Raw genomic sequence first — 144,179 nt, forward strand, 5'->3', positions numbered from 1 at the left:
CTCTCAAGGGCCTGGGAGTGACATGGGGACATCAGCCCCGTCTGACCCAGGTCGCAGGCAAGCCCCACTTGCAGGATGCCCTGCAGACAGTGTGGGGTCAGAGGGGGCCGGAGGGATGAAGAGGTGGAGGGGTGACGTCTCCAGCCTCCAATCATCGAGCTGCTCATGGTTTTTCAAGCACTGGTTATGTTGATCAAGAGCAGTCCCAGAGTGACAGAATCATTCTTATCAATCTGCTTTCTACTTCCATTTGCCACACAGAAAGAGCTGTAGCTGCTCTCCTTGAGTTTGCTGATGTCTCGTCACCACTGTCAGCCTGTCTTTCTGGCTGAGTGAGGGCAGATTCCTGGCTCTGGGAGCGTTTTTGGAGGGTATCTGTTCCCTGGCTCTTCCTCCTTCAACTATACGTCCTCTGTCTCTGTGTGTGTGTGTGTATGGGTGAGAAGAGGATGAGAACTTCTCCCTGACTTATGTTTAGGTACACTATGGTTTTGATAGGTACATAATTCTGTAAGAATGTCATTAAAAAGTTCAAGAGTCCTCTCATTAATTTATTTAAATAATTTTATAATTATCAGAATACCATTCTGGTCCAGTCTACAACCTTCAGGAAACTAAACCTTTTTTGTAACTGCTACTCAGAATTAGTGTTGTAGAATAGGTCTAGTACCTCAAAATACTTCAAATATTATAAGAGTTGCTTTCCTCCGCTAATGATCCATATGGGTTATCTGTTGCTTTTATATTGCTTTGTACTGTTTCATATGTTGACTGTTAATCTTACTCATCTTGTATAAAAAGAAAAAAATATTTTAAAATCTCTTTTTATCAGCTACATTTAAAAAAATTTGAAGAAAATCCGCTTGGGGCTTCTACTGGTTTATATTGAAATCTTAGTCCTCTAGAATAGACACTGATTATTATCTGCTTATGGACCAAAATTCAAAGTGAAAGAAGAATTTGGTTTTTCTGCTGAGCTGAAAGAAGTGGCATTAATTTCTTTCAAACAGGACTTATCCGTCTTTAGTGAAGCAAAATAAATTTCAGAAATGGAACTAAAAATCTGAGTTAGGATGACTTAGAGGGAACTAAAATAAATGCTAAAATTAAGCTGGGAAGATTTTATTATTATATTTTCCAAATTTTTGCTGCATTTTACATTGAATTGTACTTCATTTGTAAGTATGGGAGATGAGGAATGCAGTATGGTCGTTTGTGCAGATATTTGCAAGAGACAATATACATATTGGAGTGAACCTCCCTTGCCACCTTCTGCATAAGCTAATGTTTATTTAGCAATCTTCATAATATAAGCCTCTCACAAGAAGACTGTCACGTCCCTCATCCACAGCATTCTTAAAAATTTTTCTTGCTGTCAGGCTGTTTTAGGTTTTTAATAGGTGCATAAAAACTTACAGACTTGTAAATCTCCTAAAACATTCACATGAATAATGCAGAAGTTAAAATTCACATGGGTGAGAAGTTTCACAGATAAGAGAACATCTACTAAGAAAGCATGTGGTTGCCCTGTGAGTGCAGTTGGAGTTGTAAACATTATCTGGTAAAAGTGAGGTTTCCTGGGGCTGCAGTAAGTAAAGCCTGTTACATCTTCTGGTATTAATCATAATAAGTGTTTTATCTTTGGCTGTCATGTTTAGTTTCTGCATGCAATTTACCTCTCAGGCAAGCTGTTCACGGTATCGGCCAAGCTTATCTCTGAACTTATGGTCTTCAAGTACCTAAATGTATTTCCACCAGGGTTCCCACAGTTAATGTGACAAAAGCCAACATAAGTGCTATTTTAAGACCACACTGCATCCCTTTACAGAAAATAGTGTTGCTTGTATTCTGATCACTCATATCAACCGAAGTAAAGCTTAACTGCCTTTGCTAGTCATACACCCTACTGTAATTTTATTATGACCTATTTTCAGACAGACTTTCTATACACGCATAATTTATCTTGACTCCAAATGTCCCTCACACATGTTATCTCCTATCCTCTAAAGTGCCTTTACTGTCTCAGGACTTCCACATACAAAGCACATCATTATCTGCCTGACTCCAAAGGTATGTTTAGCAAGATGCAAAAGCATGAAGGAAACACATGGTCCCTGTCCCAAAAAATCTACCAGCAAAATAATCAAACTGCTTCAGGAGATCCGGCAATACTGTCTGAGAGAAAGGCGGGGGGGGGGGAAAAAGCCTTGAACAGTTTTGTGAGTGGCTCTATTTCTATGATGATTCCAAAATGGTATGGAGAAAGAGGTCAAAGATTAATATTCTCTCTTAATATTCTACTCTGCATGACCCCGTCTCACTGCAATACTCTCATGATCTGCTAATAATCCTTTATAATTAAGCTTTCAGCCTAATATTAAAACGTAATCCACATGAACACCAATCAGAGCATACAGCAAGAAGTGAAGTGGTTACCACTTTGAGTTGTGCGTGGCAAGCACTATGCAGTTTTAATTCAAAATCTTTAAAACATTTGGCCCTTGATGTAAAGACAAATGAAGTTTCAATTCTGATATACACAAATACAGTACAACACATCTTGTCCAGACCTGCTGCTGTGACACTTTGCCCCCGCAATGCTTGCCAAAAGAATATGGAAACATTGCTACTCTGAAAATGGGGACTGTGCTTGGTAGCTACCTTGACATTTACACAGAGCATGAACGCCAAACCGAATTTGTAGCGGCCCATTAAATAAATGGCCCAGGTTGGTAAACTTTGAATTTGGCCTTCTGGATTGGGTTTTGTGTGCAATATATATGCATGTGTCAGAGTAATCACCACTGCAGGAGAGTCGACTGTTTCTCCATGTAAGTAAGAACTCAGCTGAAGTTACAGTCTTACAGCAAATGTGACACGATGCAATATTTTACTCTGTGTTTCTGTTCCATTTGTTATTGCTGATTGTCTCTGCGGATTCTTATACCCTTAAAACAGTTGCAGGTTAGTTGTCACTAGTGTGATTGGGCTATTCTGCATCTTAAAATGGATGGTTCGCTTTCCTCCTCTTTTTCTCTTGCTCATCAGAATTATCCCTGTAAAAATAATTGTATTCTGAACAATCTACTTTTCGCTCTCAAAAATGCAAAAACTTAACAGTCCAATATACTAGACCAATGTAAGAGAAGCAACTTTTTTTTTTTCTGAGTGAGGTAAATATTTGAACGTGCCAGTGCCTATAGTCCAAAGGATTCTTAAGCTAACTACTCCCATGAGATTCCAGAACACAAAATGGAAACTGAACTGCAGCAGTAAGCACCTAGAAGAGTCTAAAGGCAAGTGCAGTGGGAGTATTAGTTCACAGTAATCTTTTGTTTGGCTTTTTCAGGTAGAAAAGGGCAGTTTTAGCTTTTATGAGTTAAGCTAGAGTAAGGCTGTTGTGAACCATGGAACACAGAGTTTTTCTGTTTGAGTAAAACAGGAAAAGACCGCAGCTTAAAATGCTGATAGTATTTCTCATTTCTTTAATGACGCTTTGCAAACTAGCTAAGAATATTTTCCACTGATGGCATATAGTGGAATTCTAAACTTCTAATTAGTGCCTAAAGAGCTGACTAACTAGGAACTGCCAGCGATATTAATATCTAATATATATTGCTTTAATTAGCCAAATCCATAGGTCAACATTAACACCGATTTTCCAGTCCTGGAAAACTTCATTGCAGAATTTGACACTTGGGCTCCTACAGCTGCCAGGCAACTGCCACGAATGGCCAGGGCAAACTGAGGCAAGAGGGTGAAGGGCACGAGAATGAATATTGCTTTGAGCAGAAAGATGGGTTGCCAAACATTGTCCACGTGTCATTGTAGAGTGGCATTGCTTTCCAATTTGGGAAGGAACAAGTTGTGACAAGAGAAGCTTTATGTCATCAGTGGTGAGATTGCCAGAAAGGGTGCAAAGGACATTTCAGAATAGAAAGACACAACAAGGAGTACTTGCAGCAGCTATTGTGGCTGGTTTTACTGCTTTTAAGCCAGTGTTACTTTTCTCACACTCTGGTCTCCTTTGCCTTCCAGAGCATCTTACAGAAATTATGATAATCATTACTGTCTTTCAGCACTATTTTTTTTAATGTTTATTATCTTCTTTACAAGGAAAAGACAAAGCAAAACCCATGGAAGGAGAGAGAAAGTAGACGAAAGAACACACACTTACTTCCTTAGGCATGCTACTGACTTGAAGTTCACATTAAGATTTTGTTTCATGCTCCTTCTTTCATTGTAAAATCTAGATGAAATTGTAGGAAATAACAAGAAACAAAGCTAAAACCATATTTTCAGGAGGGGACTTGAACTAAGTGTGGGAAGTAGCCTGGCCATGATTTTTCAGGGCATTATATAATGATAGCATGGTAGATAGACTATGCATCCTTTATGGGTAGAAATACACTAAAGATTTTCTGTGTTTTAAATATTGATGCTATATTTGCAAAGCAATACAATAAAATATATGTGGTGTATTGCAATACCAGGAAAACGTTTGTTATTGGTTTGTGGGTAACTAGATTTCATTTGCTTGTAAAATGTGAAGAGGCATATTTCCAGGAACATATATAGATCTGTGGTATAATTTCATAGTAGCACAATAAAACAAAAATAAATGGGTTTGGTTATACATAAAATTTAAATTATTATATAATGTAATTTAAATAAAATAAATCCTTATTTCCTTTTAAATGCCATCTCTGTTGTTCTCATGATGTATCACTTGATGTAATTTACTTTCACTGCTGTCAGTGAAAACTTGATCAGAATAAGTTTAAAGACCATGGCTAGTAAAGATCATGGCTAGTATATGTGCTGGGGAGTTAATAAAAGTACTGATGTTTTCTTGACTTGTGAGTAACCTCTGGCTAGGATGCTAACTTGCTCTGCATGTATTATTTATGTAAATCACGTTAATGGAAAAAGTTGCAGCCAGGTATTATTAGTTAGATTAGAGGAAAAAAAACAAACAAAAAGACAAATTTACAGCATCGAGCATTTATTGATCTGCCATTAAGCCTGATCCTAAAATATGTATGATTATACCTTGTACCACAGTCAAAAAGGAGGAAACAATGAAAAAGTTTGTTGTGGAGAAGGCAGGAGGCAGACTCAGGGTGAGTAACATTGAGGTTAGCTATTGATGGTCTGGAAGATAACTTGGATTTGAAGTAGTTTCCCACATTTCTGTGCTCATGTACTGGATTGCACTGCAGTGTGCCAGAGGGAGCAGGTTCTGCTGATTCTTAAAACCCACGCAGGTATGAAGTAATAAAAGAAAAGGGAACAAGGAGAATGTATCCCTGTCTTTCCCACAGTGACTAGTAAATCTACCTTGGCATAGTAACTGAGAAACCTGTATCTATTCCTGCGGTATCTCTGATGAAAAAGAGGTGAAAGCATCAGGCGTTTGCCAGAATGAAGACTGGATTATTAGTATACAGAGACCTTCATATCAAACTTAATTCTGACAAGCCAGTGTGACCGCTATTACAGACCTTAATTCTAGACTGTCTTCTAGGTATACGCCAAGATTGTCCTGGCTTTGTATGTAATTTAGGCTGACATAGCTGCCAGGGAAGAAAAATGGTTAAAAAGTCTAAATTTTTGTTATAAAAGCTAGAGAAGGAAATATTTCAGCTAAACCCTGAAAACTATGGCTTCTTGTATTACCCTAGCAGCTAGTAGCAGATGGGAAGGGAGGAGAGCTAGACATAAAACAGAAGTGCTTCAAAGACTGTGTGTGAATGGGTGCAGACAGACCCACACTCTTCTGCTTCAAGCTGGTCATGAGGCAGCCGTGGTAAGGAGACATAAGGCTGCATTAGTAGGGCCCTGTGCTTCCATAGGGCACAGGGTTGTTGCGGTAGGGCTGTGTAACATCCAAACCAGTCCAGCGCAGTGATTCCCCAGTGGGAGTCAGCATCCATGCTGGAGCACTACCACATGCAGAGCCTTTGGGAAGCCCTGTTTCTTTATGTGGTTGCCTGAGTTTATTTTGAGAGCGTTAACGGCTGAAGTAGATGGTCTACTCCACATAAAGAGGGTGTAGGGGCATGAGGCAGCTGAACTACAACTCCTGTGCATCCTGGGACAGCACTGACAGGTAGAAATACTTCAGGCTTCAGATTAAAAACATGTTAATTTTATTTCTTATTAAAACTATGACTTTTCTACCATACTGATTCTCCACACACACAAAATGTTTAATATAGCTTACTGTTTTTCTCGTCTTGCAAAAACTCTAGGAGTTCCAGGGGAAAAAAAAAAAAAAAAAAGACAAGTCTGAGCTCTGGTTCATACTGGGATGAAGAGCCCAAGTTACTAGGGACAGGGTGTGGCTAAGTAGGAGATGAGGAAAGAGAAAAAGATTGTAGGGCATCAGATCATTATGAGCTGCTTCCTAGGTAAAGAGCTTGCATTCAAAAGTGTTAATGTTATGCTTGGCTCTGCAACCTTAACTTCCTTTTCTTATCTGTTTATTTGCTGGTCTATATGTATTTACAAGTAGAGCCCTACCAGATTCAGACATTCGTGCAAATATTTCATCAAGCAAGTACGCTTTAAATTAAATTTCAGTCTGACTCTGCATTTAATTTTTACATAGAGCTTTTGAAATATTCTAAACTGTTACTTAGTTCATAGTTTCTCAAAATCTGTACTGAGGTTTGTTGCAGAATTTTTGTTCTGACTTTCAGACTGCAAGACACATTCTGTCTCTTGTTTTCTACAGTTCAAGATTTTCCTGCCAACTCCTTGTAGAGCTCCACTTCCAATCTGTCCTCAGGGAAACCACTATAAGATAGGGGGGTTGTTTATTTTTAAGCTTTCGAAACTTACCTTTTGCTCAGTACTTGAACCGGTGAAAATTAAATCAGCAGAAGGCCTGCCTTTTGCTTCTATGGATTTCAGACCAGGTTATAAGTGCTATTTCATTCCTGTAAAGTTTGTGCCCTTTTCCCTTTCAGGTGTCTTGATCAAAATGAAAATCCAAATAACAATGAAATTACTTAGAGTGCTTCTCCTCTCCCTGCTGTACTCCCCCTTTTGTCCAATATCAAAAGGTTAATGAACCAAGTCCACACTGTTTAGATTTTGTACCAAGTACAAAGAAATACGTTGTGAATAGCTGATAAGTGACATGATCAATAATAGGGAAACATCTTCCAGCTGGTGCTATAGAAAGGAAAAATTATCAACAAAGACCCTGGCATTGTCAACGTTGGTTTGTAATATATTGATAAGTTACAGATTAGTCACTGCATTTTAAACAATTGTAATGTTGACCACTGAACCGTATATATTTGGATCATCAAACATGCTAAAACTCCGTTTCTGAGGGTAATGGCAGACCTTTAAGTTGTGCCTAACGAACTTCTCCATAGCATAAACTTAGTAGCTCTCTCAAAGACCTTTTTCAAACATTGCTTGCCATTATGAACCTAGCTCAAAACAGTAAGTACAAAAGCAAGATGATGTTTCAGCTTAAAAGCAGGCATTTCCTAGGTAACTGAGGTATGGTTATTTTTAAATAAAATTTTTTAGTATACCTGAAGACTGAATGCTGTTTGGCAATCATGAATAAAATTCTTGAGCGGCAGCTCTGTAAGTTCTAGTGTAACTCCTGTGGCACTCTGTTTTGATTAACAAAATAGCTGTCTGATATTCTCTAAAAATTCTGGTGCTGTGGGCATTTAATGGAGCCTAAGAACATTTGCAAAATGTAAATTTATTGAAAGTATTTTGAGGAAGAAGCAATATCATAGAGGAGATCCTATGGGCATAGCAATTAAATTTGTTAAGGAACTGTGGGGCATTTCTTTTGCATCAGTATTTTACCTGTAATTCATGTAAGTAAATGAAAAGCTAAGCACAAGAACATGCTTTCATATGCACAACTTTGTTGCGTATCAATTAATTGCCCAGGAGGATTCATGCCTTCTAGACACCGAGTAAAATCTTGGCCCTATGAAAGTCAATGGGAGTTGCGTCACGAACTTGCAGAGAGTCGGGATGTAGGCTGATTTTCCAAAACCCGTTTGCAATTTCACCTTTCCAACTTTGTTTTAACTAATAGTAAATAAATTACTTGAAAAAATGCCTTTATAGGGAAGAAAATTAAAAGGTCTGATTTTGAGCAAAATTATCTGACAGAGATAAGATATATCTCTTAAATTACTGTCTTCTTCCTAACAAAAGTTGTCAACTCCCCAAAGACAAATGACTGTCTGAGACCTTAATGAACTTTTCTGTAAACAAAATAACTGTTGTTTTGAGATGAGCTGGGGAAAAACTAGTATAGATAATGAAAAAGCATTTGCTTTAGTTATTTTTCAGATCAGTTTATTTTAGAAATAACTAATATTTTTTCCAAATATTTGTTTCTGCATTGCTTAGGTAAGGGCTTGTGGGGATCTAAAAATAGCAACTAGGGCAAATTTAAAAGCTCATTCAGGATTAACGCTTCTTCCATATATAAAAAAAATAGGAAAAGCGTTAGAATGAGTAACGCATGTAGAAAGAGTGGGATTTTAAAACTATCCCTGCATTTAAAAGCAGCGAGAGTATTTTAAACATCTCTGGAATCTGTAGCATTTATAAGATCTATTTATTAGCTGCCACAAGCACAACACTTCTAAGAATGAATAAAACCATTTAAACGTTTCCCAGGACTCCTGAGACCGAGGTGTGTGCTTTGCATGTATATGTAAAGCATAAATATGAATGTGTGTAAGTGCGTGGGAGGGAAGAACCATTTTCCCTTCTTCCTCTCAAGAGAATGCCTGAAATTTAATTGAGGTAAAATAAATGTTCTTATCAGAAGGCACAATGGACCTTCCCAGTTTTGTTTGTGGCAGAGTTCAGGAGCCCTCCCCATGGCTCACTCTACCTTCCCCCACTTCAGATATTAACCTGGACATCATGCCTTCCAAACATTAAATGAGCTGTGCGATGTTTTATTACATTTCTCATGTGGCTAAGCTTAGTGTGGCTTTTAAGTGTTCCTCGGTATGCCGTGCTTACGCAAGTTATTTTCTGCTGTGGATTGTTGATGCTGCAGCAGCAGATAGAGTGATGTGCCTTGAATTCCAATGAGGAGAAGGCGTTGGTTTATTTTGGTTTTTTTGAGTACAGAGTAAGTATTTTGCAAAGATTTGTAACTCAGATTTTTCTCTATTTCAGGCTTAAAGCATTAGAAATGAATTGTTTTAAGTGCTGCTGGGAAATATTTATATGTCTTTAGAAAGTAAAGTAATTTAAAATGTCATTATTTGTAAAGTATAATGTTTATGAAAATCTGTTTTAGCTAGTGACTTAGATTCAGTGTGGGTCTCCACAAAATGCAAATGAACAAACAGAAAGCCTAGAGCACCGAAAAGCTAATTTTTATGGAAGTGGACAAAACCACTAGAAAGTAGAAAGTTTGCCATCGAGAACCTGAATTGTAACTAAGTTAGTCTTTCTTTCATTGTACTAAATTATTTCTGCTCTTGTCCTGACAATTAGGGAAAATTTATAAGCAATGAGGTGGGCAATTGAAGTGATGTGTATATTTTCTCAAACTCCTTTAGGGGATTAAAACCTTTCAGTGTGTTCTATCCATCTGCTTATTTAGTGCTTGTATTATTGGAAGCAATCCTTTCCTCTTCCAGCAGTGATGCTTAGATCCCTAGTTCTTAAGGGTTGTGTATGAAACAGATTTTAAGGGATCCAGCCCTGATTAGAACAGTTAGCCTGTTAACGTCCTATGTATTTACAGTGGATTATTTGAAGGGAAGCAGGGGTTAAGTCAGCAGGTCTCTCGGCTTCCCCAGGGGTTAACCTGGCAGCCTGTTTGGCACACACAGGAGGGCTGACAGGTAGCAGGATTTGTCTAAGCAGTGTGCATGAGAGCCAACAAGGAAAACTGAATGCTCTGGATTAGTTTTGGATTATGTTGTCAGAGTGAAGCCTGACGGACAAACTGCAGAGGAATAAAATGCAATCTGTTTGGGGAAAGAGACGGCGTGCATAGCTTTCATTTTTCAAGAAATGACAAGAAAAATCATTAATAATTTGTAAATCCAGGTCCATTAACTTTTCTCTTTGTTATCCCAAGACAGTCTTTTTAACATGATTTTGCCACTGTTCTATATCTGTTCTTTCTTGTGACAGATGGCAAGATAAATATAAAATTGCAATAGTACAGTACAAACCAAAGGGAAAAATATCTAGAAATCATAACACCTGGAATTGCTTAATGTGGAATATTGGGGGTGGGGAGGGGTGGTGTTTTTTCTCTGTCTTTTTGTGGTGAAAGATAAAGTTGAATATAATTTACATGCTTTTTCTGTTCTACAGCTTCCTTTGTGTGATCATTATTTACTTCAAAATATTGGAAGCAACATTCCATTATATTTTCCATTAAAGCAATTGCATTACCAGTATTACTAACATAGTTGATTCCCTGTTTTTCTTCATCTGGTTATTTCATTATTTTGCTGCCTAAGTACTTAATGTTTTACAAGAGGGGAAAAACATAAAAAGAAGAAACCCAAACAAAAACCCACCTTTTTTATTTTCCACCAGAAAGAATTGCATCATTTTTCATTGAAGTAGTGTTTGTCCTTGCAAATGTCTCTTAGTTTGTTAACAATGACTTCTTTGGCTATAGAAGAATAGTTCCTGCTCATGAACTTCAGTCAGATTTGATTTTCAGAGGGTTACCGGGGGCAGGGGTCAGGCAAGCAAGGGGAAGGGGGGTTTTCTACAATTTCTCTTTTATAATAAAAAAAGGAACGCACTAAATGTAAACTGGCAAATAAACTCTACTTAGGGACCAAATAAAATCAGGGGAAGACTGTAAAAAGTATTGTGGACTTGATCTTGATTAGTCAGGTTTATACCAGATTTGTTCAGTTTTTGCACAGTTTCTTTATTTTTACTAAAATGCCAAAACCATTTTATGGCATCCTTAATACAAGAAAAAATGATTCGTCAGTTACAGCTGTTTGGATTGTGTTGTTGCTGAGGTGTAAAACAATTGATAAATGTACTAGGACTAGAATTGTAATAGTACAGCCAAATAATTTGCAGGGAAAGATTTATGTGATAGATTTTATTTTCTTCCTTTCTGCTTATGAATTATCCGAAAGTAGAGTCGATGCATTTTGGCTTTTACATTGTCTATGAATTAATCTTTGTCTATTTACATCTGTATGCAGATTTTGTGGCTACTCAGTATATCAAATTTGTGGTGAGTTGGGTTCATTTTCAGTGGGCATATGAAATGTACATTAATTTTCTGTCTCCTAATCAGTGATATAAGAAAGATTTTGGTGCTAATGTTCCCAGTTTTATTATATTTCCCTAAAATGTGTTCTATCTGAAAGCAGTCTTGCTAGCTATTTTGTTTACTCAATTATTCTTGAAAAGTAACTAGAAAAGTATGAGGAATTGCTGTAGCCAACTTTTACTTATCAGTGTAGAATTTGATTTTGGTTATTAACTCTGCTTTGGCTAAAAGAAATGTATTTTCCCTTGCTGGAGTGAGCCCATCTGAACGTTAAGACACCCAGGCATCTCTCTTAGTTATAAAGTGCCATTTTCATATGCAGTTGTTACTGTTCTGATTACAATGCATAAAATTGTTGTTTTGTGCATTTTAAACGCTAATTTCCAAGTGGCCAGTAGCAGCCTTGTTTAATAAGGGAAAAATAAAGGAATATTTTTGGGTTCATAATAAGGTCTTTGTAGAAAATTTCTGGAGAGTACCTCTTGGCTGAGGGAAGGGGAAAGAAGGAACTTCTGTACAGCTGCGCCCTTCCGGCAGTCTTATCCCCTCAGTTTAAAGTAGCAGAGTGGATGGTTTAACACAGTATCACTGCTTAATATTAGATGCTACATAACTGTGTGCTTATGTACATCAGCTTATTCATAAAATAATCTCAGGACATTTATCTTCCATATAGTATTAGTTGGCTAGCTGGGGATGTGAGTAAGCAAGTGGTAAAAATATCTCCTAAGAGTAAAATGTTTATGCCCAAACTCATCCTGACTGAGTCCCTGCACCTTGCCTATGCTGTCGGCTAACTCTCTAGATCTTTAGAACTGCTTCCTAAATAGGAAACAACAGCACAGAGTAGAATTCAGGCTGGATTGATTTGGGCCACGTTGCATGTCAAACTTAAAACCACTAAATATTCTTTTAGTATTAAGCAGGTGCTTCACTGCTTGTCTGACTCAGGGTGGCTAGATTTGGTCCCGGAAGCACTGTTGTTGGTGCATCTTATTCTCATTTTACACTGAATGGATAGAACTCTTGTAAAAGCTGTGTAGCCTCTCTGGGCTTCTCTTTCACCTTGAAAATAGTTATAGAATTTCATAGAAGTTATAGAGACTGGAAATTATGCTTTGGGATTCCTTTCTGGATAAAAGTTCAGTGATTTAATTGTACATAGTTGTCAGCACTTATAACTAATCAAGCTTTTCATAAGTAGTCATATTTTACTTCCATCACTAAAATTTCAATCCAGATGAAAATTTTAGTGGCATTATAAATCTCTGTTCTAGTTACAGCTTTTCATCAAGAAGTCTCCTACAAGTGTTTTTTCAACTATTTCGAAATGACCAGACGATTAGATTTGGACAGCAATGCAATTTTGTTTGTGTCACCTTAAAGGTAAAAGTACCTGGAGGAGAGTGCTAGAATAGCAAAGGATATGTTTAAAAGACAAACAAAATTTAAATGATTTGCTACAGATAGTTTTTGAATTTGTTACCAATTGTAACCAATGAGGAACATTTATTTTCTTGAATTTTTTGCACCCTTTTCCACAAAGATAAGTGTTACAGGTTCAGATTTTTAAATAATGTATATCGTCAACATTGTTTATATACAAAGGAGCAAAGATAATTAACTTGTTTGTTAATCTGTTTCTGTGGACATTCATAATATCCATATTCAAAAGTTTGAGTATTTGAACTAGTGGACAGGGGGACATTTTTCATCCTGCATGTTTCAAAAATATCTTATAAACATCTCCATAATCCGTAGTTGTCAAGTGGCTTTATTTCATTTATTGCTGAACTAAAGTGAAAACTCTATGTATGTACACAATAATTGGGGCCAAAGGTCAAAGAAAACTGCAGAAATATACAGGCGTAGTTGCTGTTTAACTTATGTGAGGAATTTAATTAACAGCTGCTCCCAGTAATAGAGAGCAATATCTGATGGTGAATGATAGTCAAGACTTCAATACCAGTCTACAGAGAAAAGCCATCAGTTCTATTAGCACAGCATTTTGCAGTATCTTTTAAATTAATTGGTGTCTTAAGCTCTTCCAGGAAAGAATGCTACCTAAGCAATGGCCAGCAGGAGCTGCATGTTGCTATAGTTCGTCCTTCCTGAAGACAGGTCTATTCCAGGCTTGCATAACTTTTCAGAACTGATGGGAATCACATCACAGTTTGCTATAGCTGCAAATCATTATTGCATGGGAATAAAAACAAGAGAATTGCTGTTAATTCTGTTACTCAGCTTTTAAGCCTGTCCACTTTGGGCCAAGTTGTCTGACGAAACTTGGATTAGTCATTGATTTCTTTGTCATGAATTTATGGGAAGTGACAGAGTACAATAAAAAACTTCAGAATGCTTCTCTTTGTGACATTACTAATAGCAAATTTAGTAGGAAAACTTTAATATCCTGTTCCCTTTTTCATATAGGAAAAGTTAGACAATAACACATAGAAATACTGAAGTAGTAAATTATCAAGGGACGTACAGTTTTAATGGAAATAAATCCATAAAACTATTGCATATATCCTCCTGTTCTAGGGGAATAAAATTCTGCATGACTTATTTATATGAAAGCATTTGTTGGGTATGCACACTAAAAAAACCTTCCAAGCTACTGAAAGAATATGGCTTCAGTATTGTTAACCGTACTTTAACAAGTTGTGCTGCAAAGAGTAAGCAAAAACCCTAAGTTTTCCCTTAGTTGATTACTTGTATGTCATATTTTATTCTGCAGTGTATCATCCTTGATTCCGTGAGGTTTAAATTACATTTGTTGGTTCCAAACCTCACCTCAAAAGAAAGACCTCTCCCAGCATTCGGTTCACACTGTCTTTAACTCAGTCTCCTGATGACTTCTGGGATGTTCCTTTCGGCAATTCTTAGGCTTAAGAATGTATTTCAGAACTAGAACTATAGTTCTACTCTGCTCTGTTGCAGGTTGCACGCAAAGGCTCTTTTTATCTGTCCGGGCATATAACAAATGGTGCGATCAAATATTCTGGTTTGCCTAGCAATGCCGGCTTTGTCCTGGTATTTCAAGGACTGATTTCTGGATGCTGTTTTGTCCTGGGTTTTTATTAGGGATATTGACTTTTACCAGCTGGTTACACTTGCACTACTGGAGCAAGAGCTGATGCATTCCCAGGGCTTTGGTAGAAGCACATGAGAGAGGAGCCTACGTGAGCAGGAAAGAGCTGTGCACTGTCACGTGAAGCAGTGCAGAGGAATGTGTCCCCTCTCATGCAATCTCTGTTTAGGTTCCATGGCCTAACATGAGAAATGAGTTTCCAGTACGTAACACCACAACCTTGTGCTCCATTTTTTTTTTTACTTTATTCTTAATCTGACCACCCTAAACAAAAGCCAGAGACACTCACTTTCTCAATAGCCACCTCAGAATTTTGTAGTTTTAAAATTAGTGCTGAGAGCCGTAGTGGAAGTGGAAGAGTATTTTGTGTGTACCTGATGGTAGCACAGGTTCTGAGTCCCATTTGTGGGAAGAACCGCAGCCTTAACGGTGCTGTGAGCTGAAAAGAGTCTAGCTCATCTTTGAGACCCCAGTGCTTTGCAAGGTGGTAAGTGAGAGATAGCACAGTTTTATCTATGAAAAGAGCCGATATGAAATTGTTAAGAGACAAAAATAGCATAAGCTAGAAGAACAACTTCTTACAGAAGCGTGTTTCTGTCTCTCTTCTTCCTCTCTGTTCTTTCCCTGCATTTTTTCAAAAGAAAAGTGTGATCACCAAAATACTTTTCACAAGTTCACAAATTTTTCTGACTCAACTCAGGAAAAAGCCTTTTGGAATACAGGCTTGAAATATTACATCCAAACATGTTACGGGAAAGAGCTGTCCACTGTTCACACACAGATCGATGCCGCCAGGCTCCTCTGGGCTACAGCTGGCAGTGCTTTTCTGGTTTTGAATTTTCCTCACTCATCTAACTCCTGCGTCTCCCGGATTTCTCAAAGATATTTTCATTATCCTCTCAATGATACTGTATTCATAATGAGCTTCCTTCCAACCTGCCAATTTCTACATCTAAATATAAATACACAGTAATTATAATCTAATTAATTATAAAAACACAGTATATATTTAGTTTGTAGAATTTTACAAGTTATAAGAGTGTGTGGATGATGCATTTCTGCTTCCTCCCTTAGCTTTGTGATATTTCTCAGTATACGTAGGCCTGAGAGACTGTGCATGAGAGATCAGTGTTTCAATATTAGCTTTTTTTATATATACCAGCTTTTCTGCATTTACAGGTCATCCAAGCTCTACTTGAGCAGTGACATCCAGTGCACAGGTTTGAGAGGGCTTGCAGGGTTAATTCTGTCATTACTGTGTTGACATGAGGCATGTTACAGCTTTCAGCTGAAAATGTTACTTGTAATCTTTTAATCCCAAATTAGGTCAACATTTTATCAAGTTAATCTAACATGAAGATTAATTAGGCTAGTTAACACGCGCACAGAGGTTATTTGTTTTGAGTCTACGTTTAATCAAGGAGTTAGTCCTTAACACAATAGACAGGCTCCTCCCTGCCCCCTAACCCTAGCTACAGCTCATTCCATCATTTTGATATCATGCACGGTTTAGGACATAAAATTAGGAAAAGTCCGAATTGAATTTCTCATTCAATCCACCCACAGGCCCCACTGAAACAAAACCAATCCCTTGTAGTGTGACAGAGATGGATTTTCAAAAATAGTATAGATTTGGAAAATTAAATCTATCATAGATCTTTTTTTTTTTTTAAGAAAAAAACCGTCATTAATATAAAACTGCTCTGAAGTTTATTTTTAAATAATTCCATGGTGTTCCAAGATAATTCTTCATGTAAGAATTATCAGCATTTGAAATGTGGAAGATGCATGATGCTTTCTAAAGCAAGATTGATGCTACCATTAAATCCTTAAGGCCTCAAAAATGCACAACGGCGGAAAAAAACTGTTGAGAGAAGTGTGCCAGGCAAAATGGAAATTTTATCAAGAGAGTTTCTCAGGTCTGCATTGGAGTTTCTCTCAAAATCAGACTGTCTCATCAGCCAAAAATATGCCTGCTAGAGCACTCACCTGAGACATAAGAACCCTGGTTTGGACTACAGCCACTGGGCCTGTTTTGCAGCATGTTTTTGACTCAGTCTCTGGATCTCAGGTAAATTTTCTTAACCAGCAGACGACTAGGAACTGTAAGGGAAAGGCACTTTCTACACTTTTTAGAGTATTTACCATTCTGAAAACTGTTTCCCAGCACAGACGTTCAGTTTTGTGGGTATATTTCTACAGCCAAAGAAACCTGCTCTTGATAGTAGTGGAAGAAAGTTTTTTCCCTAGGGCAGGATGCCTTTTAATAAGACACTTCAGTTCTACTAGGACACTTGAAATTACCTGCTGCAATCATACTGTCTTTTATTTTTCTTTTTGTTACCCTCAAATGTTGTTGCTTTTGTGGTGTTTTGAAGAATAAGAACAACGGCATAAGCAGAATGGGAAGAAGAGCTTGACTGGTTTCTTTCTTTTCCATTTTCATGCCATATCCCTTCCAAAAAAATACTGTTCAGTATAGTTATGCTCAAATTAAATATCTAAAAGGAGGGGAAAGAAGACAGTTTGTATAGAGGGAGGTGGCATAAATCTGCTAACAGGGGTCATTAGACCGGACAAATGCCTTTCTCCCCTGAGTTTCCTAGATAAGGAGAACCTATCTAGTAGTTAAAAATTCCAAGAGTCATTCTGGATAACATTACCGACCCCCCTGGGTGTTGCTGCAGAGTTCATGCCCTGTTTCATCAAATACCCAGTGACATTCACCAGGGGCCATGCTAATTATAGGGATTTAGCAGACAATGTCTAAGAACATTTCATCACAAAATAGCATGTCTTTGTCTACAAGTATTGCTTTGTTGATGTGCTAAGTTAGCAAAAAACTGGAGGTAAAATGATTCTGCAGTTTGTTAGTGTATCTTTACAGCAACATTAATCAACATATTGAAATGTGAAGATACAATCTCCCTTGCATTTAGCGCCAGCAATACTGTGCTGTTTTGCAATTACATGGAAGAGAAAGGCTCAAGGTAGCTTAAAAATTCATGGATTATAAATTAGTTCAATGTCTTCTAACCCAATTGTTTTAATGAGCTACATGGTGGTTTCACTCTAAAACATTTTCTGGGGCAAGAGTTGGACAACCCTTGTCTTTTACTCATGCCAAACCTATTCAGTAGTCTCTTTACCAAAATCAGGAGGCAGGAGAGGGTGTATAAGGATAAGGGATGCAAATCAGACTCCCATTTTGCTTCGGTGCCAGTGAAACTGTTGTTTGATTCTCAGAGAACAAAGCTTCTGATTATGGAGTGAAGTCCCTTACCCAGGTCTGAGTGCAGAAACAGACATAAGCAATGCCACACATAAGCTTTACCAGAGTGCAATCCATAGGCTTTCTTTGTTCAGTACATGGAGGCTGGGTACCTCAGAAAGCTGTAAAAATAGCCAGCGCCTGAATGGTGAGCAGCCTACTCCACTTATCTCAAAAAGCTATGAAGAAAAATACATTTTATAACCCTCCACGCAGAGAAGGGCTTAGTCCTAGAGGTCACATTGCCATTGTCACTGAAAGCTTCTCTTGGAGGTAGGTGCACGGCTTGTTTCTTTTTTAAAAAGAAATGGAGTACAACCCATCCGTTACTCGCAAAATACTGGCAGTGACTGTGTGATATCTTCAGTGTTTGGGTTGCACTCTGGCCCAGTCACTGCATTACAGTCCATGCTTACATGTTAACTGTTTTTGAAAGGGAATAATTCCATGAGAAAATATGCATTGCCCCGCTCACAGTGGCCTGTGGGTGCCATGGTGCAGCCCACACTATACAGGGAGCTGATAGACAGGAGGGTCAAACCAGTACCACTCTGATGCTAAGAATATCCCAGGTGGTGTGTCCTGTACAAAATGTGCGTCTACACATGACTGCTAGGCATGCCAAAAATGTATTTTCTCCATCAGATCCATCAGGGGATTTATAGAAGGGAGTTTATTAACATAAATCAAAGTATTCTAGGGATTATACAACGCCTATCTCATTTTCTGTTTCTAATATACTTCATGTAGTTTGTACATTGTGGAATAACTTGGAATTAACAGTCAGTCTCTTTCTGCCACAGTCATTTCTACTTATACATGCAATGTATTAATTTTTATTCATCAATTTACAGTAGTTATTATTATTTTGTTACGCGTTTATGTATGAAGGTGACAACTGCCAGACAGGTTGGACTCAGTTGCACAGGCACAGTACAGGCATTATAAAATGACCATACCTGCCTTTTAATGGAAGTAATTACAAATTGCTTCCATTAATCACTCAGTTAACAGAAATTTTGAAATGGACTTAAGTGGACCTAAAATTAACTTGTATGAAAGCATATGGACATTCAGGTGTCCTGAAAATTTAACTCAACTACTTAAGCACCTTAGGAGAATAACTTGTGGCTGGCAAAAATGTGCCAGATATATTAATGGTGATGGAAAAAGTAATGAGATAAATAGGCACAAATGATGAAGCAGAAGATACTGAATTGACAAGTAGCTGGGATAGCAACAAAAATGGCACATAATGTAGAAATCACCTATCATTGAATTTCAGGAATGTTTGACATTACTAGTAGATATGTCATGATCATCAGGAGGCTGTTGCAGTTTCCCCCTCCTCCTCCCACCCCCTTTCCCTTTCCTTGCCTTTCTTTTCCTGTTACTATCACCTTTTCCAGACTGAGGCTCACCACCTTTGCCTTTTTGTTTTTTCTGAGAACCGTTTATAAGAGGCATATCCCATGCTCGACATTGTACCATTTGCCTGCAGAGCTACAGGGGCACAGGCAACACTGGTCTCCAGGAGATGACTCTGTACTGGGGTGCACAAAGTGTTTCAAGCCATTTTGGCATGGCCTGGATCCTAGCTGCCTCTTCCCTAAAGGGTTTTAATGAGAACAGTCCTTATGCCCTCATTCTCCAAAGGAAAGGACATATGATTAGTTCTAGACATGTGGTAAGGCATATAAGTGGGAAAAGGATTTGTGGTGGACAGGAAGGAAGGCTTCTGGAACCAGCTCTCGCTTTTCTATATTCACAGGGAGTATAACCCACAAACAACTTTTATCTAGTTAGTGGTGTTCTATGGTGGTTGACACATGCAAGTTTAAATTATGTAACCATATCATTTTTGTAAGTATCTTCTAAATGTTTATCCTTTTGATTAAATGATTGGAAATATAAGATATTTAGTTCTGTCACAATTGAACTCCCCTCAGTATTTATTTCTCTAAGAATTTAGCCTCCTTTCTGAAATCTTCTTGCAATATCCTATTATTGCGATTTCTTTTCTTTTTAACTGTGGGGAAAAGGTCTGCAGAGCATTTATAGTGAGCTCACTGAAAGCTGTCAAATAAATGCATTGGCAGATATGTTCAAGTTTAATGGCTCCAGGAAGTGCTGCTGACAATTCTAATCATATATGTTTTTACAGATACACTCAAACCCAGACTATGCAAGGTCAGTTCACATAATCACACCAGGTTTCACTTTCCATAGTGGTTTTTTTTAAACAAAAAAAAAAAAGCTAATGAGCTAATTTGCAGATGTTAGAGCTTATTACAGGTTAGTGGGATTTTTTAAGTGCAAAAGACCATGCAATGAAAATGCTAAGAGCCTGAGGTGGGGAGATGATTTCTAAATTATGAAGCTGAGAAGTCACTGCTTTAGTTAATAAATCAGAGCTGTTTGAAGACGTACAGGTTTATATTATTCGTATTTCCTCCTAAAATATTTCAGTTGTCATCAGAAAGCAGAGACTTTGATCAATTTAAAGTCATTATTTTCCTACATTTCTGGTGAGAAATGAACCTCGTATATAAAGGTTTTTTCCTGGAGATGACCCTAAGCAGATCACACATCTTGTTGTTATGAGAGTCCCAGGGAGACTGCACCCAGTTATACTCTAATACAAATAGCCTGGTACACAGCACTCTGTGTAAAGGGAATGTATACAATTTTATGAATGGGATTTTTCTAAAGCTCTGTGAAGTTAAAAGGAGTCCAAAACAAGTATTCAGAAAGATAAGGAGAGGAAAAATTATATATAAAAAAGGATAATCTCAAAAGCCTTTTTCCTGTGGGTATTTGTAAAGGATAGAACCTTGTCAAATGCTTATTACTGCACTCACCCATAGGATGTACATTTATTTTTCCCAAACAAATTTATTGCTTCAGTACACATTTGGTTAATGGGCCTCTGTGACATGGAAGTGCTACAGGGACTCATTGTCTTCAGCTCTTCCTGCTGTCCGTTAAGTCAATATTAGTTTATAGAGAAGTGCCACAATGCAATTAATTTGTCCCTCCAAGAATTCAGATTCATAAATCAGCCTCTTTCTCCCTCTCTTTCTCTCTTTTTCTGCACGCTTCATGGTGAGGTAAACATTTGCGACAGCCAAAACTCAAAAGGTTGAAAGGTCTAATTCAGAAAGGGCTCCCCAAACAGGATGCTTATCTTAAACATACAAATTTATCCAAACCTTTGCAAGTTTACCTTTTTCCATGTGCCATTATTTGCTTTCCAACTCACTCAGGCTAAGCCTTCATACTATTTTTTATGGTTCTTTTTGTTTGATATGGAGGAAATAATTTTTTTAAAGCTACTCCAATCTTCATTGGACTAAACAGAATGCAAATCATTTCTGGATTCATTAAAGCTCACATAAATACTTTGCTGCATCTCTGTGACTACCAGTAGTCCTTCTTAACCCTCTGTCTTGCTGAAATCCAGTAGTCCTTCTTAACCCTCTGTCTTGCTGAAATCCTTCCCCACATATCAGAGAGGCTGGCAATCTCCTCCACACAGGCTACTGTCTTCAGATCTTGTAAGTTCTTGGGAATCACGGGGAGACCCAAGTGTTAGAATGTGAATGAAGTAGGCTACCAGAGAAGGTGACAGGTCAGAGACATACACCTCATCAGTCACATCACACTTTAGATCAGGGCCTATATCAGGTCAGGTAACTCACTAGGTCAGGCTGGGGGGCGGAGGGGAATGGAGTCTCTTGGGGTTTGTAAGGTAGAAAGGAGAAGAATGAAATGAAAGTGTCAAAAGAAATGCTGGGGGAAAAAGAACAGATGAATCTCAAAGGATAGCGGCAAAAGATATTAAAACTCAGAACTTTTTCAGAAATCCTTGACTCCTTCACTGATTTCTACCTTCATCTGTAATCCCTTATTTGTCAGGCTCCTTCAGCTCTCTCCCACGGCTCCAGAGAAAATTGTATCTTGTTTTAAATCTGATTCTCATTCTGCAGTGGTGGAAGCTAGCAATAGAGAGGAGGTCTTGCCATTGCGTCTTCTCTCCTACTTTATTTAGAAATGAAGTAGCTTTTTCATGCCTTTTATTCTTCCTGCCCCATCTACCAAGAGTACAAACAGAATTTTCTTCAAACAGTAGCAAATAAGACATAAGTAACATACTACTGTGTTAAATTTCTAGGTTCCAGGGTTCTCAGTTTTGCTTTGCTTTAATTTTGTTTTCTCTTGCTGCTCTTTTTGAGGACTAGATTACCGGCATTTCTGGGTGAGGAGATGAAAGTTATTCCAGTTTGAATCCACTTCTTGGGCTCTGGAATAAGTAGTAAGTGATAATGGCAGCAAGTATTTCTAATGCTCTGCCGTTGATACTGCATCCTCGTGAAATATACCTGATGAAACCTCCCACTCCACCAAATAAGTTTTTGACATCTGTCATTATGACCAGACTGGAGTGGTTTTAAGCCTTTGCTACAAGGGATTCTGTCTGTAATAGAAGGGGAATAACCTCTCTCTAATAAAATACTGCGTGTTCATCACAGCAGTATCCCAACAATAGGGATTCAAACTCCTTTGGGAAGAAGGAAAACCAAATTCAGGTTTCTGCATCTTTAAGAAATGCTTTACCAACAGCTCTAGAGAAAACCCAGAAGCACAAGGATTCTCCTGTGTAAGTACAGATAGAACTCGCCCTCTTCTTTAAAAGAAGCAATTCCTATATGACCAGCCCTGAAACTTTTGAAAGTTTTTTTATTTTTGTAGTGCCTTTGCGCTCATAATGGAAAGATTATATTTCAGTGATTGCTGGCAAAGCAAAGGATGTGAACAATCCAAAAGCCCCAAGCCATGCTGCCAGTTAATCAGTTCCCTGCATGACAGTACTCAGGAAACTTAAATTTAGGTCTTCAAAGAACTCCTGGAGACTCTCACTGCAAGGGGTGATGTTCAAGCACAACAGCACCCTATTCACTGCCTGAAGCAACCAACCTCCATTATTCACTCATCCTAAACTCAGACATTACATCCTTGAACATAGGCCTCTTCGAAAGTGCTGTGCTTGTAGCCTCATGCCTTTTGCACTATTCCTGAAATAACAGAAATGGAGAAATTACAGAGGAGAACGGTGAGCATTACAAATCTAAATGTTAGTGTGGGAACTCAAACACTTTTGCTAAAAAGCAAAAACATGTAACAGAAAATGTAGAAGGAAAAAAATGTAATGAGGTTCTCTTCCTATTAGCCCTGGGAAAAATGTAACCATTAAAAAGAGAAGCTTATATATTTTCTGACAAAATTTTCTCTTTGTAAATACAAGGCCAGGTAACGGCCTTTTAGCCCAGTTTTGTCAAAGTGCCAAAGTCCTAATATTTTTATAACCTCTGCTCAAAGTGAACAGAAAATTGTTGGCCATAGAACTCCATAAAACCACATCCATATCCCTTTACATATGTGTAAGCCCCTAAAATAAAGAGAAATGCAGTCATAGTTATCAGAATATTTCCTACAGGTATTAACATTCATATATATCAAGTGAATAAAGTATATATAAATCGTGAGTGAACATCTCGGTCCCACTGTCATGGTTTAATCCAGGTCTTAAGCTTCTGAGGGTAGAGCAATAGTCTCTCAAAGATTATTTCCATATCTGTCAGTCACCTATATAGATGACTTTACAGGTGGTAAAATATGCCTTCCTGAGCGTCCAGGGGAAAAAAAAAGGGGGGGTTCCTGTTAGAAAGTTGACTAGTAAAGTTTAAAAAATTACTGGTGATTTGCTGCAGAATAAGTTTGTGTACGAATGTTGTTACAGGAAAATAAAAATTCTTTGGAAGTTCACACCTCCTCTTATTTTATGGTAGCTTGTTTATAAATTCATACTGTGAAATGCCAGTTACTCAAAGTACCATGTTTTATTTTAATTATCCTTAAAAAAGGAATGAAGGATCCAGAAACATTTCCCCAAGGTTAGATCTATGATGGAGGCAAAGAAGTAATTGAAGTGGAAAAGGAAGAAGGGGGAAAAAACATAGTGCAAGTTCAAAGTGATCTCAGGGCAGGCCATCGAACTGGAACTGAGGAATAAGAAATATGTAACTAAACTTGCTACTAGGGCTGGCTGAAAACTGCAATTTCCTTCTTTAGATAATGCTCCTGTTATGTTTTTTTTCTCCCCTGAGTTAAGATGAAAAAGCAAAATAACTAACCTTTTTTCACAAAGCAAAGTTCAAAAACCAACTTGAAATATTCCTCTTTTTTTGGTCAATCTGTCATTGAAGTGTATCTATATGAGTCATTGCAGTGTGTCCTCCTCTCTCTACATAAAGATGTTTGGTTTATAATTGTCAAAAACATCTCAACAGAAAGTTCTACAACCAGCATTCTGAATAAAATATCCTTCTTGTGGGATTGTCTCTCTCTTCAGCATTTAAGACACTTCAGAAATGAAATATAGGTGGGAAAATGTGTTGATCTATTGTATGCAACTGTGAAAGAAAACCATGCGACTCTGGTAGACTCATACTAGTGGTACCGTGTAAGTTAGGGCTGAAGTATAGACATCTGATTTTGAAAGAGAGATTTTGTTTACCCATGTTTAAAAGCTATGTATCTCCCTAATTGATACAACGTTGTTTAAAAACTCAGTTAAAGGGGATTATCTGAGTGGAAGTTGTTGTAGTCCTTATTGGTGAGACATAGTACTAGGGTTCCTGCAGCAAACGGGGTAATTTTTTCCTAGCTGCATGTTCCAGTCAAGCTGAGATCAAACATCCTGATTATTTTTGGCAAAAGAATTCTGAAGCTTATTGAACTATTCTGCAATATTACTTACTGTTTGGCTTCTTGGGACTTTACGCTGTTTCTACTCAGTGCTCAGCTGGAACTACTCTCCAGGAATTTCAATGGAAGATTTTACTGCCAGTTTAATCTCTACTTGTTTCCTTTTTCTTGTTTCCCTGTGATCCTATTTTCCACAATAGCTAATAAATTATTTACTTTTTTTTTCTTTTTTAATTTGTGTAACAGATATTCTATGGCCAATCAGAAGCACCGGGGTTGTTCTTTGTATAGGGATCTAGCTATCTCTTAGGGATGGATATTAATGGCATGTCTGGAAGTAGATTTATGTTTAGAATTACTGCTTTATGAATTTGGCTATATGATACCAAAGGAAGAATGATTGGGTCTACTTATACATAGCCTTACCTAACGCTTAATGATTAAAGCAAATGCCTTCTCTTTTTCTTTCCTTCTGCCATTCCTTTTCTTTCCATTTTAAATATACACTATCTGTTAGATAGCTTTTTCTGGCAGACGTTAATTATTTTCTCCTGCTCTGACCATAGAAAGTAAAAACCGGAGCTTAATCCCTTGGTTGAGTTATGTTTACTGTTTATTTGTAGCACCAAAATTAAAAACCTGTATTTATAACGTGGAGAAACTGCAGGTAGAATAAAGTTGGGTGACTTAACATACTGTTTTGATAGTGGGCAGTATTCAACGAAGCGCTCGATGTAAGGCAGGTGGGGCAGACTGCTATTTTGCAGCCTACCACATCAAAGTGTAGTGCCTTTCCTCTCTACTGTTAAAAGGAACTGATGGGAATCAGAGAATGATAGACAGTGTTCTTAATTCAGGCCTTTGAAAGTTAGATAGTCTCAACCTATTAATAAAAGAAGAATATTGTGACCATATGTCTCATCTGTCCCATATTTGGCTTCAGAATCATGTGATGGTACATGCACACACACAGACTGCATCCATGTATCTGGGAATTGCCAGTGGTCATAAAGTACTAACATTCTTGTTACTCTAAAACGCCACATCAGAAGAGGCTGACTACAGCTTAACAGTAACTTATTTGTTTGTTCTTGCTAAAAGTTGTGGTGATTGTGGGTGACGTACCTGTACTTTTAGTTCTTTCAGAATGGATTTTTCTATCATCTATGTTTACTTTGCTGCAACACTGGCCTGTAGTGCTACTGAAACATGTTCGATTACAATAGTGAATAATAATTCATCAAAGTCTCATTCCAAAATAAATGAGTAGTCAGATAAAATCCCAAAGGTCAGGGAGCAAAGTGAAGAAGACCAGCTGGTCCTGGGGCTGCATGGGAGAAACGGTCCCTCAATCAGAGACACTTAAGGTGGGAAAAAGATATTCTTGAATTGATCATCAGTAGGACATCATGTTGTTGTGAGGCTTCTGATGTAGATACTGCTGAGACAGGAGATGAAAATGAGTCAGGTTCTGCAAACATGAGTTGGTGAATCTGGATAGATTTGTAAGGATACCAAAGAACCTGAACCCAATCCAAGTTTTAGACAGTTTCTGTGTCCAAATTTACAGCATCTGCTGGAGCTGGTGCGAATCCAAAGACTGATCTCGATTCTAGTCTGATGCCCATTTCATGAACGAAATGAGATGGGATTGACAACAGAAATCTGACTTGGAGGGGAAAAGGGTACCTTCTGCCATTAATTTATACATGCTGTACCAGAGCTGAGCAGATACACAGGACCACATTCCACCTTTACAGACCCTCTTCCCTGGTTCCAAAACGATGAGGAAATTTTTCCGACCTCTGAGGTAAACTCATGCAGATTAATTACAGTTCTGCCTTTTGGTTTTGTTTCTCACTGGGAAGGTTGCTTTGTGGCCAAGCATTATCTGAACAGGTTCTTTAAATACACCCATTCCCTGGCCCTACTCTGGGCTGACTTTTAAGCATATAGCTGTCTTGCTAATGCTGTCCCACTTAAGTGAGCATTGTGCTGGGGCAAATCCCTAGTATCTTTATTCTCCTTCCTAATTTATTGCAGTCAGAGGCATCCATGGCAAGAGAATTAGAGCCTCTGATTTGTGAACAGAGGGCACTTGCTTTGAAATTTCAGAGGGAACCCCACTTCAAGATACTCATTTCAAGAATCCCTTGTTTTTTGGAAGGTGTATCTGCTGTTCATTGACCAGAGCATGATTCAAATATCAAGTCAATGTGTGGTTTGAAATGTTTGCCCTCTCACAGGGCTGGACATGCTGGGGTACATGCAGTTGGTTATTATCTATAATCTACATCAGATTTCAGTTGCACAACTACTAACAGGGGAGTGACATTTCTTTACAAATTTTCTAGCTTTACAGTTACTGCATTAACCTTGCAAACAAAGATGATTAGGCTGTCTGACCTTACAGGCCACATACCAAATCTTTATATGGCTGAGCTGTATTTGACTGAGTACACACTCTAGGAGTGTGACAAATGGTGATGGGTGCCCCACAGCCCATTTTGCATCTGCCACACTTGGGAGTTTGGCTGAGCCCCAGCCTGACCTGGTGATAGAAGTGTCTTCTGGCTCATTTCCTCCTACCAGCTACAATTTTCTGTTCTGCTGCCACTCTTTGCTGATGACATATTCTCGTCTCAGCACAAACGTTACAAGTGAATTGCTTGCAAGCCAGGTGTGGCTTGAGGGCTACAGGTTGGCCACCTCTGTTCTATGAAAGAGGAGATGTTTGGGTTTTTTTTCCAGCACTGTTTTTGGCATGTTTCTCGATTCCATTTAATAATACCAGGAATAATACATACAGGGAAGGTCAAAGGCAAAGGGGAGAAATGAGACTTAACAGAAGGTACTAGTAAACCACTTTAAAATTATTAGGATGATGAAGGAATTTAACACTTTATAGATAAACTCTATAAAGAGAAATAGTGGCTATAAGAAAAGTTCAAAATGGCAACAGATATAGTCAGCAAACACAGACTGGAAGATAAGATGGTGTCTGTGATACAGTGATAATAGAACACATATTGTGTAATGCTCACGACTAGGTTTTATCCAGATCATCCTTCGCCTTCCTATACCTGTCTGGCTTTAGAGGAGGATAGTTATAGACTGATAGAGAGATATGTGCATATACACACACATCAAAAAGCATAATTTTATTTTTTTTCATATATATATATAAAATACAAACATATCACTAATTGTATGTTGAGTCCAACAACAAGAAAAATTCACTTTCCAGTCTCACACAAACACACACAAAAAAAGCAGTCTTAAATGCAGTAGCCATTATGTCAATATAGTTTATTCTCGGAAGATACATGCTGAAAGTATGCATGTTAACTATCCCTACTCAGCAATTTGCAATGTATTCACAAACTATTGCTATATACGGTTTTATTTACATTGATGAATACTACTTCCAAAGAGAAAAATTAAATAAACTTTCTTATTATATATAGGAGTAAAGAAGTTGACATAGCCTCCTTTAATTAGCATTTACAGCAGTTTCAACACAGAGTTCAAAGGTGAAATAGACTTAGTTTTATGTACACTGGATCTTAGAGTTATTAAAGACCGTAAAACTAAAATTCAGAGGCTGAATTTTTGAAGTAGAAAGAATCTGCATTTGATTTGATTTAGATGTCTGTAAAGCCAACTATAGCCACATCTATCTTGCGAATTGAATGTGAAATATTTTCATTACTAATCTGATGTTGGTGGAAATATTTTATGATTTTGGCATGCTTACTATCAGATTAAAATGCAACAAGATAATAACAAGAATGGGTTTATTATTCTTTTTATTGGACCGCCTGTCTGTAAGTGTCTCTGTGCAACTATCCTATTAATATAATGACAGTGTAAGCGGGTAACCAAAGATGTCTGCCTGGTTTTAAAAGCTCTCTAATAATCAAGGTGACGCCAAATTGCCAACTGCTGTGCCCACAGATATTTTGAGATACAAAGTTGAAAGCGTAGAATGTGAAATCCATATGTTGTATTGGATTAAATAATCAGCATTGATCTGAAATTAAATGTCTGGTTTAATATACACATAAATTGTATATTCGGCAGCAGATCTTGTGAAGAGCATGAAATTTATCTGCCTGAAGATCCTTTATTACCAGAGTAGTAACCAGTATCTAGGTAGGACAATGGATGTTTAATTCTGGTCATTTCTATATTGACTAGCCACCTCACCACGTTTGTTGGTACTCTCACAATGACAATTTCCTAGAAGCAGTGTTTTTCCAGGCTGTCAAGCATTTACTCGTTTATCATACATAAATCAGATGTTCTCTTTCCAGCAGTTTATGGTAATAAAGAGTAAATCTGGAGATATTCTCACTTACTAGGACATAGTGGAGGTAGCTAAAATGTTCTAAACCAGTCTCATCTCTGGCTTTACAAGCAGTGGAGGACTACTTGACAGCATTGCAGTTGACAGCCATTGCAAGATTTAACATGTGATCGCTGTGTTTTTCATGGAAACTTGGCAGAATGTGGCAAATTCCCTCTCATCCTCTTACCCTCCCTTCCTTTTTTCCATACTTTCCTACTGTGTATGCTGTATCCCATTTCAGAACAGCAGTGAGTGACTTCAGACATTTCTCAGGGATTATCGTACTTCATGGTCAGCAATATATCCAAGGCATCTTAAAACACCCCACAAATGCTTTGCTTGGAGTATCTTACTGCTAAAATGAGGCTAGCAGTACTCCATCTTGTCTCCTACCTGCTGAAACAGGCAGATATTGAAAGGAGGCAAGATAAGAGAGTTGTTCTTGTTCACAGAAGAGAATCAAGGCAGCACACTCTACCTCAAAAATAATTTAATCTGATTTATGGGCTTGTTCAGCCTCCCTGTGTTCCCACTGACTTTGATGGAGGGTAAGATTCATCCACACTTGTGGATGAATAGTGGATGAATAGGATGAATAGATGACAGTGTATAGTCAGCTCCTTTCAGTAACCAGCTGGTCACAGACTAGCTCTAGTTTCCTATTTTGCTCTGGAGTATAGCTGATGTTAAGAGAAATACAGATCTCCATTTTTGCCTGCTGCTGCGAAACCATGAAGGGGCCATTTAAAGACACTAATTTAAGCAATTTAGGTTTGGGTCACATCCATTTATCAGAAGTCCAGTGTCATGGAAAAGAATTCCCCTCCTAAGTTGTTTTCCTGAGACTTATTGAAAGAGGCCTAAAACACCAGGATGTACTTCAGAGGTTATTTCTGTATTTGTGAACCAGGCTGACTCCAGATGGAGACAAGATGTGGCATGTTGCCTAAACAAGAGCTACACCTTTCTGTGGGCAGTTCCCAGCATGGGCAATCACCAGCCAGAACCCCTGCCTTAGCAGCTTTGCATCCCTATGGTTGGTCTGAGTTAACTCCTCTGCTGGTTCCCTTCCTTAAATTTCATCTTTTCCACCACGAGGGCATGATGGGGGGGAAATACTAAATAGCAGTTGAAGTTAAAAGTCTATTAAAAAGTCTATTGAAAAGCTGTATGACCCAGTACAAGAAAACTGTCTGCCTGAAAGCATTCAGGCACTTGCAGCAAACTGGTTATTCCCAAGCCGTTGTAATCAATTGGCCCTTTCTCACCTTCATTTCACCCCTCTCCTAGTATAAATCCGATTTTCTTGCTCAGACACTGTCTTAACTTTGGCTTAAAAATTCAATTCATACTGCAGACTTTGTATAGCTTATGCCATACAGGCCTTCCACAAGCTTCACAGCTATATGATGAAAATATAGTAAGACTGGAAAAGTAGAAAACATTCCTGCTTTGACATAGATGTGAAAATAAAACCCCAGGTTTTCATCCTCCATTGTGTTTTTATGAAGTGACACAGTCTTTTGTTATGTTTCCCTCTTTTGCATTTCAAAACTATCCAGAAATTGTTGAGGCATTGGCACGATATTTCCCCTTTTTTGCCTAGAAAGAATGGTCAAAGGATGCAGCAACAGCTTTTATGTTCTGTAGTAATGGTCTTGCTAGAGTGGGTTTTAATAATTTCCATGCCTGTAGAGGCCTGGTTTAGAATATATATCATGAAAACGATTTCCCATCAATTTAAGTAAAAGGCAAGGGTGAATATTCCCCTTGTGAACAGGCATTTGCTGTAGAGTGTCTCAGTGTTCCCAGAAGTCTGCACTCCCTGCTGGAACATATAGCAGAGAAATGTGGATGCAAGGAAAAGGATAAACAGAACAAACACCGGACCAGAAAAGGGCAAAGGGAGCAGAGAGAGCTTAGAACTTCTCCATTGAACTATTTAGTGCCTCATAGTTAGAGGTACCCCCGCATCTTCTGGACAACTAAGCTGGAAAATAGCCCACTGTCACCAGCTCTGTGTGGGAAAAGACCAACAATTTGACCTTTTAAAAGCTCAATTTTTCCACACTGCTGGACTTTGAGAGACCACTAACTTGGAGGTTTAAAGTCAGCATAAGCCCTCCTGACCTTCTCCAGCAAATCACACTCTTCAGAGGTCCATCTGCACTTTGTGCTCCTTCAGAACTCCTCCAAAGGAATTTCTTGCTTTGGCAGCTTGGTATGTGATCACCAGAAGGGCATGGCCTAAGAAACTGTAAAATTCATCTATAGTTTAATGAAAACTCTGAAACTTATAATAGGAACTCAGTTGAACAGACTGTGACTCATAGAAGGAGGTTTCAGTTTACAGTTAATTTCTGTACATTTTCACTACTACAGTAACTCGTTCTTCTCAATCGATTGAAGCCACTGTGGATCATGCAGAGTGATTATTTGTCAGGGAGACATCTAGAACTGCATCAGGGCGAAGAGCTCAAGTTGCCGAAGTGACCTCCTGGATCACTTGCTCGTGTTAGGCAACAAGGAGCACATCAATCCTTCTATTGCTCACAGAGCCCAAGGGACTGCTGGGATATGGACAGTGCAGGACTGTTTGTCTTAATATTTATGGGTATAGGGGTTGGAGTTGTCTTCCCTTATGGAGTAGCAGGCCTCCCCTTTAACGACTTTTGTGTAACAATTGGGGGGGGGTGGGGGGGAGGGGTGCGGGGACTGGTGTATTCTTTTACGGTTTTATTGGTGGCTCTGACTGCTATGCAAAATCACGCCATAGCATACATGAGAACTCTTTCAGAAGCAGAAAGACCCACCTGGACCCATACTGAAATGCTGCGCAGTGGAGACGAGAACCTGTCTTGCCAGAGGTGAGAGGCCACCATGCAAGGTCAATGTCACTCCAGAGAGATGTACCAATGCTGCCTTCAGGTGAGCTCATAAGACACCTAGTGGACTGGGAGCACAGGCAGCCAGGCCGTTTTCTTGGCAACCTTTGTGTCTTAGCTCCAGGAAGAGCTGAAGTATTTCTGGCATAGGCTAGTAATGGATAAAAAGCATGTGAAGTTCAGCGATCAGACTGCTGCATAATGTCCCAGGGCAAAGATGAGCAAGAAGCACTTTAGAAAAGAAAAGGGGGAGAAAAAGAGATGAATTGAGCCAAGTGGGGTCTGTACTTTGTTCTTATATTTTTACTGGCAAAAATGCTGCTATAGTTTTTTGCAAAGCTTCAGAGTTCTCAATTTACTGTGAATAACTCTTGGATCAAGATATCAAAATGCAGTTTTAAAAAACTCAGGAGATTCAGAATATGGAAATTATTATGGCATGTACTAGAAAATCCCAAGATTTGTTTTAAAACTTTGGGGTCTTATAAACAGAGTCTTCTGCTTTGTTAGTATTTGTACTCTGTAATTAAGTCTCCATGAAAGATATGGGGCATGACTTTACTGTTTATCTGTCTAAATTTTTATTCTGCTTCTGTGATTTCAATATCACTTCATCACTACAGTTATTAGTAAGCTCATGTTTTTGTGTAATCATACATGCCAATTTTTGCCATACTAAGTTCCCTATCTTGAAAGTATTTTTTCAGAGGAGAAGAAAGAGGGCTGCTGAAAAGCAGTAACTTTTTTGTATAAAGATCAAGAAGTACTTGCTGTATTAATTTAATTTTTTCTATTTCATTAAGTGAAAAGTGGGTGGGGAGAGAAGAAAACCTCTTTTGGCCTTAAGGAACGTATCAAAGTGTGATGGTATAAGTACTTCAATAGATATGTACAGTAGAAGCTAGAAGCGTTTGTTACTGGTAAAGAAAGCTATCGAACAGGAAAGAACAACCCAACTTTGTGTTTGTACTCTGTTAAAGCTAAGGAAGTTTTTTTTCCATATTACTCTTAAAAAAAAAAAACAAAAAAACACACACACAAAAAAACCCACAGCAAACCCAAAACCAAATCAAAACAAAAAACCCCACAAATATTTAATATAATTTCCTTTTAGTTTCACATAGTGTAATTGTTTTAAAGACATGAACTAGAAAAGTAGACAAAAAGAAAAAATATATGCATTTAATATATTTCAACCTGAGAGCCAAATAACCATCTCACAAATAACCTATTTGCACCATGAAGAATTCCATTTCAGCCAGTGAAAATACAACGGTGTGGGATCAATTCTTGATCTGTCAAGGTCAGTCATCTAAACAGTATGTAAAAACCATATATTTGCAAGGAAAGACAATCCCTTAATTGCTAGTGGAGGCTGGTGACATCTGAAAGTGGATAGACAAAACTGTCATAGGCCCAAGACCAGAGCCAGTTCAGAGCATCTGGTAAAGATCACTGTGTGTTAAACTCACATCTGCCAGTGACGCGGAGCCTTGCCTGTTAACTGCAACCCTGTGTACCAAGTTGCACAAAGAAATGCAGATTTTAAGATCGCTCATTAGGTGGCTACTTCACAAACTCTATTCTCTGTCTTCAGCTTCAGCGCAGTATCAAACATTCCAGGGCATAGATGGTTATTCTGAAGCACTTCTATATGAACTGCGTAAGAGCACAAATATTACTTGGAGTCTCTCCTCTATGCTTTTCTCTATATGTAAGTGTATCTATTATTCAGCTGCATACAAAGATTGTCTGTTTTGCATATCTGTAAATTATAAGGATAGCGTTGAACAAGTAATTGTACATTTATATAATAAAAGTTCTCACAGTGCTGCAATAAAGGTGGGTCTTGGAAGGACTGGCAAGCGAAATTATGAAGCCATGCAAAACACCCTTTTTCGTTTTTTGAAAAATTTAGTAAAGCAAGATATGGATACTGGTAACTGGTTGTAATGACTTTGAAAGAGAGCTTTTTGTGTGTGAAGCAGTTCAGGAAATTCCTAGCTTAGTAATATAACCTGCATTGTGTATGTGAACCAGTTTGGCTAATATTCTTCCTGTTTTCAGGATTTGTGTTTGTGTTGGCTGTTTTCTAATTAACAGAACCACACAATTCACAAACATTAAAATCTAGTACCTTGTTCAAATTTGTCTTCCTGCATATATATATATATATATATATAACATATAGCCCCTTTGATACTGCATAGTCAACTGATGCCAAATTGGAAATAAGGCCCCAAAGTTGTTTACCAACATTTACATCCAGTAATAGGTAATAGCGGTTCAAAATGCCACATTGCAACATTCTTCTTAGCAAGCAAGCAAGGTATAAGCACACAAACAGCGTGTGTAGTTAAATAACCTCACTAATATGTAAAGCCTTTATCAGAGTTTCTGCTGAAGGTCTTTTCTGACTGCCTACTGATATACCAGGGCAGGCTTTCAGCAAATAAACATCTGAAGAGAAGATTCCAGATTTTGTGTGGGCACTTGCGCTCAGTTCTCTTGCTGGCTGGCTGTACCTGCAGAAGCAGGCAGCAGCTGTGCGGCCTCTGCACAGAACGCCTTCAGCTTTTGGGGTTCCCTATTGGTGGCATAAGTTTAGGAGGTGAATGTGAGAGAATCTAGTATTGCACTCAGCTCAGACTGAGGAGGTTTACCAGGCAAAGGTTGAGGCATGCCAAAACCTGCGTATCAGGGCATTTGCTTAGTAATGGATAGAATGAAATGCAACAACAGGATATAGTCAAGGCAAGGGCACAACTCTGCCTCCCATGCCGTCAGAAGTGGTGGCAGCACAGACCAAGTTGGGGAGGCGTGGGATGAGGCAGTGCTTACTCTGATTAACTTCTTTTATCATTTTGACCTGTCCTGATTAATTCAGTCCCTAACCAAGAATCAGGAAGACTGTCTGCCACTTACTGCCAGCGCTGCTTGCCCTCATGGTCTGCTTTTCCTTAGATGCACAGACACCTTCTGCTCACTCCTGCAGATCATCTGTGCTGCAGGGATCAGGTGAGATGGAGAGAAGGGGGACTAGGGATTGAGCTGTTGCTTGGTGCAAGAGTGTTGGACAAAGTCCTGAGAAGCAGAGAAGGATTTGGCAAAGCTGGCAGAGTGGCAAACTAAAGACAGAGCTTCCGTTCTAAGCAGATTGTATCTAACAGAAGTTACTCGTGGCCTTGATTTTTAGAAGCTAAAAGCTGCTTGGAGTTGAGCTTATGTTGAAGCTACTTACCGAAAATCTGAAAGGCCCCATCTAATCCTTTTGTTGCTTTATCAGGTGGTTCTGGGAAAACAACTGCTTAATATGGTATATGGAGATCAGCTTTGACAGTATTATGTTAATGCAAGTCTCAGGGCAGATAGCAGCTGAGGCAAAAATGTTGCATAGGAAAAGTTACCTCATAACAGAGCCCTGCATAGTAAGTTTTGTAGTTAGATTTATATGCTGAGAAATCAAGTAATCACTGATGTTTCATGCAAGTGTCTCCAAAGCTTGGATTTAACTGGATCATATCAACTGAGGGAGAAGAAACAGAAACAGCTTTCTAAAGCTGGAAAAAACAGGACAGGACAGGAGTACAGTACAGGAAGAAATGATGTGTGATGCACATGGCATCTGATTTCAATATGATGACTTTTTCTGCCCTCTTTGAAAATGTATCTGGAGTATGCCATTTGTTTTAATGTGCATGGATTGCTTGATTATTAAATTAAACATGACCGCTCTGTTCCTATCAACTTAAGAAAGAACTGCTGCTTTTGTAACTTTATAGATGGTTTTGTCAAGTAGATATATAACCCATTTATTCAAATAATTCTTATTATATTCAAAAGTTATTCCAACAAGTCTGGCACCTTGCAGTAGCTTTGTACCTTTGCTGTAATTGACGAGTTTGAAGATTATTGTTTCTTTTCCTCACTCTGAGATACAATCTTTCTGTCCTTACCCCTATCTATTTCTCCCCTGGTATTTTGGCTGCCAGTATTAGTTCCTTGGACAGCACTGTAGTCTTTGAAGTTAGAAGAAGAATGTATCTTTCCACATGATCAATAGGCATTTGGCCACCAAGTCTCCACAACACTATTTTTAAAAATAATTACAGAAGTTTCCTCTGAAAGAGAGAGAGAGAGAGAGAGGAGAATAAATTCTTGAATGGCTAGGCATTCATCAGATGAGGCTGAGATAAGCAGATAAAATAGGGAGGCTGGATCAAACTGCTACAGCATTAAATTTTTATGCTTTTACTTTAAAATATTTTGCTAGATGAGTTCATACTTGGCCCATTTTTACTGTATATTTGAGGGGTTTGTATTTTAACATATTCTTTCTTTTCTCAGTTGTTAATAACAAGTAGTGAAATGCCATCATCTCCCCTCACATCATAGCCTTTTGAGATGTGTATTCCAGTTGAGACTGACATGCAGAACTTGAGCAGGTCCGGCTTGTCCAGGGGAAAGCCATGGCTGTGACAGCCAAGGATCCATTGGGCTCAGCTTGCCAGCCCAGGTCAAACACTAATAGTCAAGAAGTCTTCGGGGACTAAGAGACAAATGCAAACTAGGGGGAGGAAGAGAGGAAACATGAGTAAAATGAAGATGGGGCTCATTTAAAAGAAACCTCTAGCTTGTTTGAGACTCAGAGTATAGAGAGAGCTGGCAATGAAGGTGTGGCTGATGGACAGGTTAGAAAAACATAATCTGGAAACATTGTTGCAGTGACTGTACGTGGAAGGCAGTACATAGGGAATGAGTTATATATATATCTATTTAAAATTACGACAACTGTGAGTACATGTGGTGATGCACTAAAAATGGAGATTAATTATGACTGCCTTGTATCCTTTCAGAGAAGGCTACAGATGGACAAATTTACTAGAGGGATCTACAATGCAGCGATGATCAGCTTGAAAGCCAATAAGACCATGTGCTGCATACACCTAATAGTATAGAAGTCTTTTTTTTAATAAATAGTATTTATTTGAAAAAAAAAATAATCATAAATTAGATTTCTCCCATTTTAGGTAATTCACTTTTTTTCATTTAATGCAGGCTAGAGATATCACATTCTCATAATAACATTCAAGCCATTTTTATTGTAACTATTTTGTAGAAGTAAGGGGTCTAGTCATGAATTACTAAAAGGATAAATAAGACTACATTAAGGACTATCAAAGTGTATAGCTATTTCTAATGATGAGCAAGCACCAGGAATTTGTGGGATAAGGAAATATAATAAGAACAAATGTGGTAGTCTACCTGACAATAGAATAGAATATTTTCAGTTGGAAGGGGCCAACAGTGATCATCTAGTCCGACTGCCTGACCACTTCAGGCCCGACCAAAAGTTAAAGCACATTAAGAGCATCGTCCAAATGCCTCTTATATACCGACAGGCTGGGGGCATCGATCACCTCTTTAGGAAGCCTGTTCCAGTGTGTGACCACCCTCTCAGTAAAGAAACGCTTCCTAATGTCCAGTCTGAACTTCCCGTGGCGCAGCTTTGAACCATTCCCATGTGTCCTATCAGTGGGTACCAGCATCTCCCTTTCCACTTCCCCTGCTGAGAGCAATGAGGTCGTCCCTTGGCCTCTTTTTCTCCAAACTGGACAAATCCAAAGCCCTCGGCCGCTCCTCACAGGACGTGCCTTCCAGCCCTTCCACCAGCTTTGTTGCCTTCCTCTGGATGCATTAAAGGACCTTCACATCCTTCTTAAATTGTGGGGCCCAGAAATGCACACAGTACTCAGGGTGAAGCCACACCAACACTGAATACAGCGGGATAATCACCTCTTTTAACCGGCTGGTTCTGCAGTTTGATGCACCCCGACAATGTAGATTATGTCTCTTAATTGAGTCTCCTTGCCTGCAGTCAGAGATCTCTGTTTAGTCCCTGTAAATCAATGAGGCTATGCAACTGGACTGAGATCCTTCCTAAGTTTATGGAGTAGAAGATCAGGATTTTAGCAAATGGCAAATATCAAATGATTCAAAGTTTAATTTCAAAATGTGAAGGTGTGTTCATCCTTAGAAACAAGTCTATTATAAATCTGCCTCTTTCAGGGTCTGTAGGAAAACCAGGCATGTGTAAGAACAGGATTTTTCAATATATTGAATTATACCAAATATAAAGAGTTCAGAAACTGAAAACAAGGCTAGCCCAGCTGCTTTGAGACTTTAAACATTGTCTCAGATGTGTTTGGAAGTTGGGGGGCAAGTTTTCAACTCATGAATTTTAATCCGTATCAGTTTAATATATTTTATTTACTCTGTGCATGTTGTTATTCTGTTAACTGAACTCCCGCTGTATTTTGATTTCATACACGCAATTGCACTAGGGTATTTAGCTTTTAACTATTTGTGCTAAAACAACTTCAGTTATTGATGTGAAGAGTTATGCATGCTCCCCCCTCAAAAAAAAAAACCCACACAAAAAACCCCCCAAACCAAACCAACCAACCAACAAACCACAAAAAAACAACCTAGCAAATAAAACAGTGAAAAATATGAAAATCAAACCAAAACAAACGGCAAAGACTTTCTGGTCCCTGACAGTATTTTTCCTGAGCTCTTATTGTTACTCCTGTATGAGCAACGTTCATCTAGAAGAAGGTCCTTAAGGCAAATGCTGCCATCTAGAGAGAAACAGAAGGAAAGTGCATGATTTACTTAGTGATATGATTTTTTATTCCCAGGGAGCCCCAGGAGAAGCTGGACAAGAGTCCACAGAAGGGACTGCAGTGTCAGAGATGGGAGGCATCAGGACGCCTTTCCAGCAGCTGTTGACTGAAAATAGTCAGGTAATTCTAACAAACACTGAGCAAAGAAAACATGGAGAAAATAATGACAAAGGGTTTTGAGTATATATCAAAGATACTGAATGACTCTTCTTAGCCGGTTAAAATTATTTCATGTTGCATATTTTTCCTTAGCATTTTCTTTTTTCTGAGAAAAGCTATTACTCTAAATTTATTTTGTTTAAAGGAAGAAATGCAAAAGAAGCTTGCATTATTTGCTTTTTATTGTTCATCTGCCTCTCTTCATGTCACAAAACCTCCCTGTTTACTCTTCAGCTGGTTTTGAGAACTAGGATTGCAAAATTCAAATAGAACGACAGACACAAAGAAACCACTGAAAATACCTGAAAGACAAGAAAGAAAAGTAGGGATTTACCTTGTCTCAGTATATTATGTGTGCAGCTATATAAACATCACAGTGTGTTCAAAGAGTGAGCTATGCATGTTAAGCCTGAATGGCAAAAATGAATTCTTGTAGGTACTTTCAAAACTCTGCTAGCAGTAGCGTTTCTCTGGATATAATGATGAAGATGACTCATTATGAACTGGTGACTTAGAAGAGCCTGCAAATAATGCTACACATGCTCAACCTTGTTATGCCCATTTATTTCACTGAAATTATTTGTACAGAGTTAACCATGAGTGATTCAGAGTTCCAGTTTGAAATGTTCAAATAGATAAGCACAGTAAAAATAAGTTGGACTTGACACTTCACAAGTACACTTTTTTTGTTTCACACAGACAAGAATGTTTCAGTGTCACTATGTAAATCAATGTAATGAGTCAGCAAGTTCTCTCTGGGATATATTTTTAATGACCATTTTCTTTAACACAGGGTGTAATTAATGGCGAACTGTAGGTTGTGTTGGTAATGATGTAGGTAGCCAGCATGTGAGAAGATAGGTAAGGCAACCTCTGTATCTCTCCTCGTAAGTGCCAGAATAACATTTGCAGCCTGAGAGTTTAGGATAGCTTAGCTGCTTCTCCCTAAGTGGTGTCCTGCAAGCGGAAAAGTAGTATGAGAGAACCCTAATTTTTTTGAAGCACATGCATATTTGCTGGGAAGTGCGCTTACAGGGTGACTGAGTTTGTGTTTCCGTCTGAAAACTGTGAAGGGGCTGGAGGTTCTTTGAAGTACTACTAATAATCATTCCTGTATTTTTTGTATATTTATAACATATATAATGCTAGCAGGTTCTCTGTGACTTTTGCTGAGATTGAGGGAAAGATGTTTGCCTTTATTTTTTATGCTAACTAAAAATGTAGAGATCTTCAGAGCTCTGTAATGAGCTCAAAGAAAATAATTTTACAAAGCAATATTGCTTTTAATTATTAGTTGATAAGTGGGATATTTGCCTAGCAGCATATTTGCATTGGTAAAATTTTCCACCTGGAAAGATTTTCATCCTTCATATTTCATATCCAAAACCTTTTCCGCAGGATGGTTATGTTGTAAATTGCTCAAGTATAACCTATACACAACATGGAGTCAGAGGAAGGCTAGTTCTGGCGTACACCATAAAATATTCTGAAATCACAGAACAGATTCTTGTTTTCTCCACACTTCTTCCTGGACTTTTGATACTGACATTTTTATCCAAAAGCCTAGAGAGATAAAAACTTACTGTTCCTTTGTTCTTTCAGTTACAATGTTAGCTGGGTTTTAAGCACCAGACGTGGTAACTGTTGCAGCCCAAAAGCAGTGCTTACTAGCCATTTTTATTTCATTGATGAGGAGACTTCAAGTTTGAAGTTGGAATACAGGAAGATCAAGCTATCCCTTTAACTACACAACAAATACAATATGTTTTAAAATATATTTTCTCTCTGGCAGCCATACAGGATTAGAGAAATGAAATATACATTTCATAGTGATGCAAGGGTTTGTTTTGAAGTGACAGTTCCATATGTTATCAAAAAAAAAAAAAGAAAGAAAATCACAGATGCCTGAAAATGATGGGAAGCTTGTGAGTTTCCACAAACATATGAAAACTTCCCAAAGGCAAATTCCCTGCTTTCATAAAAATGCCCATGAGTGTCTTCTGTTGTCTAGCATATGGTGCTGCCTATAAAACACTTCAGCCTTCCAGAATGCCAGTGATGCAAATAGAATTCTGCATTCCTGCAGTGGGATATTTGTGCTCTTATTTAGGGCTATTTATTTATTTTGCCAGATGCTCTTCTTACAGTTCTTCAGTTCAGTATGGTCACTTGTTTTTATGATTAGGGAGGGTAGTATCTTACAAAAAACAGAGATGAACAAAATAATCAGGATAGATTAAGACTCGATTTGAAGTAAGACAAACCTCCAATTATTTATAAGAATTTGAAAAATCAGGTGGGATCTTGTGTTGTCCTCTTCATTTTTGGTTCTATGTGTCTGGACTTTTTGCTTTTTCCAAGAACTGCTGAACATAGTAATGAGATTGTTTGGAAAAGGATGATTATAAAACATCCCAGCACAACCTCATGTTGCAATTAGTAAAGTAGCAAGATTCAGAACTATAATTTGAGTTCTTAAAAACAACAAATCCAGCAGCTGTAAGTAAGATTCCCAAACATGGATTTAATTGGGAGTTTGGGGATTATAATTTAACTGATAAATTTGGCCATGAAATGCATGGCCAATTTCTAACTCTAACTTCTAGAGTTAGAAGCCCATCCTGAGGCATGTGCTTGTTTGGTTTGGTTTCTGTTCTGGTTTTTGCTTTGCTCTTTTTTTTTTTTTTTTACATTTGTGTTTCTTAGCATGTTATTAGAATGGTTAGAATTAGGTTTATTACTTTAGGGTGAAAATTCCCTGTGTTTTCCACTAGTAGAATTTTTGTTAGTGGCCAAAATGAGAAGCATGCTAAAGCAGGAGGGAGGGAGCTGGGCACAGAATTAGATTATCGTCTATGAGCCAGTCCTAGTTGCATTTGGGAGAATTGTTCAAGGGAGGCTGCAATTTAGGGTGGGCTTCAGACACAAGAAAGTAACAGCATCTCTTAATAAGTGTGTGTGCTTCTGTATTTTGCTGAAAAGTCTATTTAGCTGAAAACTGCACAATATATGCTACAAATACATTTTCTTCTTAATGAAAAGACAAAGAGATCACAGTTACACAGATTTTGAATGCCTAAGATTGATTCAATTACAGGAAGAAAACTTGGTATCACAAGAAGTCAGTGGAAAATTTGGCACCGATTTAGTAAACTGCAGCTTCATTATCAGTGAGCTTTTGTCTTGCCATATTTTCAAACATATTTTAAAACAGCTTTCCGGACAAGTCAGTATCACCTGGAATCCAGTTTAAGTTAAAACTCGCCAGCTTGAAATATCTTATTTCTGACACCTCTGTACTGTTGATAGACTGGAGATGGGTCTAGATTCAGTACAAATTCAGGACTAAATTTGATTTAATTGAAGTTTTCCATAAACTAGGAGCTTGGAAATAAATTAATTGCACCTTCTGGTTTAGATAACCATAGGATGGTATGAATAAAACCATAACTTATTTTCTGCCATATTCACTGGGTATATCTTTGACTTTTGCTAGAAACAACTGGAACATATGCAGTGCCAACAAACAGATATAGGCATACACAAATGCACATTTAAACTAGATAACGTGCAACGGTCAAATGCATCTGATATAGCTGGTGTCAACAGTGTAAGTTTTCTCTCTTTTACCTGTTCCAGAACAGATTGCTGAATATAATGGTAAGTTCTTCCCTTCTTTTCCTTTCTTTTCCAGTAAAAGGGTAATACATTCGGTTTATCCCTACAAACATCTGTTTAGTCTTAGTAGATGTGGTTGCCTCTTACATTAGCAGTCCTAGGTTCTGATCCTGTTGGGGTTTTATTTTCATTCACTGGTATATTACAATGGTCATATTCTTCCTTTTCTTTCCGTTGCAGAAAGCATGGTAGCCCAGATCACATAAACTTGGTCTGTTCATAAATATAAAATGTTTTAAAACAGATGAAAGAAATCAGAAGATCCTTTTAACAGTCATTTGTAAATGGTCATTTTACAGGAATAAACTCTTAGTAGCCATACTGCATACCACAGTGCCTTTCATTGTGAAAATATTACAAAATACAACTCCATGCAAATTCAGTGTTAATAAACAGCAGTGCGGTGCCACAAGAGCAGTGGTACTTTGTAATAACTTTTTCATACGCAATGTAACTGGGCTGTAATGTAGATTTGAAGATCTAAGGGAAACTTCAGTGAGAACTGAGTTATGACAGGATCTGGAATCTACTGAAGACCAGAGATAAAGACACCTCATTTTGGAACAAGCAGTAAAAAATCCTGACTGGTTGGGACATTGATTTTATTTTGTCTAAAAGATGGCATCCCCAGAATATAAATTCCTAATGCTATTCCAAAGTGCTGGGTTCGATACTGACATAAAGGGAAATTTTCCAAGAAATCAAGGCCAAGAACATCTATCTTATTAGACACAAGCATGCCTTGTTTTATAACCATTTTACAGCGAATCGGTTTGGGCCTAGTTTTTCAGCTGTTTTTTCTTCTTTGCATATTGACCCTTTCTGTCTGTAATAGATTCTTTGGGGGTTTTTTAACTTACACCATTGTGTAACATGATTTTTCCACCCCATCAGGTACTGATTATCACAGAGTAACCTACTATAAAAGTTTGTGATAGGAGTTCTCCACCTCTCTCTAGAAAATGTGACAAGAGAAATGAATTGTTGACAGGTTTCAAAAGAATCCTCAACTCTGAAAAGCAGATTAATCAGTAAAATTCAAAAGAATATTCTACTTTCTGCAAACCAATGGGTTTGTCCTGTGTGTTGAACTATGCCCCCAGTCACTCCTAAACCATTGTTGTCGCCTGATTTGATTGTCCGGTGACCTATGCTTGGCTTCTGTTTGTGCTCTCTGTGCTTAATGTTTGGTTTCCATCTATCATGATACTACCTTTCTCCTGAATGATAAACTCTGCATTTGGCTAATAGAAAGAGCTATAAAAATTAACCTAGTTAACTTTTATTAGCTTGTTTTGGTCACTGCAAACAGGGTGCGACAAGATGCACCCCTGACCTGAGCACCTTCATCAACTTCTGGCATGTGACATGGCTGCTGTATGCCAGATAGGTATAGCCAATCTCTAAATGCCATTTTCAAAATTACATGCATTAGCCAATCTCTTGCCTGTAGTAAAACTTTACTTGGAAGTGGATGAGCCATGATTTGCATAACCTACAAAGCACACCATATAGTATAGCTATGGAAGCCTCCTGTACAGCATGGAAGGGCACTTTTACAAGACTCAACAAACAACTTATTTCTCTTTAGAATTCCATAGCCTGTGCATTCTAGTCTGGAAGACAAATATTGCATTCACACAGTAGGACTCATCTGACCGTATTCAGGTGTCTGCATCCAAAGCCATTGCTGCTGGCAGTCTGTATGCTTAGAGGAAAGTAACCAGTGCAGGCCAACTCAGTCTGAAATAGCTGTTGAAATACATTAGATGAGTAACACATTGAAATTGCATATAACTCCTTACAGACTATACAGAGGAAATAGATAGTCTACTGGGACTCTGATGTCCAGCATGGACACCTTAAGTTAGGTGAGCTATTAGGTGATCCCATTCATTAAGCCTTTGTTAGGCCTATTGAATGCAATAAGGCCTAAGTTAGGCCTATTAGCACGTCCTTCAAGATACATGGCCACACTGAAAATATCTCTAGTGTCGGACGCATTTTTTCCCTTGACTAAGCTAACCTGCCTTTTTTTCAGAACATATATGATTTTTTTTTTGTTTATTCTTTTCTAGATATGGTCACCCTATTTATAAATATGTAAATTAGAAGTTCTTTCAGCTTCCTCTGAATATGGTCCCGATGTTTTAAAATATGTAAATTAGCAGTGCTTTCAGGTTCCTGTAAATTTGCAGAGCAGGACTGGTATGCAAAGATCAGCCTCTGATCTATGGATCATTAAGCTACCTACACATACCTTAATATCTGGGCCATAAAACGTAATCTCAGGGTCTGGCTTGTAATAGCTACTATTTCTCATGCTTCAGAATAAGAAGATTTCCCTTCAACTTATAGCTTAAATCCTTGCCACAGATACTCTCTGCTGAAACTGAATTAAGGGAATCAGTAGAGGCAGGAAACCTATTTTGCCAAAAGTCAGACAAACTGCTAATCCCTTTCTATTCACTTCTTTCTGAGGCAAGAATCCCATTGCTGAAAAAAACCCAATGTTGCCTAAATATTGTGTTTCAGGATTTTCAGGATTTGGTCCTGCATTGTTCTAATATTTGCAAGTATAAGTTTAGAGATGGATGCATTTGGATCTAAAGAGTGAGAAACAAAAGCAGAACTTAAGTTTGTCAGGTGATAGAAAATGCTGAATCTCATTAAAGACATTTCAGTACGAAACCTGAAAATCAGTCAATTTGTTCCTTCTGAAAAAGCAGCTAAGAGCAGCTAAAATGATGAATTTAAGGAATTAGAAAAGCAATCTCAGTGTAAAAGATCAGTGCATCAGTGAAAATAAATTCATAGCATGTTAACAGAGAAAAAATAATATGCTGGATTTAAGTGAGGTTTTTTCAACTTTCAGAAATTCTAGCAAATTGACTTAAAAATTATTTCAAAATAAATTTGAAAAGTGCTGTAACTATTATTTGCATCCAGGTGAATGGATGTTAGATAACTTTAACAGTCATTTTTATCTACTGCAGTTTTCCTGAACATTTTGCTAGCCTGTCCTGCAGTGAAGTAATGTGTAACTGTGCCAGCATACATTGTCCAAGAAAATCATGGAGCTAGCATGTTAAACAACAAAGGCTGCTTCAGCCTATCTCAGAAATAAAAAGCAGCTCCTTTTTTTTTTTCCTCCTCTGTTAAACAGGCAAACATGTGTAATTCTTAGGGTTTTATAAAGTGGAAGCTTCACCTACAAAATGAGCATACGCATGTGCAAAATTGGTTTAGAGTTTTCAAGGCTTTATCTCAATGTCCCAGCATTAATGCAAAGAGGAACTCACTTTTCTCACTGAGTGTCCCTATTCTCCCATTCTCCACTCCTCCCCCAGCATTGCCAAATGTGTCTGTAGTTCGATGGCATCTTTCCAGAGAGCGATGAACAGGTCAGATCAGCAACCAACTTTTTATCCATTGACATACAGACTGACTGATGGAAACTTCTAACAACCTTAAGACTTTAAGCCTCAGTACAAGAGTTTACATCAGACCCTTCACAGAAGGGAAAAGCCGTTTAATCCCAGAAACTGTTAAAACTTCCCACAAGACAAAATAAACTACCATAGTATAGGGTTTGTGTATTCTATTTATTATTTCTAAACAATTCAGTATGAAAGATAATAAACTTAGATGTCTGTGTGTTTTTTCTATGTAATCTGCCATTGGTACTTGAGTGATCTGCTTCAGATGGCAAGACCTTTATTCTCTGCCACTCATCGTTGTTGCTGTGAGTGCCGTCACTTGTCAGGGAGTGCTGGGAGTCTTGTTCCCTCATTTCACTGCAAAAGGGTGATCTTTACAGCTGGGGTAATTCTGTATTACAAGTTCAATTTCCAGCTATCACTGAGTTCTAAGATAGTTTCAGAGCATATTTCCTGTATTCTGACCTTACTACAAATTCCAGTATGAGTTTTCAAATCTCAGTGTATCCACTGAAACTTTTCAAATTCTTTATTAAAACATGTTATTTTCTATTATTGCTCATCCAGATAATCAAAAATGACAAAGCACCAAACCCTCGGCACATTATTTGCATTATTTTGCGGTTTAATATGTAGTCATATGTCATCATTTGAAATCTAAGCAGGCGTACCATCATCATTTGAAGACCAACTTAACAGAACTGTCCAACTCCTGATGTCTTAATTCTCACTCTACAGAAATAAAAATATGTCTTAGATAAAGAATTTGCTGTCCATTTTTAAAGCTTTTTGTTTGTTCATTTTCACTCAGCCTAGGCCTCATTTACCACAGGATTTGTGCGGGATCCTTCTGGAGTGCCTTAGAGTTGTTAAGTGACAATCTAAAAGCCGATTTAGGATTAGCTAGCTTAACCAGGTGAACTGAGGGTTTCACTTTGATTGGGTAGAAAAGCTGTAGCTGTGCTTGGAAGTCCATATTGTGATACTGAAGGGCTTTATCAACATCCTGAGAGAAGTGCATTCAGAATAGGTGATGATGCGAATCTCACTAATCAGTGAAGGATTATCTGAGGCTCAAAGCTATACTGCTTCTAATTCCTTCTTCATGACGCTGTTCATGCACTGCAAAATGATCTAGTGCAACACTAGAAGTATAAATATTAGATGAGGCTCTTCAGTATCTTAATTAGAACTTTCTAAGGGAGCAGTTCTTGAACAGTCAGGGGTAATCAGATGTTTAAAAAAACCACAAAATCAGAAACATAGCAGAAATCTATGATGACTTCAAATGTACGGTGACTGACGCCATGTTGCACACAACATATATCACTTACTAATTTTAAAAATAGTGCCAGCATCAATTCTGATGCCAAACTATTGACAGGAGTTAGTATTTCTAGTCACACCATTACTGCGCTGAAAACGATTATTCTAAATAATTCTTTCCTCCTACTGAAATATGTGAAATTGTCCATTGCCAGACTGCTCCTGTATGGGCTAGGAGTGTGCTAATACCCCGCAGAGTACTTTAAAATAGTTTTCCCTGTACATGTCTCTTCAGCAGAAAAAAAAAAAAAAAAAGAAAAAAGAAAAAAAAATAATGAAACACTGAATACAAAGGTTTTTAGTTTGCTTGGATTGATTTTTATTTTTCCCAATTCATTTAGGACAGGATAACAGGCTATGAAACATGGGGCTAATAACAAAACAAAATTACCGTTTCCTACCTCAAATCTATTGAAATCTTATGCTTGCCCTTACAGTAAATGGCAGTTTTTCTGAGCTGGGAAAGTTATATATGTATTTTAATGGAGTATATATTGGTAAATGAAGAGCTTCCCTACTTTGCTTCACTACACACATTGTCAAAATGACAGAACAAGATATCTTTAATTCCTAACATCCAATTAGGTCCAGTATCTACAAGACCACCAACAGAGTAAGAGATTGCTTCCCAGCACTTCTTGTAGTGTTTTATATTCTCCGGTCTCCATTGCTTCTTACCATCCTCATTTTAGTCTTCTGGACTCCAAGAAAAGTATTTCTAAGTCATTGACAGCTCTTAAAATATGTTGTTTATTAGACCCTTTCTCCACACCATAATTTTAAGTAAGATATAGATGAAAGATGGGCTGTGAATAAAACCTCAGATCTGAGGAATCGAAGCCACTGTTCTGATTTTGCAGTATAGGATCATTCATGGAATATCTCCGTGTAATAAATACCTTTGGATGAGTGTTCAGTTTTTTAATATTAAAAAATTTTAGCTGAATTCCTTTTCTATGTAAATGAAGCTTAACAAAAAATCAGTTTTGTGGTTTGACATGTTCATTATCAGAAACATCTATCTGAGGCTCAGAGAAAGTAAAAATAATAACTTTCTCTCTTAAAGGGAGGGTTAATTTAAGATTAAATTTTATTGCTGTACTTAGGATTGTGTTCCTATAGATGTACTTCTGCTCATTATAGAAAGTACATACTTCCAAGCTGGCTTGCAATATTTCTATGAAAAGCAATAAAATAAACATCTTAGAGACCAGAAATTCTAAACACAAGTAATGTATTTCATTTTAATGCTGTTTTCAAAACCAGATAGCAAGGTTTTATCTTCTGCTTTCTATGATACCAAGAAAACATACATCCAGGTAGACTTCAGATATTGTGTCAGAGGGCTTCCATTTCTATCACTCCTTAATGATGAATGAGGTGGTTCTTCTAAACAAATAAGCACTTCAGAGAGTTACCCTTGACAGGGCTGTTAATCCTGGGAGTCTGCCTTATCGTTGTAGAATTCAAGGGCTGAAGTTGCACAGTATCCCTGTACTGCCTGTCTCTTATGCTGCCGCTCTGGCTGAAAGCTGGGAGAGAACTATTTCACATCTTGCGTGTAAAGCCATGCTCAGTGCTTCTGTTCTGGTGTGCTCGCAGATAGAGGGGCTTATCATCTTAGTAGGCACTGGCCCTCTTAATATCTGGCTGAATTTCTCATTCAGATGGATGTGCTATCAGCCTGCTTTCAGTGGGGTATTGTTTCCTTTGCAGTCTTTCTTCAGTGAATGCAATGAATTTTTGGACTATAATACAAAGCTTACCTTGAGCACTACAGAATATTAAGGCAAGTCAGATCACACTCTCTTGTCACAAATGAATTAAAGATATGGCCCTGAAGCACAGTAGGACTTCACAAAATGACAATTTTGAAGAAAATCTCTGTCTTATGATTTTGCATACCTGACAGCAGCTAGTGTGGTTAACATCAGCATTAAAACTACAAAACCTTTTAAAAGCAACAGGTAATGGTGTTATTCTAGTGATTAGGGGGATAATCTAGACCCATTTTCACAGGGTTGAAAAACTGTTCTCAAGCGTCCTTCCAAATGTCTTTCACCCTTTCTCTCTACCACCTCCCAAATCCCTACCACACCACCTGCCGTAGAAATTTGGACCACCACCAGCATCATCGGAAAATAACAAGTGAATTTTTTTTTATCTCCGTCAGTTTCTTTATCCATTAGAAGGTTTAGAACAGGCATGTGACTTCAGCTGCTGTCTGAAAATCAAAGCGTAATGTGTTTCCAGTTTATAAATTATAAAATATTCAAGAGCACAGACTAACTTTAAGGAATTGGTTACACTGCTTGATATCTAGAGCTGTTTTTTCCTTTTATCTCAGTTACTTTCCCCTCCTACTCCCTCCCTCCTTTTCTTCTTGAGGGTAGTACGCAAAGAAAATGTAAATTTTGATGCCTTGGGCCCTGGAAAGATAGGAAGGAAAAAGATAATGCCAAAAAATAAATAAGGGAGATGGGGTGAATAGAGGGTCTCTTTTGATGTGACACCAGTAGTTCCATTCACTAGTTTCATTCCTTGTCCGTCAGAAAGATCCCTAATGCAAAGTATTAGCTTTGTAAAGGCTTTTCTGAACAGTAGGAAGAAAACCAGGCATTTATACTGCACTAACTTTCATTCTAGTCTCTCAAAGCTCAGCATAAATATTAATTGTAATCGATGCTATGTGAGATAGATATTTTAACACCCACTTTACAGATAGGATACTGTGAGGTGCAAATCGTTAAGAAGCCCAAGGAAGCAAGAGAGCATTCCAGGATCACTGAACAGAAAATGGATGTTTGGGCCTGATCTTCAGAAGCTGTTTTTGTTTAGGGGCAGGGAAAGCCCTGCACTCATAGTTGATAGAAAATACGCATACCATCACCGTCGGCTGCCTGCACTGAAAAAGACAAATTCTGTTAGATGTAAAGGATGAAATCCTCACTGAAGTGATGAGTAACTCCTTGACTTAAGCAAAGCTGGGCTTTTCTTTACATGCTTATTTCTGCTTAGTACATAGTTTGTCAAAGTGAAAAAGCAGACTTAGGTTGTAGTTTATTTTCATGGGTTTGATAGCGGCAAAGCCACTATAAAAAGTTTCTGTCCTTTACTCTAGCTTCATAATCCCGCATCACAGTTTGTGCCCTCCTCAGCTGTGCTGAGGTGACTGCCTGGAGAGCCAGGCTATAAACCAGGCCACTGAAATGGTCCTGATTATGTTTTAAATCCTCAGGCTTTTTTAGGTGAGATGAGGGGAGAGGACGATTTAGTTGGGAGTGTTTTGTTTTTCCTAAACTTAGACAATTTTACTGATCTGGATTATAGCAGATTCATCAGACAGTTGCAGCAAGTGTTAGAGGAAGGGGTAAACTGAACTGGAGTGGTGCTGCTGCCTGGGAAAATATGTTTAAAAATGCCCTGAGGATCAAAAGCATTTGGTTGGTTTTGTACTGTCAGTTCACAACAAGCCTATTTATTTGTATAGGTCCTAGCAAAATGAAAGCTTGATGCTGATTCAGGTGTGAAAACTTTCCTTATAAGCCTATATTAATACAATTTTTTTGAATGGACTAATGGCATAAAGGTCTTAGCTTTTAGTATTTGTCCTATCTGCTGTCAATGACAAAAAATCATGTGAAGAGCCAGGCATTTAAGAGACTCTTTTTTCCATAAACCCTTTTGCGATGGGGGACATATTACTTCTTTGCGGTCTTGAAGAAAGGTGACCTGCAGTTTTGAGTATGCTAAGCGAAACGTTGTTTTCTGTGTCATATCTCAGCTGGTTTTATAGCCCTTTATCTTTTAGCTAAGCAAATGCTTGAATATTTGCCATATCCCTGACATGATGTTTCTAAAAGCTATAAATCAAAAGAAAAACTGCAAATTAGACTGAAAGTAGTTTTTGCTGATGAGAATTCTATTTGCTTTCAATAGATATGTACCAATAGAGAGGCAAATGCACCCCTCTTAATTACTTTTATTTTGTCTTCATGTATCTATTGATTAGGACATTTATCTAAAGAATAAACAACAGCATCTTGGACAGTGTTATCAAATGTGATGTAATCATGGCATACAGAGATATAGTCATGTGTTTTCCTAACTTTGTTATCTAGTAAACTGCATCATTTTCTGTTTAATTCTAGCCTTAACTCTGCAATAATTAACATTCTTTATTTTATAATAGGTTAGATGTAACTTTTTTTTTTCTGTTTAGGTTTTATATGTAATTGATTGGTGCAAATGATGCTTCTTAACTGTCATTTAGTGATTTGGAACCTGTGGGAAAGCATTATATTGACTGAATTTTATTATAGGATGAGTATATAAAATTGATTTTGAGTGATATGAGGTTCATGCTCTCCATGTAGCACTTTTTATTATAAATGCCTGTTAGTACTGGTTTACATTTTTTCCATCAAGCAGGCCTAAAAGGCATTCTTTTTCTCTTTTGTATTTTACAAAACCAAAGGTTTGACCTGTAGTTAGAGAAGGCAGAATGCTAAACCATTGCATGTCTGGTCTTTGAAAGCCCCAGGGTCTGCTACAGCTCCTGTTGAAGTTGCTGGGAGTTTTGCCATAGATTTCAATAGGACTGGGAGGACAGCCTATGTTTATTGTTAACGGAGATATACTGAAGCTCTGTTCACAGTGAATTAGAATGATGGCTCTGAATTGTTTCAGAGGTTTATTATGTGCAGGCTGCAATTCCAGAGAACCTCTGTTTACAGGAGGAAAAAAATTCTGCATTCCTTGTACAGTCAGAATTTCCACTGAAGTCAATGAAATCTTGGCCTGTGTAAGGATAAACACTTCGCAACCAAAGTAAATGATTTAGTGGAAAAACAAGCACATTACTGAAGTGCCTGTTGGCTGTGTTCCTGTATTTTCTGTCATTTAGATTTAAGAGTTATCCACTACTAGTAGGTTTCGGTTACTTATGTCTACTTACTGATGGTCACTTTACAGTGACTACCCACTACTGCCTTTCTTACAAGGAGTGTTTATGTGAAAAGAAAGAGCAGAAGCTCTTTAACTGGATTCTCAGACAGGTTCTGGTTGATTCAAAAGGTGCTGTCATGCCCTTGCTTAACTTTGTGTTGCTTTCTGCTGAGAACCCGAGGGTTGTACAAGATCCACAATGTACTTGCAAATTTTTGCATGCCAGGGACCCAAGCCTCTGAACAGCGAGGACTTCAGGGAATTCGTTTCCCTTTGAACACCCAAGCTAAGTCAGCCACAGCCTGGTCCCAAGCACTTTTTACATATAAACATGCTGAACCCTTGATGTCTGAAGTGTTGTATCATCACAAATTAACTTCTCAGTGTTCTTCCAGGACTGGTACTTTGTGACATGTGTGCTGAGTACTGCGAACCGGGGCTGCCACAAATTGCCAATCAAAATTTGAGGGTTTGTGAGTAATCAGTAATTTTCTACTGAAACAGAAGATAAAAATAAGTGCCTTAAATGAAGCAGAGTAGAATTAGAGATTAATCTGTCTTCCCTACTAGCACTAAATATCTCAATTTGCTGCATGTATGGATGTAATAGAATATTGAGTACCTCCTTGGTCAGGGACTTAGCAGCACTGATCCCTCTATTCCTTCACCGTGCAATGGGAGCCAGTCAAATTCTGCAGCAATAGTAGTACAGTAGGGACCTCCACAGGAGGTGAGGAGTGGGGTGGAATCACTCCCATGTGTTTCAGACTGTTTCTCAAGCTTACTGGTCTGATGTAAGAGAGGAATTATGTTCCTGAGATACATGTTAACCATGGGTTTGAAGGCAAAAGAAAGTGCTTAGAATTTGCAGAGAAGAGCTGTTTAAAAAAAATAACATAACCAAAAAAGTAATTTCAAATTGGAGGTGATATACTGCACACTGAGAATAAGAGATGCTAAGAAAACAAAAGACTTAATTTGAGATACATTAATTTTTCCACAATCTGTATTATTCTCTGTCAAATATACTGGGAACACAAATCTGCATCTGCATTGATTGGATGAATTTCAAAGACCTTTTACCTGCTCTCTGTTTGTGTTGCCTCATATCTTTATGACATGGAATGAACTGCTTGGCGCCACGTTGCTGTTATCCATTAACCATTCCTGTTTTCCTAATCATCTTAGACTCCATCTTTCTCTGTCCTATCTGTTATTGTCTTCTGCAGAGAGATGTGATGTTCCTGTAGCCTGTTCTGGTTTGCATGACATGATTTGTGTTTCTGCCTACAAGGGTTTCTCTACTGAACCCTGTACATTATCTTCCCCCAGCCCCCCCCTCCCCCAAACCCCCCCCCCCCCCCGTAACCAGCAGAAGAGGGTCATACATCTGTAAAATGACAGCACTTATGAAAAATGGGAGTTTGGTACACATGGCTCTCATCAGACACAGACTCATCTTCCATGCCACAGACACTACTTGTTTCCTTGCAATGCAGACTGTAGCTGGAAACACAGGAAACACCTAATAAATTGCTTGACCTATCAAATTAACAAGTCATCAAGAAACTATTTTGGTAATCAATGAGCAAAGCAGAATTGTTTGCTCTCTGGCCCAGCAAGAAGAATGCATGGAGATGGAGCGATTTCTTTTCTTCATCTCTCTTCTATAAACAGCATTTAACTGCATTATAAATTTGCTGCAATACAGGGGAAAATGTGAAGAATCTATTTTTAGAATTAGAAGAACTCTTAGACCTAGAGGCATGCATTGGCCTCAGTTAATGGCTGAGTACAGAACTCAGAGAAACTCAGATACACTCAGATATAAGATGTCGTTATATTATATATGTTTATATTATGTCATTACTATTTCTGGTGAAGGTGGTTTTAGTGCTGATTATAATAAATATATAAAAGAAATTAAATTTTCAAGTTTTAAGCGTGGCACGAGTTGAAGTAAGCCTCAGTGTAGTCCCTACTCCTGCAGCCTAGCAGAAACACCGCAAAGTGTAAAATTTTCAGCCCTTGTCTAAAGCAACTCATTAAAATTAAAATAAATAATTAACAAGAAATGAAGTAGCAGACATTTTCTTCTTCCACCTGATGTGGCCTGAGATGCAGAAATAGGCTAGCTTTTACTTCTGGTTAGAAAAGGTAGATGCTTGGAGCTGCTGGAAATTAAGTCATGGTGATGGCTGTGAAGGCGACTGCCAAGGACAGTTGGAGCATTTACTGCCCGGTTGGCCTAGTGCAGTGAAGAGCACAGTGAAAATGAGAATGGTGTATAAAAACATGAGGCAGACTGGAAGCTTGTGATTGTTTAAGTTATACCTGTATCTGCCAAGGATGTTCTGCCTGTTGAAGCTTGTATGGACAGCAAGATACCAAAGCAGGTGTCACATATGATTTTATTTTATAATTTTTAATGTATTGAAAATATTATTTTTCAATATCAATAAAATTCAAATCATCATTTGGAATTAAAAATACATTTTATTTTTAATAATTTGAATTCATATGAAATTATACTTTAATAATTAAAATTCATTTAATCTTAAAATTAAAAATATGTCTTTTCAGCATTTATATTATGAGCTTAATAGCAGACCTATTATCCACAATATTTGGACATTTATGGAACACCAGTAATCTTGCTACCACTGTGACATCCTCTTGCCTTTCTTGGGCATTTCTGTGGCGCTGAACTTCCTGATTTAATAGCAGACCTTTAGCAAGTCTCCATCCCATTTGTAGAGGGCCCCTGAAGGTTATGTGTCATCCAACTGCTCCTTTGCTTCAAGCATAATTTGTTTTTCTTTATTAAATAGAAAGTCACAAAGTTGAAAACCTGATGGTATGGAATAGAGCTCTGTAGATTATCTGGGTATTATCTAGGAATATAATTTTCCCTCCATTGCCCTTCTGACAATGAGAGGATGGAGAGACGGCTGTTGAGGTGTAAATGGGTTAAAGTACCCTTCTGACAAAATTATAAATACACACCTTTGTAGAAATCTGTGACATGCCTGTTGCAAATTCTTCTTATTTATTAAAAAAAGTTTGCTTTGAAAACATGTATGCTTTTTTTTGTCTAAACTCAGTCCCTTGTCTGTAGTCCCAGTTCAGTAAGATGTTTAAGCATATGGACTTCAGTAACCTTTCTTATGTTTTAAATCTGTTTTAAATAACTGTGGGGAAGTTTTGTTGTTATACTGTGGTGAAGGGATGAGAGTGGAGTGTGTGTAAATTGTCCACCTCTGTCAGTTTTGTGATGATGTTATTTTGACTGTGGTGTGCAGAATTCTTTTTGTTGATGTAAGTGAGGTTTGTGAAGACTGTGTGATGAATGTATATTTTAATGATAATTCTTATGCATACACGTAAGTACTTTCTTAATGCCAAAACCAGATGATAGGGTCCGTCTCCCACTGTCTTTATGTAAACTGTGGTTAAACAGAAGAAATGATGCCTCATGTGGTTATTATAATAATTTAAATTGATCAAAATTAGGATTGTGAAACCTGGCACTAAGTTCCAGATGGGATAAGAACATGGGTTACACTGATGCTCGTTTACAACTGTCTAAACCTAGAAGTACTCCAGAGTCAGTGACTCATGGCCTCATCCCACATGTGCTGAGCGATGTCTCCAATCTGTGTGTTTTCCCCATTCAGGTAAATTCTAGATTAGAACACTTAGTAATTGCCAGTACTTCTGCTTTTTCTTTAGATTAAGTGTGAGAATTTAAAGCAGAATGCTTGGAAAAAAAAAAATACAACACCCACCCCCATTTCATCCTCAAGAGAAAATGTCTAGTATATCAGAAAATAGCTGTGTTATGTAATGCAGTAGCATAAACTCGGATTTAATCAGGGAGAACTTAAAAATTGTACTGTTGCAGGACATGCTAAGAGACAAGATTTCAGATATGAAGTAATGAATTATTTACTTTTTAAGAGGAAGAAGCGGTGAATAAAACAGAACTAATTGGCTAACTATAGCATTTAATTAACTTTTAAAATAAGAAGAGTTTTCATGGGTAGGCACTGAGTTATGGTAATTAAAGTTTCTATTTTCCAAAATATCCCAACCAGAAATTGTATCTGTTTTGCATCAAGATACAAGAAAGGACACTTATTACTGGTATATTTGTTGAAGGCAGGATACCTTCATGTAAGATAACTTAATAAATTTTAAAAATACTTGCATCACGAAAATGTTAAAAGATTCTTACTTCCATCCTCAAACCCTGATTGAAAGGCAGCACAAATCTTGTCATTTCAGAACAGATGTTATTAGGTAATCAAGACTTGATTTTAGTCTTTTAACTGTTATTGTTTAATAGAATAAAATCACTTTTTTTCCTTTTTTTCAATCCACAGGAAGACTGAGATTCAATTAGTGTTTTCCTTCAAAAAAGCAGAACCCAAAATATGTCCTGTATTTGCACTCCATATCCTTCCTTAGTTTAGAATTTTTTCTAGCAGGTTCTGTCTGGAACAGTAGTAGTAGTTTGTTTATTCATAATTTTACATTCCAGAAAGACAAATGGCTGTAGATGAACATCTTCCAGTTTCCTCAAGAAAAACTTCTTTCATATGCCAAGACGTTCAGTTTGCAACATTAAAAGTCCAGGTTAACCGTACAAACAGCTTATAGGAAAGCAATGAAAATGTTAGTTTGAGCTTAGTTTTATTTAATAGTAACTGTAATAGCCAGTTCTTTTGCTTTTTGCATTAGGTCATCATTTTGCTAAGTTTAACGCTCCTTTGTATGGGACCGTTCAGTTCATGGGAGTTATGCATTTCTCAAGTCAACTTCTGGTTTAACAGATGTTTGTTTTAAAAGAGTTCCTTAGCAGTATAAATTATAGTAGACTAAATTTCTCATTTAAGGGCATGACAAAGTGACTCTCAGAGCATGCTCTGGTATGTGAAGCAAGTGGGGTAAGTGCAAAAAGCCGCACACGGGTCTCCATGAAAAAAGTCCTCTTTCCTATGTTTTAGAAAGGGACTCTGTCATACAAAAGTTATGCCTCCTGCTAAAGTAGTTGAACCAGCTGCATCCCATGTGCTGAAAACACTCTTGTCTCTTATTTCTCTTGTTCAATTATTGTGTCTATAAATTGCAGTGGGCCACCTGTGCAATGCACTCATCCAGAATAGCCCCAGAGGAAGCATTAACATATCAAGGCTCATAAAGCACAAATCCTTAAATGTAAAAACTGACACTTTCATCCTACTCCAGCCTACATCTATATAGACATTAAAACAGAAAGGAATAAAGACTATTTTACTGTGCAATTTGGAGGCCCTGCTCTCCTGTTGCAGAGGTCAGCAGCAAAACTCCTCTTGATTTTTAGTTGGGAACAGGATCAAGCTATAAAAAGCATGAATTCTTGTTACATATTTTAGAAACTTATCCTGACTTCTGCCATCTATCAAGTTTGATGCACCTATTAAAAAAAAAAAAGACAGGAAGACTTCTGTTCTTGACATTAGCTGCATATTTGTTATTCCCAATCTAAAAGAATTAAAACAGATCTCTCTGGGAAAGGGGCCTGTGTGTTTGGACTGGCCGGAGGAAGATCTCCAAATTAACAAAGCTGCTTCTTCCAGCTCTAACACTGCCTCTTTAGAAAAGGTTTAAGAATGTTTATTCTTTTCCTGACGTGTCAAGGATAAACCAACAAATGCTAAGACTGTTTTTTTCAACCTCTGGGCAGAGCCACTGGCCAAAGTGGATGTAAAGGTGGCAGTTTTCCAGTTATTGCAATATGTAGCACAGGTAATTTTCAACAGAGGCAGATCAAGGTGAGACGAGCCATTTTCAATCAACTCGAGCAATTCTTGAGCAACATTCCTAAGAAAATAAGTTCTTTGGAGAAGCAGCTGTCCTCTGTAAGTGTCCGAAAGCATGTCTCTCTCTTTTTTTTCCTCTCTTTATACGTTTATCTCCAGTGCATACATAGTACCATTGACCAGTAAATAACAGTAATAATTATGAGGACTGGATTTCTGTGTTCTTGGCATAGATTGGTAAGGTACCCGTCTGCTCAACCCCATTCCCATCTCTAAATTTATGTATGCTTTCAGTTAAACCTTGCTCCAGGCCAATGTATGGTTGTATATTCTTAAGGACCTCTTATGAGAAGTATGCTACCACGTGCAACAGTGTTGCACTTTGAAGGGAGTGGGTTTGGGCATAGAAGCTGCAGAACAGGACTCTTTTTACAGAAGGAAGAAAATCAAAGCAAGTGTCTCAGAAGGTCAGCAAAGGACTGACTGATGCAGATCTTCAGCAATAAAGGAAGACTCAAGGCAGATTCCTAATGCTAATAGCAAATAGGGGTTTTTTGGAGCTGACCATAAGGATTGCATACCTAAGAACATGGACCCACCTTATTCTCAGTTTAGGATTCTGTCTAAGCCAGTTGTACATCTCTGACCTCAGAGCTGTCATTCTTTCAAAATTACATCTTTCCCTGAGAGTATATTCACATTTCCATATCATGTACATTTGATGTGTATTGAAGTGGCTGTTTGCGTCAGCCCTTCATAAACAACACTGTCCTTCATTACCTTGTTGTTTAACTGTTTGGTTCTCTTTCTTTTTTTACAAATTCCCTAGCTCCAACTCTTAAGACGGTTCCTAACTCATCCCCACATTGCAGACCTTTTCCTCTCTGCAGCACAATTAGACCCCTGACCCTCTATTCCCCAAAGCTAAAGAAATGCCAAATTGCCGCCAGCACTTCATTATGCTTATATATTGGTCCTATGAGACTTGAATTTTCTCTGGCTCTCCACATCCTTCTTTTCATTTCCTGTTTACTAGCATCATACAACTTTCTGTGATATCCAGTGCCCTTGGAATAGGACATAGTTTTTTATCACATAGGGTTATTTGTACGTAGTGATTTTCTCTTTTCTCCAAAACTGTATCTTGAATATTAACCAGTGTGAATTAGTGTCTATTCCAAAACCTAAGGAAAGGAGAAAGAAAGTAAAAATCCAATAGTCTAAAGCATAGTACAAAAGATTTTGTGGTCTTGGATCAAGATCCAGCATGGATGTGCTCAATATTACTCACATGAATAGCCTCTGTCTTCAGTACATTACCGAACCCTTACCTTTCAAGTGAACCCTTGCAAAAGCTTCCACATTAAACCTCCCTAACTGCAGATAGAAAACTATCCACAAATGAGAACATTTTCCCTGAAGAAGAGAGGTCAGTGAAAGTCGTTCAGTAAAGGATTCAAAGCACATTTTATCAACTTTAATACATACTGTTACATCTTCTGCTAAATCAAGTCTACATGAGCAATTACTGTGGCTGTGAAGCATGTGAGATTATCTGTGTGCCATGATCGTGATCTTTATCCTTAACTCTGCCCTGAGAACAAAAAGAAAAAAACAATCCTTTCTTATCCTTCTAATATATTAATCCTTATGCTTCCTTCATGGTGTAAAAGAGATGGTCTCAACTATTGATGCTAGCGGGAATTCTGTTGTTCATTCAGTGAATCAGACACTGTTTTAAGATAGCATTACTCTGGCCTCTGAGAGGAAACACTTCTTGAGGTTAGCTCCTAAGATCCTGCTCAGATCCATTTTTTCAGTTGTCATTCTAGCTTCTGCTCTCAATATTTACCCTTCCATGTATTCCCAACAGACTTCTGCAGCAGGCTCTGGTAGCTTTTTTTGCTGCTCTGTTCCTGTTTCAATTTTTTACATAGTTAAGAATAGCATGTATAATCAAGCAAGATTGTCCATCTTTATGCAAAATATGCTGCAGTAAAAATGCTGGGTTTTTTGACACAAAACTGTAATATCCTGTGACCCTTACTAGAATGCAAGGTCAGGCTAAAATGACGGTAATGGTCACTTCTGGGCTTAAGATCTATTAATATATTTTCATTATTTGTAACTGTATGTGAGCAGACATGGCAGTAGAATAACAACATCCTGTTAGCTCATGGCTATAGGCATCTTGAACCAGTGGGTAGTTCAGCCTTGATCTGCCTTGGATGTAAGAGTAGTCAACAAGCAAACCCTGTTCTTGATGAAGAGCTCTTCAGCAGGGGGGTTTCGCACTGGTACACACTGATTCTTTACTGCTTCCTTTTAAAATTCAGCCTATTTTTCATGGCTTGTTCCTAACGATAAGAGTGAGCACTGGCCTTGGTAACTTATGACTCCTACAGATAGGATTCATTGAAATTGAAATTGAAATTACCAGTAGAGAGTGATCAGTGAAAATGTGAGTCAGTAGTTGTTAATTTTTAATAAAGTAAAAACGCAGTTTGAGACTCTGAAGTTCTCTGAAATTAGGTTTGGAAGAGAACTCCTTCCTTCCTTTGGCTATAAAAAGTTTAGGTTTTGCCTGTGAATGTCTTGATCATGTTTGAAAAATGGGTTGCCTAGCTGAGCAGAGCTGCCTTTCTCCTTCAGCAGATGCCTCACATCATTTGCAAAACATTTGTACTTATCATGATCAAACTTGGAAATATCTGATTATTCTAAATTTAGCATCATTTTTAAAGAAGATTTAGAACTCAAAACAGGCTGAAAATTATCAACACACTCAATGTATTGTGTGGAAATTGCTGTGGAACTAGTAACAGAAAGATTACAGTCCAGTTCCATGACATCCTCCTTAGGCAGCTGCAGATGGAAAGGAAAGGTTTCATTTCTGACACATGGCATAAAGATGTGTGGTATGAATAGATGCATTTTTAAGGGGAAAGGTGTAAAAAGTGTTTGTCTGTTTTATAGCAAAAATATCCCAGAGAAACAGTGAGCCATATTCTCATTTCTGGCTTTTGTTCTATTCATGAAATCTGCTTTTTTTGTCTTTCCTGGGAATAAATAATACTAGAGGTTGGGTGGAGAATATCAAAGTGACCTTCCTGATGATTGCATCTTAACTGCAACTCCTTTTAAGCAAGCAGTTGCCCTATTTCTCTTAATTTGTTCTCTTCACGTAGTTTGGCAATGGTGTAATGGGAAGCGTCAAACTTTTCATGTAGACTTTTTCAAATCTGCAGGGTTTTTTGGTAACTGCTAAAGAAGTATTTATGTGAGTGAAAGCAGCTCCCGTCCTCTTTCCCTAGCCTACAGAAATGGGGAAAACAGATAAAGTGCTGTCAAAAATGGGGTCAGTTCAGCGGTGCCACCTGCCAGACTGTTTTACAGCTTAGTGTCTCAAAGTCGGTCACTTTTTTCCCAGTACTGCCAGTCATGACAGGACTGCATGTTTTAAGTCAGCTGCACGTTTCCCTCATCCCAGGAAAGGGGAGCGCTGTGGGGAGTCATTCCTCAGCACGGTTATCCACTGACAGAGAGCAATGAAGCCACATGGCAAGCCTAAGCCTTTTGGGCAGCTGGCTTCTGCTCACCCCTCTGGAATGGTACCGTACAGCTCGCAGTGTAGAACAAAGGTAGCCATCTCATACAAAAAGTAATAATAAACAGAGGACAGAGTTTCGTGAAAGAAATGATGACCAATTATAGAGGGCAATGCCAAATGGAGGTAATGCCGTGAGCGTACAGCACAGCAAGTGTGCCTGCTGGCCCTCTTTCAGTAGCCCCTGAGTACCTGTTTAAGCCACGTGCATGCTGCTCACAGCCTTTTCTCTGCAGCAGCAGGTGTTTGGAAGGACAGCGAGGAGACAAACAAAAAAGGAGCAATACAAATACAAGTGTCCTTGTCCTTCCGATAACAGAACACTACGTGGGTATCGAAAATATATACAAGCTACCTGTAGCTTGTATGTTAAATTAGAAAGGGTAATGGCAAAAACCTGACAAACTGAAAACCTAGAGATGTCATTCTGAATGTACTTACAGAAAGAACTTCACTGAAAACTGTAAAATAATGCCGCTGTAAGACAGTGTAAGATAAGACTTGTGTCTGAAGTGACAAATGTCACATGTGACTGACAAATGTCAGATTGTAACTCAGATGTGACCCTACACATCTGAGTGTAAGGTAAGATTGATCCTTAGGTTTTGACTCTGAAGAGATCTCTGGTTTCACCCTTTTGTGCAGGAGATGCTAGCTGATGTAATGAGAGGACCGTATGGCTTGATTATAATAACCCAGAATTGCTGGATGCTCAGCACGTTTGCTGACACTGTGGAAATTTGTATGCAAATATCATCATCATTTTCTGCCAGAATGGTGTTATGTCATGCTTACCAAAAAATAGGGTAATATCATTGGTCATTGGAATCTGGTCCCAGTGAATCTTTATGCTACAAAACTGGCCTCAAGAATTCATTGAAATGATATTCAGCAGTCTTTGAAGAAATCTAGGGCAGGTACATACAGAAATAATGCCAATTCCACTCACTCAACCTGTCCAGTGCACTCTGTACATGTATTTCAAATGTTGGGCATTTGAAACCCAGGTATATTTCTAGCATTTATATGTAAAACTTCAGTCTGACTTCAAAAGACCTTGAGTGAAGAATTTTCAGAGTTGGGGGTTTATTTTGACATAAAAGTAAAATGGAGCAATCTCAACCTAATTCATTCCAAATACAGTCTTTCTACTTCAGTGAAATTACAAACTGGATGTAAAGTCAAGCCAGGATGAAGGCAAGAGGTTTTTGGATGAGTACAAGTGGAAACTCAGTTGCAAATGACTCATAGCCAAGTCAAATGTTTCAGAACAAGTAGGAGGAATGAATTCTGAGTAGTCTGTGAGATACCTACTGAGATACAGTAACTATCTGCATAGTAATGACGAAGTAACTTCAATTAATATCACCACTTAAATCCAGGTTCAGATTTTTAGTACTTACAGGCCTCTGGGGTTGTGCAGAGCTTGGGCTATGACTTGGCCCCACTTAAAGCATTTCAGAGTTTTTCCATTGTTTCCAGTGGATTTTTCTGTATGCTATTTTAATAGGTTTATAATCCCAATCTTCCTTAGAGCTGAGAGGTATTTTCCTTTGGTAAATAGTACACAATGCGTATTGTTTATTTGTCCAATAATTATGGCCACTTTCTACCTTTTAGTGTAGTTCAGCTGGCACTGAATTGGCCAGTCTTCCTTCCATGGGATACAACCACTGGTTAGCAAGGAGATTGTCCTTGGGAAGATTAAAGAAAATAGCAACGTTTCTTCATAAGTCACTGTGAAGACTGAGCTGTCCCCCTGTGACCTCTAGCTGTTCTTAATCACACATGTGCATGGAGATGAAGTTTGAGACAGAAATGCTCTTTTGTAGCAGAGTGCACCTGCCATTTCCATCATGCAGCAGCAGTAGCTCTGCAGCAAGCAGTAAATCTGTCAGTGGGATCAAGTAGTGGATGGCACCAGTGGTTTCGCATCCAGCTATTTTGAGTCAAGAAGCCGAGTGATTTTTTTTCCTCTGAGTTGGCATAATGCTATGCTAAGAAAACAAATTCCTTTAGTATTTCTCTTGTTCTGTCCAGCCCCGCCCCCCAACCCAGAAGTCTTTGCATTCTAATTCTTTCCACTTTCCCAGCACAATGCCCAAGAAGTAGATGCCCATTTGACTTCTTTTTTCAACACCTCTCGGTTACTGAAGACTGGCATAGAAACCAGTGAGTTTAAATGCAGTTCACTTAGTAGACATAAAATACTGGTATTTTAGGGAATCTGAAGAAATCCAAGCCAGACACCAGACAAGTCCAGGTCCAGTGAGGGCCCTCAAAAACACAATCCTTATGTGACTTCCATCAGACTGCAGGGGCCTCTTTCACTCATCTGAAACCTGACCAGCTATGGCACCAGTCTTAAAGCTTGCAAGACGTGATCTTTAGGAACAAAAGTAAAACACAGAAAAACGTGAGAAAAGCATGTCTAAATGACAATAAGTGAATCACATCAAGATACAAAATTTACCACAGTATCAAGCCAAATGTTGTAAATCTACACCGCATAAGGACACAAACATGTTTTCATGCAGATAGCATGATAAAAAGGCAGGTCTTAATAGAGTCACTTTATAGACACTTTTCAAAATATGTTATTTATTGGGGGGGGGAAGGCCAAAATGTCAGTTTAACTTAGTGACTTTTCTACTATAATTCTTCTCTCCTTCCATTTCTCCAAGAGACATCGCATCTCATCTCCCTTACACAACTACAAATATTATTTGCTTTTTTAAAAAACAAGTTAAAAGGTAAACCTGATAAATACAGAGATAAATACAGCTTCTGTATTAGCATTAAAAATAACCTAACTTGTATTTACACAAAGAATCATAAGCATTTCTCATTTACACAGGAATAAGTGTGATTTATATTCACTACTGCAAGACCTTAAATTGTGTGAATAGTAAAGATGTTGGCTAAATGGACTTTCTCTCTGTATGAAAGGATAATGTAGTATTTGCATCCTCATCAGTTCTGAGCTAACCAGATCTTCAGATGATGCCTGCTGAATGGCTCCCTTAGTTAAATGAGTGCCTGTCCACTAGACACTGAGTTAATCTTTTTTAATCAGAAGGGTCCCACTGGGAGTGTAGAGTCACTAGGAAATCTTCAGATAGGAGGCAAAAAATCCCCACAGTGTGTTCAATTTTATCTATAAATGAGAGTTAAGATAGAAACTAAACAATATAGCAGGTCTATTGAAAGTATTTAAACATATTTACTGCTTTAAGCGAAGAAAGTTCCCTGCCAAGGAAAGAATAACAGAAAGAGTAAAGGACCAGTTTAAGATTAAACAAATTTGCTCAGTGTTTTTTACCTTATATTTCATACTTACTGCTTGTGATATCTCTTTACCCTACATTCAGAGAGCTCTGATGGAGACTCCTTACCTAAGGTCGCATTGAGGTGGTTTAAGCTCTTTTTTCAAACCTGGCTTTTGGATGGAGAAAGCAATATGTTTAGAAACAGATGAAATGCAACTGTTTAGGAGAAGATATTATTTTCTTGATAACCTCTAATATGATACCAATCCAAAATTATCTGTTTTAAATACTAAGTATCTCATTCTTAAGTCATAGAAAACATTATGAAGTCTGTATTTCATGGAGTTGTGCTGACTCATTCTCAGGAACAGAGAAGATTTGGGCTGCTTAAATTTGTACTCTTGCGTTTTAGACAGGAGGAGAAAGTATGGTAAGGGTGTTGAAGACAGTGATCACTGTAAATACAAGAAACTTTTCCAGTCCTTTGTTTTATGATATCAGAGTAAAGGATCTTCCCTAGAATCAGAAGGCAGCAAATTTAGAGCCAGTAAAGCTTTATTTTTCAATTCAAGACTGTAATTAACCTGTGAAACTCCTTTTCACAAGACAGAAAGGCTGTGAAAGGAAGTGAATAATTATTTATATTAAAAATACTTATCTATACAATACTAAACATTTTTAAAAGACAAGGAAAGAAAGCAAAAGAAAGCAAGAAAGAAAGCAAGAAAGCAAGCAAGAAAGCAAGAAAGCAAGAAAGCAAGAAAGCAAGAAAGCAAGAAAGCAAGAAAGAAAGAAAGAAAGAAAGAAAGAAAGAAAGAAAGAAAGAAAGAAAGAAAGAAAGAAAGAAAGAAAGAAAGAAAGAAAGAAAGAAAGAAAGAAAGAAAGAAAGAAAGAAAGAAAGAAAGAAAGAAAACAAGAGTTTAGACATAGCTAGCCTAATTGCAGAGGGTATAAAGCAATTTCCTATGGCAGAGGCTTCTCTGTGACCACCAGTTGGTCCTTCCTTAGAAAGAGCTGGTATTGACCACAGCTGAGGGAAAGGCTCTAGGCAGAATGGACTGCTGCTCTGATTCAGAATGGAAACTTTAATGTTGTGTCTCACCCTTACCATTTTCTACAAAGGCTTTGGGGTGGGCAGAATGTAAAACCTGTAGGAGCTGGATTGTCTCTGCTTTTGGCCTCAAGTTTGGATTTACAAAAGCCTTTCCACTGAATTCCTCAGAAATTTTTGACTAGGAACAGGGTTTGACACCACTTGATGCTTAAGTGTTTAAGAATTATGTTTTTGCATCATAATTTGCAAGCTGAACTATGGCAAAATGCAGTGCTGTGTCCAGGCTTTGAATTCCTAAAGTTCTTTCTGCGATCTGATTGGAAATACCTCAGTTTAGCTGGGTGAAAAGCACTGAAAAGTCCCTGGCAAGCTTCAAAGACAGGCTATCCATGGCCCCCACAGAAAGTCATGTAGAATCTGCCTGTTTTATATGGCGGTCAGCCTTCATCTTGATCCTCAGCAGGACTGAGGAAGAGAAATTTGAGGAATATTAACAGGCCTGTCTCTAAAGGCACTGAATATAAAATCAGGAGGTTTAAAAACCCTGAGTGTCACAACTGTTGGCAACAGTGTGAGGAAATAAAGCAAGAGGTAAATCATATATTTGAGTGCATGTTGAGTCTTCAAAGAATCATAGAACGGTTTGGGTTGGAAGGGACCTTCAGAGGCCATCTAGTCCAACCCCCCTGCAGTGAGATCAGGGACATCTTCAACTAGATCAGGTTGCTCAGAGCCCCGTCCAGCCTGACCTTCAATGTTTCCAGGGATGGGGCCTCCACAACCTCTCTGGGCAATCTGTGCCAGCGCTTCAGAAACCCTCAGCATAAGAACTTAAGTTTAAGAGGGTAGGAAGGCAGAAACCCAGCAGTAAGAGATGCAAAGAAAGTACTGTGTAAGTATTGTCTGAGTACAACTTCTCTACACACCCCAAACCTGGGGATAGACCTCCCATGTGACACTGATTTGTATTCAAAACTGAAAGGATACAACTGGTTTTGGACACCCCATCCATATATATGCAAATTGAAAAAAAGAGTGGAAGTTCATACATAGGGTAGGAGGCTGAACCCACTGCTAACAAGAACCAATAACAAAGAGATAATAAACTTTTCTTATGAAACCTACTATCATCATTGTAATAATTGTATGCACATTTCATCCAGGAAGCTGAACCTTAATCAAATAATAATGTGCATCCTCTTTGAAATGCCTCTTCATTTTGCTTTGAAGTGCCAGACTGCAACCAGAAGTGTACTTCTGCATTTCTTTCTTGGCATACTCCCATCTGCTACTATCCAAAACTGACTTTCTCTCCCTCAGTTTTTTCTCCTCCTCCCTTCCTACTCTCCCCAAATACATTTTTAAGAGGTATTTTAGGACCAAACATTTCTGCACCTGATAGGGCAAACACATCAACTGCATCAAGCTTGCCTCGTGTAAACAGTGCTGCCTCATGGATAAGAAATTTGAAAAGTAGCAAGAAAGATAATCTCCCTTTTATTGGCTTCATTCATATTGAAATGTATGATCAGAGTCAAAGTCTTAATCTTCACCACACTTTCACAGCTGCTCAGTGAACCTTAGTGTGTATCCCAGCCCTCTGTGAGAAAGCAAGGCCCCTCTGATTGGATTAAAGGGCAAATAAAGGGAATGTCGTGTTACCCCTTTAGGCAGCCGAGGCTCTCAGAAGGAAGCTCAAATAACAAAAGGCAAGGAATCTGACCCAGCAAAAGCATGGCAACCTCCAGCAGACTTCAGCCGGCTGCACCAGCTACAATGAGGTCACTTTTGACACTCTGTATGAGGTGACTTCTCAATTTGTACTAAATCCTCTTTTTTCTCAACAGAAGGCAGGAGGAGGTCTCTCCACGTTTTCCTACTGACACAAGCCAATCAGTAGCCCAGAAGGATAAGTCAGAGCGTTGAAGCTTCCCTTGTAAGGCCTCCTGTTAACAATTATCAGCTCCTAAAATGCTAAAGAAAAATATTGACCGCGGTTCACAACATGTACTTATCCAACCTAGTGTACAAAGAAACCTTTTCTCTTTTTCTACTGCCTGAGCCTAGCAGTGAACCTAAGCCCAAGCTTTGGTGGCTTCCCCATCACATTTATTTAGCTCTTTACATCAGAAGTTACTAATAATTTGTTTGTTTGGATTTAAGAGTATGCCCGTTCCCAGCCAAAAAAAAATGTGGAAATTTGCCATTGTACTCGATGAAGACATGCAAAGGGAAAAAGACTTTATGGTAACGAGGCCCCATCAAAAATTATTTCTTTTCAATAATTACTGGACTTCCACAAGCGTAAACTGCCCTCTCTGGCAGTAAGGCTCTGGAGAATGAGTCCTCAGATAACCCACACGCTCTCAGAGGCCTCCATGCCTCTGGTCAGATCAGAGCTGGCAGAGGGCAATCAAAGGGAGGCAGGGAGAGGCAGAGAATCAGCGTTAAGCAGATATTAGAGAAGAAAAGGCTGTGGGGAAATCCCCCATCCTTGAATAACCAAGTCCAGTGTTGATTCATACCTTTTTTGGGAGAAGTCTTTTAGTCAGATTTGTAAAAACAAACAGCTGTAAACAAACAATCAAACAAAAAGCTTCTGAGCCGAGCTGCAGGTGCTTGATCATTTTCTAAATGAAAAGGAAAATTGAGCAAAAAGAAGAATGTCTGAAGCATCACAAAACATGTAAATAGCAGTCATTTTAGAGAGAGGCCTCACCTCAGTATATGACACAACTCTGCAGTGAGAGGCTGGGGAGCTTCTGCATCCATCAAGCTGGGGCTTGGACCTTCGCTGGTACTCAGCTTGCCTAGGGTATGGCAGACAGAACTTCGGTAATTAACAAATGTTAAATCTTATCCCCAGAATTAATCCTTGACTCAAGCACCTACAAACACTTGATACTGCAAGCCTGTCACTGCAAACACAGATTTGGCAGACAGAAATGCTGCTCTGAATTTATTGTGTTCAGGCCAGGCCCTTGGACAGACTCCAGTGGCTAACTCCATTTTAACCAGCCATTTGTAAACCTATCCTTTGTTAGAGCAACTCGCAAGGGATTCAGAGTCACTTCTATTCCAGGTCACCTTGATTTATGTTGTAGGCTGAGTCTAGGTAGTACCTTGGTTACAGTGTCCTGTGAATCCCTATGTGTTCAGCACCCAAAGTGGGATCAGTGTCACGTTGCTGTAGATTAGAGTGATCCCCCAGGTGCTTTATTTTGTTGGCAATTATTGCTTTGATACCCCAGGGTTTGCAAAAGCGGTTTAAGAACACCTTTTTCCCTCCACTTCCTAATCTCAAGTCAAATGTTGGTCAGCTGGACTGAGGGATTAAATATCAAAGTCTGCTTTTTACATTCAGCATACATGACTTTATAAGAAACCCTTTTTCAGTGCTGCTGGAAAGAAGTGCATTCTCTCCTCCTCCAGACCTGCACTTCAGGACTGTAAATAGACAAAATACCTAAGTTCAGCAGCATGGCTTCCAGGAGGCTGCTGCTGTGGCAGCAGAAATGGAGATGTAGTTAGTGACAAGTCGATCATCTCCCTGCTGCTCTCTTGACAAAAGAGACGAAGAGCCAGTGTTTATTTTCAAATAACATTTTTTGCTGAGGTTCTAGAAAGATGGATGAACTGAAACCAACTTTGATTTGGAGCTAATGGCCCAAATCAATCACTAGAAGAGGCCACTGCCTTACCTGAGGGAGAGGCATGAGCTGATGGTGTTTGGGCAACGTACAAGCTGACAACCTTATATTGGCTGATGTGTTTACTTCAGCCATAAACAAACCTTTAAGAGATTGGCCTATTGATAGCTGGATTCACGGTTTACATATATTATGATAGTATATGTGTGAATAACTGGGGAAAATATTTCAAGCCTAAAAAGTTATGATAGAATGTAAAGAAACAGGGATCATACTCTGTACAGTGGAGGAAAAAAAGGCTTGTAGTTGAGCACATATAAATTTGTACCCTTTGCCTTGTGCTAAGCTATAATATTGGCTCTCGTGCAGAAATGAATAATAGCTTTATTCACCCTCTCTAGATTGCCCTAACATGCTGCAACTTGATTAAGGGCATGAATTCAGGGCATGGATCTTCCTGATATAGTGAGATTATTGAAATTATTCCAAAAGAGCATGTTTGCTGCTCTGCATGCAAACATCCTCCATTGTCTCCTTAAGAATACACAAGACAGGTCAAGAGAAGCTTAATTAATATGGAATTAGCACAAGTCAATTTTGGTTTTTTATATTGTCTTGCCCTTTGTGGCCTTAGGGCAGCTGGCAGTTGGAGGAGATCATGCTCTTATAAGTGTATTGATCAAACGTTATTAGTTAAAGCTTATTTGTGTGCTATCTTTAGGGTAGCAGAACAGGAATTCTATATAGCACATAGTGCTAGGCAGAAAAGACCAACAGGTTTCTGCATTTTGGCAAGTCTGATTTAGGGCTAATAAGTAGCTGAGCTTTTCAGCAGAGAAAAGGCAACAAAACAAGGTTTTGGATTAACTCTGCAGCTACATGAGGCATTTCTTGCCTTGTTTAACACTGCGTAGCAATCAAACGCTTCCCTCTCCCAAACTAGCATGTCTATGAAGGATCGTTTAATATCCCTCAGTCATCTGCCAGGTTCCAGTACCTAGTTTGCAGAAATAATTGGGTTTCTTTAATGTCATTTGTTCTCAAATTTATTGGACAAGGACGAGCAAAAACAGGCTATTCATCTAATTGACTGAGCACTGCACTCTTTGAATATCATATTACTATTATGTCTAAGCTCTCAGGAGCCAAACTTAGCATTTGCCAAGAACTTATTTCTCATTATTTATCCATGTTGCATGACAGCACAGGGATTCAGAGAAGATCATTCTGTCATCTTCACTATTCATTTCTCTTCATAGTTGTACCAAGTTCATAGTGAGGCAACTGAATTAATCCTCGGATATTTAATGATGCTGTGCCATACAAAATTCTCATTGACCTAGTGGATCCCCTGTGGAAGGTGCTGCACAGCAGAAGGAATCTCTTCTGGAATATGCCTTCTCAGCAGTCTTTCTCCATAGCAGTTAAAACACAGCAGAGCCAAGCGACTTTGAGACAATGGATCCATACTAATCAAGTCCCTGAACAGCTACTGCAGTTCATTCGAGATCTTGGAACATTTCCACAGAATTTGTGATGGATGCAAAGAGCATATTCTTACATGGCTATGGCTGCCCTGCATACAGCTTAATGTTCCTCAGGACTTGTATGGTTCCTCACTATCTTTTGTTCTTAGATTTGGAAATGTGCTAATCATACTTCTTTTCTTTAGCTTTACAGAAAATATCTTCTCTAGGTCATCAGCTCTTTGCAATGGGTTTATTCCTATCACCAGGATCTCGATGATTTATGGTTTAAAAACAAAGTTACTGGGTGGTTTTTTTGTGGGTTGTTTTTTTTTTTAATTCTTAGGTCAGAAACGTATACACACCCACAAAACCTCTGAAGTATTTTAGGCTTCCTGCCACGTACCTGTTCAGTTGTGCCTGTGTCAATCCAGGTCTTGTGTCTCACCCAGATTTGGATTTTGGAGTTTTTGGAGAATTTGTGGGAAGAAAGAAAGAGGAGAAGATGTCAGTTGGGCCATTTATAATTTTTCTTTGGGATAGTATAAGTGTGACAGCTATCACAAGTCTTTTGCCAGCTGAGAAAACAAACCCGAACAGGTTAAGAAGTCCGCTTAATGCACACGAACAGAGATAAATACACACATGCAAGCACATGCACATGCTTCATCTTTTGCTCTTGCTCTCAATTCTGCTCTTCACATCAGTGGAATTAACATTATGAGCAATAACTGAATTAATTTGACAGTAAGCCCAAGCTTAACAGTGAACTTCACATCTAAATCAGTTCCATGTCTCTGTTAGAATATGAAATGTGCACGCAGTAGCCGAGAACTGCCACGAGCAAAACCCCACCATCTGAAAATTAAAACCTCTCCCTGCTCTCATATTCTTATATAGATTATTTCTCTACACTCTTTTTGTCATTGCTGGGCAGCTCTTGTTTTGTAAACTGGAAAATTGATCACTGTACATTAGAAGAGTTACCTCCATCTATTGTTATGCAAAAACAGCAAGAAGCACTATTTAAAACAAAACAAAAATAATTAAACCTTGGTGAAGAAGTGGAGCTAGGTGAAAATGCTGTCTAAGAATAATCTGTCTTTGATGTAAACGAGATAAAATATGTCAGCATCAATTTCTATATATTTGAGGTTACGTTCTGCAAAGTTCTGTAATGCTTTTCTAAAACCCACTTCAAAAAGCATTTGTTAAAAACCTCTTACACTCCCTGCAAGCTAATGTCAGTCTTTTTCAAATGTGGTAGGAACAACAAATTTTCACACACATTTTTATTGTTATTAAAGCTTTTGTTGCTGTTTATGATGCTGTGGGAGATGGTTTGATTACTTTCATATCACAGCTGTTCGGAAACATTTCTTGGGGTTTTTTTTCTACTTTTCAAAGCAATTGACTTAATAATCAGAGCAAGACTACTTATTCCAAAGAAATCTTTTAACCAAAGAGCTGCAATACCTAGAGTGAAACACAGTAGAGTAAGTCTGAGCCTGAACATACAAAAGTAATTGTTTTGGGACATCATTGGGATACTGGTTTATATCATAAAAATGTTTTGATTAATTTTCAGGAAACATGGCTTATTTTTATGTTGATGTTTTTCTTTTCTCCAAAGAGGTTCTATGAATTATCCCAAATAGATTAATGTGCTGACCTTTGGTCCCTAGAAACCAGAGGCTGGATTACAGCTGTGCACGCCTTGAGTTTAAATTTTACCGTTCAGTTAAGATGTGAGCTGCAAATTTTAGGGATGTCTGAACTTGACCTTCTATATAGAAAATATAGAGGTGGCAAAGTTATATATGTAATATATAATATGATAGGAATAGCAAAATACATATTTAATATAATATATATTATAATAGAAAAAGCAAAATTAGCACAAGATTTTCCCAGGACTATTTATACATCTTCTGAAATACAGAGTATGGCTGACCATTGCCTTTGAAGAGTATTCACAGAAGAGGCAGACCCAGTGCTGTAGGAGGTTCTCAGTCCAGCAGTATTTTTGAAAAGACACTAGTAGCAACAGCAGGTCATCTTTGCTCATAATACAAAGTAGGTTATCCTGTCTCTGTGAGACACCCTGTCCTTATCAATACTCAGCCATACATACTTTGGTTAATAAGGGCTTTATCTGATCGATGTTTGGAAATATTAAGCACCTAAAGAGAAGGACTATAGCTTATTGTAACTCAGCTGACATAGGCATGACAATTCCCCTTGCGTTCACACGAGCCCTCCAGGTCCTGGATATGAATGCAAAGGGAAAAGTGGTTCCTTTCTCTCTGGAGCAGAAAATAGCACATGGGTGAGCAGCTGGTGGAAATTAAGGAAGGAATAGGGTAAAATTTAGCCATTTTAGTTTGAGAGTGGCAAACTACAGTACTTCTAGAAAACAGGGTGAGGAGGGTGGGGAGGAAGGAGTGACAAGTCTGATAGTTAGGTTTCCCAGGAGCACAGTCCAGCAGGTATGGCAAATGCCAGTACATAAGGTTTTAGACCAGACTGAAGATAAAACTTAACTGCTTATGAGCAAAAAATATGGACAATTTTTGCAGCAAAGCTAGGTGTGATTGGCAACTTCTCCTGATAATTTTTTTTTAAAGTTTCCATAATACAGTAGAGAATTGTGAGCTTCACTGAAAATTCTAAACTGCACAGGATTTTAATCCTACAAGCCAAATAAAATGTCAGCAGTCAAAGCCTGTTTGCATTCCTTGCGTCCCTGCACAGCATGAGATTAATATGGTGAACTCTAGTGTGTTGGTAAATGAGTAATTTCCAATAAAATAAAAATTAGAACACACTGGTTCTAAGACTTCTCATGGCATTTTCAACTTGTCTGAAACCAGGAAGTGTCAAAAGTGTTACAAGAAAACCTGCTCATAAAACATTTGATTTATAGACTCAAAGAGGTTGGGCTGTGTTGAGATAATAATTTCATTTTCTGGAAGGTGATCAAAACAAAACTTTCAAACGTTCTGAAGTTCACCCAGTGCTGGAGGGTTGAGTGGTTGCCATTTCTACCATATGCACTATATCAGAGTTATTCATCAGCTGTCTTTTTGATATATAGAGTTCATATGATACAGGGAGTTTTAGTCTTTGGTAAAGTCCACATCCATTCGTTTCATTTTACAGTACTAAATGTACTTCAAGCATTAGAGCTAATTGGGGGAAAAAAAAAAGGACTTAAAAGTATCACTTAAAAAAAGTTCCATTATCAATTTCACTGAAAAATCCAAACTCCGTTATCAGAATCTGGTTGCCGTTGTGTAATCGTACAACAGTGGTAAATGTTGGATTATTAAATAAAACATTTCTATCAAACAAAACTTCAGCAGATTTTCATCTTGCCTTTCATTCACCAGTTACTCAGGGCGTGCTTTACTTGCCACAGTTTATGCTAACACAGGAGAGTGAGAGCAATCCTACCTGCAGAAAAAAGAAAACATCATAAAGCTGCATTTCCATGGGGTGTTTATTAATGGATGACTTTGTATGATTGCAGTTGGAATTAAGATATTTTTCTTCCAAACTAAAAAGCATATTACATAGAAGTAGGCCTGACAGAGAGCTCATGTTCTGGTTGTTCTCATAAGCACCAGGAATCCATTTTTATGTGAATCTCATGGCTAAGGCACAAACTCATTACCTCATTCTTTGCGTTGTGCTTTTTCGGAGGCATTTTCTCTCACAGAAAAAAAATATTTTGCTTCATTTTTATTTGAAAAAATGCATAATTAATATCAGGTTTGCTTGGAGAACTGCAGGTGTACAGCAGGTATGGTATGACCATCAGGTAGGTCATGCTGAGTGAAGAATTGTAATGGCTCACACAGAGAACTAAACCAAGATTTGGAGGTGGATTTGAGAATCTCATACCCAGGTCCATGGCCAGCTTCTGAGTAATGTGTGCTTTTTAACTAAGGATTTCACTTTTTCAATAGCTTACCTGAAACTGTGATAAATTCTTTATGTGAAATCTCTCTTTTGGACTTTTGTGCATTATCAAACAGATCTGATGGTCTGCTCGATCAGAAATTAGAAAAATCGTGCTGTGTAAGTATCCAGGGGTCAATGTCGTGTCTCTTGGTCTGAAGCTCTATGAAGCTCTGTTGTTACATTACCATACTCTTTGCTGACCAGAGATCTCAGTCTAAGCAAACAACTGATTGCATTGCAAGGCTTACTGTCATGTCAGGTAGAAGTAATGACAGTATCAAGGAAAGCTATAGGGCTAAAAGACTAACTGGCAGTAGGACGGAGTTGAAGTTTTTCTAAGTAAGCTGTGTGGTGCATTGGCAGTGTGGACAGTAGGCTTCGCAGAATAAACAAAGTCCCAGGAACACAGGACTTTAACTTTGCGATCTTTTCGGTGTAGCAAATTCAGAGTATAACTGGTAAGTGGTCAAAGTGATGCTTCAACAAATCAAAGTTAAGACAAAAATTGAGCTCTAGGCATCCCTAGATGTGATTTTGATCAGTAGCATAGCTCTGGGATTTGATTAGAATGTAATTATTTGCTTGCTTGTTTGCTTTCAGAGGGGTGAGTCTTACAAGGATTTGTTGTCTTTGTACTGTTCGGGAACCACAAAGATACAAAACTTGAAAGATTGTCTGTTGACTTCTTGTTGAGAAAAACTTCTAGTTGCCACAAATCACTACAGCCTGCTCATATAGCCACCATCTCTTATCCTGCTTGCTTCGCACAACAAAGGGGACAGAAAAGCACTGTTTGCCAGCCCGTTTCTTCTAAAACCTATATCAAGGGCACACAAAGCAGTGAAAGGGAGGAGGGAGCAGGAGAGGTAGGAAGGGAAACCCTTGGTTCCGCAAGTCTGAAGACATGATGCTGCCTTTGTGTGTCTCTGTGTGTTAGAATTCAAATCCAAGTATTTCATATTTGTACAGTCCTTCATCTGGGGTTGGTATTTTTTTTGATCAGTAAAATGTTTAAATCATACAAACCTTTCCTTAAGCTTCTTTATTATGTATTAATTGTAAATAAGCTTCGAAATGCATTCAGGTGATGTAAACCATTTGTTTGTTTGGAAAAGGTAATTTTCCCAAGCCCAGAGAGGAACAGGCAGTCCTTTCTAGCAAATCTTTTGAAATGCTGTGCAGAAACTGTGGTCTAGATAGCTGGAGTGACCTCTCGTGGTCTTCACAGGAACTAAGGCCATCCATCTCCCTACTTCTTTGCCCTCTTTTTAGCAGATGCAGTTCAACGATGCTGGTGCTAACTGAAACAAGGACCTAGAAGCGCAGCTCCATCTGGAGAGTGCAGGACAGATACAAGACAAACTGTAGCTCGCACAGTGATCCCAACTTAACTGATATCCTAAAAATACTATTTCAGCCCTTGAGTGTCACTCATTTGTTCTCAGCTGCACTGAGAAGGAAATATTTTCCAGATATGGCAAGTTGGCTCACTACTAGCAGGTCTCATCTGTGTTTTTTTAAAGTTGGCTAACAAAAGTACAGGTCTTTTAAAAAAGAGGTTGACTCCGCCCTGGAAATGGGAGCAATCAACCCTTTGTGAAGAATTAGTAGTGGCATAAGTAGCTGAAATATCTGTAACAGATGCCTGCACTACCTTTCACTGCCATCTTGCTTTTATTTCACCATTCCTGTGAATCAGCTTCCAGCTGGTTCTAGATAACAGTGAGAAATTTCTATCATATGTTTACAGATTGGGAAGGCCAGTGCTTATTTTCATTGCAGTAGCTTCATCTCATCACCCAAGGGGTTCTTTTCGTTTTCTTTGAGTTTTTTGAGGGGGACGAGAAGGAGGGTTAGTACTGTTGCTTAACACGGCATAAAAGTATATTTGTAAGCAATAAAAAATTATTTTTTTTAACTTGAATTAATTCTACTTGCTAAAACCCAAACATTTCAGACCAGATGTTCCTTATCACTTCAGGTTGTCACGTGCCATGTATTGACCAGTGCAGTAGATGCCTGGGAGAGTATTTATGATTTGTATGATCCATTTCTAGGATAGGGACAGCTATTGCACTAGGATTCCTCTGTCCTTCTTCATGTTGTACCTACATTTCTCTAATTTAAAAAAATAATCAAGATATATAGTTTATGAACTGTTTTATATTGTTATATGTTGTGCCTCCATATATACCCTTATTCAGTAATCTGAACCAAACTACAAGTGTGCACCATCTATTTACTCCCCAGACACTACAGTGTTCAGAATCCAAACCCAGACTCAAGTTTCACACTTTGCCCATGCATCTCTGTATCCATAGATATCCATGCATCACTGAACAGAACCCCCCCCGTCCCAACCACAGTTTAAGTGTGGAACATTTGAAATCCAGATCATGAGCTTAATCAGACAGTTTAGGCCTGTCTCTAGTATGAATAGCTCTGCTTAGGTGATAGAGAAGACAAAATTGCTGGAGCAGTAACAGATTACTCCTATCCCTACCCATCTTAGTGGTAGGGTATAAGGAAAACATTAGCAATGGTCTCTAGAGGCACAAATAAGTGCATATTGAATGGCTGTTGGATTCATTCTCACTGCCATCTGTTCCTTCAGTCTTCCATATGAGTATCACATACTGAAACAGCATCAGTGCAATCGTCAGTTCTGTTAAATTTTGGATTTCCCTTATCTTTTTTATGATTTTAGTGCTGTCAGACTGACTTTTTGCATATTTCTTCTTTAAGTTTCTTTCCCATATTATTCTTCCTGTGGTTTTTGTAATGTCTTAGCCTTCTCTTAGATGAAGTTCAGCATCAGGATTGTGACAATTGATGGATATATTGTTTAATAATTTAAAAAAACAGATAATTTTATTATTTATAACTACAAAATATGTCCAGCTAGTTTCCAGACTTTCGTCACACACAGTATATACCAGAAAAGATAAATTATTTTCTCTCATTTCCATCTCCTGCAAAAAGCAGGAGTGTGTCCTACATTCTCCTGACACTAATACAGTAGCTTTTGAGATGTGAGTCCAGACATGTCAGATATCTTAGTGCAGAGAACAGGATGTGCTCTTCAGTACAACACAGACTGTCTGAACTTACTGCCAAAGTCCATCTGACTTTTTGTATAAGAACTTAAGTTAGTAGGATATGTTATTTTAAGTGAGAAAGTTCTCATAATAATTCTCATCTCTTCAGCCAAATCCAGCTCTCAGGGGAAAAACAAAACCAAAACCAACTCTGCCTGCAACTTTAAAGGCAAAAGTTCCTTGACTGACTTTACCTCTGTGGACTTCATTCCTGTCCAATAAGGTGTGCAATAGGGCAAAACCCTCTCATTGAAGTCTCTGAAGTTTCAGCTAGTATAACTGGGGAGTTATATGATAGCTGTTTTCTCAAGCTCTATGTAAGGTCAAAAGGTAGGACTCTGAAGTCCTTTTAGAATGCATCAGAGGAATATTTGTTAAGAATATTTTTAATTCAGTATTTTAAGTATGATCAATATAACCTGTTTCTAGGAAGGCAGCAATTCTGGCCTGCAGTGCTCTCCTACAAGCCGATGTCATGAGCAGGTAATTCAGGTGTCGTTTATTATTTGAGATCTGGAATAAGAATAGTAGTAACAATTAAGATTCAATACGTTCTTGCTATTTAACATTCACTGTAGACCACAGGTGAAAACACATGTACGCATGCATGGATGAGCTGTCTTTCTGTATTTGGTTTCTGTAGGTTTTTGTCATTATTATTCTTACAAGTATAAATATTTACAATATTTGTCCACCTGGCAAAATAGTCTCATTTCCATGCTTACTTAAATGGAATAGCTTGGCTGCATTTGTGGTGCTTATTTTTACAGTGACTAGAAGCCTCCAAGAATTTAACTGAAAGTGCAATCCAAATGTTTAGCATATAGATGAGAGAAGATATTTTAGGGTCATTGCTTTGCTGAGAGAAGTCTTCCATTTAATGTTATCACTCTGTTTTGACTTCCCTCCTATTTCTTCCGTTTTCTTCACTACTGGGTCCCACCATAAATGGCAGAAAATGCACCAAGCTGACCATCACCACAGACTTCTATCATAGGTAGTGGAAAAGGACGGAGAGTTAAAGGCAGCTGATGGCAACTTTATCGGGTTTTCTTTAGGGAAAGGACGTAGACGAGAATGTGCTTTGGAAGTTGTGTCTCTCATTACATGGGAAACAAAATATAAGCCCCAGACTGCAACAGAAGGTGGAAACACAAACATAAAAGTCCTGTTTACCAATATGTTGGTGTTGCAGGAAAGTTACCTATACCTTCCACAATGAAGAAAATGCACAAAATCTAGTGTGAAAATAGTGAGGCTGGCAAGAAAAAAATCAAAATTGATATTCTGCTTAAGTAAAATAATTTCAAATTCAATAACTTTCCTTCAGGCAATGTTTTACTGTCATTGCTGTCTAAGCCAAGCACAATTACTAAGGTTTGCAGGGATCACACCATGTACATACATGCAGGTAATTATTAATGCAAATGAAATCTTAGTGTTTAAAATAGCAGTATAACAACTTAATTATCTTTAATTATTTCAAGACATACCTTTGTGTGTATAGAAAGGATGAGTAGCAGTAGTGTAAGAATTTCCATTCTAAAAGTCCTTTTCCATTTCTTGCATTTTCAAGCTTCCAAGGCCTGGTTCCTGCCCCCTGAAGAAACTGCGCTTTTAATTCTGAGCTAATGTGTCTAAGCTTTTCCTCGGTATGAACTAGACAGTAGCAATACCTAGTGGTCAGAGCTGCAGGAAGGGATCTAATTGACCTGAAATCTATTCCCACTTTTGAGCTTACTGAATGAGTTTGCTGTCAGTTCGCCTGTTTCCCCAACTATGAAATATTGCTGTCCTGTGCAAAGCAATTTAAGATCTCCTGATTTTAAAAGTAAGCAAAGAGGAAACTCCCAACTCACAGTTGCTTTTATTAACAAAAGCGTTAACACACTCTTTTTGTGGTTACAAGAAATATTTGCAACTGTTTTGTTTGGGCTTTTTTATAAGTCTGGTATCTCAAAGTATGAAAACTGATGATAAGGCAGAAATGAGGTTCTATTGCCTCAGTTGGTGTTCTGGAGAAATCCATTAAAGGTTATAGAGATTTTAAGTACCCTGGGCCTGTGCCACAGATTTTAAAATTAAAAAAAAATATTTGAAAGTTATTTCCCACTACTCTGTCTTATGAAGTATGAACGCTAAAAGTTCAGTGCTTACAGAATGAGCTCTAGAGACCTTTGGAGTCAGTAGAAATATTCCTATCACATTTGGTGGACTTTGAATCAACCCCCCTATGAGCAACACAAGGTGCACTGGTGCTCTGTTTTCAGAGCTAACCAATAGAATTTTTAGTGGCTGTTTCTATTCCTACCATACAGACTAGTGTCATCTTTTCAAGTTTTACTTATCTTTTTCACTTAAAAAACCTAGGAAATGAATGACTTTACAGAATGGTGACAATTTAAGAAATGCCCGTTAGGGCAGTCCACAAAACCTTACTTCCATTCTCTAGTACATTTTGCCACGCTCTTTATTCTCCTGTTTACTTTCTGTCTTTTGTTGGAGCTCTGTCTCTGTAAGTCCCATGCTGCAAAATGAAAAGTGTGGGATATCTATCAAACTGCATGTGAAACTGGAGGATCTGGAGTTCAGACCCTAGCTGGGTGCAGTTTCTGGGTACAAGTCTATAATGTCTGTGTAGTTATCGATGGACTTAAAATTTGTATGAGCTACAGTAATTGATAGCATATTCGAGATCAGGACTAGGTAGAGTTACATTCTCAATGGCAAGAGAAGTACTCTGCGTGGTGGGCTAGCTACTCCTCTGTCTCATAAAGATGACTGCTATACCTGTAGGTGCCTATCACCCTCTCAAAGTACATCTCTACCTCCTCTCTTCATCCCCACAGTAACTGGAAACGTGGCATGTCAGATTCCATTAGGCAGCCTTTGAACTTGAGGGCAAAACTTTCTTTCACTTCAGTTCTTCAAAGGCGGAAACATTTTTAATTTAAAATAAAGTCAACCATAGAAAATGAGGCATTCCGGAAACGGCCTTTCTCCCACTGGAATTAATGGCAATAATCCATCTACTAAAAAGTCTGTCTAGTAAAATTCACAGCTGCAAGAAAAACTGAATAAGATCAGACTTTGTTGTCTCATTTTTTTCCTCAATGATTTTCATTTCCTTTCTTTTCCAAAGAAACAAAAAGTAATAAGCAGCTGGATGGACAGATAGACACTTGCTTGAAGTCAAGCTTACTTAACTAGATTAAGCGGTAATCTTTTAAGTGTATTGCCAAACATACCACAATAAGTTTTAAAATGTCTCTGGAGTGCAAAAAGCTGATGAGATGTGGTAACTGCACACCTCAAAATGTTTCTAAGTGAGCCTAAGACTTAAAAATGTGACTTTCATCTTACTAAAGAGTGTATGAAACCTCAGAAGGTTTAAAGCTTTCTTCTTATTAAATGTTTCCTCTTTTCTTTCAACTGAGGGCTTTTAATACTAGAATTTTTTTTATCTTAATGAAGAAATTACTGCTCCCTCAAATCAAATAGGAAAAAAACTCCATCTCTAAACTACGTGAATTTAAGTAAAACACTTCAGACTGAACCCTTTATAAATTTCCAAAAGAACACGTTTGCATTTCACATGATGTATTTCTCTTCAGTTTGGGACTTGATAGCTTCTCCTAGGCAGGGAACTCAGCAAAAGGTGATAAAAAGTCTTCCTAGAAATGCTGATATCACTTTGAAACATAACTGCTCTCTTTCTGTGGACGTTTCTGGTTTGTGCCTGCCTTTATTGGCATCCCAACAGGGATTAAAGTGTAGCACAGGTTCAAAATACCCACCAAAGTGAATTAGAAGAATCACATGAGCATCACTGACATTTTGATGTCAGGGCTGCTCTGGATACGTCAGTAGAGTAACTTGAATAATAATTTCAGTCTACCAGCCTCGCTCAAATACAAAGCAGTCAAATTCAGGGATGAGTCTGCTCTGATATTTGCTGCTGTGCCATCCTTAGCATTATTTTTCACTCAGCTCCGTAAATCAGTCAGACTCCACTCCATTCCCATACCTTGAGGACACCTGCTGAGATGTAATTTCTGTTTTGTCTAAAAGGCTCTAGATGGGTATAGTGTATAGGCTGACAGACTGAAGAAAAAAATGAGCTATACCAGCCTAGAATTACCTAGAATCACCCCTGATTTTATTCATAAGGGCATGCCTTAAGAAATATTAAGCAGTTTAGAAAGGGCTCAGAGAGACAGGCTTTTTGGAATTACCATGATTCCTTTATGGCCTTCTAGTGCGCAGAAAGAAATATTTCATCCCCCTTTTATTTACCTTTAGGTGAAGGTATAATCCACTTTCTCCATATTTGAATACACAAAAACACTACTTACAGACAGCACCAGTGATTTCTTATATTATTTGTTAGTGTTCTGAGGAATGAGAGGTGAACTCTGGCAAATAATACAGCCATGGTTTCTGTTCCTGGCCCATTTTTCACTTCTCTGTGGCAACCTGCAGCCCAGGAAAGCCAGCTGAGCTGTGGCATCTCAGCACAAATTCCAGCCCTTCAGCCAAAAGCTATTTTCCTTGACAGTCTGAGCTGAAACACCAGAGTGAGCTGAGCACTCTCCCTTCTGATGCCTGAGCTATGGAAATATAGTAGATTGCTGAGGATGTTTACTTCTCAAACTCATAAAAATTCAGCAGTTTGTTCATTAATGTCCTAAGTCTCATGGTTAACTATTTGCATTAAAGATGGCACTTCCTTTTTCCTTCTGTTGTTTATCTCAGTCTTCTTTTCTTTACCGCTGTGAATGACCTCTAAGCCTTAGCAGTCTAATAACAGTGATGTCCAGAGTGAACAAAGCATAAATTCATCCCTTTTATTACCCATGTCATTATCTGAATATTTCTGCTAATATTGCAGGAATGCTGTGCTGATTGCTGTTCTAAATCAGAAAAAAAATGGGAGATACACAATGTACCCTGAGGTGTTTTTATACCGTGACACTCTCAAAAAAAAAAAAAAAAGCCATTGTGAAATGGTTTTCACAAACTGCAGGCGCAGGACACATTCCCACTCCCTCTCTCTGGTGGAGTGTATTTGTCTTCAAAATTACAAGTTGGTTCATTTTTGCAAGGTACAGGCTATAACATGGACAATCTTGAGCATCTGAAATTCTGCCAGCAACCTACAGAGGACTTAATTTTATTTAGTAGATTAGCAACAAAAAACCTAATGTGTAACTTCCTACTGGAGTCAGAAACAGCATATGAGAAACCCAGTATAACTATTCATGTAGATACAGGTCTGATTTCACTACAATATATGTAGGAGGAGTGTATCCCAATTTAGTTGTAAATTTTATCTTTATGATGTTCAACTTGTTAAATGAGCTCTATCAAGACTTCTGCCTGTTCAAAAAAAGTAAGCAGCTGAATTTTCCCCTTTCAAGTTATAATTGCTGTCGAATACTCTACATTTTCTCATACCAGCTCCAGTATGACACAACCAAGTGTCTGAAGGAAAAATCAGAATTATTACTGTATTTAGTAGCTCAGCTTGCTGAAGTCTCTAGAATAATTCCATGTGGATTTCTGGGGTGTGATGACAGCAGGCATTGAAGCCTAGTGCTTAGAGCACAGAACAAGCAAGAGGGCTTTTAGTGATCAAAACACTAGAGAACAGGTTTTTTACTAGGAAATGTGGGCTCTAGTTCTTGCCTCATCACTGGCTGGCTATCACAGAATCATAGAATCATTTAGGTTGGAAATGACCTTTAAGATCATCAAGTCCACCACCAAACCATGTCCCCAAGCACCACATCTACACGTCTTTTAAATACCTCCAGAGCTGGTGACTCAACCACTTCCCTGGGAAGCCTGTTCCAATGCTTGACAACCCTTTCAGTGAAGAAATTTTCCCTCATACCCAATCTAAACCTCCCCTGGTACAACTTGAGGCCATTTCTTCTCATCCTATCACTTGTTACTTGGGGGAAGAGACCAACACCCACCTTGCTACAACCTCCTTTCAGATACTTGTAGAGAGTGATAAGGTCTCCCCCTCAGCCTCCATTTTTCTCCAGACTAAACAACCCCAGTTCCCTCAGCGGCTCCCCATCAGACTTGCTCTCCAGACCCTTCACCAACTTTGTTGCCCTTCTCTGGACACGCTCCAGCAACTCTATGACTTTCTTGTACTGAGGAGCCCAAAACTGAACACACTATTCCAGGTGCGGCCTCACCAGTGCTGAGTACATGGGCATGATCACTGCCCTACTCCTGCTGGCCACACTGTTCCTGATACAAGCCAGGATGCTGTTGGCCTTCTTGGCCACGTGGGCACACTGCTGGCTCATGTTCAAACAGCTGTCAGCCCCCAGATCCTTTTCTGCCAGGCAGCTTTCCAGCCACTCTTCCTCAAGCCTGTAGCGTTGCATGGGGTTGTTGTGGTCCAAGTGCAGGACCTGGCACTGAGCCTTGTTGAACCTCATACAACTGACCTCGGCCTATTGATCCAGTCTGTCCAGCCTTCCTACCCTTGAGCAGACTGACATTCCCACCCAGCTTGGTGTCACCTGCAAACTTACTGAGGGTGCACTCGATCCCCTCATCCAGATCACTGATAAAGATATTAAACAAGACTGGCCCCAAAACTGAGCCCTGGGGAACAGCACTTGTGACCGGCCACCAACTGGATTTGCTTCCATTCACCACAGCTCTTCAGGCCCGGCCATCCAGCCAGTGTTTTAGCCAGCGAAAAGTACACCCATCCATGAAACCTTAGGGCAAGGCTTAAGCACAATTTTATGTGTTTCACTGCAAAAGTTGAATCCAGTAGCCTGGATTATGCCACCAGATGTGGATGGTGCCTGAGTGGGGCCCAGAGACACTGATAACACTGAGCAGGGAGCAACCCTTCCTAGAGAGGTGGGAGGGCTGAGTCTCTCAGCAATAGCTGAATCTCTTCAGACAGTGGTGGGAACTGATCCTAGGCTGTTTGCAATCTAGGCAAGGGGTCTGTTTATCAAACCTATTTTTGTTAAGAAATAGATAATGCTGCATGCTGTTGGAATGCCTCCTACAAAAGGGTCTACTGTCTCAATCCTTTCAGAAATTACAGGTTAAAAATGAGTAAGCTTTGCCAGTTAACCAGCAGCTCACAAAGATTTTGATCCTATTTACTTAACTGCCACTTAACACCTACTTTCGGTGTCAAAATGCTATTCTGCATTAGGCCTTTAACTTCCCCACCTAATCCCACCTGTGAAATGTGAAAAAACTTCCCAGGTGAAAGGGTTCAGAGGCTATATTCTTGTTTGCAAATCACTGCAAGGCCCTCTGCCTGGGTGTGAATGCCCCAGAATTTGGAGATGGTTTCATTCTGAGAGGGAAATTCACATTCCAGTCCCAGAGAAATGAGTGATAAGATTCCCACGGCTTTTAATTGTGCTGTTATTTGTCCAGAATCATAAAGTATGCTATTAATTTACATTTGTTGTTGATAAAGCCTAAGCCATTTTCCTAAGTTGCGGAAGCAGTCTTTCTGGACATAGACTGGAGCATATCTTCTTCCAGTGTCTGTTGTCTGAATCAGTAAAATCTTAACTTGGGAAAGGAGTTGTGTGCTGCCTACATACCATTTGGAAGCCTTCATTTTGAGAAAACTGTCACATTATTCTAGCCTGAAAGCATTGTCAGGTTAAACTAACTGAAAAATACCACTCCTTTAACCAGGCCAAGCCAATGCCCCTTCTTATCTAGGAATGTGTTATGGTTATGTCTAATAAGCCAATTCAATAAGTACAGGATAAATTTAGTTTGTCAGTTTAATAGAGTTATGGCTCTTTACATGTTTAAGTAATTGTAGATGTATGTAGATATAAGTGAGAGGAAACATCTATTTCAGACAGCATGTGCAAAAAAGTGGACTTATGTGTAAGTATGAATATACAGTAAAATACAGCGGTGAACGTTTAGGAAAGACGCCTGTTTACAGACATGTGAGTGAAATATGATTGAATTCAAGAAAATCTTAAGATAGTTTGAACTGGCATGGGAGACATGAGTCTGAACAGATGTGTTCCTTAAACTGGAAAGCATGATATGAACAGTTGTCTTTCATCAGATGGAAAGAGAACGGGTTCTGCTTTAATTCACTCCTTTCTATTTGTGTAATAGGGTTCTATCAAAATGTAACCTACGTAATGTGCACTGCACCATCTGAAAAAGGTGAAAATATTACAGTTGCCTGGATTGTTTGATTTGGAAAGGGATTCAAAGATCCTGTGAACTGCACTGATACTCTAAGTTTGTGGCATAGACACTACCAAGCACAGATGAACCACAGTTGAATTGAGTGAGATTTGTTTTCTGCATTATGTGCAGAGGCCATACTCATTTGACCCTGAAGTCCTGCAGTGGCAAAATATTACTTCAAGGTCAAATAACAGAGTTCTTGCTACCCCAGAAAATGCACAATCTAGGCTGAGTATGGAACCACATTCCTGAGTCTCACTGCTGACTAATTCCACAAAACAATTTTGGTGAAGAATGCTCTTATCCTGAAATGGCTCCACTTTTGGGTTCACGTGCACATGCTTGCCTAGAATTAAGAGTACAGTGAATATAACACTGGGATTTAGCTGTTATTTCTTAAGAGTGTTTCGGAGAAAATGTTACTTTAACTTTTCAGTAATTTAGTGAATCTCATAGAGCAGGTGTAAAGGCCAAGGCCAGTGCAGTCCCAAAAGGGAGAAAGGCAGTATAGGAATGAATTCTCTCATGCTGCCTGAGGTGCTCTGTGCCTCTTCCTGGGCAATTAAACCACTTTCACAGTTTCTGTGTCAGAGTTATGCCTATCGAATCGGGGCGGGGGAAATTGCATTGTGAAATGAGAGCAACCACAACTGATCATGTACAGGCCTGTTCAGTACCTCAGTTTGGAATAATGGTAGTTGACCATTTATTACAACCTGAGGCTTATGCACAGCATTAGTAATCATAAAATAAAGGAAGCTTAAAAAACTGGCAGTCTATTTTACACTTTGAGAGAGGGAAGAAACAATGTGTCTTATAAAAGTTTACAGCATGTTTTTCACAAAAGTTGTGTGATACTTACTACATTTTGTACCTGAATTGTGTATAACCAGATAGCATTAGGAGTTCTGTAATGAGTGACCAAGATAATTTATGAACCCTTAAGGTCTGCATTTTCAAACTTTTGTCCTGAAGCCATTTTAAAGTGAGGCCTCAGGTTCTCCCGGGTTGAGATAGGGCTCTAAAAAATGACAGATGTTGCAAGAGAAACTTGAGGAAGTTGGCAATACCATCCCTACCCGATACTGTTTCTTACAATTATCTTCCTGACTTGATGGTGGCACTGTCTAGTCATCAGGGATCCATGCTATAACATCTAGGAGAAGGCCTGAGAATGCTCACAGTTACTGCCATGAGAAAGCATTTTGAAGTCTGCACCAAAGCCTGGTCACAGAATCTTTTCACACTCTGTTTCTACTAGAGATTACAAGAAAATGTGAAATTGCGCCCTGTTAAAACGAGATGTAATGGTCTATGTCTTTAATCTGGGCAAATAGAAACGTTTGCAGTTTTATCTTGTAGGTGAACCAGAACCAAGAAGAAAATTCTTTGAGCTAAAGGAAGTAAAATCTTTGACCTACCATGTCTGAGTTACTGCTGGTGAGCAAAATGTTTGCAGGAAAGGGGAGTTCCAGAGTGAATCTGAGAAAATATTTTTTAAGCCTGCTCTTCCCAAGTATTAAAGTAATAGCTTCAGTCTTCACAGACTAAAATTATTAATAGCTGCATTTCTTTCAGGTAGTGAGGCACACTGTATGTGGTATTGCAATAGCTGCCATCCACCCTTACTATTAATTAGTCTAATTAGTGGTTAGCAGTTCACGTTGCCCTTCAATCACTTTCAAATGTCTCTTTAGACAAATGTCAGTTACATACAGATTTTCTCACGGCCTGGTATGCGGCTTGGCTGCTAGAGACAGGGGCTGAAAAATAACGCTGTTTTACTTGTCACCATGCTGAAACAGCCACTGTCAGAAAACAGAGCTCACACTTGCCACCCACTAATTCTAGGCTGTTCTGTCAGGACCCACCACACAATTTGCTGGCCATTGATACACCCGAACATCTTATCATCCCTTCATTTCACCAGCTAGGTGGTCGCGGGTGTGCTTCGCCTCAGGGGAAATGTACCTGTTAAGGCAATATTTCTTTTGGCTCTGGTCCTAAGCCATAGGCAGAGGAATTAGAGATTCAGCTTTTAATTGTGCTTGTCTTTTTTCTTTTTGCAAATGGCAATCATTCCATAGCACCTCTTGTGATATGAAATTAAAAACTGGATTAAAGCATATTTTTGATTCCTGACCAACCTTCCTAGTCAGAAAGGCACCTTGTTTAAGCCAGTGGCTGTACTTATCAGCCAGTGCAGGCTTTGGCAGCTGTGTAGCATAGGCAAATATTGAGTAATTTCAAAGCAATCCTGGCTTCACCTTCCAGAGAAGAACAGTAAGACTTGTTTTGTGTTTTTGTAGACAAGACAAAGAATCATTTAGCATTGTTCATTTATTTATCAGCTTCAAATCTTTAAAGTTTTGACAGATTAATAACTTCCTTCAGGTGTTTTAAATAAACATGATGTATTAACAAACAGACTAAGAGCCTACTTAAATTGTACAAACATATAAAGCAGGCAGCCTTGTCTAATGAAAACCTGATAAGAAAAATATCTTAAAAAAAAAAAAAGGTTGTGTCTCAATTTCCGAGAAAGTAATTTATCTTTATATATCCACTGGAATAACAGATGAATGGAGTCAATCACAGTTTAAATAAACCCCAATTATGCTTTGCCTAATAATTTGATTTTATCGACACTGTATATATTTACTTATAGCTTCAATTATTTAATATTATAAATATGGTGTGTTTTGACAAACTGGGGTTTGGTTTGTCCTTTTTTAATTTCAACATAACTTCTGTAGATGAGTGTAATAAAGAGGAAATATTCCATGCAGAGGGGTTTAGAATTATAGCTTCAGCAAACCTTATTAGTACTGCAGCTTTGCTGAATCTCAGTGTCAGAGGTTGTATATTTATGTAAGTTTAATTGGTGTTTAAGAACAAGCTGAATTCATCCAGCCATAGCCACTTAGCACAGTTCATATGTGAAACCGGTGCAAATTTTGGGCCAGACGACCCAGTTCTCCACAGCAAAGATTGTTGTTTAAGCCAGCAGTATACTGTCATGGTAAAGCTGATGATTTTCAACTCTGATTTTACAGAGGCAGAAACATGGTTGAAAGACCCATTTGCACACCGTTTTCCTGCTGACAGCGTAGCAGGGTGAGTAAAATGTCACCGTTAAAACACAGTTGTAAATCTTCCAAACTTGTGCTCTGCATATGTGGGCTACAGCTAGCAAGTGGCTTAGTGTTTCTAATGGGAAAATGAGCAGTGAGTTCTTGTTCACACCTTCAACTTATAACCTCTCAGACAGCTCTGGGGCTCCACAGGACAGGCGAGGAAGCCGCAGCTACTGGGGCAGCACGGGGTGCCACAAGACTGGCCTAGCAGAGGTCATCACTGTGTTTTGCAGGTAACCCCAGAGTCCCAGCACGTCCTTTCTCCTTCTGGGACAGTGCAGGGAGCCTAGCTCTGGCCACTTGCCTTCAGCTCTCTCTGAGTTCAGTCCTCCAGTAGATATAGCTTGGGTTTTATTGATAGTGTTCTGTTTGCACTGATCATTATAATATAAAACAAAGGCATGGACTTATAAACGTCTTGTTTTATTTTTTAATTATTAATTATTATTATTATTATTATTATTGAGGAAATATTATGTATCTATATATAGCTTATATATACCTATAAATAGAGATAGTAAATATTAAGGAAAATTATTAGATTTTGAAATGGCTTAACAGGTTTAAGAAGGGGGTTTCAAAGGAGCAAAACCAGAAGGTGCACACGAAAGAGACATAATGGCCAGCAAAGCCAATCCTAAAAGAAAGGCCAGCAAGTATAGAAGGACCAGCTTGTACAAGTACAGAGGTACAAAGGATTCAGGAGGATCTCAAGGGTCAGACAGCAGAATGAAATGTCTTTTCATTTTACTTGTCAGAACTGTTTAGCACTATAATGAAATAAATACTTCTGTATCTCATGAGTAGCAAGACTACATGAAAAATCACAGGTAGTGCTTTTTAGTGGTGGGCATTGCAATGTGGCCCACCAAGTCAGAATACTTTAGGTAAAGATATACATCCCTGACACTGAATTGCTTTTTAAAATTAGATTATTTTTTTTCCTGTGGGTTTTTTTTATATATATAAAAGTTTCTTTTCTTTTGTAATGCTGCTAAGTCATATGTCACTGGAAAATCTTTCTTTAGAGGAGAGGCTTTGTAGTTTGGAAAACTTTGTCGTAAAGATACTGGAGCAGTGTACCTTTAAAATGTATTTTTCAGGCAAACAGTAAAACCCCATGCAATTAATTTTATACTGAATTCAAAATCCTGCTGTTTAAGCAGTCACACTATGTTTACATCAACGTTATGGAAGGAATATAAAAGAAGTCAACATTTTATCCTTTAAAATTATTGCATTAGTACTCCAGAAGATACAGAGAGAGTACATCTGGGGCTTAGGGTACGGGGCTAAGTAGAGTGTAAATTGGTTACCAACATTAATTTTAAAAATATTTGGTTTAAGTCTAATAGCTGTGTTTTTTTCTAGAGTCAAACCAGTCTGCTTCTAATTTTATCCAGTCTGTTTCATAGGGACACTTTATTTCTTTTGGAAAAAGAAAGTGCAAATTATAGGCATGGGAGGGATTTTCAATTACTTAAATCCTCCTTACAATGGAAAGCCTTCCTTTCCTAAAAAATGTCCCTGTTATACCTGTTATCATTCAACATTCTACTAAAACCATAGTATTCATTTTGGTTTATATGCTTCATTATGGAGCTGACTGTGTCATTTTCTGGGAAAATTGGCTACAAAATAGGAATATCAAGTTGCTTGACAGATTGGACCCAAAGTTCTGCAGGGGACAGTGGGAGACGACACAGGCGTAACCCACCCTATGCAAAAATTAACACATCAGGAAGGAGCGTAGAGGAATGAGAAATTTCAGAGACATGGCAAAACACACTTACACCACGGGGGTTTTTAGCAGTGTGCTTCCTTTTCTGAGCCTCTGTGGCTTGTTTTGTCTGTTGCTGTTTCTATTAGATTTGTCATTTAAAGTTCTCTCCAAATGGAATTTCATGAAATCCCAGAAGACGAGGAGATTGGTAAACCTGCTCTAACTGCTCTAACAATATCATGAAACAGGGTTTGAATTACCAATACACCCGGGAATTCTAATGCAATTATGAGTGTTTACTTACACCATGTGTTTCTCACTGAGCCTCGGCTGTATCAGGATAAACCAAAGGGAGCTAATGTTTTATAGATGGTAAGACTCTGTTTGTTTTCAGTAGGGCTAAGTCTCCCAAAGCACTCAGACACACTAATTAAAGTAAACTGCAGAGGCCCATAATAAAATATATGTGTTTGGAGACTGTGAGATGAACTCCACTGGCTTATTAAAAGTCAAAAGAAAAATATACATTATTTATGACTTCAAAGGGACACATTGTGAGCTCCGGTTTATTTAAAGGATTAACTAAGCATTGGTTATTGGTGACCATCTGAACAGCTTTCCTTTCACAGTTCATTAGTTATGTCATATATGTGGGAAGTCATAATTTGGGTTTAGATCAAATATTATTAATCAAATAAATTATGGAGGGTACACCAACATTATTAAATGTAATCTTTAGGAAAATAACACCTCACAAATCCACTTTTCTCCAGTTGCCCAATTACATTTCAATACATAAACAAAAATCCAACAGATGTGTGGCAAGTTTTGTAGAACTATCTATCTCTGGAGGGGTTTTTTTGTCAATAAATACAGCACACTCAAAACACCAAAAGGAATTGAAAAGGAGGCGTTTGGTAGGCCATCAAGGACGTACTAGAAGTGCAAATTAACCTACTGTGAGTACTTTTGTAATTTACCTAAAATGTTTAGTTTTTTAAAAATTGCCTGATATATGGGAATGAGGGGGAAACCTGGGCATCCAGTGAAACTGGGAGACAGGATTTTCTTCCCCATCTTTGTCAGGAGCACACCCTCTGCATCTTCCTTCTCATTTTTCCTAATAATTTTACTTATCCAGCTTCTACTTATGAATGAAAAGCTGTCTGTGGAAAACATCTGTCCAGGCCAAGGCAAGCAGAAGGACCCAAACACAAACACACACACACATACACGCACACACTATAAAGTGTTCACCAACATTCATGAGCCTGGGAAAAGATATATTTTCATTACATTCTTCTGTCTCTCCATCCTTCATGCTAAGTTTAATACAACTCAGGTTTTAAGGGAGGAAAAAAGAAAATATTCAGGGTGCTTGCAATAAAGTTTAAATCAAAGATATCAATACATTCTGTATGAACAGTTAGGTATGTAGAGTTTGCTGATATTTTAATTGTCTCTAGAAAAGTGTTGAAATTTCATTTTTTTAAAGTAGCTTTTTAAATAACTTAAACTCACTTAAGTCAAGGTTAGAAAACCGTTTATGCTAACTATTTAATTTACAGGATTTTTTTTAAGGTTGTGTGTATTTTCACTGACATGACTTAGGAGAGCAACTGGAAGCTGCATTCCCTTTTGTTTCAAACATCGTAGGCTGAGGTAGGTTTTTGTAATATTGCTTTGTCATCTTTGGATCGACTAAGCAAATATGCCAGCATTGGTACTGCCTCAAGCTTTGAGCTTTGTTTTTATAATATAAACTTTGGGGGGAAGGAGAATGGTTGCAACATGCTCTACTGCCCAAATCATCATCATTTCACCATCACACCTGTGAACACTGTGAAATCCTAAAATCGGTGAAGGCTTAGCTCTCATTCTCATTTTTCACTCAGTGAATACGGAGGCAGGCTGTGTTTCTGCAGATAACATCTCTTATAAATTAACAATAAAATATTCAGCAGTGAGGGTCTGTTTGTTGTTGCTTTCATTTCAGTCCTTTTGCCTGAGCTACCTACAGGCAGTAGAAGTTGCTGAATTTAGAAATAAATTCTGAAATAGCAAAGTTTGCCAAAATATTTACAAAACTAATATCCTGCTGAGCAACCAGGATTCACAAACATGAAATATGTATTAAAATATATTCTGTATAATATATACTTGAATATTTCACATATATATATTATATATACATTTATATTTATAAAAATATAAAAATTGTTCCACAGGCCACACAGTCCCATCATGTACCTGGCCCGTTTTACAAATAAAGATGTGAGGAAGGACACCTTACAGTGCTGATCCTCATCTTTTCTGTTTCTGTGGTGGGGTTTCCCTACCGCCTTTCCCAATCAGCGAGCATAGCTGAGGTTTCCCTAGGCACTTATCGATCTGGGAAGTGAAGGTGATCGTGACTCCAGATCCCACATTAGGTATTCATGGGCGAATAACCATTTTGTAAGACACAACTCGCATGTCTTGGGTGGGTGGAGATGTGCCTGGCACTTCAGTGCCCCTTGGCAAATGATCCTTCTTCCCAGGCTTGTGGGGAGATCTGCATTTTTTGCCAAATGTGTTCTCTTTCTGCATTGCACATAAACAAATGACCTCTCAGTTTTCTCCAGGATTATATTTTTATGAAATCTTTAGATTTATATGTCCTGTAACAGCAGGTTTTTGTTATAAAACATGACCTACATTTGGAAAAAAAAGGGGGAAAAAAAGAGGAGAAAATCTTTTGAAAAGTTTGAAGATGAAATACAGTAAAATTTTTTAAAAAGTTTATTGCAGATAAGTGATACTTTGTTTCATTAAACTGTTTGGGAAGAAATTATGGTTTAACATAACCTGATAATTTATCTCAGCTAATAACACCAAGACTTCATCTTTCACATAATTCTATCACTCATATTTTCTTCAGCATGAAACAGAATTTTGGAGGTTGGACAAAGACACTTTTCAAAATGTTACATCAGTTCTTCATCTTCAGTTACGGACTAGTATACAATCAGAATTATTATGCTCTTCCCCGCTTCATAGCTCTCTAAGTGATGGTACAAATGAGGAGACAATCAGCCCTAGTAAATTTACAAAATAATTCATTTGCACCCAAGGAACATCTCACTGGAGACTCAACTTTGTGGAACTCACTATGAAAAATATTTCATTCAAATTAACATCTGAACTTCAGGAGTTCAGAGTAACCCTGTATACGTTTTGAATTAAAGCAATGGGCTTGATAAGTAGAATAAAGGAGAACTGATTCTGGTATGCAATATTTTATCACCTAATAGGGCATAATTTATAAAGACACATTGTAAAATTATGAACAATTAATCTTGAAATGGTCATTGAACTTAGAAATAACAGTACATTTCAGAAGGTGGCCTTCAACAGATTAATGATTGCTCCTGCCCTTTTCTATCTCTGTAGCCTAATTTGTCTGAGGAAGGGCCGTCTTTGAAGTCAGGTTTAATTTACTACCTATGAGTCCTTTAATGTATGTCTCCACAGTAGATATGCTTTCATGGGAAGTCTTACATGGAACAGGTTCATACCTAGCAGATAGAAAGAATGCATTATATATACCCTTATCATAAAACTGATAACTGCAGCGTTATGAGGTTTGTATTCTGGCTTCCTTAATAGTATGCAGAGACAAAAGATCGAGGTCAATAGCTAATACAAGTTTCTTAAACTGTTGTTAATTGATAATTAAATTGCAATAAAAGTAATCCATGTAGGCAGATGTCCTCATACATTTGTCTTTATGCTTCCCCTTTTGCACCAAATGCTATAAGCATAGCAAATTCCAGTGGCAGCAAATTCTGCACTGGATTTTTTCTAATGCTGAATTGCATATTTTCCTGCTAGTCTTTTCTTTTTCTTTTTTTTCTTTTTCCTGGAGTATAGTAGATAGGTAAAAGAAGTCTATTAAGAGAAAGCTATTGAAAAGAAAATTATGTTTACTAATGAATTTAGTTGCTGGTTTAAGAACATAGTGTGACTTTCTCTCTTTGGAACAGATAATATAAAAATACTCTTAGAATTGCTGGATGGCTAAATGAATGCAATGTTAACTTGTTATATTTAAGCAACTGTAGAATGCTCAAACACAGAGAGAAAAAATTATACTCTAGGATCCAGCATCTAAGTTGCTGTGAATAGATGCTCTTCAGTGTGTATGCTAAGGATTTGATTACATAAAATCCTTTTCCGTCTATTGAAGACAAAGAGAAAAGCTAGTTCTAATTAGTATATTTTTTACCTATTATTCCCTCAAATAAGAAACTGAGCTTCTGCTTATAATTAAGGTATTATAGGTGATAATTAGTAATGATTGCTGCTCACGTATGCTATATATATGCTGGTGGAACAACATCTGAGCTAATGTTGGGAAATTTGCCCTGACCACAGGAGCTGAAAAGGAAAAAGTGGTCTTAAGATACAGCACTAAAATGAAGATTAAGAACTCTTTCCAAGCCATTATTCGCTCCAGATTATTTTATCTGGAAGCCCAATTACAGAACGCAGCAGGAGACTGATTGTAAAGCAGAAAACCTGACTCTACAAAGACACATGGGCAAGCAGACAGCAGAAAAGAGTAAAGCTTATTTGCTTTCCAAATCCAGGAGTATTTGGGAGTGTGTAACTATACTCTCACAACAGAGCGAGCCCTCTGCTGAATCAGTAGCTGAAACCAGTTATTCAAACAGAATCTGGCAGAACAGCTCAGCCATGAGAACTGAAGATTAACAGAGGTGAGCAACTTTGCCCCTTTCTTCTCTAAGAGCTGGCTTGACATGAGAGTACAATTTAGGGAAAGTGAGATTTGGGCGAGTTGTGTCATAGTGGAGGCTGGGGGACCGACTGCTGGCTACCTCCTGGGTTGCCATTTCCTGTTTGCACAAATATGTTTACATACAGAGGTCTCACATGTTTCTTTGGCGCACATTTCTTTCCCGTCTGAAAGGATTTTTTTTTTTGTGCAACACCTTTCCCAAAGAGCTTTTGAGTGCTCAGGAATGGGAAAAGAAACAAATTGAGTGAAAGGTTGCTATTTGATTTTTGAGGACCAGAATTAAAAAGATTTCTTTACTTCAGAGCCCAACTAGCAGATGCAATGACATCTTGACATTAAGCCTTGTTTGCTTCAAATGCATGCTTGTAGATCCTAGTAAAGTGTGAAAATTTACTCGGGTAAAAACCGCGATGATATTCCTGTCTGAAAAGACATCAGATCTTTAAGCTGATTGGGATTTATACAGGCAAACTTTATCGCTCTAAAGAATACACAGTAAATACACAAATAGAAATGTGTTCAATTTTCTCAGGCTAAGTCAAAATGTGGATGGGAGTCTTATTCACCTTTGAAGATGAGGCTGCAAAAACAGGAGTGCTTTACGGCAATTAATGGTAAACTTAGAGAAATACATGGCCTATATCCGTATTCCTAAAAATCCATATTCAGGCTTTTTGCAGCTTCTAGAAAAACAGTGATATGTAGGATTAAGGCCTTTAAAATAAGAAGCACAAGCTTTAGAGTACAGAAGAGTTCAGTTCAGGCATGAGAGCCCTTCAATCCTGAAAAGCATCACCTTGTGTACCTTGTGTACATACCTCATGCAGTTTCTACGAAAGTGACATAAAGGAATAGTACTGAGGGACTCCCAGTATCTGGTGCTGGATACTTCTGAGACAACCCAGCACTGCTTAGGGCATGCTTAATGCTCTGTCAGTCTGTGTGTCCTGGGCCTGTGGTTTGCAAATCCCGTGCATTGTTAAGCCCCGCTAGTTTCCACACTGTGCACCCTGCTAATGAAGGTCTGCTTAGCCAGCCAAAGACTGCCATGGCAGACATTTAATTTTCACTTCTATGCAAGATAATCCTATCTTTCTCCTAGATAATTTCTGAGATTAAATAGTTGTAGATGTAGATGTAGATGTAGATGATTTTCACCTTGCAGACTCATTACGTATTTTTCTAGTTATTCCCTCAGATTTCCCCATTACTAAGAATGTAAATGGATTTACTCATCTCCAGTGTATTCATATTTCTACCAAATGCCTGGAAGAGGAATTGCTAATTCTGTTGAATTTGTTTTGTTCATAATTAATGATAAACCTCACCTTTCTTGAAATATTACAGAGTTTTTCGATTATTGTTTCTGTGATGATTGTTAGTTATAGGAGGTATGTTGACAGCTAAAACCTAAACGTTTTGACATAATGCTTAAGCTTTGCTATTTCAGTGTTGTATCCATATACAGCTTCTCTAACAATAAGGTCAATGGCAATGCCAAACAGGAGGAGTGAGAGACTGCATCCTGATTAACTCCTAATTTAGTATTCTGGGATCGTTGTGTTCTAATAGAACAGGGTGAATAATTCATGGCAACCAATTGTCCACTATTTGCCTGTTTTTCTAAATGGTCCATGAGCTGATCATGTTTTAACAAAACCATTTCTTTGATCGCATTAGCTCTGCGTCCCTTCTCAATTTTTCCTGTTCTCTAAATCAGAGATCCCTAGCTTTTCTGTTGCCATACCGCTTCAGAAATATTTTTATTTACTCCATTCCCCTTTCAGATGCATGTGCCATGTACACTTCCCCTTCTAATTCACAGGCAACAGTAACCAAATTAAAATAGGTCTTGAAAGAGGGAGACTAAATGGTGCATCGTGGTGTGTCGAATGCGGTGCCAGGTCCAACAAGGCCAAGCGTCTGAGTTGCCTTTTGGCAACACAGATGTTCCTGTCCCTAGAAGATCTTAAAAAGACCCAGGAGTACCAATCTGTCATGGTTATGTTCATTATCTTGCCTTTCTGTGAGATGATTCTCTCACTTCATTTTGAGTCATGTTCATACTTTTTCCCTCTGTACTGTCATAAAGAACACAGGATACAATTATATACCTAAATTTAGAGGTCAAAAGGACACTTTGCCATGCAAATATTGGCACCCGTTGTGCCACCTAGTTGGCTACAGTCATATATTCTCTACTGAGAAAGCTCTACTCCAGATAATCTACAGTTCATTTAGTATGTTTGGCACTGGGCACACATAAAAGATAAGATTTTGTCATTCTCTTCCTGGTTAAATGGTCAAAAATTTTAGAATTATCTGTAAAAAACCTAAAGACCTGGGGGAATCCTGTAACTATTAGGGGTACCTTTTTTCTAGAACAATTACAGAAATGAATTGTAGAATATATAAGCTGTAATAAAATTTTTGTTCTTTTCTTTAATATTCATTCCTGTCAATGTGAAACCATTTCACATGGAGAAGAGAAGGCTGTGGGGAGACCTTATTGTGGCCTTCCAGTACTTAAACGGGGACTATAGGAAAGATGGGGGCAACCTCTTTAGCAAGGCCTGTGTGACAGGACAAGGGGTAATGGTTTTAAACTAAAGGAGGGTAGATTTAGACTGGATATAAGGAAGAAAGTTTTTACAATGAGCGTAGTGAAGCACTGGCCCAGGTTTCCCAGAGAGGTGGTCGATGCCCCGTCCCTGGAAACATTCAAGGTCAGGCTGGACGGGGCTCTGAGCAACCTGATCTAGTTGAAGATGTCCCTGCTCTCACTGCAGGGGTGTTGGACTAGATGGCCTCTAAAGGTCCCTTCCAACCTAAACCATTCTATGATTCTATGATTTCCAAACTGCATTATATTGAAGAAATTTCTATGGATCTTTTTTCTATATTGATTTCTACCAGGAACAGAGAAAATACATTAGCACTAAAACAATAGTTTGAGAGGAAAAGAACTTAGAATTAAAGATCCTGAGGATGAGAAATGAGGTTTTCTCCAGTGGAGAGAACTTTTCCCATTCAGTCCTGAATGTATGCTTCTTTCCCATCCTAAGCAAAACTCATTGTTATGTTGCTGTTTCTTGATCTAGGAGACCTAGATGTCATTCACTCTTGAATTTATTAGAGATGTTTCTAGTGTTTGAATGGATAACTACAGAACCACACAACCTGTTTTCTTTCAATGTTTTTTCTCTATAAATTCATCCCTTGGCAGTCAGCCCAGGTACTCAGTATTTCCGATTAGTAATTCAGTAAGCAATACTTGTGTGACCTTAGAGTATAATCCTTAATATGTAGAAAAACTAAACAACACATACATATTTCTCTACATCCATCGAATATTTTGAGTGAGGCTACATCATTTGAGGACACCAGGAAAAAAGATTACGTAAACCATGACCTAACAAACAGCTGGTTGTGAACCTAGACAATAGGGGTTCACGGGTATCATGGCAAGTTTACCACTACTTTGCCAACAAATGTAGAGATGAAATAGTTTAGGATCTTGCCCCAGACTTCCTAAATCACTTCTTCTGAAAAACCTTTCCAGCTTGAAACAAAAGGCACAATCAGGGATTGAATGAAGGAAGACATTCAATTTGTGAGGAAGGAGACAAGGTTAAGTTTGGGCTTTATTCAGCAGTTCTTTCCGGCAGCCGTTCATTGCACGTGTGTGGCATTAGAAGGACCGTGGATTCACACGAGTGTTTTGCCATGCTTCCGTACATTTCATGTGACAAAACTTTTGGCAGATTTGCTTGATTGCAAGCTTTTGCTTTGAACTTCTAGGTCAAGTAAGAAAACATTTCTGAAAATTGGACCTAGAATCCAAGGACGTCTGTGTAAATTTCTCCTATCTCATTCAAAACAGGCAAAGTTCTCAAACACTGCCTGACTGCACCTGAATTCCAGCTCCAGTTTTGCATCAGCTGCAAAACCCTATCCCAGAGCACCCACCTGCATCACAAGCATTCAAGCCTTGTAACTTGAGCCCTCTCTAAATAAATCTTCCAGTAAAGCCATTTTGCTTTATTTTCTGAGTTCGTAACAAGTGCTTCACACTCTTCTAGTACAAACAGCCTCAGCCAAGGAATGAAGAATGCTGGATTTTTATTTTTGGAGGTGCAGTAAGTCTATGGCACTGTCAGCAGCAACTGTTGTTTCAGAATGACAAATGCACAAAGTGCTACAATCAAGTAGCATCCCTGTGGCTTTCTTGTGGTGTGTAGTCCTTGAAATGTGTCATAAAGATGAGTAACTCGTACTACCCCCTTAATGGCGGAGACAGCAGAAGAAGGTTAAGTGATTTGACCAAGTTGCCTGGAGAGCTGGAGACAGGGACTGCCTTGATGAACTTGGCGTTCTGTGCTCGTACCTGTGACCATACTGCCTAGCTTCACATACAGCAAGTTGGTTCCCATTTCCTGAGGCACAGATAGCCAGAAGCAGCATTCAGGTATAAACAATGAAACAACTGTGATTTCTGTTCAGAAACAACCTTCCTTTTCATTAAGCAATTTTCCACAAAAGAGCCTGATATTTAAAATGACATTCAGTGTCTCCAGAAAGGTGGAAAACAAGCAAATGGACTTATTTTCTTTTCTCCCATCCTTAAACACATAGTTTCCCCAACCATATATTAGGCCATTTCTGAGGTAATACATATAATTCAGTGACAAATCCACTTCAGCCTTCATAATGCCCTTCGTTTTTACTTCAAAACATTCACTGACTCTCATGGATTTGTACTATTTAACGCCCAGATAAAGGTAAGCTGTCTTTTTTAATAACGATGGATTACATTTTCTCGTTACATGCTCTGATTCAATTGGATTTTTCACTGTGAGCACATCTATTCCAGAGAAAACAGTAACGCCAGTACGAGAATAATTGTAGTTATTAGAAAGGTAAACAAGACGAAACAAAAACTAACATAAACGGAAATTAAATTACTGCTTTAAAGGCCCACTTTTTCCTTCCTTTTGCAGAAGTATCTCTGCATTTTTCTTTTCTTTACAAGTATATTTTTAGAAACAGTAGAGACAGACTGCTCGGTGAGGCCTTTTCTACTAGACTGGGGCACTGCCAAAACTCTCCAGCAGAGCTGACTGCCGCTGTCACCATATGACATCCATGCCCTTGAGAGTAGGGCTGTTCCTTGCTAGTATCTGAAGGGAGATGATGAAGTTGTGGTGAGATAATATCCCAGACTCCTCTCTGAAGATGGCAAGCCAACTCTCTTTAAGGGGATACTGCAGTGGATTCATTTCTACACATAGAAAATCTGCAAAAGTGACTTCCTGGCCCTTACAGAAGTTCAGTGTATAGTGAAATCTGATGAGTGGGCTGCTGTCTACCTAGCTGCATGTAGCTCTGAATGCCCTACAGAGCTGGGGACTAGTGCATCAAAGCATTAAATACACATTAACTCTTAAGTATGTGAGTACAACCCTCCCCATTTAGGAAAGCTTTTGGCCATACAGCTAAGTCCTACTGAAGTAAACAGCAGTTAAGTGTTCACCAAATTAGTGAGTTACTTAAATGCTTTGGCTGAACTGGTACCTTAGACAATCATTTTTTCTTCATATGTTCAAAAAAGGTCAACCCATTAAAATGTGTACTTTAAATGGCTTCTCCACTGAAATTCATCCAAGAAGATTTACACACTCAAATATATTTGGAGATGTTCCTTTGGGCAGAATACCATGCAGCCTGCACACCTGTCCTGCTGGACAGATGATCTCCAGGGGAGAAGAGCTAGTAAAGATCTGGGTATTTGTTTAGCCACCCTGTCTCAGCCATATGGAATTATATAACCTTGATTTTGTAGGATTACTTTGCTAAAATAATATGAATATCACGTTTTTCCCTCCAAAACATATTACAATATAATGTTGTCCTGAGAGAGAAAAGGGGAAGATGTGCAGCTCCTCCTGTTTCATTTCCTGCTTTCACGGATTGTTGTGTTACTAAAATATTTTTATTACAGAAGAACTTGAGGCAATATACAATGTTTGTCAGAGGATTATTTATAGTCCCTTTAAGCTGAATTTCTGTAATGAAATCCATTTACAGACATTCCACAGTGCCCTATGGTTACTTGCTTATGCAAATGAAATGTGACCCTTGAAATAAGCCTCTTGCCCTTGCTGTCACCCTCCTTGGCTTCAAAGGTCTACAGACAATCGCTTCTTAAGGGAATGGGGGGTTTTTTATTTGGTTTTGAGTGGGGAAAGAAGAAAATGAAAAAAGAAAAACCTTTCCACTGCATGGTATTATTGCAGAGATTCATAGTGACTGACTGGTTGTACATTTATGTGAGATAATGCTCGTTTGTTTTAGACGTTAACATAGGAATCCTTCTACTCATAAACATGCTTCTTCGATTATACTCTTTTAAAAGTGAGATTTTGCATAAATATTTCAGAAATGTCCAAGTGATTTAAGTGCCTGGATTTAAGTTCATTTCTTCTTCAGTTGTGCTTTGGATTCCTAATTCAGATATTTGGTTTCAAAGCTCTTACTTGTGGGCTCACAGATGCGCAGTTTCATCCTGGCATACCTGCAGAGCTAATTCTACAGTGGCCCATGAGAAAAAGGGTGTAAAATTCTGCCCTGTAAAAATGGTCTTATCGTATGGCTACACTTGCAGTAATCTACGCTGATATAAACGAATGAGTAAATGAACATATAAGATACAGAAAAGAGAGGAAGACACAACTATTTTAGAGAGGTAGAGAGGATAATTTTTATCAAAATGAGTTATTCTACATCTTAATTATTATAGCATGCTGTCAGAACAATTAAGAAAATGGACTATGCCACAGTAATAAGGGCCACATTTCTTTACCTCCTATGTCACAGCTGCTTTTAAAAACATTTTGGAAGTGTTAGGATCATGGCTTTTTTGTTCAGCTGTTTACAGAGACAGAGCTTAGGTACAACGATTTCTGTCCCATTTAGGAATCTCTACAGTGTGAGCCGTGAGATTATGGCTGAGTGCTGTCAGTACAAACAAATTTACAGTTGATTGCAGGTCTCAAGTCACCTCTTTACTTGTGTTTCAGATGTTTCTGCAATCACTGGCATCACGTGAAAATTTAGCATGCAACATCACGGCACTGACAGTACTAGTTTTGAAATATTGAAATACTTTTTGAAAATATTCCTAGTAGTTCATCACTCCTTAAATTAAGCAAAAATGGTCATAAAAATAAGGAACCCTTCTAGCTGCAGAGAGTTCTGTATGGATAGAAAGATGAAGGGAAATGTACCTTGAGGTGGTTAGTTATGGTTTTTTCAACTAAGAAAATTTCAGCAAGAGCCAGTGGCAAAACCACTTCTTTCTCATTTTGATGTATGACATCTGTAAATAAAAGAAACTGACTTCAAATGAACCAGGCTGTCCATAATGATGGTATCTCAGCTATAGTACCTGTCAGGAGCACAGTAGACTTCCTTATCATCTAGTTTCTCTTTCTTTTACAGTTTTGTTGTAAGTGGAAGTTGACTACCTGGAGTTATAGTCCACTTAGAGCAATTATAGGTATCTCATTTACTTCAATGTGACCAGAATAACAATGCATGAGAGTATAGACAGCTTTTGCTGGGTCTTATTATTTATAGCTGATTCCAGCTGGTTTTTATTACAAAATATTTGTATCTTAAGGCCATGTTGAAGATAAGTAGACAGCCATGACCCCACGTTATCCTGGGGCCTTTTGTGTGGCAAGTGGTGCTCCCAAAAGATGTGAGGCTGAGTTTATCTAAATAGAGGACTGCGGTCCTGCATTTATTTTATGATCTGTGCAAGAACATGGGAGAGGTTCTGTGACTCCATAGACTCGGTGCTTCTCATCTCTTCCTGGGCTCCCTCCAGTCAGTGCACGAAATTCATTGCCATTCCCCTGGGAGGGCAAACTCTGTGGGACAGAGAAAATGGTGGGTGACTACCTAAACAGCATGGGTTTTCTCCTCAGGAGAGGTTCTCCAATCCCTCAACTGCCCTTTTGAAAAGAATCTTTTTAATGCATAGGAAGGATATTTTCTTCTATTGTGGTAGCATAGGCTGCTTGCAATTTCTTATTACACAACCTATTTTCACATGTTTTTAACTTTTCAAATGTTTAACCTTTTGAATGGAAGTGTCTGTCACATCCTGAATATTTCTATTTTCCCTTTTTTATTTTTAGTCAAAATGATTAACCTGTTTCTGATTATGAGGACTCAAAAGAAACTAAAATCAGACTATTTGTTTTAAGCACAAGAACATCTATATTGCTGGCGTGGAACATGACACTTAGCAAGAGAATGATTTGTGTGTTAGAGATGTACTATTTTTCCTCAGGAAAACCTCCCCATTCTTGACCAAGATTTTGAAAAACGTGTCATTGATATTGACCAATTGAGTATATTCATCCCCTCTCAGCTCCTTTCTATGTCTGTACAATGCAGGTGCCAGTCTGACGGTGTGACTATGAAGGTGTGGGTCTGGGATGCCAAGGCTTTTGCTGCAGGATCTGCATCAGATGAAGGAAAGCTCATGTGGGATAGCTAAGCAGTACAGTCTGACATCCCTGTGGTCTCAGAAGCTCTCACTTCTGAAGCACTGTGGTCAAATACCTATCTGAATCAGAGGGACAAATATTAGACTGGTTTTCTGCTGAGGCTGCGGGGACAAGAGAAGCCTAGGACAAGAGATTTTAACCAGACTGATGACACCAGGGACTTGGTGGAAAGGGGTAGGAAGCTAGGGAGAAGTTGTAACAGGAGAGTGAGAAGGGGCCTGGGAGCTGGTGGGAGGCAGGGAGCCAGCAGCTGCGGCAGAACAGGTGAGCGTGGAGTCAGGAGAGGGAGTGACGAAGGAGGATGTGAATGACTGAGCTAAAAACAAAGACAGGGAACAACTGGAAGAGAGTGAAATGAATTGGAAAGGACGGAGGGGCAAAAAAACAAGGAAAAAGGAGAGGGAGGAGAACTGAGCAAAGAGGTGCAGAGAACAGGCCAGAAAGGGTGGATAAGTGAATACTAGGAGTAGGAACCAGCGGAAGGAGAACCAGAACTAGTTGAGCAAGGTCAGAAAGAGTGGATTTGGTTGGAAGTAAATGGGAGTTTGAAAGAGATTGAGGCACTGAGTTCCTAGAGAAATTGTGAGTGTAAATGACTGGGATTAGTATGAGAATCAGAGAACGAGGCTATTCAGGTGTTTTTGTCCAAGACCGTTTAGCTGGAAGGTGTATGCTATCTCCATTTTTTCCAGGTCGGCGCAGAATTTAGCACATGGTGATTGGTTTCTGAGGAGTTAAGAGAAAAGTATGAAATGCAGGATTTCCCCTGACATTGCGGAGAGCATCATATGTCTGGAGTAGTCCATGCAAAATTTATTCATGATCCAAATGCAGATCAAATTCAGCTATTTGAGTAGACCTTCTCGAGGAAATGAGACAGTGACTAGCCAAAGGTGAAGGAAAGATAGAACTGAAGTGGGGGTCGAAGGTTGGGAAAGAACAGAATGAGAGAGGCTGAAGCAGAAAGGACGCAGGAGACTAAATGTAGCAAAATTTTATGTGCAGAGGATGGTTTGTACCCAACAAAGAACATTGTCTGTGGACCAGAATGGAGCCCCAGATTCCAGTATTTCACCATTCTTCTACTTTCTGCAAATGTCAGCAAAATGGGCCTCCCAACCCATTCTAATGATTGTTACCCTGGTCTAAAATTGGGTCTGGACAGAGGATCTAAAGTTCCATCTCTGTGAGAAGCCATGGACGCACTGACAGAATAGGCAGCTAGGCAGCTAGAGAGTAGGGAAAGAGGGACTTGGTTTTGTTGGTCTATTGAAAGTATGAAATGACCTCAAAGAAGGAAGAAATGAGGTGGGAGTATAAAGGTGGCTTTGAATGAACCTTTGGTCATTTTGTTTTAGGAACTAAAAAATGTGCCATAACTGAAGCGTAGGCTGTCAAGAAGAGAAAGGTATGTTAACCTAGTTATTATAGGGAAATGTTTCTTGGACAAATGACCTCTATTTTTACACTTTCTACAGAATTTTCCTGAGGTGATGTAATAGAAAAGCCATTTTAAAAGCAGGTTTTTCTGCTTTTTCATTCACTTTCTTGAAATCCAACAGAGGAGCTTGAGGTCTAATTTGTAAAAATAGTGAGCATGCACAGGTGCATCTGAAGTCCAAGCCAGGCATGACTATAAAAGAAGGAAAATGATTGTGGTACACTGTGAAATCAAGAGTCAGTGCCTCTCAGTCTGGATAACTGGATAAGCACATGAATGAATATTGTTACCCCCATTCACCTGCCTTTGCAATGGCAGGTCAATATTTGCGATACAGCTGGATATTGTATGGGTAGGACTATAAGGAAATGAATCATTCAGAATACAGAGCAGATCAAGAATAACATTCAGTAAATAACACCTAGAGCTATTCACTGAACAGTGACACTAAGACTAATATGACTTTGCTGTAAAGTAGGTATCGTCTATCCTGTGGCCCCTGGAAAACACAGGGTAAGTAAATACTTTATACCGTATTATATGGCTACAGGATGGCTGAAGTAAAGTTGTATGGATTTTCCACAGCTATGGAAGCTTTTGTGTCAAGACAGGGTCTCAACTTCCTTGGCATATAAAATTCGTGTAAATACTTCCTGGTGAGTGAGTTGGCACAGTAGGCTTTTAAAGTCCTGCAGAGTGAGAATGCATGGAAACATAGGACCTGATGAGCTCAGTTATCTTCTCTCAGTGACATTTACAGGGGTTAGAGTTGGGGGTACCTATGTTAATAAAAGCATGACCTCCTACTGTTTATAGACAGATCTCACTGCAATTACTTATCATTTTAGCATGATTCCAGTGTTAGTCATTGTTTTCTTCCATTAAAAGTAAACACCTCATTGATTAAGAACTGCTTCTTTCTCTTAGTTGCTTGCTGAAATATCATGTCTCTTTCACCTGACATTTTTCCATCCAGGATTACTTGCTTGCAATGAAGTGTATCAATATGATCCCCCAGAGTACAAGTACTTCCATTTTAGGAATGGTACAGATGATAGGAGCGTTCATTCTCCTGGATGTTCATCAGTCTTAAGTAGAGAGTTGAGATGCAAGCTCTTAATTCACATAAATATCCTGGTGTTCCCACTTGAGTTAGCTAGCTGGCTTGATGCAATAAAAATTAAGAGTACGAATGCTGTGCATAGTTCAGCTGGCAGCCACCTGCTTTACCACAGAGAAACAGGCTAATCCTTTTGTCTGATGAAAGTCCTCCACCACTTTCCCACAGTTTCTTTTGTGCTCCATAGGAGCCAACCAGTTCTTCTGCAGTCCTCTGAAAAAGAAAAAAAATATAGAGCCTCAATATACTGCTGAACAAAAGCTGGAGTCTACCCCACAAAAGCTATAGTTCCCCACCAGAGTTGCTCAGAGTCCCCGTAGAGGGCAGTGCGTACACACAGCTTTATACAGCCATCTCCACAGCGTTGAACCTACTGCCCAACATCTAGAGCTAATCACCAAATCTAACCTTGCAATGAAGACTAAATCAGGAATTTTTCCTGTCCATCTGCTTCAAGGGTTGCTACTTCTAATCAAAGAATGCCTATCAAGAGTAAAATATGGCTTTAATGAGACTTTTTGGCATCTGGTTTTTGCCCTCACCAAATGTTAGAAAACCTGTCACTGAATGGCATGCCAGACGGATCTGAAATTCCTTTTTTAATATGTGGGTTGGGAAGAGGAGAAAGAAAGCAAGAATAGAGTTCACATTGACAGAGCTCTAAGAGGCTCTCCGAATTACTTTTTCTTCTTGTTTGCAGCACTCATTTGTTTTAAACATTAACCAGAGATACAGAGTGTAAAACCAGCTGTGCTTATTTCAGTCCTGCAAAGTTTGGTTACATTTGAATTCTTTGTACTGAAACCTACTCATCTTTCAAACATATGTTATTCTTTCTTTTTTTTTTCAAAGTCTCACCCTAGCAAAATGCCACTTGCATGGATCAGTAAGGTTTGTCGCCTGGGTCTCTGCATCTTTGTTACAGAGAATCCAGCGGAGCTATTTTTGCAAGCAAGGACTATTTGCAAGTAATTTTCAGGATGCAGCTGCACTGTGAAAAGTATTGTATAGTCTATAAAAATAGTGGGTACGCCTTGTAATCTTAAAGTCCTGGTATGTTTGCATGGAAACTCCACTAACGTCCTTACATTGTTTCTTATGACCTCACAGAGGAGCAATGTACTTTCACAAGGTCTATTCCCAGAGCTTGCCAGGGTCTGACATTTTAATCATGAAAAGCAATTCATCGTATTTTCAATATTAACTTAAGGATGACTTAATCAAATCTTGAAAATGTGCCTAATGGTGCTCAGTTACATGACTTGAACAAAAGAAAAAAGTTACATATGATAAAACGTAACTAAACTGTGAAAATCATTGTAACATTAGAATTATTCCATTATCATTGAACTGATGTGGAGATTTATGATTGACCTCTTGGGAATGCAAGATTTTTCAGTGAAATACAACTTAGATGCTTAGTATCTCACCTTTTAAAAAGTTTTATTCCCATTCCAAGTTCTATTTTACCTTAAAGAATATGATATGAATTAACTACAATTACATGGAACTGTGCAGTTATATTTCTATGCCATAGTTCCAAGGCAAAATAACTAATTTTTCAGGATCGTGGTCCCCTATTTTGCTGATGGTTTGGGGTCATAGTCTTTAAAAATCAGGTATTTCCAGTGATCCTTTCCAAATTCTTCTGAGTGGGAAATATGTGTAGGACATTAAACAACACTACATGCATAATCTATAGATCACTCTACTAACATATCTCATAAGTACCTTTGATTAAGGAAAAAAAATCACTTGGCTTCCACGTATAGCCGTACTAAAAGCTAATTAAATGATGTATGCAATGGGTTTTGCATGATGATCTGTGCAGGGGGCTGACTACTCTGTTATGGGATTATGACAGTGAACTCTTCCACAGAGGAAAGCTGAGAAGTAGTAAAAAAAATATTACAAAGCTTTACTATTTATTTAATAATAAGATAAAAATAAAAAGTAAGATATTTTTACATATACACCAAGAAACAAGGCATCACTTACTAGGTTGGCTCCTAGCACAGAGAGGTATGTTCTTCTGTATAGGCAGTCCAGGATATTACCAGATTTGGATCAAGGCTCTTCCTGGCTGCAAAACACCACGGGTGCCTTGTTTATAAGAGAACTACATCCGTTTATGTTGTGTGAGCATCTGACGTGCTTGCAGATCTTGCAAACTTAATTTCAGCAGTTACACCTCCCAAGAGGTTCTATTCTTGGTCTGAGAAAGACCATACTGGTAGGAGGGGGTTTTGAGCAGATAATAGTCTTAATTTATCATTTAGGGTGATTGATTATGCACTATATTAATTAAAAAGGATATTATTTGCCTACTGGACAACTTCAGACAGCACACATTTCCTGGGTGACTCTACTATCATAAAACATTTAGACATTTAGTTCACCATTGTGTTTGCTGTATTTGAAGTTGTCTATGACATGAAATTATTTTCTGGGTTATAATAATGCTATTTACTACTAGTATATGCTATTAGTGAGAGAGGAGCAGAGGACAGATGAGAAGAAATAATACCAAGACAAAATGGGCTGTAGATAAGGCCCTGAGAAGATAAACACATCTCTAAATTGAAGACAGAGGGTTCTTCAAGTGCTGAGCTACTTCTGTAATGCTCAGACTCATCTTGCTCAACCTTACATGTCTACAATATGAGAAGCTGCACAAAAGAGGCAGTGCCAAAACCCCTTCCTCTGTGCTCAGCTAGGTGAGAGGATATGCTGGTTTCCTCCTTGAAAACCCTACTGCATTGCCTCAGTTTCCCTTGGGGCTCCCTTCCCAATGACAGTGCCATGGTTGCACCCTAACATCTACTTTATTGCTAACCCTGGCATGCAAACAGCCCTTCACTGTATTCTCATAGTCACCAGATAATCACAACCATGCCCTGAATTTGTCCTCTCCCCTCTAATGAATAAAGCACATCCTCCTACGGCTCTGTAGTACCTAGTTGATCAAACCCTTGGCCCTGTCTAGCATTACAAAATCCTGTATCACTGAATGGAGCAAAGGCTGCCTGGCACATTCCCAGTCCTGTACTAATACTTAAGCAGATTTTTAGTTCTGAGCTGTAGAGCTGCGTCTCTAGCCCAGGTCATCTTAAAAAAGAATAGTATTAATAATAAAATACATAGTAGAAAAGTGAGTTTCTGGGATTCAGGTAGCTCTTTAACGAGTGAAATGAAATATTTGTGCTTTCGATGTCTCTGTATTTTCCAATTACTATTATCAGTAGTAACCAATGACTTACAGAAGGTTCCTTGGGTAAGACTATATAATAATACACTTATTTAAATGTAATCTTCAAATTACTGGAGGGATATATGTGAAAATATTTTTCTTAAGCACAAATTTTGTAGGCATTCCTTTCCAACGGGCTATTGATAGTTGCTTTTCAATTACTTGTCATCAGCTTGATATTTGATTATGAGTTTTATCACAATACAGTGTGATTAAGAAGCTAGCCAGAACTGTGTAGCTGGTAATCAAGGAGAGCTTATGCATCATAACTGTCCTAGCTGAGATTCAATTGTTCTTTGTGCATTTTGGTCAGTGTAATATTTCGAAAACTTCTGGTTCATAGATGCTTTGCCGAAAGCTGTAGACCTTAATCTAATGTTTCTAAATAGGAAATAGTCAGACAAAATGGGCGGGTTGTTGTTCCACAAGACAGATGTTGGGACTGTTCAGAATAGCAGAGGGAATGATTGAATTAAATTATATTAATTATAATTGCTATCAATTCTTAGCAAATATGGCTAATTAGTCATTAGCCGTTCCCTGCTAAAAATAGGGAGAATCTATAATTAAGTACATATTTCATAGCATATCACAAACAAATAACATTGCAGATGTTGTGAAGTAAGCTTTCTCAAATTGTACCAAAGCAGCGCAAATATGTGTACTTAGCAACTTGCAAGGGTTAAAATATCATGGCACGTTATATATACATTTATGCCAAAGGCCAGAGGGGTGGAAGTCCCATTTCATAATCACTATGGCATTTTATGGAACTTCTGCCTCTTTATGGTTCTGTAACTTCCTTCATTCAGGGAGGCCAGAATGAAAAAAGGTCAAAATAGATGTCAGCCCAAGCAATTATGAAAGAGAGAACTTGGACATGACCCTGAGATTAGAAATGGTGACCTGTCACAGTAACAGGGGAAAACCTGCCATGCTGCCTTTTTGTCAAATGCAAACTGCCATGGCAGTCTTCAAATGTACTGTCATTTATTTGCATTTTAATCTCTTTCACCTCTAATATTGGGCTTTCCTTCTCATCTTCTCTCTTCTGCCATAAGCAGATGGCTCAGATGGCAGAAAATAGGCATAGAGTTTAGAATATCCTCATCTCCTGCAAAGAAAGGTCTTGGGAAAATGGATCAAAAACATATTTGTCTGGACATGAGGAGCAGAAATAACACCATAAGCAAATTGTAGCCTGATTCTGGACACTGAAGGAAATATTCTAGGATTCCTTTAAGGTCAATGATAGCTTCATCTCAGATACAAAACATGCTCAAACACTATGTAAGTAGGAATGGAAGAAGACCCTGAACACAACAGGATTTGGAAGTTAAACTTTCCCTGTATTTTTTATTGTTTACATATTTAAGGTTTAATCATAGTAACGTAACAAAAATTCTTGCTATTTTTGTTTATTCACAAAGAAGTGTTTTTCAGTTTGCTTGGTTTTTAACATGCCTGGTTTGAATTAACCATGTCAGTCTTTGGAATTAATTCTTTTCATAGAGAAGCATTGTCTCTGCAGTACATCTTTTATTTCACAGTTAACCATCTGTGGAAAGAATACTGTGGGAGAGATACAGTTAATTTTCACTGTTAAAGCATGAGGGCCATGATAGCAGAATGCAGGAATGGAGCGTTTAATTGGGCCATGAATCAAGGTTCTAGCAGCGACATGGCCGGTCGGGAATGGGACTCCTGCTTGCCATTCTTTAGCTTGCCACACTTTAGCCAAAGAAAGGGGCGTATTCCCAAAGGTCATCAGCCCAGTCCCCAAAATTCTGATATGCAAAGTAGCAATGCTTTCATATTATAGAGCTGTCCTTTTCACCAGGACAAAAGTTTTAATTTCTTTACTATTCAGCAAATTTAAACGTTTACTTATTGCTGCTCTTTCCATGCAGCCTGGAACATTGTTACAGCGTTTTTAATAGGTGTTATGGTGGTTGCACCTGAAAAGTTTCTTCTTTGCTTCCAGGCTATTCCTATGGCAATCTTTCTTTCCCATTTCAACGGTAGAAAAATCCCTTTTCACATATGTACATGCTTTCTGTAAAAAATCAATATTCACTGTTCAGAATGGCAGATATTTCATTATAACTTTTTTACATTCTGGAATTGTGCTGCCAAGTTTGATTTCCTAACAACTACTTTATTGCCAAATCTCTGAGTGAGTAAGATTAGATCTGCCTCCTCCTGCCTTGCTGTGACAAGTTTGTGGTTATTCCAACAGAAGCCCTGTTTGCTGAAAAACAAATGTCTGGAGATCAGACATCTAGGAGTGGTATTCTTGACAAATTTAAACTTTGCCCTCCCAAGTGTGAACCACAGACGTATGTGACTGCCTGTAATCAGTATCATTTTTTTGCTCCACTCTTGAATAGCCGCTGTGCGAGGAATAGGAAGTACAGGAAAAGCTACCCACTGTAGCAGAAATCAAACCTGAATATATGAGCTAGGTCTAATGAAAGGTTAGAGAAAAATCTTAAAGGAAAAGTTATACTCAATACAATAATCTATTGTCAGTGTTTTGCCATTTTCCTGTGTTCTCTAATTTTTACTGTGGTAAAGCTTAGAATGACTATCTAAGGTAAAGTGCCTTTTTGCTGTGTAACACTGTTGACAGGGATCAGACTTCTTTCCCTCTATATGTATCTACTACTTGAGAGGCTTCATGTATGAAAACACGCTGCTATATGAATAACTGGACAAATCCTGCTACTGTTATTACAGGAAAGAAAGGCTGTTACTTTAAAAAAAAAATAATACTTAATTCTGTCCTCGATTTTTTTTTGTCACTCTCTTTTCCCAGAGCCTTAAATTTTGTTCAATGCACATATCTAGTAGGAATTTTAAAAATTATGTCAAGCCAGTTCACTGTATCTGTATCAAAATAGCTGCTCAGTTGCACATATGCTTCAGAAATACAAAGTTACCTCCCGTTTGTACCTGCTGGACTTTTGACTGCGTCTTTCTTGCTTCAGCATGTCACTGAAACATTGGCTAGGAAATGTCTGTCTGCTTCCAGTTTGGGACAAACTCTTATTCTTACATTTGCTATCATGTAAAAACACAGAAATAAGTATTTACGTCAGGAAGATTTCAACCTCCATTTGACAGTGTGGGTATTGCACTTGGAATGTAGCAGAGTTTCAGACCATATGTGTTGTACTCTTTTATTTTTCCAGAATTTAAAGTTTAGAAAATATAAGGTCAGAGGATATGTAGAGACCATCTTAGAACTGCTGCCCTTACAAGGTGCTTCTGAGCTTTGACAGGAGCACCTAGTACACAGTGTATGTAAACAGGCATCCTTCCCAGTTGCATTGTGAGTCTGAATATATATTCAGAACATTCACTATGAGTTTTGGCTGATGTTCAGCGGAACACGAGATGCTCCAATCACACAAGCGTAAAAAAAGAAATATGCTGTGTCCTTCCAAACCTGCTGTGAACAAAGTATGGCTGTTGGAAATATGCATGCGACCATGCAGGTAAGGTCTGAAGCATAATTTGTATAAAAGTGAATAAATGCAGTAAGTAATCATTTTGATTGTTTTATTTTGCAACTAATATTCTTTCAAAATGTATATTTTTGCATGGACTTGTGTGAAGAGACGGCACCTAAAAGCACTCGTAAGGTTCCACTAGTTTGACTCCCATCCCTTATTGTTAATATTGGGAATAACATTGAAAAAGAAATACATAGGCGTGCAATTAAAGGCTCTCTGATATTGAATAATTACAAGACAGGTAAACGAATAGTGTGTGGGCAGTTGGTGGTTATGAATTGGAGAAACTGATCTCCATGGGTGTATCTGTATAAAATAAAGGAGGTATAAATATAGTAACTCCTTTCTTTACCCTAAGAGAAGTTGTGATTGCTTTTAAGAAATAGACAAATGGGTGCAATTTTTTCTTGAAAGCTGTCTGATTTTAATAACTCGCCTTAACCACCCTTTTAAAAGTAAACCTTCTACTCCAAATATGCAAGTTAGCTATTGTTCCAGGATGAGATTCACCCATGCTGATGTGAAACCCATCTTTTCACAGTATGTAGTTGTATTATCACCAGGGGAACAGAAAGAAACAATGAATGTAGTAATCCTATATTCATAAGGTCTTAAATGAATTATACAATGGTTCGTAACAACCAACTTTTTACAAGCAGTGTAACTTTTCAGTGTTATTCTTTATAAAACACAAACTCCTGTGAAGTAACAAATAATTATAGTGTGGAGAAAAATGGCCATATACCTTTCATACACAAGGCATGTGGTGATAACTCAATAGAATATTTTATTTCCCAATGCAGATAAACTATAAATTTAAAGAGGACTACCAGCACAATCATAATAAGTGGTAAGGCAGCTCTCCAAAGCAGCATACCTGAAACACCTAGCGTTAGGTTTTGATAGTCAGTGGTCAAGACCAAGCCACGGTGAAAAGACTCCTTCATTCCTGTATTATTGGGGTTTAAAGGCTTATTGTCATCTCCACCGCAAAAAGGATGACAAGCCTGTGCGTTTCTCTAAAGATTTGAGTATTGGAGTTTCTGGTATGACACAACTACGGACCTAGTACTAACCTCTGAGTGTGAAAATGCAAGCAAAATCTGCTTGCTTTATTGCTTTATGCTGAGTGTCATTCAACTCCATGCCCATGCCCCAAGGCCTTTGTTGTTTGTCTTGTAAAGAAGGTGGCCCTCCCTGGATCTGAGCACGGACAAACATGAAAGAGTATTAAAGGTATCAAGAAGAGAGCTGGTCACTGACTGGGAAACATTTCTTCAAGTAGACCCGTATCTGGGAGCAGGTAAAAGCTGAAATAAATTATCTGAAGAAACTACTTTGGATTTGGTGGGAGGTTTTTATAGAAAGGTAAAAGAAACCAGTAAGATGTGGCTACGGCCCTAGCCGGGCTGGCTGAGAGAGCTGAGACCAAAGAGGACATCAGGTTGGCTTGCTGACTTAGCCTTGCTTAGGATGATGAAGGCTGCAGAAGGTGAGGGTAGGATGCCTGAACACAGGTAGCTCAACGCCTTGCTACTATCTTTTCCTGAGCACATCTGTGCAGATTGTTTTGCCAGTGACATTAATATTGGCTGGGAGTGCAGAAGAAGGAATCACGTAGCTTGTTAGATATGACTGCCAGTAAAGTGTCTGATGAAGACCTAGCCATGCTGAAGAGAACTGCCTTGTCACCTTAGGATATGCTGTCTGGCAACTGGATGCAAATCTGATGGAAGGAAAAAAAAGCCTTGATGACTGTATGATGTCTACAATGGCTTCATGATAACTCTGTCAGAAACTCTGTAGTGGATATGTGAACTGCACCAGACAGCTTCAGTGGATGTGGGTGAGGGCTGGTGGGGTGAGAGAGAGGCTACTACATCAATATTCAGTGCAATAGTCAATGCTACATTTGATTCTCTCAGCTGGTCCCAGATGTACATGGAGAGTCAGAAAGATGCTAGTCCAATAATCAATGCAGGGAAGGAAAAGGTAAGATAGTCTATGGAGAGCCCATTAAGACGATAAGGGAAGGAGTCTACCTGGAAGTACAGGAGTGGCTGGTTGAATCTATGGATGGAAAAAGAGCTCTAGAAAGGCATAAGAGAGAGACAATCGAGTACTGATACCCTGCCTGGGACTTCTGAGTATTAGTAGAGTGAGAGTACACTGCAAGAAAATGCCCCTTATTGTAGCACAGCACTTAACTGGGGAAGAAAATAAAAGGCAGACTTGGTCCCAAAGTAGCTGAAATAATTTTTACTTCAAACTGTATTCTGGCAAGTGCCAATTATATGTCTTTAAAAATACAAAATTTAAGTCTAATGAGAGTAGACTTTTTCATGAATCACACTAACTGCAGTCTGTTTAAAGAATGAGATAATATACTCAACATACTGCAGTACTTCACGGGCCAAAAAGAAGTGTACAATATTGCATTTACTTCTGATGGTGGTACATGGAAACTTCATACACTAGTCAAGAATTCAGCAGTTCCTTGCAACTGATGAAGATTTATTTGAATTTAACTGAAATTAATTAATTTTCTCTGTCATAGCCTTCCTCTCTCTGATCTTCTGTAATGATATATGGAAATACATTTTAATACGTTACAAGCTCAAACAACTCTACCTAAATGCGTTCAGAACAAGTTTTGGATAGACACGTGGAAAACAACTGCAGTAGTTGCTGATGAGCACACAGGGAGGGGTACGTTTTTGTGGCATGCAAGGGGGGGGTTGCACTGGAATGTCTGCCCTCAGAAGCTTTCACACATCCATGTCAAAATTGTTCCTAAGTTTTACTGGAGTAGAAGGTAGGAAGGAGAGCTAATTGCTTGGGCTTGTGACTCAGGATTCCTGAAGTCAGTTCTCAGCTCAACCACCACAAAAAGGGACTGAAAAATGGGTACAGGAACTTTGTAAATTTAAAAAAGTATTTTAGTCAAGAGAAATCCAGACTTTCCTCTCCAGAAATCACTCGGATTTTCAACCTTTCTTTACCACTAAAGCAGACTTAATTTGACAAGGGTAATTTGCCTACTACGAGCTTTAGCAAAACACTTTTCTCCTTTTCTTGAATGCAGTGTATTGATGTACAGGGCACTGCTTGCTTTGTTGTTAACATTGCTTGCATTTTTTTTCTGCAAATATTTTTCTACCTTACAAAGAATCTTCAAAAATACTATTTCCTGAATTTTTTTGCTAGCATCAAAGTGCTTGATTAAATCAATTATACATCCATTTGTTTAATCCAGCTATTAATAACAAAACAATATGAACTAATATAGTGCATATGAGAATGTCACTTGTAATTTTTCTGCTATATGAAAATTTTACTTTACGAATTTTTGAAGTTTCCGGTTGTAAGTAAATGCATAATGCCCATCAAAGTTTCTTTCTCCTATACATTTAAACTTTGAAAAGGCATGACTTTTTTCTTCAGTGAATGCTGAAAAATATAAAACATGAAGAGGTTTCAGCATTGGATATGGGAGAGATATTGTCCATCAGACAGAGTAAATTGTCCAGAATAGTTTTGTAATGGGGTTCAGCTTAAAGACCTTTCATTAAACTAGGTATTTTCTGAAAAATTATCAACAAACCAATATCCACATCTGGCTTGCTTGCTTTCATTCGTATCTAGAGCATCAATATGTTTCTAGATAAGATTAAGTAAAAGCTTTAAATTGAAAGCTGATCATTGTAGCATAAAAACTCTTTTTTTCTGATACTGTAAAATAAATGCCAAATAGCCTGTTTTCTAGCAAATGAAAAGCTCCCTAGAGGTGTAACAACAGATATGCTTCTACATACAGTGCAGGTAAGGAGGCAGTTTTGTAAGCCTGGAAGTACATTTTTCTTCAGATGAAATCCAGCAATAGCATTGACAGTTGCCATATACATGGGGAATCTGTAAGCAATAAATTAAAATATAGCATGATTGGCTAGATAATTCAGTCCTCATTTTGTCATAGGTCTTTCCTACTAATAGAACTGAATGATGTCAGATATTGGGTCTTGGTTTTAAACTATGGATCCGAATATTTTTCCAAAGATATTTTTGTTAGAGATATTTTGTTAGAGACCTTTGTGTGTGAATTGCAACCTAAAGCTCACAAGCAGGAAGCCTGTACAATATGGCATGAATTTAAAAAACTCCAGATTAAATTTTCAGTTGATCTTTTGGCTTTAGTGCATTCTAATGCATACCATGAACCCACAGAAACTGCCTACTGCTTGCTTTAAAAAAAAAGGAAGCAAAGTAGAAAAGTTACCAGTGGCTATTATATGTCATAAGTCTGAATACAGGTTTGTCAGTGATATTGGACAACACCACACCATTGTCTTTAGTGGTTCATTTAGCTAACAACAATCTTTGCCTACGGTAATGCCATTGACCTTGACCCTGTTAGAAGTCTCACCTTTGGCTCATAACACACAGTTCAACTTGCAATCAATTACACCCAAGCAAGCCATCAGTAGCAGAGTGTGTTGCACAAATTGTTTATCTTAATGTTTATCTGATAAATATTCACAAAGGCAGAGAAAGAAAATCACATGCAGTCAAGATAAACAGTTGGTCAGAGATTCTGAGTACAACAGCATTTGTTTTCTCTTTATAATTACCAGAAAATCTTACAGTTCTGTTGAACGTATGACCAAGGAAATCTATGGAGATACTTTAAATTACTGAGATTTATGGTATTCTGTGAACAGTCATTTCTTCCTTTTCTCTTTTCTCTCTCACCACCTATAATCTTCCAAGGACCATAGTTAGTCAAACCTCAAGATACCAGCAACTGAAAAGGTTTTCTAGAATTAATTACAAAAAAAAAAATTATGATGGAGCAAATGAGATTTTTCAGGACTATTTTGAAATAAGAAAATTTAGGGGGAAAAAAAAAAAGAATTTAAAAAAGCCAAAAAGAAAGAGCCACAGTAGATTGCTGATGTTGTCTCTTCGATAAATCCAAATAACCACTGATTCAGTCATTAACTGGATGAATCAGAGCAAACTATCTCAGGGGTGAGAAGGCAAGAGCAAAAATCTGCAAGACATATTACAACATGCAGAGAAATGATCTCATTGCCTCCACCCAAAGGTAAAGGTAAGGCTCGTAAACTTCCTTGAGAACATCGGGCATGACAGGGAAGATGAAGTGGAACGTTTCCTTTCAGACATAGGTCTTGTGCTGTGTTCTGTATCTTCATTGTCTTTAAGAATGGATTCCTACAGCGTGCGCTGCATGACTCTGCCTTAGCTCTATGCACAAAATTGAGACACCATGAGAAACAAGGAGGCTGCTGCTCACTGCTGCTGTAGCATGTGGTACCAGTTCTCTGATTTCTGTATTGTGTCTTCTCTCAAAAGACCCTAAGCAGTTAATTGTGTTTTATCCAGCTGTACTACAATGTCTCTATTGTCGTTATACATCTTGGTACTGACAAATTAAATGAGAGTAGGGAGCTGCTGCCAGGTTCTTTATGAAGGACATTGGCCCAGGAAGGGCAAGGGTACAATGCGAAACCTTGAGTAAACTTAGTCTATGTGGTCTCACATGGATCTGAACTCAGAATTTCCTTTGTGAATGCTGACAATCCTTTTACCAAATTAACCTTTTATATTCACTGGCTATTCCGAATGTCAGTAATGACCGGTGGGCTTTCTTGGTTCTTTGTACAAAAGATAGGGCATGCTCCAAAATGAAAGGTATTTGTAGGTACGTTTGATGTTAGGTACCCTAAAGAGTAAAGTACAACCTGGGTATTGTTTCTGCTTTTGTTTTTGTTTTGAGACTTGATGAAGCTTCAGGATTTAAGTCTGGTAATTAGACAAGGTGTAGATGGTATTTTGAATTATTTATGCAGTGCTCTTTAAAAGTTAGATAAAAAATTAGCTGACAGCTTGCTTATATTCAGATAGGTGGGTAAGATTAATTTTTTTGATGACAGCACTGGAGCTTGATTAAAATCTCTTAATTAAACTGGTGCAACTGAAAGAAAACAGCAGCGTGTGATTGTGTGTGTATGTATTCTTGTGTGAGAATAGCACAGTTTATTACAAAGCCAAAACTTTGTCTAACAGCACAACAAAAAATAGTAGTTGTACATTGGCTAGGTAGATAATCCGGGTAGATAATCCATTTAAAGTAGGTAATGGATTGAGCACCTTCAGGCAGTGCTTACATTGCATGTTCTGTCGGAAGGAAGGTGAGAACCACATGAAAAGCTAAGGTTATAATAATGGCTGTCAGTGAAGCAAATGCAGGGACCCAGGCAAACCCTTTCCAAGTTTCTAGGAAGGTATGTGCACTCTTTCAAATACTGTAAACCACAGTAGAGACTATATATGTTGAATATGCATATAACATGTTTCTATGTGTACTTAGACAGGTTTTATGATTACTTAGGCCCTGATTCTTCCAGTATTTATGCACTGCTTAACTTCAGCATGTGGATCGGTTTTGCACACTGAAGGATTATGAAAGTCCACCAAAAAAAGAGTGTAGGTGTTGCACCAGGGGCCATGCTGAAAAAAGAAATCCTATACAAGCATGCTGCTTGCTGGCTACACTGAACCCACTTTGAAAATTCTCCCTCATGGGGATAAACTTGGATTTCCAGAAGGCAAGGGAAGATTGACACCTGTAGCTGCACATAACAGCTTTTCTGGCATGACTAATGGAAAGTGGTCAGCTATCAATACGACATGATGACAAAATGTAATCAGTATAGGCATAAAATATGAAAAAAATAAAGAACTCATATTGCAGGCTGAGCACTATTATAAGTCATACATAAACACTATATTGGTAAAAATACAAGCCTCTTGTCAGTTAACATCCATTTAATGTTTCATTGACTTTACTTCTGGAATTAAACGTTTTATAGCTACTTGTGGAAAAAATACGTATATGGTATAACCCTACTTTATAAATTTATTATAGTTTTTAGGAAACCGGCAGATCTATTTATACCTAATACAAGTAAATACAGTGCTTGTTTCAGTGAAGTTTGTACTGCAAATAGCTATGTTCCCTTTTGTCCTACAGAAGTTTGTAAACAGCTCCATCTTCAGGCATCATCCCCTGTGCTAAAAAAGAAAAAGGCAACAATTGTATCTACCACAAGCTTTCAAAAGACCGGTTAGCATTTTACCACTTACACCAATTTTTATCACTTAAACCAGTGTAATGGTCTCATATAACTACTTCCCACATACATTAAGCTGAAAGAAAATCATTGGGATTGAACGAAGCGTCTAGCAAATGAATCCTGGTAGGTCAATGGCAGAGTAGTTGTATGACAAGAGTGCATTTACCTATATCTAAATTTGACAGAAACTGCATTGCAACCACTAGAACGTCTTTCTGTCAGCAGAGAGACCCCAAAGTGCTCAAGTCAAATCAATTTTTAAAATGTGCGTGTGGCTAAACAAAAATGAACGGAGAGAGGCGGCACTGAGAAAATGTTAACATGAAGGGGATTAAATATCTCAAAATCTCGGAGAGGCTACATCTCCCCAGATCAGGCCTGCAGAATCGCCTTTTGATTATAGTTCAGTGTGAGAACGAAAGATGTAATTTCATATGCTGGCAGGAGGGTGAATGCGGTGTTCCTTGGATACTGAGGAGAGAGTAATTCTATTGTCCGATGGGTGTTTTTCTTCCCAGTGGCTGTGCCTGAATAAACCAGTGAAATGGATCTGGGAATAGATTTTTTTTTTTTTCTGTAATGTGTTTGAAATAATTGATTTTTTAATTTGAAAACACTTTGGAATATAGTTTGCCTCTAGAGGCTCCAGAAGGGATCTCTGTTTACATAACAGGATATTTGGTAGTGGATAATATAATAATTTCTAGAACCATAATCTAAACTGAATATATGAGTCTGCCAAATATCAGTTTGTCTGGCATTTTAAAATACAGCCTTTTGTCTTCACAGTTATATTCTATTAATCCTGCTGATCAGATCGCTGTTATTCTGAAGTACTCCATATGTGTTTGTGTATTAAATAGATGTACGTGGTCTGCTGCTGTGTGTGCGTGTAGATACACACAAAAGGCCCTTTTGTGGAAGTTGTAATTTTCTCCACCAATCAGACATAAATTAGATAAATATCTTTTCAATAAATCTATCTGTAGTCCTTTTAGAACATATGAGTAGGTGTCATTTTCTTACTTAGTTAAAAGTTTGGGTTTTTTTCTTGTTCAATTGTAAGATTTAGACCTAAAAACTATCAGTAAAGTTTTCCAAATGCTTGTTAATATTGTATTACAACAAATACGGAAAGCATTCATCCAAGAATTTATATGACAAGTAGCTGTAACTCTGCTAATATGTACACCTTAAAATTGAGTGAATTTGACCAACTTTGACCAAATTTGACAGCAATGTAATTTGACCAGAGCTTTTGTACTTAAGGCAAGTTTTTGGTGTCTGTTTCATTTGAAAACAAACTATCTAAGAACTTAAAAATATTTGACGCTTTTCTGAACTGGGCATAATCCCACTGGGTTTACCTGAAGTAAGTGGGTTTTTTATTTTAATCTTTTCATCTCTCTGTGCCCAAAGATACATTCATGCTGCAGAAGATACTAGAGGAAGCAAAGACCAATTAGGTCTTTAAGCTGTAGGCTTAAAAGTGGAAGAGTTGTAGTAGGCCTTTGTGCTGAGTAATATGGAGGGAAACCATGTGAGTGTAAATTTATTCATAGTTGAACATGTATTCGGCCGAACACTGGAATTATGTGCGGCTCTTGATGGGAAGAGGAAGATAAAGGGCGAAAAGCAGGCTTGCAATGGTTCATTCAGTTCATCCAGTTTATCTCCCACTATATGAAAAGGAACATAGTATGGAATCTTGAATTTTATAAAGAGCATCTATCTAATGTAATAAACTGATCTGAAAGCATACCATCATTGCTAGAGAAATACTTCCGAGAAATAAGTGCAAGTGGTTTGTTGACATGTTTAACTATTTCAGAAAAGCCCAGATCTGATTTAGGGTCCAGTCCTTTACCTTTGGATTCCAGTGGGATTTTGATCAATCTCTTCAGTAACTGAAACACAAAAGATACATGCATTGCTTCTCTAAAGACAGTAATGCATAAAGAAACATTTTACTTCATTTCATGAAGGTTCTAATTTCACCATCTCTATGCATACATAGCCAGTCCTGTCAATTTAATGAGACTATTTCTAATCTGACAACAGGAACATGTTTGTATAGCTTGCTAAACAAATGTGCTGTATTTCCCACACACACCACGCCACAAAATACTGTATCTACGTTTCGTGCCAAAAGCCAAGGAAACCGAGTGTTTATAGGAAAGTACTATAGAAGGTACAGGATGTGGACACAACAATCTGTATGCAAATTTAATACATGCCTAGAGATGTTATTCAGAAACCTAGTATGGTAAAATCCTGGCTCCACTGAAGCCTGTAAATTTCCATTAACTTAAATGGAGCCTGGGTTTCCTCCACATCATTTTCTTGCTATATTATAGACATGCCAACCAAAGCTACTGAATTTTAGAGGATGAAGGTAATTCTGTAACTCCATTGATGGGATAACTGAGCATTTCTTTGAAAGGTGGGGTTGGGGGTTTTTTCTTAAAACTTTCTTTCTTTCTCTCTAGAGCCTACAGGACTTTTACCAAAGGTAATGGCAGAATGATATTAGCTTTTATTAGAACAAATATTGGATAACTTTTGGAGTTTACTGAAGTCTAGTTAAGTTAAAATGTTGGAGTTTAGTTAAGTTACCTCAATAAGAAAAGAGAATGCATTTTAGTCATTAGAAAATGATACCAGTAGTACGAGTTTCTGATTACATATCTAATGATCATTTAGGAAGCCGTGCTGATCAGCAGAAGCAACAAAGCAATAAATTATGGCTGACAAAACTTTTTCACCCGTAAAGTCAGCTCCTCAAGAAACCTTACTTTAAAAAAAAAATAAAAAGGCAAAAACTTTTTGTGAGATGATTATCCAACTCATATACAGTTTCTGTAATTTTTGTGTCAATGTGTTGCTGAAACTATTGTCCTAATCATATATTTCTGAAGTAATAAGAGTTGTTTTTATTTGGTGAGTTTGGTGAGTAAAATACTTATGTAATCTTCTGAGGATCCTTCCATATATCTGAATTTTAAAGAAAGTGGGATATAACTTCTCTGAGTCCTTCACAAGAGAATCTGAAAAAAAAAAAAGTCACTGAAGTGGCTTTTGGCTATCTCAAATGAGTAGCTGTTAATCCTAAATCAGACTTTCACCAGTAACTATGGAAATATTTTGGCCCAAGTCAGCATAGATCTTGGATTTATTTGAAAATCTTTAATTCAGAATATTCTGACTGAAGGAATTGCTCAGATCAAAGGGGCTGGGTTGGACACAGCTCTCATTCAGATTATTGCTTAGGAGAACTCAGAGTAACAGAGGACCTGAAGCCTTTGGCAGGAGATGTATTTAATTCTATAATTTTTCAGATAAACTTTTGTAGCCTGCTGTTTTGCTTGCTCGCACACTCTTTCCTTCTCATTAATAAAGTCAAAGTAGAAACTCCCTCAGCCGTTCTCTCCATAGGCTTGAAGAGTTGACAGTGTTCCTTTATAAATCATTTCCCTGTGCAAGCTTTCATTTTGGTTCCTTGAAAGGGGTTTTCCAGGCTGTCTGGTGACGCATGTGGTGCGTTGCCAAGCAATAATGGAAATGAACCCATCAGCTCATGGTTCCCTTCCCAGGATAATCTGCCGCCCCATCTGCGCATTTGCAGCAAACTTCTGCTATTGCAACATCTGCCCAATGGTTATTATACGATCCATTTAATATATTCTAGAGGGGCCATAACCACCGCTGTGCCTAGATGGGATACCAATAAGGCCTCAGCAGACATGCCAGAGCAGCCTCTCCAGGGGATTGAATTGGAGCCAGATTCACCATAGTCAGTTAAGTACACATTCCTTTGGTACATGTGTGGCTAATCTACTTTTAATTGAGCTCCATTGTTTTCATATATTTAGTAAACAAATGTGCATAGGTACAAAAGCTGCTGCTTGTTGACAACACAAACAGTATACAGCTTGCTGGAGCTTTGGACAGGCACCCTTGGCAGTAGATGGGGTAGAGCGTATTAAATGCGCAGGCATATTTCTTTGTCCTTTTTGCCTTTTTCTTTTTTTTTTTTTAACATTTCCTGGATTTTTGTGTCCCAGCGGCCTATTTTGTGTGATTATCACAGCTGAGTGTAGGTGCAAACACAAGGCTTGCTCCACGCAGAGACATCTGTGTGCCAGCATTGTTACAGGGTACGAACGGGGTTTTGTTTTGGTTTGCTTTCCCCTTTTTGATTAATATTAAGCCTCTTTAGACTGGGCTAAAAAGGCAGGGCTCTGCCACTGTGGTGACTCTCTTATTGCCTTCTGGGAAGAGACACAACATTCACTTTTCACCCGCCTTTAAAAGAACAAGCATGCTATATTTTACTTTCCATATTGTTATTCAATATTCAGCACATGATATTTAGAAAAACCTTGACATTTGTTTGGTGTATTAAATAATGGTTGATTGCCAAAAGAACAGGCCAGTTCCAAATCAAGGTTCAGTCATCTACTTCCCTTTTTTGGATATGATTCTAATTTGCTTTGAAATGCCTGTAAGGTGGTCTGGGAAGAAATGTCCACATCAGGGCCAGTAACTTGTTCTGGTTGCTGAGGGGTGAGAGATATTTGGGGCAGTTGCTGGGTCAGCGCTTTGCTTGGATCCATCAAATCTCCTGTGGAAGCTCAGGGGAGCTGCCCAAGAGCCATCCCCCTTCCTGCCAGGCCTGACCCTGTTCCCCCTGAGTCACTGCAGGGGGGACAGGGTGGATTGTTGGCAGAGAGAGCGGTCTCATCACTCCTTCCCTTGAGAGCAGTACAGAAAGTTTCTACTGGATGGATAATCTTTGCTAGTACACATGTCTAGATGGCAGCTCCTCTCCTGGCAGGTGGTTACGTATCTGTAATCAGCCTCATTGTGCTTAATATACCCCAGTATTACACTCCTGACTAGGGGCTCCTGCTGCAAGACAGCTCTCAGCCCATCCTCTTTGCAGTGGGGGATGCTGCATCCATTCATCAGGATGCTGTCCTTCATCTTAGCAAAGTCTCAAAGTGACATCTAGTGGAATACCTAGTCTCTGTGGGGAAATTTAATTAAACCACAGTCCCTTTATACCAGCACAAATATTGTGAAGGAAAACAACTCAACTCCTTTGACATTTTTACAAATAAGTTCAGTGGAAACTGCTGTGTTTACTTTAACTGACATTTGTTTTTTCAGTCAATTATCCCTCAGTCTTTTTTTCTTCCATAATTTATTGCATGCAGCTCAGCCATAATAATAAATACAAAGTTGTTTCCCCTGTCTCTTGTCATCTTGCAGACTGTGCTACGAGCAAATGAAATAAAAATTACTCCCCCTAATCTCCCTTGCTTTCCCATCTCTGTGGTAGCCTCTAACTATTTATTATGGACCTTAGCAGTCTCATATGGAGCAGAGTTTAATCCCAAATGTGAACAGAAGATTAGTCCACAACTCTAGTACTTTTTGCACATACTTGGGTCCTGCTCCAAACTGCACTAAAGACACTAAGAGGTTTTGGGTTTTTTCACTTGAGTGGTCTTTGGAGCAAGCCCTTTAACCATGTCACTTAAACACAGCTTTTAGGCAGATGACTTAGTTGCTGCATCTGAACGAAAAGACAAACACTCCACCTCGATGCAGTTCTTCACTTCTCACTTAAAATTGTTCAAAAATTTCAGGAGATCTTTAGAACTCTCCAAAGAAAATCTACTCAAAAATACAATTTTTAAAATGAGGGGCCTAATAATGGGGGTGGAATCACAGGCTGGACTTCTGCGACTGTTCGCATTGACTTCAGTGCTTGGGTTGTAGCCAAAGCTGCAATGACAAATTATTTTTCTAGTTCTTCAATCAAAAGCTGCTGGACTAGAGGAGAAACATAATTTCTTTTCTTTTTTTTCCTGCTGTTTAAGAATGAAAATAATATGTTTGCAAGGGCAGAGCATGTTCCTCACAACTCTTAGGCATGCAGCAGCTGTGCTTCAAGTGAGTTAAGAAAAAGCAGTGAAACAACAGAGCATACTATGAACTCTCTTAATCCATCAGGTACTGTCATGCTGCTACTTTTCTTTGTGCATAATAATATTCTGATCTTCAATTAAAAACTTTGATCAAAGCAAATGAAATATTTTACAGCCAGAGATCTTCAGCTGGCCAGTCTCAAAATATTTCAATTTTCTGAACAGCTATTTTTCATAAAATCCTACCATTGAAAGCTATTTTTCTTCCTTTATTCTTCATGAAGAGCAAAAGGAGCACCTCAAGAGCTACATAAAATTTTATATTCCATCTGGGAAGCTCATCAGCCATCCACAGAAATGAAGCTATTTAAAGTAACAGTAAATAGAGATGTGAACATTTGGAATTTGGAAAGCTGAATCCACTGGAAAGGAGTTATTTTTCAAAGTCCTTTTCAATATGGCTTTTGCCAATAATACAGTGAATCTGTGACATATCCAATGATTCTATAAAAATCCCTTACGTTCAGTCTCCCAAATAATCAGAAAAACAGGAGAACAAAGAAAGGGAGGAGGAAGAAAGAGATAGGAAATCAATATAAAAATCAGTGGTATTTTATAAGGAAATAACAGTGTTAATTTTTTAATTCCTTGTGCTTAAAAGTTTGTGTGCCTCTAGCTTAGAAATGCTTCCTTGCCATAAAATGCTTTGCACAGATATATTTAGAAAATCAAGCAGGAAGAGGGATTTCCTTCCATCAGCTCTACATAATAAAGTTTGGAGAACTCTTAAGTTCACCGATCTGTTAACTGGGATATCCTGGGAAATGCCCTTCAGATGACAATTGTCCTTGTGAGCCACAGATTTACTTTGATTTCTGCAATAATATGTCAATGGAAGGGTTTGGTCCGACTCTTAGAGGAGCTGAAAGGCAAAAAAAAAAAAAAGAAAATCAAAACTAAAACTCAAAATGCATTATGGATTTACTGCATTGTCTTTCCTATGAGTCGGTTTTCCCTGGTCTGATACAAAACTTGTTTTGTACCAGGTATGGATGAAGAGCTTAACTCCCCTTATTCTTGACTGACTCTGGTGGGACTTCAAATAAATCCTCTGACTTATATTAACATAAAAGCAAAGCAAAAGACTAATTGGGATGTGTATATTTAAGCATGTCACACAGAATCCATGCAGTCATGCCTTTGCTAATGTAAATTCCAAAACCAACTTTTTAACTGGAGAGGTAGGGAAATGGTGTGAGTGCAGCCCAACACAGTGGTGAAAGCTTGAGCGGATAGTCCTTCTCAGAGGAAGAAGGGGAGTAGCCCAAATGTTAACGTTGCCATCTAGGATAGAACACTGAAACAGAGCAGTTGAATAGAAGAGATCTGTAGTCGGCGTTATCATGATTCATTTAACTTCTCAGATGAGCGTCTCTTTTTTCCTGTCTTTTTTTTCCCACTTTAATTTGAAAAAAAAAAAAAGTGGGCCAGCTGTTTAAAGGTTGATTTCATTGGAAATTAAGCATTTGAACAGCTCTAAAAATCTGACCCAGAAAGATCATCTCCAGTGACATTGCAAGCACACCAAAATAGCTGAGCTATCCTACAGCTTTTGTGAAAAGATGAGTTCATCTTTGAGATTGAATTACTAATTCTGTATCAAAATATGTAAAATGATATAACCTTTTCTTATGAGATACTATTTGATGAGGATAATTTTATTAGTTTTTAGTTTAAGGTAATTTGATTGAATGTATTCATTGAGATAGGATTTTAAAATTGCCATTCCACACTTCAGGATACCGACAGAAACAAAGGCATGAATGATCATTCATTCATTCATTCAAATGGGGACATTTGTTCTAGAATGCGGGCTAGATCCTGCTGGTTGATCCCAAGCTAGAGACCAATAACAACCTGAGTATGATTCTGGCCCTGGTATCAAAAAAACAATGACGACACAAGAGAGGGCTACACCTGTGCTCGTCAATAAGAAGTTTCTTCGGAGAAGTTAGACAAGCGTGCGACGCAGACACTACTGCATATAATTTCTAATTTCCTGAGAACCAGTTTACTTTTGACCACCAGCAGGGTTTCTTTGTTTTTCATTAGCATATGGCTAAAGCTCTCTGTGTAACCATATCCAGATTGCTAATGAAAAAATGTTGTCCGGAGTCGCATATGTAATCTGGAGGCTGGGGGTATAACGAGTGTAGGGATCAGCGTGTCAACCTGTGCATGTACTGAGTGTCTTTGTTACCCATGCCACTGCCACAACTGAGCCTATATTGTGCTGCTTTTTTTGGCAGATATGTGTGAAAATCTGCCTCTAGGTGGAGCTTCCATAGACTAGCGCTTTTGCAGACTTGGAGCCCTTTCATCTTTACTTTCTTTTTTTTTTTTTTTTTGACTCAGTGCCCTGTCCTCAATACTGAAAACTTAATTGAATTCTAACTAACTTAATAGAAATAACACAGATCCTTACATTCTGTGAAATGTGATACATCACAACAAAATTGCCTTCATTTTTCACATCCTGCTCCAAACACAAATGATGTTTATCATGTACTGTAATAATTTTTGGTGAGGACAGATTTTCTGACATGGTTGTGTGCAATAAAAGCTGTAAGATAAGGCAGGCTGGGCTGCAGATACTAACAAATCTTCCGTCACTGCAAGCCACAAAAGCACAGACTCCTCCATGACTACAAAGCCAGAGTGGTGCAAACATAGGACAAATTCTTCTTGAAACCAGAATAAAGCTGATTCTGATGATCTGAGACCCTCTGAACTCACTGTCCGTTTTACCATGACATGCCAGTAAGGCTGTTGCTGTTGTGAGATAGACCATGTGCTTTTAGAATGCTATCCTGTCTTCTTTTTGCTCTCTGCTCTCCCATGCATTTCAGGCAAGGTTTTATCTACAAATGCCTCCTTGCAAATCAGACCGCGCCTCATTCTTATGGTGGTGTAAAGCAGATGCTCAGGACATAGGGGGAGAAGGAGCAGAAGAGGGAAGCAGTTATCCTCCCCATACATAGATGCTCCTTCCCTTCCATCCCTTAGAAGCACAGGAAGTTCATCTTCAAACCATATGGTACCTAGAGATACGCTGTGAGTGTTGGGGGAATGCCAGGGCCCAGCCGTACCCTCGGGGACCAGGGAGCCCTTTGCCTCGCCTCCTCTCCCCAGCTTTCCGTGGCACTGTTTCCTTCACGAGTTTCCTTATCGCACTTCTGCCAGCGTGTCTCCTTCCTGGCCTGCAACACCTGTGCTGCGTTACGGTGCAGAAAACAATACCCACACTGAGACAGGCAAACCGTATTTCATTTGTCAGCCTCGCTCAACTCCAGAAAAGACACTGGAATTAATCCACTCTGCAGCCTTTGATAGTCTGTTACTGAGAGGCTCAGTGGAGGTACCGGGGGCACTCCAGGAAGGGTTACCTCAAGGCCTTTATATCAAGGTTTAAGAGCACCAGTTTATGTTTGAACTGAGCAGCAGTAATTGTTTCATTACTGTGATGTACTGTTTCTCTCTAAGCTATCCATTGGCAATGTTGTAATCAAAGTCACTTGAAATGGAATTGGCGGCCACACAATGGTTTGTCTGCTTTGGCATTTCTGATTCACTTTGTTAGCAGGACCTGCTTATAATTTAAAATATATGATTTCCTTTAAAGTGGCATAGTTTCGAAAAATAGCATGTGATGCACTAATAAATTATTCAGTCTTCTGAGCAGGCTACATGAAAAGCACATTTTTCCGTCTGCATCTGGCTAGGCTTTTGCAACTGTTTCTCTTGGATCTGTAGGGCAGCACACTTAGCCATTATTTTGTGACCTCCAGAAAGGATTAATGCAATATGTTGTGCACGGGGCTGCTAGTGAAGGTCACTTGGAAATGTAGGCTAGTGCAACATGTGGCTGCCCACCTGCTCAGTGCTGTTAGCTTCGGGGAGCATGGTATTTTGTATCCCAACTGTAGTGAGCTCATGCATTCTGCAAACAACAGGCAGAGGGTCCAGTTCCCTTCTAGCCTTACTCCACTTAAGTCCTACGGTGCTCAGTGCTGCTAGGCTTGCTGGGGTTATTTCTCAAAGGACCAGTAATAGGAGACTATCTACAGTTATTGCAATGATACTTACGAAAATCAGAACTTGACACCAGACCCTTGAAACCCCTTTTTGTGGAAGAAAAGGAGAACCTGATGTAAGTGCTGGCAATAGGGAGGTCCTTTATCATCCCTGCCAAATGTACACAAAGGGTTGGTACTACTTACCCATTAGCAAAAAAACATCCTTTGCCCTTTGATTCACTCTCTAGAAGTCAGCTTGGATTAGACACTAGCTATTTTTGTTGGGAGAAAGATGAGATGAGCTGCAGCACTCAGGACCCGAGTCTAAACCCATGGTGTTCTTAGAGGAGGGGCGTCAGGATGGTGTTAGTCCAAGGGAACTGAAGCCTGTTGGTAGCTAAAGACACCTTTTTACTTTCTCTTTTGCCTGGGGAATGGTGTTGTACAGTCAGATCTGAGATAGGAGGACTTATGGAAGAGGGGTTTTTTTAGAATTTTATTAATTTATTGGTTTTATTGTGTACCTGCGTTCTGCATTTAGAGTTATATTTCATCAATCAAACAAGTAGCATTTGCACATGAAATGAGTACTGGTGCAGTTTGCAACAACCTGCAGAAAGCCCCAGTGGTCTCTGTACCCTTAAGCATATTGAGTTTCATAGATGGGTATACTCTGTTATTGGGCACTAGATAAACAATGGTAATACAGACTGAAAATAGAGCCAGAGAAAACATTTTATTTTTGTGATAAAAGCTGCTCAATATGCCAGAACCACAACCATGGTCACATTCAGCTAAAATATATCCAGATTTGAATGCCCTGGGCCTTAATTTTGACGAAAGACTTGCGTACCACCAAAAAGAGAAGTAAGCAGTACGGCCTATGGTCTGACATCAGTCAGGCTCAAAACGGTTTCTTTGCCAAGGTAGATATATCTTCCATATCTTGGAATAGGCTGGACGTCTAACGTGTTGGTACAAAAGAAAATTAAAACTGGGCATATTTGGACTAAGATGAGAAGTTTGAGTCCTATAGGACAAGGAAAAGGTGCATATTCTTGTTAACTCTGACAAATCTGGGAAGTCAGAATCCCCATTAAATGTAAGAAAAAAACATAACAATGAGGAAAAAAAAATAACCAGATTACGCCCTCCTGTTATTTTAATATGTGATTTAGTAGAAGAATGGCTATTAACATGAATATGATATATCACACTTTGGCTAGATGTATCAGGCACAGATTTAAATAGAGAAAGGTGGAGGAGCGTGTCACCTCTCTCTCCCACCATCTGCATCACCACACTGGGGGAAATGCTGATAGCGCAGTCAAGGTCACGCTGTTACCTTTCAGCTCTGTCAACTGGTCCTCAGCACTTGCTCTCTGACAGCCCTCACCTCCCTCCATCCCAGCACCACATTGCCAAGTGTCTCGTGCTTCAGCTTCACATCCACATTACGGAAAGGCTTTGTCAGTCCCTCCTGCAAGGGCACCCCAGTTTCAAAAAAAATATCTAAAGCATCATCCATTAGCACTACTGCCTTTCCCTGTAATGAGGCCTGCCTCTGTGTGGGTTGATGTACAGGGTCTCACACACAGGGAGAGAACAACTTGAGCCACTTGGTCATATGTTCTCCTAGACTATTCTGCTGCTCCTCCTGGCTTGCATCTGTCTCTGCAGGCCGCATAGACAAAAGGTCTTTGTTTGGCTCTCATGTACACAAGAAGCACACATTTGTGATAGAGGTAACGGAATCCAGTGAGACTTAAGAGTGAAGAAGACTCAAGGGATCGAGGCTGAGAAAGGGTCTTACCAGTCAGAAGCAGTTACTGCCCCAATAATTAGGGGGTTGGGGAACACAACTTTTTGTCCTCTTCTGAGCAATGAAGCTTGCGTTACTTGTATCGCGTAACTCAGCCCTTGACTGTGTGTCAGCAGATAGCCAAAGGATGATATTTCACATCTCTGCAGTAGCTATGCTGACCTTCCGCAAGGCTCTTAACCTTGAGCTAATAAGTATTGTCCTTCAAGGGGTAAAACATTTAACTGCAGCTGTTTACTATTTACACAAAGGGACTGACATGCGAGCCTTCCCATCGTGCAGTTTGGCCCATGTGAACTTTGTTCAAAAAGAAAAGAGAAAAAAAGTTCAGATTTTATTACATTTGCAACTTACAGAGGGCAGACTGTCCTCAGCTGTCGTTTGCGAACTCTTTCTTGAGCTTTGCTCATTGTCAGAGACAATATTAATTATTTCAGTCATTTTCTTTTCCATTTATTGTTCAACACCAAACCATGAAAAATGAACACTGACGTAATGATTGATCGTGAAGCTGGGGGTTGAAAGTGAAGGCTAGAACTGTTGGGCCGTGTATGAAAAAGGTTTGGGGTTTTTCCTTTTTTTTTAGATGATAATATATTGTTTGTGAACGGGTTATTTATTAGAGCCATGTGTAGCCTAAAAGGTTTGTAAAGATGATTACTAAAGTATATCCATATGTGGAATGTGTGTGCATATTTGTAAACTTGGCAATTTGTCCAGAATATTTTTTTTAAGCTTTGTAGAAAAAAGGTCTCTGGAATTGTGTAGGGTTATTCTTTTTCTTAACAGTAGGCAATATATTTTCAAAGCTATCGTGCTTTGCATAACCTATGCTTAAGTTCTGACATCAGATGCATATGTACTGTTGTATACTTCTAAAATGATGAATAATCTAAATATCTGATAGTCTGGCATCAATCTTAGCAGAAAATTGTTTGTTTGCCAGCATATCATATTCTCCAAATATTGTATTAGGTCAGAGACGGACCTCTTAATGCATCTGGGTTGGAAGGTGACAAAAACCGGGCATGACTAAACTACTGTTGAAGATCTGAGTGCTTTATCACAATGAAAATTGTCATATTTTTGTTAAATTTTGGAAACCTGGGATACCAAATTTTTCTTTATGACACTTTTGGCCAGACCACACTCTCCTGTGAGTTTTGGAACTAGAAACAGTGGAGGCTCAGACGACAAACAGATATTCTTGATTCCTGCTCTTAGTGGGTCTAAATGCAGAGCTGTTGTGCTTCTGTAAGCAGAGACGTTCGGCAATAGCGCTGGTGGGGCTGAGAACAGGACTTTTCCTGTCACATGTTCCAAGACACTGTGAACATTAACAGGAATGGGTTCTGTTGGGTCTGATGGCATTAAATCAGGCTTTGACAAGACCTAAGCGTTGCACAAAGAGGAACATCCTGCAGTGCACCTCAGAGGCAGGCTGCTATCTATTAGCCTTATTTTAAAGGAAATGAGGAAAGCGTCACAGGCAGGTGTTCCTAGCAAGGCAGCACAAACATAAAAGGAAATCCATGAGCTGATACTGCAGAGAGGAAACGGGCTTGTAACCCATCACTGACAATAGCCACCAGTGGGAAGAAACTCACGTACTTGTGTATGTGGCTGAATTTGGGCCCAGGGCTTAGCTGCTACTCCCCAGTCTGGGGAGATGCACAGTTACCTGCAATAATCTCCCCTCACTGCTATTCAGAGCTGTGCAAATGCACCAGACTTGTCTCTTCAAGGTGTCCATAGCAGCACTACACTGTCACTCTGTGGATCACCCCGTGAAGTCCATGTGTTGAACTTTTTTGTTAATATTTTCCAGTATCTGTGTAAATGTCAAATAATAACAAAAGAAACAGGTAAAAGCAACCTGAGAAAACAGTCTCGGATCCTTTCCCTGTAGTTGAGAGTTTATATTTCAGGAAATAGGGATGTGATTAAATTATGCACATAGTTAAGTGCTTTGTTTTATCAAGGCATAAATATTTATTTACAATACTCATAGAAATTAAGGCAAGGATCATTTAAATTCATTTTCAAGTTGCCAGAATGCCTCACTGGTTTGGACTGGGATTAAGAAAGGTCAGAAAGTCATGTCACAAACATACCAAATGTATAAAATACAGGTTTAGAGAAAAAGATCTAATAAACAGACCAATCTGAAACTCAATAAGAAACTTAAAAGGGATTTGGGAAGTCAAACACTGGAAGCTATGATTTGCTTCTCATGTTAAAAATAGCACCTTCTTCACATCTCCTTAGGATCGAGCTTATTTCAAACAATTCTGGTTTATGGAGACTATTCTATGAAAAAATATTTAATATATTAATTTTCCTTTAGGCAGTCACTTCAGCTGCAATAATAAACCATACTTGAGTTTTATGAACTAATTAATTTTACATCAAAGCTAAGGTTTATGCCCATATAGAGTTTTGTGTTATAGCCCAATGTGGAGCAAATATTTAGAAACAGGGAAGCATTTAATTTTAAAATATGCAATAAATGTCCTTGAAAAAGTTATACAGTGTCTTGTCAGTGGCGCTGTTCTTTATCTTCAGGTAACTGTTATTTTGGGAAGCAACATACATATTTTAATTGATTAACAGCAGTGAATGGGTACGTGGAATAACTGTAGATTTTTATAGCTGAAAGTTATGAAAACATATAATTAATTCTGATTTTTTGGATTGGTCGTAACTAGTCTCTAATTTTATACCAACAATTTTTGGAGTGGGGTTGTGGGGGGTTTTGCAGAAATTGTGGGTGTGATTGATGCCAGTTTAAAAGTCTTCAGAGCTGGCTTGTTTCATTTTATTTAGTCAAAGATCAGCAATGGTTACACAAGGTTTAAACCATTATTGAGTACTTAAAAATTTCTCACCAGATGTCTGTATGATTATGTTTTCTAGCCTGATGTTTAATCGGGCATCTAAGCAGTATCAATGGCCCTATGATTCCTTGTGTTCGCAGAAACGGAAAGTAAATCCATACTAAAATCATCAAATTAAACCCTTGATACAACGCATTGCTTGGTATCTTGCAATGTGGAAAATCTACCATTCCGTTTCTGTCTTAGATTATTCTTTCATCTATCACCATTTACTTTCATAACTTTTTGCACTGTGGCTGTCTAGGACTTCATTAAATTCTTTAAATGAATTTGGGCTCATTTCTGTTAAATTACTGCAACTTGTCCTTTGCACACTGTGATGTGGACATGCACAGGACGTATTGGTTGCTACTACACTGTAATACTTGATCAACTGCTCCTTCCCCCGGGCATTTGTACCTTCTGCCTGAACTTTTATTACCACCTGTTAAATTATAACGATGCCATTAATGTCTAACAAATGAAATTATCCTGAAATTCTCACTGAAGTAATCGCTATATGTTGGTCTTCTCCCAGCTGCTGGTTGTGTAGTTCCCAGTCTTTGCCAATTATCTCAGACGCAGGTCTGGCTTTACTTCGGTTAGATGGAGTACCAAAAGTTCTCCAGCATTATATCAGGATACTTGCTTGCCTCTTCTGTGCTGCACATTGGAGAGTCCCCATTTTATCTCTTGTCTGGCTGGCTTTGTATGCTGGGGGAGGAGTGTAACAAAAAAGATTACTGTAGAAATGTTTTCACAAGTTCTGTCAGTCATGCATCCGGATTTACCATTGTTTCCAGTATGAACTCTAATCGCCATATCCGTTTCTCCCTTACACACCGCTCCTCCAGCACACATGTATGATTTATTTTATTTGCTTTGCTAACAGTTAAATGTTCTTGGCATTTAGGAAAGTAAGAGTTGGCATTCCCAGTCCTGTGATCATGAAATACAGATAAGTATTACCCTGCAGATATTCAGGGGGAGTTATGTTTCTCGCTACCTGAGCTGATAGGGTTGCAAATATAAATGCCATATAAATATAGGTTTTGAAACCAAGAATGAGAAATTTCTTCCCTTTTCCATTTCAAATTGTATATGAGAACGTCTGTCCCATTACTAGTAGTTTTTGCACAACAAACACCAGATTTGTTTTCAGACAGAAATGATATATCATTTAGTTGTAGCTATCTTTATTAAAGAGTGATATCGGGTAAGAAAGAGCACTGGGTAGTGTCGTAACCTAAGAGTGCTTGTGAAAGCATCACATTTGACATTTCCCAGATTAATGTGACATACATACAAGGTTGCCTTCTGGTATCTACTGTATTACTGGTAGGCCACCTACCCTCTTGGCGTGTCAGTAGGCATTCCCTTTTTACAGAACTGCATCTTCAGCAGAGCAACAAACTCTGCACACGCAAAAGCAATGAAATTCAAAACACATGAGCTACAAAGTTCTTAGCAGTGAATTGCTTTACTTTCTATGGCTCTGGCCTGTACTGCAGGTCTGAACCGAATCCACGTGGCCATGCATTTTCCCATACTCTGGACTGATGAGGACAGACCATTGCAGAAGCTAAAAAGCTTGCAGTTTTTAATTCCTCGTTGCCACATTGTGATTATTTGCTCTGCCTGGTTTTGCGATGGTCTTGGTAGTCAATATAGGCCTTGCTTGGCTGAGTATTAATGGCTAAACTTTAGGGCCACTGGAGAGCTGGGGATAAGAGGGAGTGAGACAGAGGAAAGGAGGAATCATCCTAAATCTGTAAGAGATGTATAGTTATCAACAAGGTGAGGAGAAAGGAATGATAATATATAAAAAGAAGCATTTGGATGAAAGCAGAGGAGGTTCAATGATTTGATAATGGTTTAATAAACAATACACTTTCTGTCTTTACTGATTGACTGTTTCGCCGTTGCCTTCCAAATAACCACAGAGTGCGAACTCGTACTTGGGCTGCCCTACACTATGCTAGACACCAGTATGGGAAACACATAAAGGATTTGTGTGCTGGAAAACCCTAGTGCTTTGGCCGCATATATGTGCAGACTAACTGGACTGAGAAGCTATTGTTTACTGAATAAATGGCTAATAAGCACAAGGTATTACTGAATAAAAAAAAATATCTAATTTTATTTAGTAACTTGGTAACAGTTCCAAAGGTGTCTGTGACGCAGGATGCGAAGAGATGCAGCTTGGTATTGTATCAGTGAAGAACAGCAACATCATCTTGTCTCTAACAAATAGCATAGTTTTCAGAGTCATAGAATAATTTAGGTAGCAGGGACCTCTAGAGATACATCATCAAATCCACTGTTCAAAGCAGAACAGACTAGCTGAAGTTATTCAGGGTCCTGTGCAGGATTTTGTTCAAGTTGAGGTTTCTTTTAAACAAGTTCCATCCAACTTCTTCAGCTGAATGTTTATCCCATGAAATGCTTATTTCCAAAGCCCATCTGGCGGAACCTGCAGCTTTAACTCCAATATACCTTAAGTAATCCAAATTCTTGTCTATGCTACATGTGGCTTGTACTTATGTGAAAGAAAATAAGGCTACAAGCAACACTTACCAAGTAGGAGGAGGACAGAAAAGAAGGGGAAAACTTTCTGTGGGTGGTCTGCACTTGCCTCCATGCCATCCCTAGTTTGGTTCTGGCCTGTACCTATGGCACACAATGGTAATATGTTTCTCAAGCAAAATTATGATCTTTCTAACAGACTGAATCTCAGAAATCAGTGCTGCTTAATGCAGAAAACATTACCAGCATTTACTGCAACAAATGCATACAGTGACCATGACACCAGCCTTCCTGAGAAGCAAAATATTATTGGTCCTCTTATTTTCTTTCACATATTCTAGTGCTAGTCCAAACATTTCTTCTGAACTTCCACAGCAATAATTATAAAATCCTAGATAGACCAAGAGTGTATGAGGCCCAAGCACAGTTCATATGCTCTGTACAAATGCTGGAGGGAAAACTGGAGAACACCTGCATAACTATTTTATTACTGAGCAGGATTCTTTGTCTAACCTGTCAACCACCCTGTTGGGAATCTCTCATTTTGACACAATAGCGAGAGAACTAGTTTTACAAATAAATGTTCAGACGCTGAAAAAAGCAAGTCCCAACGCATATGCTCCACATGACACCTTTCTGTTTAATAAGGAGTAATTTAGATGGCAGTTCAGTGGAGATTTCAACCCTTGCTTTTTCACTTCCAGTTAAGCACCTCGGTGGGTTGAGATGTACATACCCTGCAGCTGTGGCAGTCTTTCCTGATAATAGCATAGAAGGGATTAATCACAAACATATTTTAAAATAGTTCCTCCTCTTCATTGTTTGGTTTTCCTTTTAAAGTTCTCATTTTATTCATTTGACTTGCTCACCTGGTTTAGCACTTCACTGAATACATAAAACTCTTCTCTGGGAAGCGTGATAATGTAGCTCTCACCATTGCAACAATATTATCCAAAGTTGTATTTGCCCAGGCTCTTTCCTCTCATTTTCAGGAAGTCGGGCAACAAAACTGCAGATGATTTTTTCTAAGCCCGATGAGCCCTGCGCACGTGTCAGGTGTCTGCCAGGTTGCTCCATTCAAGTCTGTAGGATTTGTAGTCTCCTCCAGAAAAATGATCTCACTTGTTCTGTCTGTGGTGCCTTTTATGCCCATGGTTGGTGTACGTGTGCATGTGCAATCCCCGCAGCTGTAACTGTCAAAGAAGAGAGCTGTTGGATGTGGGCCCAGCTGTAGAAAAATTAGGTCTTTGGTAATTTGCGATTACAACACTTACAAAGGTTTGATGACTGTGCAGCCAGAGACCATGTTGTGTCCGCTGAACACAGAGGAGAATGATCCAAGAAGCCTCCATCGCCCTTGTCTGAGGCATTGAACAGTGCCTCCATACAATGGCAGTCCCCAAGAGCTTTGAAGTCAGGCAGTGCTCCTCTCTTAAAGCATCAGTTCTCTATCAGAAAAATGAGTGGAGGTACAGAGGGACAAAGTAAAATGCAGAGAACAGACAAATGGTGCTGGACATAGGGTCAGTCTCCATGTTACTAAGTGAAAGAGGTCAAGAAAGAGGAGACAGTGACAGTGGCTTGAGTCAGTGGTAGGAGTCCAGACAACAAAGCGGCACAAGGAGAGGGTGACGGGGAAGGGACACTAGCAGATACTGTGTCATGAAAGGACCAAAAGTTCAGCATGGCCAGTGGGGAGAAACACCAGCCATCTAGGAGACAGAGAAGAGAGGTTTAGCGGAATAAGAGAGGAAATCCCAACCCTTTGAAAATGACAGACTCTTGATGACGGAAGCACTTTTCCTGAGTGATTACTGATCAATTAGGAAGCTTTACTGCAGCTTTTGTACACGTGGATGAAGCACTAGCCTAAGGTAAATCGGTGGCTGGCAGAATCCATCCCCTTCCTTAGATATTGGCAGACATAGCTGTGCCTCAACAGGGAAGAGAACTTCGTCAGCATTTGAATGAAACCAGTGGCCACCTGCAACACATCGTTCCACTACCTGAGACCTTTTCTGGTTTCAAATATGGCATTTATTCAGTTTTACTCCTGTCTCTTAAACTTTATTGCTTGCTCTTCTACTGGCCTACTGGTTGATCTTGGGCATTTTTTTAATCTATGTACCTCAGTTTCTACATCTGTATAATAAGCATAAAATAACATGTCTAAGGATGCTCTATCAACCAATACGTAGGAGCTCTGAACTTAGAAGAGAGAAAAAATATTTTAATTAGATTAAATTACATTTTAAAAATCAAAACATTCTTCTAATGCGTTTGCTTTCCATTTGAAATGCATTTTAACAAGTGTTTTGTATAATTCATTAGATGTGACTTGTTTCTTATCTACCTTAGTTTAGTTTTTATTTTATTTGACTACAGAACAATTTGAATAGGACCCAGAGCATACCAAACATTTGGTTCATCTGTCTCTGATATTGAACAGCCACATTATGGAGGTTGTGCCTAGCCAAGTAGGAGATGTCTATAATAATGACAGGTCCTGACTCTTTTCTGAAAAACAAAGTTTGCTTATCTGACACTAAAATCTCTGGCTCCAACACCCAAAACTGAGACGCACACTGAATGTCTGAGAAGCATATGTTCCAAATCAGCTGTCATTAAATGACCGAGCAAATGCATGAACAACATAGACATTCTTCACACATTGCAAATGCATAGACACTTTCTCTTATTTTTTTTCCTTTACACTCATGTTCAAATGGAAACCTCTCCAAAAGCCAGGTACTGTGGTACATAATGGGAGAATAGCACTGGAAGTGATTGATTGCAAAAAATGGAAGATATATTGTGTAATCATATGCTGGGAGAAGGAGCAGGCAACATGACTTGGTTTCCATTTCAAATAAATAGACAGTGGAACAATCAAGAAACTGCCAAAGTAAATGAATTCAGCATGGTTGGAACACCAGCACATCGCTGCTTCAGAGGTTTCTGTCACAAGTTACAGCATCAATGGTGAAAGACACAGGTCTTCTGTTTTATTTTTCACTTCCTGAGCCACCCTCTGCTCTCTGTTATTCTAACTGACATCTGGAGGAACGCCAGTGGGTTCACTGAAATTAGTCTGGTTTTAAATTATCGTAACACAGATCAGATTCCTGCCCACTGTCCTTGAACCCAAGATATGCAAAATGTGTGATGGACTCTTTCTCTTGGGGATTTATACACTGATTTAACTGTTCCCGACAGCTTCTTTACCACATTATGAGCTTTAACGGAGAAAGAAAAAAATCTTTTAACTGTGAAAAAGTGACAGAAATAAAGAAAAATTAGTTACTTTCCATGGAAATTATAAGAGGTCCCTAGGCCATATCAGAGCACATGTTTTAAATTCTTTTAGCTATCATCAGCAGTGCAGAACTTCTCTTCCAACATGTCCGAATCTGCATTTGATCTCGTAATTTGAGATACGTTAAATTAGAGGTTATCATACTCCTTTACTTTGAAATCTGTCACAGGGCTTCTTGTAAAAGGCTTTGATTTTGCATAAGCTGAATCTAAACGTTACAACATATACACCCTCGACTTGCACCAAACACTGTATCTTGACAAACTGCAAAGGTGTTGCGTATGTGTGTAAGCAAGGATTTACCAACATACTAGGTCATGCACAGCTTGTGTCAGGAGGACAGAGTGCTCAAACAATATCATGATCTAATACCTGACATGCTTTATGTGAAAGCAGGGCACTCCTTCATTAGCTGAAGGTCACAGATTATAATAACGCTTGGCACTTACAATCCTGAAGGTGTTGTACTCTATCTAATTAAAATTTGCAGATATGTAGGCTTTTATGCAAAGGGAAAATAAAGTAGAGATTTCCCTAAAGGCATAGATAGAAGAGAAAAGAAGTCATAGGCACAGAATCCTAATTCTAATTCAGTTCCTGAGCACCAGCCCTTCATCAGATTCTTGGCCACACTTTCTAATAATAAGGGAAGAATTAGAATTTCATCCCAAAAAAAAAGACAAAATGAGCAATAAGTAACAAATCTATTATTCATGCTAAACCATGGCACAATATTTTGAATAACAAAGAGTTTTTTCACGAGTATGAGTAGAAAAGAAAAGCATAACACCCACTGGTTTTAGAAATTACAGGATTATTACAAGGCCAAAGTCATCCCTTATTTCTCTTGCTACTTCATATCTTCTTTCCCAGAGCAAAATCATAGACTATGTACTAGCAGCTTTCAAGAATATTCAGCCTGCTGTATATGAGAATGGGTAACACCTTCATCTTACATGGAATCTTACATGGAATGTCAGTGCATTTATTAAGCTGAAAACCATAACATTACCGTTTAGCTTATATTAACCACAAAAGTAGAAGTGAAACCCAAACCTGACCAATTCCATTTTTATATTTTGAGTTTTTATTCTCCTTCTACCAAGTTTTAGTAATAAATGCATTCTCCATAATGAACTATTCAATACTTCAGAAATCACATGGAAGTATCTTCACGGACATTCACGCGAAGCTCACTTCAGCTGGGAGTACAACTCTGTCATTCTTCACACTTGACTACGTGATGTGAGAGGTGGTCACAAAAGCCACCCCCCTTGGCTCTCTCCATGCTCATTTGAGGTTGGCTGTTACTGGTGTTTGGAGCAGCTGTGGTCGTATCCCTTGTATTGAGATGCCAATTAAAGAGACACATCTCCTTTGTTCAGAAAATTCACTGACATCTGCGAAGTTAAAGAAAAATTAGGTTTATCTTCAGAAGCATTTTGGAACTTTTCTGCACGCACGGACAGACTCAGCTCTACCTGGCTGAGTTACGCTGCTGATGGTCAGCAAAGCCCGCTTGCAGTAGTAGGAGCAATGCCCAAGGACAAGTGTTTTCTGTGTTTGGGCTGCAACCTTGTAGTGTATATTCAAGCAAAATGCCTGGGAGCCTGGCTTAAGTAAGAATGTAGGTTAAGGCCTATGTATCTTATTAATCGATAAAGAGAGAAGCTGTAAAATGCCGAGTACACGCAGTTAAATGGCTCTAGCTTGCAGTTTATAAAGTCTCCTCTTCTGTTATTCTGTAGGGCAACAGCATTAACTAGAAATCTTTAAATAATCACATATATTTTAGTGTGTCTACTCTGCTCTTAAAATTGAATACATGCACAACTCTTCTAAAGAAGGAGTTTCTCCGTTTCATTGTATACTAGCTTAGAGAAGGTCTTAGCACTTAATAAATACTATCAACTTTTCAAGCCATACTTTGCACTCGTAAAACACTGTGCAAGCATTGTCTAATGACATCTGAAAAAATAGGCAGAGATCACCATTGAGTAAAGTGCATTACATATGGCTTTTTACCCTTATTCAGTGGCCATAATTTCAATTTTTCCGGAGATGATAAGGAACAGACAGCAGGCTGCCACCATCTCTGTGGTATTTTGTGCTACCATCTTGATTTTTATATGTCAAACTGGAGAAGTCAGGAAGGTCATTCTTAATAAAAGCAACAACTATGGACAAGAATTAATTTTTCAAGAAAGCAGAATGTTCTCTCACTGTGTCTTGATTTCTCCTTGTGTATTAAAAGAGAGCAATGCACTGGAATAACTTTTCTTAATAGGCTACATTTGCTTTTGATAAATTGGAAACAGTGAAATGATAGTGTGGAAAGTTGAGATGTTTTCTTCCTCAAAGCGCTAGCTAGACAAGATTTCATGTAAAAGTGTGGAAGACATTTTCAGGAGTTGAATAAACAGGCTCATTTATACTGAAAAATTCCAAAGATTAGGCTTCTGCTTTTTAATGTCTCAGCCCTAAAAGATATATAATGTACCTGTCGGTTTGTTCTTTTTACATTTACCCTTGAAGTGCAGAGCCCATGGATAACCATTTAGAAAGCACCCAGGACATGAGTGCCATGTATTTTAGCAAAGCTAACATGAGAAAGATTTTAGATATAAGGACTAGTGTTTAAAACAACCTCCTGAAATTGCTGGTTTCTATACACTGGCAGGAATCATCCTGGGACAGGTGGGGAGCGGGGAAGCTTCAGAGAAAATCTTACAGAGATGAACCATAGCCAATGCTGTCATCAAGGCAGTGAGAGTCAGACTGGCAGTTTAGACAGAGTTAAACTATTGTCTGGAATTTGGACACTCCTGAGCACAAATCGTTAATGCCAGGGAGCTCTGTAGCTGACTGGCACTTCAGC

This window comes from Phalacrocorax carbo, chromosome 4, assembly GCF_963921805.1.
Source record: "Phalacrocorax carbo chromosome 4, bPhaCar2.1, whole genome shotgun sequence".
NCBI lineage: Eukaryota > Metazoa > Chordata > Aves > Suliformes > Phalacrocoracidae > Phalacrocorax > Phalacrocorax carbo.